Source organism: Ovis aries, chromosome 3 (assembly GCF_016772045.2).
Source record: "Ovis aries strain OAR_USU_Benz2616 breed Rambouillet chromosome 3, ARS-UI_Ramb_v3.0, whole genome shotgun sequence".
Lineage (NCBI taxonomy): Eukaryota > Metazoa > Chordata > Mammalia > Artiodactyla > Bovidae > Ovis > Ovis aries.
This window is the reverse complement of record NC_056056.1, coordinates 40,313,802-40,457,980: the sequence shown is the minus strand read 5'-3', so window position 1 is coordinate 40,457,980 and position 144,179 is coordinate 40,313,802. Positions and strand designations below refer to the sequence as shown.

Below are 144,179 nucleotides of genomic sequence, written 5' to 3'. Positions count from 1 at the left end.
TGTCTCTGCTTTTGAATATGCTATCTAGGTTGGTCATAACTTTTCTTTCAAGGAGTAAGCGTCTTTTAATTTCATGGCTGCAGTCACCATCTGCAGTGATTTTGGAGGCCAAAATATAAAGTCTGACACTGTTTCCATGTTTCCCCATCTGTTTCCCATGGAGCGATGGGACCAGATGCCATGATCTTCGTTTTCTGAATTTAGGGCATATATGTCGATCTCAGTCTCTCAGTCCATTCCACTCCCCTTCCCCCTTTGGTATCCATATGTTTGTTTCCTATGTGTGTGTCTCATTTTCTGCTTTGTACATGAGTTCATCTATACCATTTCTCTAGATTCCACATTTGTGTTAATATATGATATTGGTTTTTCTCTTTCTGACTTCACACTATATGATAGTCTCTTCAGTTCAGTTCAGTCACTCAGTTGTGTCTGACTCTTTGCGACCCCATGAATTGCAGCATGCCAGGCCTCCCTGTCCATCACCATCTCCCAGAGTTCACTCCAGGTACATCCATATCTCTGCAAATGGCACAATTTCATACCTTTTATGGCTGAGCAATATTCCATTATATATGTACCACATCTATGCCAAAACAAAGGAGAAAAGGAAAGATATAAGCATCTGAATGCAAAGTTCCAAAAAATAGCAAGAAGAGATAAGAAAGCCTTCCTCAGCGATCAATGCAAAGAAATAGAGGAAAACAACAGAATGGGAAAGACTAGAGATCTCTTCAAGAAAATTAGAGCTACCAAGGGAACATTTCATGCAAAGATGGGCTCGATAAAGGACAGAAATGGTATGGACCTAGCAGAAGCAGAAGATATTAAGAGGTGGCAGGAATACACAGAAGAAATATACAAAAAAGATCTTCACGACCCAGATAATCATGATAGTGTGATCACTCACCTAGAGCCAGACATCCTGGAATGTGAAGTCAGGTGGGCCTTAGAAAGTATCACTACGAACAAAGCTAGTGGAGGTGATGGAATTCCAGTTGAGCTATTTCAAATCGTGAAAGATGATGCTGTGAAAGTGCTGCACTCAATATGCCAGCAAATTTGGAAAACTCAGCAGTGGCCACAGGACTGGAAAAGGTCAGTTTTCATTCCAATCCCAAAGAAAAGCAATGCCAAAGAATGCTCAAACTACCACACAATTGCACTCATCTCACATGCTAGTAAAGTGATGCTCAAAATTCTCCAAGCCAGACTTCAGCAATACGTGACTCATGAAATTCCAGACGTTCAAGCTGGTTTTAGAAAAGGCAGAGGAACCAGAGATCAAATTGCCAACATCTGCTGGATCATGGAAAAAGCAAGAGAGTTCCAGAAAAACATCTATTTCTGCTTTATTGACTATGCCAAAGCCTTTGATTTTGTGGCTCACAAGAAACTGTGGATAATTCTGAAAGAGATGGGAATACCAGACCTCCTGAACTGCCTCTTGAGAAATCTGTATGCAGACCAGGAAGCAACAGTTAGAACTGGACATGGAACAACAGACTGGTTCCAAATAGGAAAAGGAGTACGTCAAGGCTATCTATTGTCACCCTGCTTATTTAACTTCTATGCAGAGTACATCATGAGAAACGCTGGACTGGAAGAAGCACATGCTGGAATCAAGATTGCTGAGAGAAATATTAATTACCTCAGATATGCAGGTGACACCACCCATATGGCAGAAAGTGAAGAGGAGCTAAAAAGCTTCTTGATGAAAGTGAAAGAGGAGAGTAAAAAGTTGGCTTAAAGCTCAACATTCAGAAAACGAAGATCATGGCATCTGGTCCCATCACTTCATGGGAAATAGATGGGGAAACAGTGTCAGACTTTATTTTGGGGGGCTCCAAAATCACTGCAGATGGTGACTGCAGCCATGAAATTAAAAGACGCTTACTCCTTGGAAGGAAAGTTATGACCAACCTAGATAGTATATTTAAAAGCAGAGACATTACTTTGTCAACAAAGGTCCATCTAGTCAAGGCTATAATTTTTCCAGTAGCCATGTATGGATGTGAGAGTTGGACTGTGAAGAAGGCTGAGCTCCGAAGAATGGATGCTTTTGAACTGTGGTGTTGGAGAAGACACTTGAGAGTCCTTTGGACTGCAAGGAGATCCAACCAGTCCATTCTAAAGGAGATCAGTCCTGGGTGTTCATTGGAAAGACATGCTAAAGCTGAAACTCCAATACTTTGGCCACCTCATGCAAAGAGTTGACTCATTGGAAAAGACCCTGATGCTGGGAGGGATTGGGGGCAGGAGGAGAAGGGGACGACAGAGGATGAGATGGGTGGATGTCATCACTGACTCGATGGACATGAGTTTGAGTGAGCTCCAGCAGTGGGTGATGGACAGGGAGGCCTGGCGTGCTGCGATTCATGGGGTCGCAAAGAGTTAGACACAACTGAGCAACTGAACCTAACTGAACTGAATGGTAGTTCTATTTTTAGTTTTCTAAGGATCTTCCATACTGCTCTCTGTAATGACTGTATCTATTTATCTTCCCATCGCATTTATTGCTTGCAGATTTTTTTGATGATGGCCCTTCTGATTGGTGTGGGGTGATTCCTCACTGATGTTTTTGATTTGCCTTTCTCTAGTAATGAGTGATGTTTGAGCATCTTTTCACTTGTTCATTGGCCATCTGTAAGTCTTCTTTGGAGAAATGTCAGTTTAGGGCTTCTGCTCATTTTTTGATTGTGTTGTTTGTTTGTTTGTTTTGTATTGAGCTGCATGAGTTGTTTATATATTTTGGAGATTAATCCTTTGTCAGTTACTTCATTAGCAGTTATTTTCCCTCATTCTGAGCTTTGCCTTTTCATCTTGTTTATGGTTTCTTTTGCTGTGCAAAAACTTTTAAATTTAACTAGGTCCCATTTGTTTATTTTTGTCTTTATTTTCATTACTCCAGGAGGTGGACCAAAAAAAGATCTTACTGTGATTTGTATCAAGAAATGTTCTGCCTGTTTTCCTCCAAGAATTATATTGTGTCTGGCTTTATCAAATTCATTGATTAGCTCTAGTAGTTTTCTGGTGACGTCTTTAGAATTTTCTATGTATAGTATCATATCCGGAGAAGGCGATGGCACCCCACTCCAGTACTCTTGCCTGGAAAATCCCATGGATGTAGGAGCCTGATGGGCTGCAGTCCATGGGGTCGCAAAGAGTCAGACACGACTGAGCGACTTCCCTTTCACTTTTTACTTTCATGCATTGGAGAAGGAAATGGCAACCCACTCCAGTGTTCTTGCCTGGAGAATCCCAGGGACGGGGGAGCCTGGTCGGCTGCTGTCTATGGGGTCGCACAGAGTCGGACACAACTGAAGCGACTTAGCAGCAGCAGTATCATATCTTCTGCAAAAAAGTGACAGTTTTACTTTTTCTTTTACAATTTGAATTCCTTTCATTTCTTTTTCTTTTCTGCTTGCCATGGCTAGGACTTCCAAAAACTGTCTTGAATAACAGCAGTGAGAGTGGACAACCTTGTTTTGTTTCTGATCTTAGAGGAAACGCTTTCAGGTTTTCCCCACTGAAAATGATGTTTGCTGTGGATTTGTCAGATATGGCCTTCATTACATTGAAATAGGAAGGCGACGGCACCCCACTCCAGTACTCTTGCCTGGAAAATCCCATGGATGGAGGAGCCTGGTGGGCTGCAGTCCATGGGGTCGCGAAGAGTCGGACACGACTGAGTGACTTCACTTTCACTTTTCACTTTCATGTGTTGGAGAAGGAAATGGCAACCCACTCCAGTGTCCTTGCCTGGAGAATCCCAGGGATGGTGGAGCCTGGTGGGCTGCCATCTATGGGGTTGCACAGAGTTGGACACGAATGAAGCAACTTAGCTGCAGCAGTTTCCCTCTATGCCCACTTTCTGAAGAGTTTTTATCATAAATCAGTGTTAAATCTTGTCAAAAGCTTTTTCTGCATCTATTGAGATGATCGTATGGTTTTTATTTTTCAATTTGTTAGTATGGTATTTCTCATGGATTTATTTGCATGTGTTGAAGAATCCATACATCCTTGGTATACATCACACTTAATCATGGTGTATGATCTTTTTAATATGTTGTTGGATTCTGTTTGCTAGAATTTTGTTGAGGATTTTTCTATGATAAATATCAATGATATTGGCCTGTAATGTTCTTTCTTTTTCTTTTTTTTTTGGTGATATCTTTGTCTGATTTTGGTGTCAGGGTGATGATGTCCTCATAGAATGAGCTTGGGAGTATTTCTCCTGTGAACTTTTGAAAGAGTTTGAGAAGGATAGGTGTCAGTTCTTCTCTTAATGTTTGATAGAATCAGCCTGTGGAGACTTCTGGTCCTAGACTTTTGTCTGCTAGAAGATTTTAATCACAGTTTCAATTCCATTCTTTGTTAATGGTCTGTTCATATTCTCTTTCTTCCTGGTTTAGTCATGGAAGGTTGTACTTTCCTAAGAATTTGTTCATTTCTTCTGGGTTTTCCTCGAATATATTATTGGCATATAGTTGCTTGGAATAGTCTCTTATGATCCTTCATATTTCTGTGTCAGTTTTAACTTCTCCTTCTTCATATCTAATTTTATTGATTTGAGGCCTCTCCCTTTTTTTTTTTCTCAATGAGTCTGGCTAAAGGTTTACCTATTTTGTTTATCTTCTCAAAGAACCAGCTTTTAGTTTCATTGATGTTTGCTATTGCTTTTTTTGTTTCTATTTCATTTATTTCTGTTCTGATCTGTATGATTTCTTTCCTTTTGGTGTAAGTTTCAATCATTCATTTGAGATTTTCCTGTTACTTGAGGTAGGACCGTATTACTATGAACTTCTCTCTTAGAATTTCTTTTGCTGCATGCCATAGGTTTTGGGTCATCATGGTTCATTGTTATTTGTTTCTAGGTATTTTTTTTTATTTCCTCTTTGATTTCTTCAGTGATCTCTTGATTATGTAGTAGCATATTGTTTAGCCTCCATGTGTCTGTGATTTTATAGTTTTTTTTTCCCTTACAATTGATCTCTAATCTCACAGTATTGTAGTCAGAAAACATGCTTGATACAAGTTCAATTTCCTTAAATTTACTGATGCTTGATTTATGACCCAAGATGTGAACTATCCTGGAGAATGTTCCATGTGCCCTTGAGAAGAAAGTGTATTCTGCTACTTTCAGATAGAATACTCCATAAATATCAATTAAGTCTATCTAGTCTGATGTATCATTTAAGCCTTGTGTTTCCTTATTAGTTTTCTGTCTGGATGATCTATCCATTGGTGTAAGTGGGATGTTAAAGTCCTTCACTATTATTGTATTACTATCCCCTTTAATGGCTATTAGCATTTGCCTTATGCATTCAGGTGCTCCTATGTTGGGTGCATAAATGTTTACAACTGTTCAATCCTCTTCTTAGATTGATTCCTTGATCATTATGTAGCTCCCTTGCTTGTCTCTTGCAACAGTTTTTATTTTAAAGTCTAAAGCAGAGACATTACTTTGCTAACAAAGGTCTGTCTAGTCAAGGCTATGGTTTTTCCTGTGGTAATGTATGGATGTGAGAGTTGGACTGTGAAGAAGGCTGAGCGCCAAAGAATTGATGCTTTTGAACTGTGGTGTTGGAGAAGACTCTTGAGAGTCCATTGGACTGCAAGGAGATCCAACCAGTCCATTCATTCTGAAGGAGATCAGCCCTGGGGTTTTCCAAAGCTGAAACTCCAGTACTTTGGCCAGTTCATGCAAAGAGTTGACTCATTGGAAAAGACTCTGATGCTGGGAGGGATTGGGGGCAGGAGGAGAAGGGGACGGCAGCGAATGGGATGGCTGGATGGCATCACTGACTCGATGGACATGAGTCTGAATGAACTCCAGGAGTTGGTGATGGACAGGGAGGCCTGGTGTGCTGCGATTCATGGGGTTGCAAAGAGTCGGACACGACTGAGCGACTGAACTGAGCTGAACTGAACTTGTCTAATATGGGTACTGCTACTCCAACTTTCTTTTGATTTCCATTTTCATGGAATATCTTTTTCCATCCCCTCACTTTCAGTCTGCATGTGTCCCTAGGTCTGAAGTGGGTCTCTTGTAGACAACATTTATAGGGGTCTCGTTTTTTGGTCCATTCAGCCAGTCTGTGCCTTTTGGTTGAAGCATTTCATTCATTTACACATAAGGTAATTGTCATTATATATGTTCCTATTATTAATACTATTTTCTTAAATGTCTTGGGTTTTTTATAGTTTTTTTTATTCTCTTGTGTTTCCCACCTTAAGAAGTTTCTTTACCATTTCTTATTAATTTTTATTGGAATATAGTTGCTTTACAAGCATTTGTTATAAACCTGGCTTCAGTTGAGTTCAGTTCAGTTCAGTCGCTCAGTCGTGTCCAATTCTTTGAGACCCCATGAATCGCAGCACACCAGGCCTCCCTGTCCATCACTAACTCCCGGAGTTCAGTCAGACTCACGTCCATCGAGTCAGTGATGCCATCCAGCCATCTCATCCTCTGTCATCCCCTTCTCCTCCTGCCCCCAATCCCTCCCAGCATCAGAGTCTTTTCCAATGAGTCAACTCTTCACATGAGGTGGCCAAAGTACTGGAGTTTCAGCTTTAGCATCATTCCTTCCAAAGAAATCCCCGGGCTGATCTCCTTCAGAATGGACTGGTTGGATCTCCTTGCAGTCCAAAGGACTCTCAGGAGTCTTCTCCAACACTACAGTTCAAAAGCATCAATTCTTCAGCGCTCAGCTTTCTTCACAGTCCAATTCTCACATCCATACATGACCACTGGAAAAACCATAGCCTTGACTAGACAGACCTTTGTTGACAAAGTAATGTCTCTGCTTTTAAATATGCTATCTAGGTTGGTCATAACCTTTCTTCCAAGAAGTAAGCGTCTTTTAATTTCATGGCTTCAGTCACCATCTGCAGTGATTCTAGAGCCCAAGAAAATAAAGTCTGACACTGTTTCCACTGTTTCCCCATCCATTTCCCATGAAGTGATGGGACCAGATGCCATGATCTTCGTTTTCTGAATGTTGAGCTTTAAGCCAACTTTTTCACTCTCCACTTTCACTTTCATCAAGAGGCTTTTAGCTCCTCTTCACTTTCTGCCATAAGGGTGGTGTCATCTGCATATCTGAGGTTATTGATATTTCTCCCAGCAATCTTGATTCCAGCTTGTGCTTCTTCCAGCCCAGCATTTCTCATGAGGTACTCTGCATATAAGTTAAATAAGGAAGGTGACAATATACAGCCTTGACATACTCCTTTTCCTATTTGGAACCAGTCTGTTGTTCCATGTCCACTTCTAACTGTTGCTTTCTGACCTGCATATAGGTTTATCAAGAGGCAGGTCAATTGTGCTTAATTCTCTTGACTTTTTCTAGTCTCTGAAGCTTTTGATTCCTCCATAAAATCTGAGTAAGATCATTGCTGGGTAGAGTAATCTTGGTTATAGGTTTTTCCCTTTAATCACTTTTTTTAAATAAATTGATTTAATTGGAGGCTAATTACTTTATAATATTGTATTGGTTTTGCCATACATCAACATGAATCCGCCACAGGTACACACATGTTCCCCATCCTGAACCCCCCTCCTACCTCCCTCCCCATACCATCCTTCTGGTTCACTTTAAACATATCATATCACTCCTTTCTGGCCTAAAGAGATTCTGCTGAAAAATCAACTGAAAACCTTATGGGATTCCCTTGTATGTTATTTGCTGCTTTTCCTTTCCTGCTTTTAATGTATTTTTCTTTGTATTTAATTTTTGTTAGTATTGTGTCGTGATATATTTCTCCTGGGGACTCCCACCCTGGAGGCTCAAATCCAATCATCCAGTCCCTTGAAGGTGAAACAACATCCTGCAAGCTGTGTGGCACAGCAAATAAAAATTTAAAAGAAGAAACAAAAAGAAAGAAGGAGAGGAATAAAACAGAAAAACCAAACTCAAGACAAATAGCAAAGACAAAAACAAACAGCAACAACAATTTTTAAAAGAGGAGAATCAAACAGACAAAACCCAAGACAAATGGTAAAAGCAAAAACAAACAAAAACACAAAGAAAAGAAACAAAACAAAACAAAAACAAAAGAAACAAGAGAACAACCACACAAAAGAACCCAAAAATGAAAATAAATAAAACTAACCAAAAAAGCAAAACCAAAGCAGAAAGCAAACTAAAAAAGAGAGAGAGAGAGAGCAAAAGAAACATAATAAAACAAACATATAAAAACTATCAAAAAGAAAAAAGTTTAAAACAAAGAAAAAAATAATGAAAATCCAAATAATGGAAAAGGAAAGCAAAAACAGACCAAAAAATATATTACAAATCTAAAAAAGAAAAGTAAAATAAATGAAAAAGAAATAATAATAATAAAACAACAGAACAAAATGAAACAGAAAAATGATAGTAATAATAATATTTTCCTGCGGCCTCAGGTTTCTGTGTCATTGCCCCCACAGTGAACCCCTGCCTCCCCAGGAGGCCCTCCAGTACCTCTAGGTAGTTCTCTGTGGGCACTGTAAGGGAGGCTTAGACTCTGACCTGGCCCAACTCACTTGTGTGCTTGTCCCCAAAGTCCACAGCTGCCAAAGATAAACTGGGCTCAGTTGCGGGAGCACTCATTTTCCATTCAAATATTCCACAGATGCAGGGTTTACCAGGCTGACTGTGGGGATTTAATCCACAGCTTGTGCAGCTGTACAGAGATTTCTGTTCCTCTTCCTTAGTGGCACCACACCTGGGGCTCAGCTTCGGTTTTTGACCCCATCTCTGTGTGTGGGCCATTCTCAGGCATCTGTTCCCCACCCAGGCAAGAGGGAGCAAAAGCAGCAGCTGATTGAGGCACACTGAACTTGGCTCAGGCCAGGGAAGGATAAGGCAGCCACAACTGGGATGTGCATGAAGTGCCTACAGCAGCAGAGATACAAAATGCCTGTGGCAACAGAGACCAGTAGGTGGTTGCGAGAGACAGGTTCATCAAGCACTCCCCCAGGGAAGTTGGCCTCAGCCGTGGAATCCTTGGCAGTGGGAGGTTATGCAGGCTCCCTGTGAAGTGTGGGCCATGTCTGGCATTTGCTCACAGGAAACAGCAGCAGCAGCAGTATTCCATGCCAGCCTCTGGGATCTGAAATAATAGCTGTCACCCACCCCTGGAGCTCACGTAGGTAGTGTCCTGTCACCTAGGAGTGCACAGAGAAAGAAGCTCACATTGTAGGCCCACCCCTGTGGGCCTCATGCACCCCTGACAATGGTCTCTTGCCTCTCTGGCAGGCCCAGGCTTCTTCCCATACTCCCTCAGCTGGGGTGCACTACAATCTAGCTCCTTCAGGCTGTCTTCACACAGCCAACACCACTCCTCTCCCTGGGGTCTGACCTCCACAGCCTGAGCCACAGCACTCAGCCCCCACCCATCCCAGCAGGCAAGTGGACAACTGTCTCAGGCTGCAGAAGGCTGGTTGGCACCAACCCTCTGTGCAGGTCCCTCTCAGCTTTGCCTTCTGGATACCTGCCACTGGTGTGGTCTTTCCTTCAAGACTCCAAAGTTCACCCCCACCATATCCCTGCCAGTGAGAGTACTTCCCAGTGTATGGAAACCTTTCCTTCGCAGCTCCCTCCCAGAGGCACAGGTCTCATTCCAATTCCTTTCTCTCTACTTTTTTTTTTCTTTTGCCCTAACCAGTTACGTGGAGATTTTCTTGCCCTTTTGGAAGTCTGAGATCTTCTGCCAGCATTAACAGATATTCTGTGAGAGTTGTTTCACATGTAGATGTATTTTTGATGTATCCTTGAGAAGAAGGTGAGTTCCACATCCTATTCCTCTTCCATTTTGATCCCCCTCTAGACGATTAAAATAAACGTTTTATTTACTTATTAACTGGTTTGAAAATAATAATAAACCTCCATATATAAGCCTCCATATAATAATAAACCTCTATATATAAACATAAATAGCATTTTCATAAAATAACTCTATTTACCAAAACAAAATAAATTAATGAGAAGTATAGTGTTGGTCTTTTTAGTCTTTTTGCCTAGCTGTACAGAAGATAGCTGAATTCCCCCCATCTCCTTCCATATTCAGTCTGATGAGATTTATTGTTTTGCTTGAAGTGTATGAAGAAAATCTGGTCTCACATAGAAAAGCCTGAGGAGAGAGAAAGAAGTATGTATTATAATATCTTTTCAGAATTATAGATACAATACATCAAATTTTGACAATACATCAAAATTCTAGTGCTAATTTAATATTACACTAAAACTCAACAAGTATTAATGAGGAATCGGAATCCACATTAACAAACTTCTCAGATTCTGTTGTATTAAAGTCCATTAGTGTATCTTGTACTTTGAATGGAACTTTTCCCCTCACATAATTTTATAATGGGCTTCCCTGCTGGCTCAGCAGTAAAGAATCTCCCTGCAAAGCAAGAGCCACAGGAAATATGTGTACAATCTCTGGGTTGGGAAGATCCCCTAGAGGAGAGTATGGCAATCCACTCCAGTAATCTTGCCTGAAGAATTCTGTGGACAGAGGAGCCTAGTGGGCTACAGTCCATAGACTTATAAAGAGTTGGACACAACTGAAGCAACTTAGCACACACATATACAATTTTATAACATCGTGCCTTGGTCATTGGAAAACATTGGTTTATTGAGTTGTGCAGATCCTCCAAATGTACAATGGAAGAGTCCACTACATACTCATGAGAAACTACGACTGGAAGAGGGAGAATAATATCTCAGTATTACTATGAAAGGAATAGTGTTAATCTTGGGGACCCCCAAAGACCCCTGTCCCACACTCTGAGAACTGCCGAGTTAACCCACCCCAAAAAGTAGTAGGTGAAGATGTGTAATTTCGAGAACTGTCATCTATCCCAGGTGAATGAGTCAACCCATTTAGGCAATGCCTACTATTTTTCCTTCCAAACCTGTCAAAACAAGAATGGATAGTGAGTGCAGGTCAGAAGAGAGGCCTGAAGGCAATCAAGCTCTGTATGAACCACTTTTCCCTGCTGCTGCTGCTGCTGCTGCTAAGTTGCTTCAGTCGTGTCTGACTCTGTGCAACCCCATAGACGGCAGCCCACCAGGCTCCGCCGTTCCTGGGATTCTCCAGGCAAGAACACTGGAGAGGGTTGCCATTTCCTTCTCCAATGCATGCAAGTGAAAAGTAAAAGTGAAGTCACTGAGTCGTGTCCAACTCTCAGCAACCCCATGGACTGCAGCCTACCAGGCTCCTCCGTCCATGGGATTTTCCAGGCAAGAGTGCTGGAGTGGGGTGCCATTGCCTTCTCCTGGCCCTACCCATATCTTGGAAATTTTCAATACCAGTAACGATGTGTTGGTAAATGTTTAACAGCCAGTTCTCCAGCAAAGAAATAAAATGCCCTGTTTTTTAGCATTTGCCAATACATGTGGTAGACTTTTGCCCACCAAGCCCCTCTGTCCATGGCATTCTCCTGGCAAGAATACTGGAGTGGGTAGCTGTTCCCTTCTCCAGGGGATCTTTCCAACCCAGGGATTAAACTTGGGTCTCCTGTATTGCAGGCAGATTCTTTACCATCTGAGCCACCAAGGAAGCCTTTCCACTCTGGCTGATTTCAAGTGACCAATAGGACATCCCTGAACAAGCTGCTGGGACAACAGGCAAAAAATTGGTTCTTACAAGCTGGTCTGAGCCAGCTCTAACATACCCCTGAAAAGGAGATAGAGACCCCCCTCTCAATGGGAACAAGGCCAAAAAATTTCCAGTCATTTGGGTTTAGCCTCCACATTTCACCCTCTGGCCATAGATGATTTATATTCCCCTGATATGCAAGAGCCAGTCTTCTCCCATTACAGACTTGGGGTGAGACCCAGTCAACTAAACCAGGCTGAGGTGTGGATAAAGCTTCTCAAGTCTCACTGTTAGGTCCAGTTCTTGTTGCTTGGAATACCTATAAGCTAAGGACACAATTTTCTGCCTTTAACATGCCCAACATACTATACACCCTGCATACAATAGTGAAACCTGACTAGGATGACCAAATAGATACTCCTGTTTAAAAATCATGGGAATGCAAGGTACATAGCCATCACTGGTCCACAGCAGTTCTGAAATCAAGCATAGCACAAGTTACCAGTTCCTTAATTAGGACTGATAATTTAGTCTGAAAAGATATGTATTAATATCTTGCTTGATCATTTTTCTAATCTCTTTTAACCTAAGAAATAATAAATATTCATAAATTTTAAACTGTCCAAAAATAAGTCTTCTCATTACAATTTCTCAGACCAACCCCCAAGGCAGTACTATTAGCACTCTTTTAGTGCATACTACCTAAAATAGTCTGTGCACAAACACATAGATAAATGATAGATACGTAGATAGATTTTTTTTTTTTTACACAAATGAGGGTATACTCTGCATTCTGGTCTGCCCCATTGCTTCTTATCATTAATTATCTATCTCAGAGATTATTCCATAAGAATACATGTAAATCTACCTATCATTGCTTTTCCCCCTAATTTATTTTGTATTCATTCCCCTCCCCTTTTTTGAATCGTCACTGGCTTCTTTCTGTAACACATTTCCATATCATCTGATCATCTGCTTTTAGAGCTCATCACATTCAACCAATGGTTCTAGATTGCTGATGCTTAATACATGCCAGACACCATTCGAATATTTTTTACGTATTAAACTCATTGAATTCTTGCAAGACCCTGTGAGGCCAGTACTTGTAGGGTATGAAACTTTCCAGTGTCCATACAGTGAGAAGTAACAGAGCTGGATTCAAACCCAGACACTTTGGCACAACACTCCGTACATTTATCACTTTGCTCCTTTCCTTCCCCCAACACCTCAAGTACTTACCTTGATGTAATAAGGCTCAAGGTCTGTCTTTCTCATTAGAATTGAGGGTAAGCATCTTGTCGATGTTGCTCACTGTCCAATCCCCTGGTAGTTGCTCAATAAATATTTGTGAATTGAATGTCAGTAATGATAACATGTTCTGGAAATTCTTTTCTAAGAATTTCACGTGCTAAGCATTTCACATTCATTATCTCACAATACAGCAACTCTAGAAAAGTTATGCCATGACAATCCCAACTTTACAGTAGAAGAAATTCGAGAGGAAGGTGTGAACCCAAGTCTGTCTGACTCTAAAGCATATACTTAGCCTCCGGGTCAGCCACTCTGTCCAACCCACCAACCTCCTTGCCTCCCAGGAGCCCACCCCAGAAAGCCCTGAGCCCCTCGAATCAGCTATAGAACAAAAGGCTCCTGCAGCAGACTCACTATGGTTCCTACTGCTCCAGAAAAGATTTAGAAGGTGCCTGGGTTATTATGATTATTAAAGAAGTGTCTCTCCACACTCAGGGCTGTTCTAGCACCCAGTGTAGTCCAATCTCAATGGGTTGTAAGGCACTAAATATCCTCTCAATCATTATCATGGGGATTTACACGAGACACTCACACCCCTGAACAGAAGAGAATACAGGTTTGCCACTCAAGCAGGCATAATGCTAGATGTCTTGAATTGGGGAAGAAGGGAAAATCTTAGAAAGACTTTCTTTGGGGTGAAGCTAACCAGCACACATTTACTGTAAATCCAATAGACCAGTTTCCCTATCTAACATAATTTATCTTGAAACACTACAGGTGGCCTCTATTAGGAGCTATGCTGGCTGGACTACTTGGCTTCCAGCGCTGTGGTCTCACACTGCCCTCTGCAGCTGACTCCAGTCATCACATGGCTCCCCACAACCAGCCCCAGGTGTCACAACTTGGAACCTTCTGTACACACCCCTAGTCCTTCAGGTAGAATCACCATAGACCTTTGGTCTGGAGGAAAAAAGTAAAATATTATGGAACTTGCTGCCTGAGCTGTGGAATTTACAACCATGATGCATCTCTCCAGATCTTCTGGAACTGGTGGGTTTGGAAAACAGACCTTGTGGGAGAGGGGAGGTCCATGCATAACATTTTTTTCCCAAAACGGGGATAAATTAGGAATACGACATTTGACCCAGATTAGTGTGATCTGTTCACTCCAACCTCTCCCCAGCCCAGCAGATCTCCACTTCACAACACAGCATGCAACTGAAGAGAAGGCAGATGCTATCTAGGTCAAAAATATACTGGGTGAAGAGGAAAACAATCCAAGGGAGAGAAAGGGAGTTCTGCAGACTTGACCTATTACTCAAGAAGAAAAAGCCTTAATAGACATATATACCCTGAAAGAAGATGAAGAATCTATCCTAAAATCCCAAATGAATATATTTGTGAAGCTCAGAAAAGATCTTTTTTTTTTTCTTGGATATAGTCTGAATGTGTATATGTATATGTTCTTCTAGAAAACTCTTCCTAAATTGGTTGGAAAAGGGCTGTCATTCTGTTTCAGTATCCTGGGCTCCAAGAGAGACAACATAAATTTCCTTGGCAAACTTACTACCAGCCTGCCAGATATTCTTAGAAATCTGCTTCTACCACCACCTCCCCCGCCATCACACACACACAGACAAACAACCTGCACACGCTTGCATTCCACAGAACTCTCTCTGTGAGGGAGTCTTTCTGGGAAACCAGCTTGAGACCACAGGCAAACACCACTTCCACCCCGTGCTATGCCAAGCTCCAGGGCCCTTCTTTAACTGGGCTTTTACTCCAAAGCGCCAAGCTTTCTATATTTGGGCCACACATTTAGGGGTCTGATGGGGACAGAGGGAGATTGCCATCTGAAGAAAGAAGAGAGAAGATAACGTGCAAGTTTAAAACCTCTAGAGGGACTTCCCTGGAGGTCCAGTGGTTAAGACTCCGCGCTTCCAAATGCAGGAGTGAAGATTCAGTTCCTGGCCAGAGAACTGAGATCCCATATGCTGTATAGTATGGCCAGAAATAAATTAATAAATAAAACCTCTAGGGATAGGGTCCAAAAGGGCCTAAGGAATTCTGTGAATTAGTCAAAAGTTGGCATCAATGCCTGTAGGTTCAAGTTTCTCAGTGTATTCGAGGCTCTTCAATCTCTGTCCAAAGGCAACCCCTCATGTCTTCAGCCTCCCACAGTCTAGTCCAGGTCTCTTCGGTACAGTTACACTGTATCTCCTCACTCCCCTTCCCGCCTCTGTGGCACCCACTTGCCTATTCCTCCAGCCCTGCTTGTCTTTCTAAACACAGTCAATTCCTTTCTAGTGATGGTCTGGACGTGCCCACTCCTGCCAGACATGTTCTGCCTGTGGCCGCTCCTCTTTCGCCTTCTACCGCTGGCATGGTGGTCATACTGCTTAGGGAGCAAAGGCACAGCTCTCGTCTCACTGAGTAGACTGCACGTTGCTTGAGGCTGGGCACTGTGTACGTGTCCGCTGAGCCACTGGTTCCCTGGCTCCTGCTGGCTGGGCGAGCTGCCTTACGACCACATCGGAGCAAAGGGTCCCTGGAGCAGAAGCAGATCTGCTCTAAGTAGCCGTCATCATGGCCAGCACAGTTCCAGGCATTTTCTGGGCACTCGGCACACTTTAATTAAATGAATGAACTGGCAGGAAAAAAAAAAAATGGAGAGTGACTGCCCGAGGTCACATATGCTAGGAAATATGTCAACCCGCTGATAAACTCCATCCAGTCAGCAAACAAGAAAATACTGAGAGGCCAATTTAAAATGATTTGATAGCTCTGCCCATTGCTCCTTATTGTACAATCATAGTCATAAAAGGCTAGTCAATTGTTTATAATTTAAACACACACACGAAATCACTCCATTGGCGGGGAAAGATCTGTCTGGAGTTTCCGAAATGTCAGTGCCTCTCCAGGTTACCAGAATTTTCAAAGCTCTAAAGGAAGAGGCATTTCAGATCAGGAGAAAGGATGTTTTTCAGGGTCAATTAGATCCTTTAGTACGACAGCACCAGCCAACAGGTTGAGAGAAGCGCGATTTACAATTTATCCCAATTAGTGTGGCTGTGTCCTTTGTTTCCCAGTATGAAAGGCTTCCTCGGATTATAAGGAGGATATCTCCCTCTAATCCCCCAATGTGCCCCTTTTCATTCCATGATTTATAGATAGATAGAAGGGCAGGTAGGTAGGTAGGTAGATGGGCTCATGACAGACAGATACAAGCAAGAAGGGAAAAATATAAGATCGTAATAGCCCGGGATACCCAGACAGGTTTTCTAAACATCTTCTGGAGAGTGTCAATTTTAGACACAAGGTTCTAATTTGATTCTTCAACATTCATCCTCTGTGTTTAGAGGGGAAAATCTCAAGAAATGGGTAGGAAAAAAGAGGTCTTTGAAGTTTTCTTGGTTCTTTGTTTTAGTTATATTAAAGCAAACAAAATAGCCTTTTTTCCCCTAAATATTTTGCTCTCTGACTCCAGAATTTACCGTATTGTTTTCCGCTAGGGTTGCAGAAGGGACTCTTAGATCCATTCTGCCCTTTGTGTCAATCTGTGTGTATGGTCACCCAAAGCCTTGAATTCAGTGCATCGTGTAAGATCATCCAAACTGTACAGCATTTTCAGCAACTGTGATAAGCTAGTTTTTACAGTGTCAGTAATTTCAAGGGGAAAACATGTTCCTCTCAAAGATTCCATAGGTTCAGAATCACAAATGGAATTATGTCATGTTTCAACCCTACAGTCACACGTAGGCAGGGAAGTAAGCTAAAACTTTTGTCAGTGTCCAGATTCATTTTTTTTATTATGAAGATACATGGATCTGCATATCATCAAGGGATGTCAGTTTCCAAATCTATTTGCTGTAGAGTGTATCAGTAACCAAATTAGCATATACAAAAATAAAAATTTAAAAAAAGGAGAGAAAGGACAAGGAGAAACTGAAAGGTGGAGGGAGATTTATTATCAGAATTCTTATTTGGGGTATCTTTCCAAATGCAAAGCCAAGAATATGTAGACAGAAAAGGCTGGAACTAAGAACTGTAAAAACATCAGGAACCCAAGAAATAAATTTTGTCTTTCTCCCAGCTCTTTATTTCTGTGGGTCTGCTTCCCTCTCTCTCTCCTCTCCATCCCCCACCAATACTCACTTCTCTGTCCCATGGTAGCACATGGTTTCGTCTGTCCCAAGCATCCACACAACGGATCCATATCATTCATCTGGTCCCATCAGACAAAAGTCAATAGGATGGGGGCAGCTGTCACATGATCCAGCATGGCAATAACTCATAAACTGAGGGGATCTGACTGTTGGACTTGGCAGACTTTCTAAAAGATACCTACCCCATTAACACCTTCAAGTTATTGAAGGGTGAAGAAATGTACATAAATTACAAATTAGTCTAAAACTAGGTATATCTTACACATGTCTAGACCACAGCAATCAGGAATTTAAATGTTACAGGTTGAAACATTCTGCTCTGCAATGATAAAAATAAGTTCATTTGATATAGTCATCTAAAGAGGCCGTGAGGGGCAACATCCCAGAATCAGCCTTATAAGAAGATGGAACATTTATGTGGGGGGATTTAGGGGAGCTTCTGATGGTGGACGGATTGTCCAGGGAAAATAACAGGGACAAGAGGGGTGCAAAAGTAAAGAGAATACACTGTTAAAAAAGAGGTAGCTGGAAATTCCCTGGCAAGTGGTTAGGACTCCATGCTCTCACTGCTGAGGACAAGGGTTCAATCCCTGGTCAGGGAAATAAGATTCCACAAGCCACAGAGCACACCCCTCCAAAACAAGAACCAAAATGATCTAAAATTGCAAAAGAAGGTAGCCGTTACAGCCTGAAAAATAAATTGCCTTTTTTGAAAATTCTTCTGGGAAACAATATGATATTATATATTAAAAAGCCTCAAGTATTCATAGGCTGAGGACTTATCTCCATTAAATATTGCCCCCCAAAGAAAGAATTTATGGCATTGTAGTATTATTTGTAATAGTGAAAAATCATGCGCATTCTAAATTTCCAAGAATAAGGAAAGAAATATGTAAATTGTGATGTATCTACTTGGAAGACTGTAGATGTACAGAAAGCGGTGAATATAAAGATGAGGTGATAACTTGGAAAAGTGCATATGAAAGGATGCCAACCCCCCAAAAGCAAATAATCAACTTATATGAATATTAGGATTAACTCATATTAAAATATGTTTCCATAGAACACAGCAAATAAGGAATCCTTATAACTGAAAATACTTATAAGAGAAAGTCTATTTTAGAGAATTTATATGATGGCACTATAGTATTTACAAAATATATTTTTTTAATTTCTTATATTAAAGTTGGTGCTAATGGTAAAGAATCCACCTGCCAATGCAGAAGACACAAGAGATGCAGGTTCCATCCCTGGGTCGAGAAGATCCCCTGGAGAAGAGCATGGTAACCCACTCCAGTATTCTTGCCCAGAGAATTCCATGGACCAAGGAGCCTAGCGGGCTACAGTCCATAGGCCTGCAAAGAGTTGGACTCAGCTGAAGTAACTTCACACACCTAGTTGATTTACAATATTGTGTTAAGTTTCTGCTGTACAGCAAAGTGATTACATATATACAGTACAGTTATACAGATATATAATTTTTTCTATTCTTTTTCATTATGATTTCTCACAGAATATTGAATACAGTTCCCTGTGCTATACAGTAGGACCTTGTTGTTTATCCAATCTAGGTATAATAGTTTGCATCTGCTAACCCCAAACTTCCAATCCATCCCTCCCCCAGCTCCCCTTCCCTCTGGCAACCACAAGCCTATTCTCTGTGTCTGTGGGTCTGCTTCTGTTTCTAGGTAAGTTCATTTGTGCTATATATATAATATACTTTTTTAAGTTACATTCAGCGAGCCCTATTTATTTCCCATCTTCAGCCTCTAGTCCTCACCTAGAATGCGGTCTTTTGCTCAGAAATGTAATTTCTAGTAATGAGCTGAAATTTCTGCTCCCCTAGGAAATCCACCAACACCCCAACTCTCGGTGAGCATGACCCCCTCTATGGTAGGAGCCTGCCTTTTCTTCTGTTGTGCCTGAAGACGACTTGACAAGTCAGAAACCAAAACGGATTTCTGGAAGCTCCAAACCAACCAAGAAAAAAGCCAGACACCCCCAGCGGCAGATGGTTTAGTTTTACAGTTTTTATTTATTTTCTCTGCACACCAGGAGAGGTTAGCAGATCTACTGGATGTCTCTGCTTTAGAAAATGTCTGGCAGTGTGGCATTCACACGGGGCGAAATGTCACATCTTTTGTCCCAGCTTTCCAGGGGATGCTCTATCAGGAGAATTTTATCAGTGCAATTAACACAAAGGCCCCCTTCTATCTTAAAAACACAGGCCTCAGAAAACTGTAAGATGAACTAGCCATTGTTTCTGCACTGCACAAAAACTCCCCCTCCCCCCAGTCCTCAACCCATTTATAGGGTTTTATTAAGGCTCATGGGTGCCCCTGACTTATTTATTTAGGAAACACTGTTATTGTCTTAATGTAAACAGAACTCAAGATCAGTTGACAGTCGGAATGGAGCAGCAGAAAGGTTTTTCAAAGGCGCCTCCTTGGAAAGGGGTCCCTGCATTCAGGCCCGGTTCCTGTATCATACTGCCAGCACTGTTCACAAAATAAACAAATGTTTGTTTTACAACATGGCAAAGGGGGCTCCCATTCAACGCTGGCCAGATATGAAAACAAACTTTCACATATAAGGGCTTTTGATACACATGACTTACTTGGATGACAAGGGGCTCGGCTGGGGAGTGCTTAAAGCTTATTAATATTGCACAAAAGACTTTTGTTTATCATTTCGCCGGACTGCCTGGGAATCACAAGACTCAAGCCGCCACCCGGCTGGTGTCCTAGCATTTCAGCAGCCGTAACGTGTGGAGATTGCGAAAGCACTACTGATTTGGAGCCAAAAACAAACTCTCCGCAGACCCAGGTGAAAGAACTCCGAGCTGCTGGCGTCTGAGAACCAGAGTTGGAATTTCAGCGAGTGAAGTGACAAGAGCTCCCCCTACAGGTGAAAAAGTGAACACCTTGCACCTTCCTGTTTGGAGGGGGTAAAAACTTCCTTCCAGGAAAAGTGAAATCTAGAGCCTGCCTAATTTAGGAATATTTCCCCTTCTGTTCAAAAGGCCTGGTTCTCCAGCAGCCCTGAGGGTCTTCTTTTAAGCTGACCATTTGCATTCCTGGAATGTCTTAAGAGATGTTAGCTCTCTGAGCAGAAATGTAAGTGTATGAGGGTGAAAACTCAGGATCAAAACACCAATTCTTTTTTTTTTAATTGGAGGATAATCGCTTTATAATATTGGGTTGGTTTCTGCCATACATCAACATGAATCAGCCTTAGGTATACATATGTCCCCTCCCTCTTGAACCTCCCTCTTAAACCTCCCTCCCACCTCCCACTCCATCCCACCCCTCTAGGTTGTCACAGAGCACCAGGTTTGAGATCCCTGTGTCAAACAGCAAATTCCCACTGACCATCTATTTTACATATGGTAAAAAAAGAAAAAATCAGTTCTTTAGGCACAGGTCTGTTTAGCTGGGAAGGGAACTGTGTAAATCTGACACAACCACCCTGCTTTAGGCCCATTCTGCTAAAACAGAGGCCACCAGTCACATGTGGCTACTGTTCACTTAAATATGGCCAGCTTAAACTGAGATAGGCTGCAAAACAATGTCACATATCTTGGCAATTTCCTACACTCATCACCTGCTGAAATGATAATATGTGGATTATACTGGGTTAAACAAGATCTATTAATTTCACCTATTTCTTTTCATATTTTATAATGTGGCTACTAAAAAATTTTAAATTAAATACACATCTTATGCATTACACTGTATTTCTATTGTGGCATATTATAGAATTACTTCAGGCTTATAAAATAATAATAAATTTTGACTCTATGAAATTAGCAGTCTGTGCTGGGTGAGCTGATTTTTTTTTCTTGAGTACATTTATTCAACCCAGAGACCCTGAATCTCCTACTACTTGCTACCCTGCAATTTTAAGTTTGTTATATTTAAAGTCTCAACAAAAGGAAAGTAAAGTCTTCAGTTTGGGTTAAATTCATATATAGTGAGAAAAGTTTTCAAAAGTAAGGATATATTGTCTCTATACAAACTCCTTCCTTCTTCTGGCCATAATTTATGTGTATTTAACTATAAATTATTCCAAGAGGAAGAAATTTCTTCTACCATAACAGTCTTGCAAAACTGTTTTCAAATCATTAGACAGCAAATATTTGTTTAATACCCCCCCCATAACTGGCAACCTCACCCACCTAATCAATCCTACATGTAAGCAATATTTGGGATATGTGAAGTATATGTGATTATGTGAGTAATATGTGATCCTAAATAAGGTTGGACCAAACTCACCATCACGTTTATATGAAACTACTCAAAAGTCACTTACAGTGGGCAATGCTGTTGCCCTAATTTATGAGTTCGATTTCAATGATACCAGCAGCTGCCTTTGATAAATGCACTCAGATTTGGCCCACGGTTACCAAACCACACATAAAAGGAAAACCAGAAGAGAATATTTGGCCTTACCAGGTCTACTGCCTTAGATTTGTTCTAGGTTATTTTAGTCTCAGGAATGTGCCAAGATCCCACTGGAAGTTTAACTACCTCAGTGATGAGACAGCAATTTAGGAATTATAGAAATCTTTCTGAAATCGTTCCCTGAAATTTTTCCTTGAAACAAAGTCAAAGTGGAAAGAGCACTACAGAGCCCCTAGTAAACAGTCAAGAGGACACTGCTATAGCGAGTGGACCGAGGCCGTATCCCCTAGTCTTCCGAACCTTGCCAGCGCAGTGTCACTGAGCCAAACGTGGGTGAGATTAGCTAAGTGAATTGCAGCTACCATCTTTGAGATTACAGATGAAGTTGCCAAGGAAAAGAAATTCAGACAAACAAGGATTTCAGTTACAAGTCAGAACAAATATAGGCTTCTGTGGAATAGCTAGCTACACAGAGAAAAATTTGGAGTGGTACCCAAGACCCTCATCATTCTCCCACAGACAGAAATGATGACTCTGGGGAAGAGAGGCTGCAGTCCTACCACCTGAACTGGGCGTCTGGGCTATGGTATTTGGAGGGCACTAGAAGGGGACAGGATATTCACTGAAAATATTTACTGGCATGATTTTCCATCTGACCTTCCTATTCTGGCGCGGCTGCCAGCACTTTATAATCCCAGCATTGTGTTCACAAGCAACTCCTCTGCTCATTAGCAGAAGCTGGGTCCAACTTTGCTCTTGTAGGGGCTTGTGAATCAGCATGGACTGACAGACAGTGTTTCCAGGAGCTAGCAGCAAAGAAACAAGGGCACTACTCACTGGGGGGAACGCACATGTATCAGTTAGGAATGACACTGGCTGCTAGTAGCAGAGTCTGGAAGCAGTAGTGATTAAATAAATTCACTTCCTACTCATGTGAAAGAAGTCAAGAACAAAACCGTCTGGGATTGCATGGCAGGGCTGTGGTGTAAGGCTCCCTCTGGGTTTAGGCTCCATCATCTTAAGATGCAGTTCCCATCTTCAAGGTTGCCCTATGATCAAAGATGGCTTTGGAGAGGCTCCAGTGGTCACATTCATATCCAAACATGGAGTGGGAAAAATGAAGGGGGAGGAAAGAAAAAAACGAAGATGAGATATGTATCAGCTGTTTTTCCCTTCTCAAGGAGCTTCCCTGAAAGTCTCAGGGAATAACATTTTTTAGGATTTTCATTTTTGGTATGGACCATTTTTAAAGTCTTTATTGAATTTGTTGCAATACTGCTTCTGTTTTCTGTTTTGGATTTTTGGCTGTGAGGTATGTGGGATCTTAACTCCCTGAGCTGGTGTCAAACCTGCACTCCCTGCATTGGAAGGCGAAGTCCCAACCACTGGACCTCCCGGGAAGTCTCCAACAACTTCTTAATCTAATTGCTAACTTCTAGCTGCAAGGGAGGCTGAGTGCTCACATAAAATCTATTTTCTTTAACCAAAGTACAGGAGAAAATAAACTGAATGTCAGATAGGTAACTACCTGATCTCCAAGTTGTTTCAGAAGCAAGCAAAGATAACTCTAAAGGAGAATTAGATGCTGCCTGAAATGTTTATTTCAGCCTTGGTGACCAAACCAACAATAGGCATCATAATCTCTGGGCCACAGTGTACTTTCATGATTTCTGCCTTCTGTCGGATCCTGGAATTAATTTTCTTAAAATTGTTTGCAACTTGTGCCAGTTCTCCATAAAATTCTTTGATATGAAGGACATCATTTCTGGGCCCACATCGCTGTCAATACCTACAACAGTCAACATTTCATCTGTGGACTTGATAGAGAAAAAAGTTTAGCCCTATCATTAGGTTAAGATTCTTCTGAATTACTATGAGGAAAATAACACAGATAAAGAGGGGAAAAACTATTGCACAAATTGCCGTGTATCAATACAAATACCCAAAGTCACATGAAAAATGGTTCATCTAACCAGGTGATGTAAACTCTGATTAGTCACCAGTACCTGAACATATTGAATGAAAGAGGCTGTTTGTTTGTAGGGTCCTGGAGAGCAGGAAAATGCTAAATGCAAAGAGGTGTCTAATGATAACTCTGGGATGATAATAATGAAGATATTAATGATGATGATGATAAACAGAATAATTAATTACTTTAACTCTTCATTTGCAGGCACAGTCCCACAGAGTAAAATCTCTTCCATTTCTACTGATGTGTTCAACTTCTACTACACTTCAGAGTTTATAAGCAAATCTATGATCTCATTTGTGCCTCAAAATTCAGAAGTAGGAGGGACAGGTATTGTCATCAGTGTTTTCAAATTGATAGGAGAGAAGCTCAAAAATACCAAGTGTTGGCACAGTGAAGAGGCAGAAGTTCAGTTCAGTCATTCAGTTGTATCCAACTCTTTGTGACCCCATGGACTGCAGTACACCAGGCTTCCCTGTCTATCACCAACTCCTGGAGTTTGCTCAAACTCATGTCCATCACATCGGTGATGCCATCCAACCATCTCATCCTCTGTCATCCCCTTCTTCTCCTGCCTTCCATCTTTCCCAGCATCAGGGTCTTTTCCAATGAGTCGGTTCTTTGCATCAGGTGGCCAAAGTACTGGAGCTTCAGTTTCAGCATCAGTCCTTCCAGTGAACAGTCAGGACTGATCTCCTTTAAGATTGACTGGTTGGATCTCCTTGCAGTCCAAGGGATTCTCAAGTGTCTTATCCAACACCACAGTTCAAAAGCATCAGTTCTTTGGTACTCAGCTTTCTTTATAGTCCAACTCTCACATCCATACATGACTACTGGAAAAACCATAGCTTTGACTAGATGGACCTTTGTTGGTAAAGTAATGTCTGAAACAGAAGAGGCACAAAATCAGCATCAAAACCCCACCCTGGCCCCTGCATTGGAACTCTCAATTATACTTCTCTAGCAGAATATTTATAAACTTTAGACAGCTTTACTGAAGGCTGAGGTTATTGCTTGAAGATTTTAAGGTCTTTAAAGGCAAGATCTGTGTCTTATTTATCATGAACTTTGTACACACTAGGCTAGACACTCAATTAATGTTTATTAAAGATAATGATGTACTAGCCAGCTTGCAATGAGTTCAGCAACATGTACTGCTAGCATAAGAGAGGACTGAAAAATGGGGCAATCTTGACCTTTTCTACCAAGAATACAAGGACAATGGCTTTATCTTTGGCTTGATGGAGGGAAAGGGGAGGATGATGTGTGATCAAAATTTGACCTCACTTTTTTGGAGTTGCTTTGTCTGTAAAGAAGGTGATGCAAACTCTGTGATATCTCTTGCGCCACAACTTCATAATTCTAACTATCACTTGAACATTTCTGAGAAAAGATCCAAGTGAATGTTAGAGACGTGAGGTTTACAGGTCAATCTCTTCTCTCTTGGATCTTTTTTAAAGAACTGCAAGTCTCATTTAGATCATCCACTCTTCCTCCTCTCAATAAGTTACACCCCAGCCAGTCCCTATTCTCCCAGTGTCAACACAATCATTAAAAATGAAGACAGCTATACCCCAGTAAGAAGTACTACAAATATACATACGCTTCAGAGGTTGCTCTCTCAGGCCCTGCTTCCGCCTATACCCTTTATTCCTGAGCCTCTGCCATCATTAAAACTACAACAAAAATTTCCAAAGTTAGAATCTTTTAAATCCAGCCCCCTGTAAATCCTTCTCCCAAATCTGAGCAAACTAGTTCTACAAAACCTCAGATTCCTAATCCCAATGCTCAGTCCAGCCCATTGAATCATGCAACATTTATAATATGATAAAATCTTGACTTCAGTTTTCCCTGCTTCAGTAATAGTCAACCCAACCCAATGAAGGCTTCACAAAGCATTCCATACTCTGAGTCATGTTTTGGCTGGTGGCCTATGGGAATCTCCTTTCAGAGAAAAAAAAAAAAAAAAGAGTGGAGCAGTCAACCTAATGAGTTCCACCATTCTTCATACTAATGCCAAAATAAATCACCAGTTTTCAGAAGTCCCATTTACACCCCAATTAAGATAGCTCTGTATGATAGTTGGAGATTATGGTGGCGATGGTGATATTGATGATAATGGTGATTACAGCATATTTTGAACACGGTCTGCACTGTCCTGAATGCTGCAAGTGCCTTTTCTCGTTTAATCTTAACAACCATCTCCAGTGGTCTTATTAACCACAACAGTTTCCTCATTTGACCAGTGAGGAAACTGATATTTAAGTTGTCCATTGCTCCACAGTTGAAAATTAGTTCAAACCCAGGTCTCTAAGATTCTAGAGCCTCTGCACATTGATTACCCTGCTTTTTGGTGATTAGAAGCAACAGTGTCTCCAGGAGTCATGTCCAGAGTCAGGGGTTATGTAGAAGACCCTCAGCCATGAGACCGGCAAAGAAAGGACAGATCAGAAGTTACCTCCCCTTCTCCCCCAAAAAAGACATAAACAGGGTGATGCCATTGAGACCAGATTTTATTCTTAGGCCAGATTAAACCCTGGAAAATCTGTTTAAATTGAAGACATTGCTCTCTAAATTTTTTACAACCAAATTTAAGAATGCCATCATTTAGAGAATTTCCACAGTTTGGGAATACTAAAATAGTAACAATCAATTTCCTTTCTTTTACCACCTGTGGACCTCATGGGGTAAGGGGCAGATGGTAAATTTGGGGGGAAGCGGATCTATTTTGAATGCTTATTTACAAGGCTACATTCATGCCATCTACCAAACACCATCTGCTGGGCTATTTCTTCCATGAAAACTAGAGCATTTTGTTCCATAGCAAATAAAAGTGAGACCAGAATTCTATCAGCATGCTGTGTTTGGGAGAGCACCAACACTTTTCAAAACTAGCTTTAATCCTTCTCCAAGCCCAGTGCAAAGAAGGCTCCCCCAAGAACAGTAACCCAGTCAACACATTCATTCATTCATTCGCAAACTCATTTTGAAAGAAAGCTGGCCCCGTGCGGGCCAGCCAAATGTGGAAAGTTAATTTTACAACATGAACTGTTTTCACCCTGGGCCAAGAGACAAGTATAGGCACCACATGACCTGGGTGTGATTTAGGAGCATCTCGGGACTCCGAAACATGAGGGTATTTCAGCAAGGAGCCCCTACCTTTTCTCCTGGCCCCTCCTCCCCATCCACTAAAGCTCCCAAAGAATGTCTTTCATGTTTGCTGTATTCACTTCAGGATGACATGCTCCTGCGGGCCGGTCCTTGAATTCTCGGCTCATTGCACCAGAATCAAGGGAAGTCAAGTTGAATCTTTCAAACTGGGAGCCAGCAGTGAGGAAGAACATCAGCAACGAGGCAGGAAAATCCACTCCATCTACGTGTTTGAAACTCCAAGTCCTGTTTGTTATTCTTAAGAGATGGAAGGTCCTGTATTTTCCAGCGAAGTGCATTGGGTCAGGAATCAGATCTCAATTTTACTTCCAGCGCCGTCACTGACAGGCTGTGCGGATCTGGACAAGCCATGTAATCTCTTAGGACCCCTGATTTGCTCATCTGTTAAATAAGGAGAGGGTGCCATAAGAAATACTTCACAGTAGTACTAGAGCCTGTATAGTTAGCTGTAAGTGAAGAAGCAAAATCTCCATAGAGTGAGTGAGGATGAAGAGGGGTAGCCCAGGAACCAGGATACCTCAAAGAAGTTCTACAGCAAATTTCATGTGGAACCTACAGGGAAGCCCCAGGAAACCACAATGGGATGTAGATCAGCATGAGTCAAGTTGCCTACTTCCTTGTTTTGTGGCTACTCTGACAGTGTGGGAAACAAGTCTATGGAAATCACGCAGTGCAATCAATGACCAAGGGCACGGACATGTGGAGACAGAGGGGGACGGGAGGGTGGAAGGAATTAAGGAGGTAAGGATTGACATTTATATACTACCATGTGTAAAGTAGCTAGCTAGTGGGAACTTGCTTTAAAGCACAGGAAGCTCAGCAAGGTGATGAGCTCATCTGTGATGACTTAGAGGGGTGGGGATTGGGAGGTCCAAGAGGGAGGGGATATATGTATACATATAGTTGATTCACTTCATTGTATAGCAGAAATTAATACGACATTGTAAAGCAATTAAACTCCAATTTAAAAAAAAAGAACACAGTGTTTGGAAAGCTTCTGGACCTGGATTGTGTCCTTTGCTGTTTCGAGCCTCATCCTCTGCATCTGTAAACTGGGATGATAACTAAGTCTACTGGTACACTTGCAGCAACTCGCAAAAGCCAATTTTTAAATTTTCTGGAATTTCACCAGCTGGCTAAGGTCACACTGGAAGTTTGAAGTAGGCTATAGGAATATTTACAATAGAAATTAGTTACTGCTATAAATCTGGGCAGCCCCCCAAAGCTGGTTGGGGAACACTCATCCACATACTACTATCCACCTGTTGGTGTAGCTGAAAGGACTAAGGGCAGATGATGCCTACAAAGTATCTAGCACCATCTTTTGGTGCGCGGCCAGAATTGAGACTCAGCGTAGTCCTTAGCAACTCGGGGCACCGTCTCTCTTGTCTTCTCTCTCTCTCTTCGCTTGCCCCCAGATCTCATGCTTATCTCTGGAAACCCAGAGAGGGAGGCCCTTCAATAAAAGCTTTTCTCCTTCATTCTTTGCAATTGTTTTTGGTCTCTTGTTCAACAGACCTGAACTGAGTTCCTACATTGGGCCCAGCTTGGTACCTGGCACTGCGGATACCAACATGATTGAGCACAATCTGACCTTGGCCTTGTGATGTTCACAGGCCCTTTGGTGGACAGGATGCATCTGAGTCTAGGAGAGGTACCTTTTATGAACAAGATAGAAATCAGAGGAAGGCACAGTCATTCCCAACACTGTCAACTCTCCTGGTACCTGAGATCCCCAGACCTTTGAAACCTTTAGGGTAACTTCAGCTACAAAATGCAACCACCTTCTCTAAGATGACACAATTATTAGGACTACAGGACACTCAGCTCGCTTTCCTGCTTTCCCTGCCCTAATGGCAATCACCCTCCGATTGGCAACATCCTTCCCCACTGGCTACGATGGTTGCTTGCATGCGGCCTGGAAACCAGAAATGTGGAACATCGAGCCTGGCCCCTTGCCAAATTTCTACAGGGCATTAGTAACAAACTGGTGAAGCTCATTAAAAAAAGAGAGAGAAACCTATAACCATTAAAAGTCCATTAAGCAGCCTGTCATTTTGTAGAGCTAAATAGCCCACAGTAATCAAAAGCATATGAACCCCAGCTGGGATACCTAGTGAATTGTTTCGATTTAGGGGAGAATTCATCAAGAAAGATTGTTCTTGGGATTGGGTTGATTTTTCTCCTTCAGATGCTGGCCCCACGTTCCATTATAATTAAAGTGATTGATGCACCTCCCAGACAGAGGTGAGCAGTGACCACCAGAGCCAAAACATCTGCTCCTTGCAAGCAAACAGCTAATATGGAACTTCAGTCAAAAGGCACGTAACCTGAGGTTACCCTTCCACTGTCAATTAGGTATGGCACAGTCAACTCTTTGCTGTCCGGCTGGGTTACCTCTCAGTTATCTGTGAAATGTTTCTTTCCAATCATAGAAGGACTTTTACCCACACCCAGATTATGGTCAAGAAAGAACCCACTGTGAGGCCAGTCCGCTCACAATCCCCAAAGTAGAAGATGTATAATCCACCCATTAGTTAGTGAAATATCTTGCTGTCAATGGATGGACACTTTTTAATTTGGGGATGGATGTGGGTTTGTTCCTTCACATCGACCACAATGCTCCCCTCTTCCGTTGCCACTTCCTCTTGCCTGTGTGGTATGGCCCTGCCATGCCACGGACATTAGCACCTCCATAGGTCCACATGCCACGGGCAGAGCGAAAACTCAGAACGACAGTTTATGGTGACAGGGGATGGGTTCTTGCGTCCGTCCGCCATCACTGACTCTATGTAAAGTCTTCTAAGAGCAATCACATGTTTCTGGCTCTGACATCATCATGGTGAGACAGGAGAGAAAATGAATGATTCAACATGGGTTGAGGAGGCCATTGTAGGAGTTACTTCTTCACGTTGATCTCCTGCACCATGACACTAGGTGAAAGCAAAGTGTTCATAGAAAATGAAAGAATGAAGATGTTCGGATTCAATATAAAGTCTACTAGGAGCCACAACTCTTGAGCTCATGTGCTGAACCGCTGAGTCCCTGTGCCCTAGAGCCTGTGCACCACAACAAGAGAAGCCACCTCGATGAGAAGTTCGCCTACCGCAACTGGAGAATAGCCCCTGCTCACTGCAGCTAGAGACAGCCTTCACGCAGCAACAAAGATCCAGGACAGCTAAAAAGATAAAAACAGAAATATGATGGTTTTAAAAAGAACAAAAACTTTTCCCCCAAGTCAAGAGTTTGATTTTTAAATGTGTATATATATACATATATATATATAGATGTGTATATATATATATATATGCACACACACACACATATATATGTGGGATTAATAGATACACATTACTGTACAGAAAATAGATAAGTAACAAGGACCTACTGTATAGCACAGGGAACTATATGCAACATCTTCCAATACCTATAATGAAAAGGAATTTGAAAAAGAACATTATATAGACATATTTATATATCTGAATCACTTTGTTGTACACCTGAAATTAACACAACATTGTAAATCAACTATACTTCAGTAAAAATAAATATATATATATATATATATTTCTAAAAGTCATAGTATATTCAACACTCTTCCCTCATCCCTTCACCGTCAAATACTTGTCCTCTAGTAATTTTGGAACACTACTTATTTGTATTGACTTTTTGAGACCCTTGTACTGTTAAATGTGTTCTTGTGTCCATCCCCCAACATCGACTCTACAGGTCTCAAGGGCAGGGATGTCTTCTTTTCCTCTGTACCTCCCATTGCATCTTCTTACAAGAACCCTTGCAAGTCACAGTCCCTCACTAAATATTGATGGAGTGATCTTTCAGGGTTGCCAGGCTCAGCATTCCAATCTCTCAGAAACTGCCTTCCAATTCACCAAGCACTTAATGAGCCCCCGTGCTACCCACACAAGTTCATTTGCCTTGGGAATAAAAACAGATCAATGCCCCCGTTATGCACTGAATCTGCTTAAATACACATCACAGATTTACGTACATATGATGTGCATGAAGGCGACTGCCTCCAGCCTCCTCTCACCCTCCTCATGCCATTCTGTGAAACATTCAGGACCTGGCTGCCCTCCCGTTTCCACTAAGACACCATCACAGAACACCCGGTGCAGCCCAGCAATCTCTCCCTCTGAATCTTTTCAGTTTTAGTAACTAATTGTTAACACTCATAGCTCTCGAAACTGCCTTGAATTGACTTAGTTAAAGCTGTTATTTAACTCCTTGGGTTATGAAAATGTTCCCCCAGTAAACTCTTTGAGGGCAACGATTGTAGTTTGTCCTTATCTATTCTCACAAACCAAGTAGAGGACCAGACACTCAGTGAGTGGCATAAAAAAGTGAGCAAGAAAATCAGGGAATGACAGTGCGCATGGGTACCCAGATGGGGCCAAGTGGAATGGGGTAAGAAGAAGAGTAGGAGGACTGAGTCTTGATGAAATGTGAGGCACTCTGTTAGTACAGGTCAGTGAAACACGGCCTTCTCCCATCACTCTGTTTCAGGGAACCTGGGGAGACGTGGCCTATGGCTGGACAGAGGGAGTCTCTGACCCTTATGTTCTTTCCTCCTTGGATGTCTAATAGTGAAGGAAAAATAAACACATAAAAGGCCATAAATCCTCCTGCAAAAATAAAGGCTCTTTCTTAATGCCTGATAGCTAATGACTTAAGTTAAATTCCAGACGTTCACAAAGAACGGTAAGACCTCTTCCACCTCTTGGCTCTCTTGACCTCCACCCTTTCCAGAGTCAGGAAACTCACTAAGCTTCTCTTTGTTGATGGACATCTGTAAGCAATGCCTATAGCCATATTAAGGGGCTTTAAAACAATCACATACTTTAAAATCAACTTGAGAACTGTCCTGGGAACCAGGACCCAGGTCCTCCTCCTCAGAGTATTTTCTCCCAAATCCACAGCTGGGACTGAAAGATGCTTTTCTCTGGAGCAACTTGTTACTTGTTGAGAACAGGCACATTGAGTGTGTCCGTGGCACTTAGGATCACCTGATCTAAGAGAGACAAAGCATCTACCTCTCTCTTGATCTGTTGCTGGCCCAGGACTTCCTAGGAGGGAGGACATTCATTAGCATCCCCTCTACTATCCAAAGTCCTCACTCTCCTGTGTCTTTCTCCCTGCAGGCGACCTGGCAGCTTAGGACAGCGACGAAAACCCAAGAGCCATGAGGTAGCTGCTCCTGATTTTCGCTCTGCTCCTGGCTAGCTGAGTGACTCCAGCTCTCTGAACCATTTTATAATCTGGGAGATGAAGACATCCCACTAGATCATCTCGACATCCTGCCCAGCCTGACTTCTGCCTTCCTCCATATTCAGCTTGCTACTCTTCCCCTGAAGTTGACTCACTACCCCCCTCCATTCCCACCTCTGTGTCCAGCAACACATGAGGCTGCCTCCTTTGCAACACCCACGACTTCTATCATCTTCTCCAAGGTAATTTCAACCTCTGCCTCTCACTCGAGTATTTTCAGTCATCCCTCTCATTAATTTCTTCGCTTCTGACTATCCATAGGCTCCAATTCTTTCTAATCTAAAAACCAAACAAGCATTCTTCTGTGGTCGAATGAACCTGTAATTCTCTTGAACTTTTCACCATCAAATTTCTCCACTGAATGTTCTGTACTAAGATCTCCGTCTAGGTCCTTATCCAGGCCCTCCTCAGTCCTTTCCAATGTGGCATCCTCTTCTCATCACTCTACCCTCCTGGGACTAACTAGTGGTTGCTCCATCCTCAGGAATGTTCTCCCAAGACCACACAATTATAGATCCCATCCATAGGAGAAGGTCGTGCAGTGAGGATGAACAGGCAAATGATAAATGAAGATGCTGCTCCAGAGGAGAACAGATAAAGGAGTGGAGGAAGCAGGGCAAAGTGAAAAAAGAAGCCAAACAAAGTCTCAGAGGGAAGTTCTACAGTATAAATTATACCTCAGGGTTGTCCTGACTTATGACAAGGTAGCTGGGCTTTCACACTCTCCAGCTGGCAGTCATGAGCTAAGGGCTCGGATAGGAGATGTTATTGTTTGTGGTGGTGGTGGTGGTGTTCAGTCCCTAAGTCAAACCCAACTCTTTGCAACCCTGTGAACTGTAGCACACCAGGGCCCTCTGTCCTGCACTCCCAGTGTTTGCTCAAATTCATGTTCATTGAGTTGGTGATGCTATCTAACCATCTCATTCTCTGCCACCAGCTTCTCCTCTTGCCTTCAAACTTTCCCAGAATCAGAGTCTTTTCCAATAAGTCAGTTCTTCTCATCAGGTGACCAAAGTACTAGAGCTTCATCCTTTGCAACAATCTTTCCAATGAACATTCAGGGTTGATTTCCATTAGGACTGACTAGTTTGATCTCCTTGCAGTCCAAAGGACTCTCAAGAGCCTTCAACAGCAACACAGTTTGAAAGCATCAACTCTCTGGCAATCAGCCTTCTTTATGAACTAACTCTCCCATCGATACACGACTACTGGAAAAACCATAGATTTGACTATGTGGACCTTTGTTGGCAAAGTGCTGTTTCTGCCTTTTAATATGCTGTCTAGGTTTGCTTTCCTTAAAAGGAACAAGTGACTTTTAATTTCATAGCTACAGTCGCCATCCACAGTGATTTTGGAGCCCAAGAAAATAAGATCCGTCACTGCTACCACTTTTTCTCCTATTTGCTATGAAGTAATGGGATGGGATGCCATGATATTATGTTAAATTTCAAGCCAGCTCTTTCACTCTCCTCTTTCACCCTCATCAAGAGGTTTTTAAGTTCTTCACTTTCTGCCATTAAAGTGGTATCATCTACATATCTGAGGTTCTTGATATTTCTCCCAGTAATCTTGATTCCAGTTTGTGATTCATCTGGCCCAGCATTTCACATGATGTACTCTGTATAGAAGTTAAATAAGCAGGGTGACAAGAGGCAGCCTTCATGGACTCCTTTCCAATTTGGAACCAGTCAGGTTCTAACAGTTTCCTCTTGACCTGCATACAGGTTACTCAAGAGACAGGTAAGGTGGTTTGGTACAACCATCTCTTTAAGAATATTCCACAGTTTGTTGTGATCAAAACAGTCAAAAGTTTTAGCATAGTCAATGAAGCAAAAGTAGATGTTTTTCTGGAACTCCCTTTCTTTCTCCATGATCCTACAAATGCTGGCAATTTTATCTCTGGTTCTTCTGCCCCTTTGAAACCCACCTTATACATCTGGAAGTTCTTGGTTCATATAGTACTGAAGTCATGCGAGTCTGCCTTGATCCAAGAACCTAACATTCCAGGTTCCTATGTAACATTATTCTTTACAGCATTGGACTCTATTTTCACTACCAGACACATTCACAGCTAAGCATCATTTCCGTTTTGGCCTAGCCACTTCATCTTTCTGGAGCTATTAATAATTGCCCTTCATTCCTCCCCAGTAGCTCACTGGACACCTTCCAACCTAGGGGGCTCGTCTTCCAACATCATATTGTTTTTGCCTTTTCATACTGTTCATGGGGTCCTCACGGCAAGGGTACAAGAGTGGTTTGCCATCCCCTTCTTCAGCGGACCACGCTTTGTCAGAACTCTTCACTATGACCTAAACATCTTAGGTGGCCCTGCCCGACCTGGCTCATAGTTTCCTTGAGTTCCACAAGTCCCTTCACCACAGCAAGGTTGTGATCCATCAAGGGGCAGGTGGGAGGTAAGAGACGGTCATTCCAGGCATTTGCTTCTTTCTGAGCTTGCCAGCAAAGTCACACCAGTATCCTGAAAGTGATCCTCACAAGAAGAGTCACAGGGGCCAGCGGTTGGAGCCAAAAGCGCGTCAGGACTGAGGAGGGACACCTAGAGACACTGAAGGAGACCCAAAGGACACCCAGGGACCCACTACTACACGCCTTTCACCCTTCTCGTCCTCTCCCAGTGTAGAACATGCTCCTTTTTGGAAGTTCTCTCCTTGGTCTTCTGCATGGAGTGCATCTGTGTCCTGCTCTCCTGTTCATTCCTTTTCTTCCTGCCTCAACCCCATTCCCCTCCCAGCTGTCCCATCTCTTTCTTTTTGTCACTTAGTGACCTCATTTACCTTTATAGCATCGATGACCACATCTAAAGTCTCTCAATCCTGATTTCCAACTCCGTCAAGAGTGCCTACTCAAATGCCCACCCAATCACTCCAAAATCTAGAATCAGAACACATGACTTTGTAGTTCAAATTCCACAAAGCCACTGATATAAAGTTGATATTCATATGGTTATTGCTATACCAACCAATATCAAGACTTCATAAAATGTATGTTCACTTTTAACGTTAACAATTTTGCTTTTCAATATTTTTTGAACAATATGTAAATGACCTTTAAAAGAAATGTATTACCCTGTTGAACCCACTCACAATTTTAAACAGTGCACTTCTATTTCCCATCCTGCGATAAACTGAAAACAACCATCAACAAGCAGGTAAACTGCATTTTGTAGCTTATTAATACAATTAGATGTCATAGCATCTGAGAGGAAAACTTCAGTGTGCCTTAACATGCCATTTTACAAATTGCTCTCATCATTCCTACAAGCTTCATTATTAAGCCTTAAAATTCTAACATTTATAAAGTACACAGAACCTTATAAAGGCCCCATTTTATAAACCACTTCCGTGTGTGAGAGGACCCAGCACACACACCTCTCCTTGAAAGTGGAAGTGTTAGTCACTTAGGCATGTCCAACTCTTTGCAACCCCCTAGACTGTAGCCCACCATGCTGCACTATCCATGGAATTCTGTAGGCAAGAACACTGGAGTGGGTTACCATTCCCTTCTCCAAGGGATCTTCCCAACCCAGGGATCAAACCCAAGTCTCCCACATTGCAAGCAGATTCTTTACCATCTGAGCCACCAGGGAAGCCCACCTCCTTCCCAAACACCAGCTCTGCTCTCAGGCTTTGATTTTTCAGGGCAAGGGCTCTGGCCACTCTGATCTGAAGAACACCCAGGATGGAAAATGACTTTGATAACTAAGCTACTTCATTTGTGTTGATCAAGTATAATAGAAGATTGTGCTAAAAACACTGGGAGCTGAGACAAGTGTCCCTTGTTCAGAAATTCATCCAGTCATTTATTGCCCACCTTCTCCCCAGAAGACATCCCAAGGAAAGGAGCATGGCAGGGAGGGGCTGGTACACAGCTTTCTTCCACCAGAGGTAAGGTTCAAGCGCAGGAGAACAGTACAGTCCCAGGTGAGGCCCATGAACTGATGCTGGCTACACACTATCTGTTCCTATCTTAGTAGAGAAAGCAAGAGAAAGCATTTAGACATGTGTATAGCAACTTGACATTGTCAGGACACCCAAGCACATGATCTTATCTTCTACAAATTATCAGTCTGCAACTGACAGAAAAAAGAATTTAATAGCCCTTTGCCACAAATCGTTTGAGAAGCACTGCCTGAGAGAGAACAGTATATAATTCAGTGCGACTTTCATACACACAAGATGGTCAAGATGGTGCCCACGAGGCAAAACTTGGACTTCCTGTGTTTTGACTCCCTTTCTGTCTACAGGAAGCTGATGCAGTGAATCGGAGCTAACAAGACCAAAGGTCCAAGTCCTCTCTCCAACCCCATTCCTTCACTGGTATGTTGAGAGAAGTGTGTCCCTTTGCACTGGTTCATAATCTGGCAAAGACAAGGAAACCAAAGCAAGGAAGAATGAGAAGGAGATTCCTCAGAAGACCCAGCCTCATTATGGACATATATTGGACTAAGGGTGAGTAAGTTACCCTTAGTAACTTCAAATCGAAAAGTCTGCTCATTGCTAGCACAGAGACAATAATCTCTGTCACAACCCCCCTCAGGGGACATAATGCTGCCTCAAGCTGTAATATTTTAACCTATTGACCTTCCTTCATCAGAGCAGATTTTATGTTTCAGGAGTGACTTTTTCTTTCGGACTTGTCACCTAGTTTATTCTGGGACCAAATTCTGACAGGATACCTTCATCCTTCAGGGGTAAAAGTGAACTTTAAAATATCCATTTATCCATGGACTACAGAAGAGGTAGTCCTAGGGAAGAGGCGCCAGGAGCTGAGAGGTACCGAACAGATTAATAAGAGCTGAAGATCACAGGAACAATGAAAACCAGCCAGGAATTTGCATACGCCCCCAACACAAACAGGAGGAAGAGATGAGAATGGGTCGTTTAAGCCAGAAAGCAGAAGTTAGCACCTGTTAATGACCAGTTTGTTGGCTCACAAGCTGTTAACACTCAGACAAACTGGTCGTTAAATGTGGTCATTACTTATTTCAATGCAAAATTTATTAGAGCCCCCATTGGAAGATTTAATGGAAGGGCAGCTCTCGCCCTCCACACCTGCTATACCCCGAAGAGGCTGGGGACCAGCTCCTAGCTGCTATGTCTGGATTAAAAAAAATAAGTAAGTAATAATAATAATAGTGGTCATTCTGTCACATCAATTACCGATTTCCTTCAGCAATCAGAATGTTAGATGTGTCCTAATTCACAGCTGGATACCTGATAAGGACCACTTGAGTCTTCATTACTTTGTAGAACCATTACGGTTAAGTGCACATGAGCTACGTTCTTTACAAGCCCGCTGCATGACTGACTGTCATTAGGTAGAGTTTCGATTAAGTTCAGAACATTTTTTTTCATCTTTTCAGCCTTTTTTCAGATTACAAAAAATAAAGTAAGGAGAGAGGGCTGAGGATTCACAGTGACACAAAGTTACGGAACAGAAGCAGGTTGCAGGAGAGATGTCATTAGCATTTTTTTCTGCCTCAGGCTGTCCCCAGGGTGATGACAGAAAGGGGGCCACCTGGAACCTTGAGGACCAGAAATTCTCAAAGAAGATCTTTTTCCACCGCAGCACCTAAATCTACAGTCAGTTGTGGATTATGTAAAATAATGTCTGTTGGGGGAGAAATTAAATTTTGGGAGCCTCAGACAACTCCAGTTAACAACTCATATTTTTTATTGAGGGCAAAGTTGGCTAGAAGGGCACTCTGAGCATCTCAGAGAGCAGTCAACAGTGCACTAAAAAGCTGGCCTCTTTTCCTCACATCCCTCTCACACTGTTGCTGGCACTGGCACTGGGGTTGCCAGATCTAGTCAATAAAAATCCAGGGTGCCCAGTTAAATTTGTATTTCTGATAAACATTGAATGATTTTTTTAGCATCAGTGTGTTCTGTGTAATATTTGAGTCATATTTATGCTGAAATAGCATTCATTGTTTCATTGAAGTGCTCATTTCACCAGGCATTCTGTATTTTATCTGGCCACCCTTATAGAGGACACTTGGCTTTTAGAGAAAAGGAAATGTTTCAGAATTAGAAGTTCTTCAAACCGGTGGATCACATAAATCACTTGGAAAATTAGGTGAAGATTGTGCTCTGGGAATGTTTTACTGAAGGCTTTGAAGATGATGATTTTGATGATTATGATGACGATGGACTAGTTAGGGAAAGCAGTGTTCTACAATATATCTACATGACTCCTAAAATTAAGGAGAGACTGGAGAGTTAATTGGTGAAGTAAGCACTGACAAAGCTTGGCCTCCTAAGGCCTGACAAAGCCCTACTCATTAATCAAAGTTCCTGAGTTCCCACCAGGAGCAGGGAATATGCCCTGGGGGAACTAAAATCCAGTAGAGAGAAGAGACCAGGATTTGGAAGACAGACATTAACAGAGAGTCATCTACATGCCAGGTACCACAGTGGTTCTTCTACAGCCAGGATCTCATTTAATCCTCACAGTAGCCCATTTTTATGTAGGTACCACTATCTGTAGGCATTTGTTGGTAGTGGCTCAGACGGTAAAGCGTCTGTCTATGATGCGGGAGACACGGGTTCAATCCCTGGGTTGGGAAGATCCCTTGGAGAAGGAAATGTCAATCCACTCCAGTACTATTGCCTGGAAAATCCCATGGACAGAGGAGCCTGGTAGGCTATAGTCCATGGGGTTGCAAAGAATCAGACACGACTGAGCAACTTCACGTTCATGTTCACCACTATCCTACTTCTGCAGGTGAGGATATTGAGGCTCTAACAGTTTAACTTACCCATGATGAGAACATTAGCAAGTGCCTTGTACTACAAGTGAATGCTATCCAATAAGGACCAAGTGAGTGGAATGAATTAAGTACAAGAGACAAGCATCTTGATACTGAGTTCTCTGGCACTTCCTGTTGCTGTGGCTAAGTTGCTTCAGTCGTGTTCAACTCTGTGCGACCCCATAGACAGCCTCCCACCAGGCTCCCCCGTCCCTGGGATTCTCCAGGCAAGAACACCGGAGCAGGTTGCCATTTCCTTCTCCAATGCATGAAAGTGAAAAGTGAAAGTGGAGTCGCTCAGTCGTTTCTGACTCTTCGTGACGCCATGGACTGCAGCCCACCAGGCTCCTCCACCCATGGGATTTTCCAGGCAAGAACACTGGAGTGGGGTGCCATTGCCTTCTCCGCTGGTACTTCCTACCTACCCTTAGAACTTGGGGCAAATGACAACTTCTCTGTGTTTGCAAAGTTGCTGCTGCTTTGCAATTGCCATCATTGACGCTCAGAGGTAATAAATGAAGAGAATCTTTAAGCTTAAATATAAAAATACATTCACATCCTTAAAATATAAGAGGTGAAAACAATAACCTAATATTATTATAAGTGCTCTGCTACCAAACCATGAACTCCTTAAAGGGCAGAAAGCTATACTGTTCTTCACTTGGCCAACATTTGCACAGTATCCTACAAAAAGTAAACTCCAGGTGGCTGAGTGGTTGAGTGTATGAAAGGAAGGAAGACAACATGAGTGGATTAATGAATGGATAGATAGATAGATAAAGGGATCAATGGGTTCAAGACTAGATCTTCTGGCAATGATGACTGAGAAAATCTTCATGAAAAAGATGAGAATCAAGCTAAACTATTAAAGGTAAACCATATGACAATTTCATGGCTTTGTGCTTGCATAGTGCTCTCATTCTCTCTTATTTTTATAGATTAATTACATGATACCAGCCTTTTCAAAAAATATTCAAAACATATAGCTGATTAACACAATGCTATGCACCTTGTAGTTGCATACAAGTTTATCTCAAAAGATAAACTAATTTATTTAAAAATATTAGCAATTTCCTTTTTCTCATTGGGGAAAACAATGTGACTTACAGTATGCTTATATCCATAATATTCTTAAAGATAAAAACATATCAAAGCAAGTGGCCAGGAAGGAAAAGAAGAGTTGGTGCTTTTATTCTGTCCTTGAATTGCCTGGGTTTCAGAGATCAACTTGCTTATTGCCCTGGCTTCATTTAAAATAGAATCACTGGGCTAGTAAAATTTGAGAGGTGTATTTTAATTTGCTCCAGTCTGTGCAAATTCAAAGAAGAGAGTGTGAGAGATGATATGATAGGGATAGAAAAGAAGGACATGGGAAGGAGAAAGGCCAGATTGTAAATCAAGGGCCAGCAGGCAAAAGACATGAAAAAGAACCTGGCAAAATCAAAATAATCAAGAACTAAGAGGAAAAACCAAAGGTTCAGAAAAAGTGAAGAGAATTCAATTAATAATCATTTCAGAAGGCAGCAGAGGGTAGACAACCCTTGCAAGAGAATGAATAGGAGGGAGTAAAAATAAAGTGAACAGCTGCAGTTTTCTCTCAATACACAGCAGTCTCCACAGTCCCAAGCTCTTGACCTTTCTATGTGAAGGGCTCCTGAAAACATTGGCACAAGGCTGACTAGCCTTCCGAGGAGGCAGCTGAGCCCAAGGAGCTCTGAAGACACACTGGCCCACCCGGGTCGGAGACATCACCAACATGCTGGGCCCACTTTGTGAGCAGACAAAGTAGGTGGCAGCCTACCCTAGTGAATTTGAGGGTCCGGGCCCTGCACCCTAAAGAAAGAATTCCCTAACCTACTGTCTAACAACTGCAGTTCCACTATTACAGGTTTCTATTTCACCCAATTTCTTTTTCTCAATTACAGTGAAGATGCTCCTAACAAATAGAAATGAAAGGTACCAGCCATCCATGTGATCATGCATGCTGAGTCACTTCAGTCATGTCTGACTCTTTGCAACCATATGGACTATAGCCCACCAGGCTCCTCTGTCCATGGGATTCTCCAGGCAAGAATACTGGAATGGGTTGCCATGCCCTCCTCCAGGGGATCTTCCCAACCCGAGGATCAAACCTGTGTCTCCTAGGTCTCCTGCATTGGCAGGAGGGTTCTTTACCACTAGTGCCACCTGGGAAGCCCATCAGCCATCCGTACACATTGTGAATGAGTCCAAGAAAACGTTTTCTGAAGAAGCCTTGTTAATAAAACAGTTAAAGAGATGCTGAGCTCCAAGGTGCCTGGACAAGGGTCTAGCAGATCAAGGAGAGGGTTTGAGGCACTCAAACCTGCCAGGATCCTTTATCATTCTGCCTGGCTATCATCTGGTGCAAATGCCTCATCCTTAATGGGACCAAACCTGGTGGGTCTTGCTACTTGCTCCCATGATTTTGTCACTTGTGCTCCCTAAAAGAGAATTGTCCCCAAATGTCTCTCTGTTGGATATTTGGTGGCTATTTTGATTTAAAAATGCAAATGGGATTGAGAGGTAGACACAAGCTCTTGTTCAGTACAAAAACTAATTAAAATTCTCCTGAACTCATCTTACTAAAATGAGTATGTATCAAGAATGACAAACTATTGATCATTGTTAGTCCTGGGTAATGAGTCATGGGCACCTAGGGTATCATAATATTCTCTCCATTTTTGTATGTTTTTAAATCTCCATAATAAAAAAAGGAATAATAGTCATTTTTAAAACCATATTTCCACTGAATTAATTCTGCTGAATTAAAATAATGATTGAAGAGTAAACATTTGCATCTCTTAGATGTTTTACCCATTCCCATGCCAACACAAAGGCTTCCGTCATAGCTCAGTTGGTAAAGAATCTGCCTGCAACGCAAAAGACCTAGGTTCGATTCCTCAGTCAGGAAGACCCCCTGGAGAGGGAAATGGCAACCCATTCCAGTATTCTTGCCTGGAGAATCCTATGGTCAGAGAAGCCTGGCAGGCTACAATCCACAGGGCTGCAAGAATTGGGCATGACTTAGGGATTACACCACCACCGCCCCAACACAAAATGCCTCAATGATTGGAAATACTCAGTTGCTTCTACTTGTGGGGGAAATTTTGCTTTTCATTCTGATATCTTGATGGCTGGTGGAGGCTGCCTGAACTTTCATCCCTATTCTATCGGGGCCCTCGTCTTTTCTCCAACTTGTTCATGAACTTTGCCATCACCATCCTCAGATCTTCACTTTTAGCCTCTTATTACTAACTCAGTCCTGCACAACTTCCTCATCTCAACCTCTAGCCTTTGCTTCAGCTACTCTCATAAGATGTCAAGAATCTCTGTCTCAGATTCCCTGTTTCTTAGCTCTTTGATCTCCTGCTAAATATGCTTGTTCTCTTTTTTCTCCCCTCAATGGCTGGCTTACTCATCCTGCATGATTTATTAATGTTCTCATCTGGCTCAGTCTTATCACATGATAGCTGGCATTAATTAACCCTGTGGAGTCTTTGCCTTGTTAGACGCAAAAGGAAAAGGACTGCAGCATTGAAGCCTCATGTCAGAAAGAGAGTTTATTCTAATTTCTAAAAGACAGAACTCACAAGGAAACCACATCAACAGGATTCCTAAATTAGCACTCATGACTCCTTGGGGCATAAAGGGAAAACAGATTCACAAAATTCACACTCAGCAACAACAAAACCTTTGATAAGGATATTGTTATTTCTGTATTTCATTTGGAGTCTTCCACAAAGGGTGACTGCTTTGGGCTTAATGTGAAGGTCAAACTACAAAATAAAGATCAACTATAAAACCTCCACCTGGGATCCAGACCAGTTATCAGTGAGCAGGTGCCTGTCATAAAGGCCTCAAAGAACCAGGATCAGGTCTGATCCATTTATTAATAAAATTTCTGTGACATCAACACTTATCTTCACTCTAGTGGTTGGAGAGTAAGAGGACCTGCAAATTAAATAAAATAAGTCAATTCAGTAGTCTATTAGGGCAAAAAAAAAAAAAACAAGCAAGCAAAAACAACCCATCTCCATGCAGCAGCTGGAAGGATAAACTTGATATAAATACTCAAGAGAGGAAGAATGGAATCCCAAATGCCTCTTCCAGGGAGAAGATGAAATTAATCTGCTTCAACTTTCAGTATCTCTATGAATTCTTTTTTAAAAACTTTCACTCAGCATTTTGTTTGTGAGATTAGTCTATCGTGTTGCAGGTATGGTAGTTCATTTTCTAATTGCTATGTACTATTATAATTATGTGCAATTAAATATGTTATATTTATTATCTGTTGGGCTGTCCATGTCCATGTGGCTATTAGGAATAACAGTGCCCTGAAGAATCCTGTACATGTACGGGTACATGCCTATACATACCTATTCCTGTGGAGCAGACACCAAGGCCAAGGAGATCCGAAGTCACCTGATTAGGCACACATGCTCAGCTGTGGTAGACACTGCCTTTAATCATCTAACAACTGAGTAGACTCTGTTAACAATTATCCAGCATAATCCTGCATAATCCTGTTCTCCAAGCTTCAACACCTTCACTTTCCCTTATGCATACCTCTTCCTCCCAAGATTCTCACCTTAATTGCCCCCTTTCCTCTATACCCTGCATCTTTTAGTGACCTCTAACTGACCTTCTATTTCTTTAACCACATGGTGACTTCACATCAGAGCATCAGTCATGTTCTTGCATCTTCTGGCTCAGCATTCACCCCTGGATGTTCTTCCACTGATTAAAACATGTCTAATCAAACTCTTCCTCCTCCCTCTCTCTCACTCTTATCATTTATCTTTCAGACCTTCCTGGTTTGATTGTCCTTCTCCTGGCCATCTTGGCAGCCCAACTTCTAGGAAGAATTTGAATCATACCCATGACCCTGCTACAACAGACCTCAAAGGTGAAGTTCTCCTACAAAACAGTTCTGTTAGTTTATTTAAAACGGCTACCAAACTGAGAAACAGCAGAAAATGATTTTAATGTTTCCTATCTCTCAAATCACAAAGACACACCACTTATTGACTGGGGACCTAACCAACTGTCCTCACATTTCACTTTGTAAAGGAGCATTTATCTTTAAGAAGTGATGTCCAGAAAGAGAAAAGGCAGTTTATATAACATTTAAGAGCATGGTTTTGGATCAAATAGATCTAGGGTTCAAGTCTGGCTTTTGCTATCTTCTACCTGTGTGACCTTGGGTAACTTATTTCTCTCTCTGAGCCTTGGATTTCTCATCTACAAGACAGTATAACTATTGCTATCTTGACCATTTGCTGTGAAAATTAAATGAGGTCAAGAGACCTGGTACAGCACCCAACACTTCTATACTCATTAAGCTGTGGTTGGTGCCACTGTGTTGCCAATTCTCTACATGGGAACGCTGGATAAATTGCAACTCATTTTGTGTCCCAGAGAGGTTGCCCCTGGACAAGCAGCAATTTCAAAGTTCTAATTTCTTTTACTTTGCTCTCGGAATAGCTCAGAAGGGATGGATAGGAGGTGAAAAATGTTCTCGGGCTGGTCAATTTGAGGTATTTCATTTCACGAATCTGTCTGGAAACTGCCAGCTCATTTCATTGATCAATGGCCATCCCAGTGTTAGAGTTTAAGTTATTACCATCTTAAACTAAAGCTGAATGAGATCCTTAGGAGTCAGAAACTCCAAAAGTCTCTGGCGGAGGGACAGCTATGGTCCACAATCAGACTTCCATTCAACAGAGGTGCGATTTGCATGAGCGCTCGTCTCTCTTCTCTCCTGATGGAACTCTCTCCTCTGGCTCAGGGATGGTCTTTTACAGCTGCCTCAGATGGTACTTCTGCAGAGCTATCAGTGCCTACATCCGTAGCTAACCGTCTTGTCTTACCCTCTGAACACCCTGTCTTTTATTTATTTTTTAATTAATTTATTTATTTCGCTGAACCGGGTCTTAGTTGCAGCATGTGGGATCTAGCTCCCTATTCAGAGATCAAACCCAGGACCCTGTGCTGGAAGCTCAGAATCTTAGCCACTGATCCACCAGAGAAGTCCGCCCCCCCTCCCCCCCGTCTTTTAAAGTATAAGCCAATCCAAGCAGATACTGTCCATCAATCGATCAAACAAACACCAAGTATCTGCTAAGTACAGCACCTGGAATCTCACTACAGGAAAGCACAAAGTTTCTCTGATCGCAGAGCTCAGGTAACTAACAGCACAAGTGAGCGTGTGACAGTGGGGCAGACTCAAGTAGTTAGATAAGATATTAATAAGAAAGATATTAATAAGAAAGAGAAGTCATTTCCAGGTTCCTGGAATTCCAGAAACAATGGTCAGTTCAGTTCAGTTCAGTCACTCAGTTGTGTCTTTGCAGCCCCATGAATCACAGCACGCCAGGCCTCCCTGTCCATCACCAACTCCCGGAGTTCACTCAGACTCACGTCCATCGAGTCCGTGATGCCATCCAGCCATCTCATCCTCTGTTGTCCCCTTCTCCTCCTGCCCCCAATCACTCCCAGCATCAGAGTCTTTTCCAATGAGTCAACTCTTCGCATGAGGTGGCCAAAGTACTGGAGTTTCAGCTTCAGCATCATTCCTTCCAAAAGAAATCCCAGGGCTGATCTCCTTCAGAAGGGACTGGTTGGATCTCCTTGCAGTCCAAGGGACTCCCAAGAGTCTTCTCCAACACCACAGTTCAAAAGCATCCATTCTTCGGCGCTCAGCCTTCTTCACAGAAACAATGATAACCAATCCCTATTCCACCCCCCATCCCTCTGACACTATCAAAAGGAGAACTGTACACAAAGTGGGTGGCTTATAAATACCAACAAATAAATGCTAAGACATGTATTCTTAACATGGTTTTTTTCTTGGTTATTTAGTTAGTTAGTTAGTTTTAATTGAAGGATAATTGATTTACAATATTGTTGTAAATTTGTGTTGGTTTCTGCCGAACATGAAATGAATCAACCGTAGGTATACCTATGCCTGCTCCCTCTTGAACCTCCCCGCTACCTACCTCCCCATCCCATTTCTCTAGGTTATTACAGAGCCCCAATTTGAGTTCCCTGAGCCACACGGTGAATTCCCATTAGCTATCTATTATATATATCTTAACAAGTTTTTGAGTTGTTATTCTTCCTTTCAGAAAAATCTATGCTCCTTGTTAGCAGAAGTTTAGGTGCTAAGTCCTCATAAACTAAGGTGATTTCTCATACAACACAGTAGAAATATAAGTTTATAGCCAGTAGGCAAGTGATAACGGAAAGTCAAACCCCATCTTAAATGGAGGGGAGGACTCATAGGATGGGATTTGACTCAGTTAATTATCTACCTACTAGCCACAAATCCTGAGCCAGTTACTTAACGTTCTGTGTCTCAGTTACCTTTATCTGAAAAAAACAAGATAACATCTCTTTTGCAAGATGGTTGTTGGGTTTAGAGATAGTGTGGGTAAAGCATGCAATGGTACAGAAAAATGCTAAAAAATTATATACCTTAACATTACTCCATTGAACAAAATTAGTCCAACTCCCTCCCCTCCAGCTTCTTTCCATCATGGATGAAGCACTCAGCTAAGCTGTATAGGACTCTGAGCTCAGAAGACGCCACAGTAATTAACAAAGCTCAAAATTCTCTTGGCTCTATTTCATCCGGCCTTCCTGAAAGGAAAAAGATGAAACACAATGACAAGCATTCAGAAACTGGCAGAAACTGAACACACTAAAATTCTCCCAGATACTGCTTGAATCTCTGCTTTCTTAGAAGCTTCCCTGATCAAGTTTGTACTCAACCTGGAGTTACACTCACCCACCTCTGGGCTAGGGCTACCCACAAGGCCTCTTTGTAAGTGACTCTATATGCAACAGGAATTATCTTTAAGAGCTTGTATTTTTCCATTAATAACTGTTCACAAATCAGTTACCCCAAATCAATGGAACCCATCGAAGGATGAGAAGAATCATATCTCTTTCTTTCATTTACATCATTATCATCCTCACAGCAAGATTTTTCATCTCTCTCTAATTTTTCCAGTTCCAACAGATCTTGAAAGGGTTGAAGTGAAACGATAGGAAAAGTACACATGTTCCAACACCAGTCGAACAGACATTAACAGAAGGGGTGGAAATGTGGAGGCACAGGCACACACATAAAATACAATTTTTTTTTTCCATTTGTGCATTTAACTAGCTCTCTGAGTTGCTGTTTCAGAGCCAGGCACATTCTAAGTCCAGCGAGAAACAAAGAGTCCCACTTTCTGGAAATGAACTTGGACAAAGTTTCGCAAAGCAAGGCCAACACAGTGTGGCCAAAGGTCTGGTGAGCCATAAAGCAGAGGAAATAGCAGTTTCTTCTTTGGATTCATGCAAAAACCATTTCCTCTCGGTCCTTCTAACCATTCATGGTCTGAAAACGTGATGCAACTGACCCCATGAGCCACCCCACTCCCATGGCCTCACCCCCAGTCCAGGGCCAAACTGACACAGAAATCAGATCCAAAGTGAACTCAAGGAGGTGGTCTCTACTCTAACCAAAGGGGAAGGGAGGCATTGCAAGTGCTCTCTCTGTGTCAGCACTATAAAAATGTCGGACTGACCCATGAAAGATGGAGATGGAGGCTCAGGCTGCCATGAGGAGCCATGCCTGGCTCGGAGCAATAACTCATTCGCACGGTATTATGAAAATGGTTTTATTGCAGTGGGTTACTTTTCCCCCTCTGCAAAAATTACTGCTTATCAGCGTCACAGAAATCAAGCTAAAAACTCCCCCCCTTTTCTCTCTTCTAATACAATCCCTCCCTCTGGCCAGGGACTTAATAAAATGGAACATTTCATTATTCCGGTTTGCATACCTCTTTTGAAGCTGAAGCTGTCATCTCGAGTGAGTGCTCGGAAGTGGCCGGTGTTGGGCTAATTTGATTGGCCCTTGCATTTGCTCAGACACCATCTGAAAGCTTGAGGGGACTGTGAGGCCTCCAGGCCTCTTGCTGGACTGGATTTGGGAGTTGCCAAGGGAAGGAAGTAATTCAAAAGCAGTACTCTCTGATTCCTTCAAAGTACAGTTTGGATACGGCTCTTTCACGAGCTATTAACTGCCTGTCAGATGCCTTAAGAGGAGAAAACAGAACCAGGTGTATTGAGAATTCATATATTCACAAATAGCTCAGCCCAGAGAGGCCTCTTTTCTCTTAAGGCTCAGTTGTCTGGGCAAGAGGAAGAACCAGACTGAAATGATCACCTCCAACCAGTGGTTTCCAGGAAGACCTCACACTGTATTCAGACGACTGAGCCTCACTGGATTAACAGACCCAGCTGGAATCCTCAGTCAATACGTCTATGCAGAGTGTGAAATCTCGGGAGGCATGCAGAATCTAGGGCTTTCCTGTTGGCTCAGATGGTAAAGAATCTGCCTGCAGTGCAGGAGACCTGGGTTCGATCCTTAAGTTGGGAAGATCCCCTGGAGAAGGAAATGGCAACCTACTCCTGTATTCTTGCCTGGAAAATTCCATGGATGGAGGAACCTGGCAGCCTACAGCCCATGGGGTCACAAAGATTTGAACATGACTGAGCAACTAACACTTTCACTTTTCACATGCAGAATCTTAGGCTCCACCTCAGATTTACAGAAGTGGAATCTGCATTTTACCAGATCTCTAGGTCATTGGTAAGCATAACAAAGTTTGAGAAGCAATGGCTTATACCACAGAAGCAATGTAGATGGACCCACTCTGACTGCCCACATTATTCACCTAGTTGCTGTTGTTGTTCAGTTGTGTCCAACTCTTGAGAGCCAATGGAGTGTCACCCACCAGGCTCCTCGGTCCATGGGATGTCCCAGGCAAGAATACTGGAGTGGGTTGCCATTTCCTTTTCCAATTCAGCTAGTATCCAGTTATTAACAGTACTCTGTGGGCAAGTCACCATATTACACACTACTGCAGTCACAACAACTGGGAAGCCATGGTCCCAGCCTTTGGTGAGTTCCGTGTCTGGGTGGACCACCTACAAGGATAGTGAGTGTCTACAAGGCATTAGGCAGCCTAAGAAAGAGACGTGACACACCCACAGACTCTAAGTGCTGGGCATCAGACCCACCAGCACATCTGCTGCCCTGTGTAGTATGTGGTCCCCATGAAGGCAACCTGATGTTCTGCCTGCAGCCTCTCCAAGTCTCCACAATCCTGTCTGCTCAAACCCAGCAGTTCAAATAGGCATAGAGCTGACTCCAATTCGTCTACCTTTGAGAGGGCTTTGACATTGCCCCTCCCAGCAGTTCAGCCCTCTGCAAGTTTCTCTAAAGCACTCCTACCACGCAAATTCAGGTAGTTAACAAAATGAGACCCTCGTAACATGGCAGCTTATTTGTCCCAGTTATGTTTTGAGGCAAAGACATTTAGACCTTATTATGAGTTCCCCCCACATCTCCCAGCATGGATGCAGTCAGGAGGGACACTGTGGCTCATTATGGTTAATGAGTTGCAAGCAGATATGATGCATGTCACTGCTAGAGTGAAGCATTGAAGAGCTGGCATGCCAGGCCCTTCCCATGCTTTCATAACCAAAATGGAAGATGTGTTCCAGATATCAACAGAGGCAAGCAACCTAGTTCTCTAGGGAAAGAGCTTCCTGAAGAGCTAAGAACTGAAGCACAAGTAGAATTTTCATAAGGAAGAAATGAGTATATACTAAGCCACTGAGAGCTGGGAATTGTTTGTTACCACAGCATTACCTAACCTATCCTGACTTATACATCTTTGAGTTATCTTTTTTGTTTTGCATATGAGCTTCACATGAAGTATTTAACTTGATTGCTGCCTAAAGTATGGCAAGATGTGACTGAATATAGCAAGGGCTTTTCTTCAGGTTTTCTCAAGTAAATGCCAGATTTTTCTTAAAATAATGATTAAAAAATAGAATGAGATTTGCCATCTTTAAATGATGTTTTGTTTCATTGGCAGTTTTCCTTTGAATTACTTCCCTGTCCCATCTTCAAATTTGAGAAGGCTGTTGGCTTTTATGGTAAACAAATGTGGTCTCTACTAGATTCAATAATTTGATCAGAAATAGCGAATGAAAGCAGACATTTGAACAGATCAATAACCACATATTGGGGGACAGTGGTTTTCTAAACCATGTTACAGGCTGCCTGCCCCAGTGGAGAAATGCCCTAAATATTCTTTTTCCCATCAACTGCATAGACATTACACTACAGCAGTAAGCTTCTTTTCCTGGAGATAACAACTCACCCTAGGCTTTCTCTTCTTCCAAATACATTGATCAACTCTTGATAAGAATTGCAAGTTGAAAAGCTATTTAATGTTGTAGGAATATGCACAAGCTTATATTGTGACTTTAAATAAATGTAAACAATATTTAAACCATCTGCTCCAGAATCAAGCTATCCACCAGCCAAAAGTCTTTTTTGAAGGAATGAGCTTTTCATTTTCCCCTTTTAACTAGCATTTAAAATGAAAAAAGTCCACGCCCATATGAGATACTCTAATAAAAATCACCAGGTATTAGCATTCTGGCTTCAAGTGCCAAGAATCCAGGGTAATTCTGATTTAGTACTGAAATTCTGTCCTGCATTAGCCTGTTGTAAATGGTGATGGGAAAAGCTCATATTGCTTGGTAGGTCAGAATGCCCACTGTTAGGAAGATCTTTCAAATAATGGATCATTTGAGTTATAATATCTGAGCAGGGTTATATAATCTGGAGAGAGGGAAGTTCTGCATAACCCATTGGTGACTCCATTCAGGAGTCAGGCTTCAAAGAGGTGTTTTGTTGTTTCCTGCTTGAAAATCTATAACCAGATGATTTTAAAAATCTTAAAGCCAAAAAAAAAAAAAAAGAAAAAAACCTGTTGAAGTAACAGAACTTAAGGGAAAAGGGAAAATATTTAATCATAGAAAATGTGAGTGAAGACATCTTAAGGAAACAGAAATGGGGAAAAAAAAAAAAAAGAGAGAGAGATACAGAAGAAGGAGAAAAACAAGACTAGGAAAAAAGAGGGAAATGTTCAAAGAAAGAAATCTATAGAGAGAGAGAGATTGAGAATAATGTTAAATATACCCCCAAGATACTCTGCCCTGGGAACAGGGATTGGGTTTTCTGCTTTGTGCATTTCTCACTCCTCTAAAACACAGAGCAGCACTGAGGACTTGCTGCCCTGGACTGACAGACAACATAAATTGAACTAATGATCTTTGTTCCATGCTTGGTTCATGGGATCATAAACCAGTCTAGTTGAGGCGAGGAAATTTTGGATTGAATCATGAGTTTCACAACCAACACCGAACAAAATCCCACAGAAGAATCATGGAGCTAAATGAAATCCATCGGCCATTTACAAGGGCTTAGCACTTCCCTGGAGTCCTTTACAGCTATAAAGATCTGTACGATATAAAAAGAAGTTCTTCCATGGTATTCCAGACAGTTAGCTATGCGACTACTGATGGAAGCATACAAACTAAGTATAAGCAGAAAATAGGATCATTGCAGAGCTCTAACTAATAACAGTCAGGGATGGCTTCTGAGCTATTACTCCAGTACAACCCAGAATATCTGGTGACATATTGGCCTGTAACATCCGCTTACAGTGGGCAAGGGCCAACATCACACATCCCGAGAAAGTCCATATGGGTGCTCAGAGGCTAACTGTCTCAAGGTCACCCATCCTCAATTAAGTTTCTTTTCAGTATACATCAACTCAGGTGCGGGACTTGTCTCCTTTCCCTGGATGGACAGGAAGCACATACAGAACACACACAGCCACCCTCACCAGGGAGGTCCACACAAAGCAAGTTTTACTGAAGAGTTCTTGAAGATGGATGGCATTAGAAAAAGCGAGAGCAAGCAACGTAATTATAAATCCAGAATACGTCATCAATTCAGTGTTTAAAATTCTGTCAGCCTTTCTATTGCAGTTCCCCTGCTCCTGTCCTTACTTCCCTCTTGCCCCCAAGAAACAAATTTTCCATCTTCCTAAGCACTCCCATTTTTTTCTGTTCTCTCCTTCCAGAAACTTCCCTGAGATCTCTCTTTTCAACGTCCAATGACATACCATATCATCATATGAAAAAAGTCAGTTCTTTTCTGAAGAACTGAATTTTTTAGTGCCAATTGTTAATAATTTTCTTGTAATGATGTATATCATTTAAAAGCACTGGATATACAATTGAATTTATATTTACAAAATATAGATAGACTGAGAAATAGAAAACAAAGGGTTTTATGGTTACCAAAGGGGGAAGGGGAAGTAGGAAGGTTAAATTAGGAGTTTGGAATCAACAGATACAACTACTACATGTAAAATAGATAAAAAATAAGGATCTAATATATAGCACAGGGTCCTATAGTCAATATCTTATAATAACCTATGATGGAAAAGAATCTGAAAAAGAATAGATATATTCAGTTATAGATATATAATTACTTTGCTATACTTTGGAAACAATATATTATAAATCAACTACACCTCAGTATAAAAAAAAAGAAAGTAACTAGGGCAGCAATCCTATTACTATATTAAAAGAAAAAAATATGAGCATTTAAGCTGACTTTCTTGTAAGAATTACATTGATTATGGACTGCATACGAAATTACTCTATTAAGTCTTTCTTTTTGTGTTTTATTTTCATTACTTATAAATTTTATTAGATGTAAGTGTGCATGATCACAGCTAATAAAATGTAGAGGTAAAGCAATCTAATGTTTTAAATTAGAAAAACACTTCAGTAAAAAATATAGGTGAAACAAATGCCGCAAAAACTTGATAATTGTTGAATCTGGGAAATATGTGATTCATTGTTCTAGTCTCTCTACTTCTGTCTTCATTTGAATGATATCCAAATAAAAATTTTATGAAAGAAAAAAAAAAACACTGGAGAGATCACTTAGAAAATATCTCCCTCATTCATGGCCTTAGATTCATTCAGCATTGTGTTTTCTAACAAGCTGTTGTTGGCAGTCACATGTTCATTAAGCCTTCTCTAAGTGAGGATGTTTATAGCTCTGTCTACATCAATATCTGAATCTGTATCTATATCTCTAATTATGCCTATATCATAAACTTGCCTGCCAACAAATTCCAAACAAGCAGCAAAGCATCGTGTGCCTGGAGGTTCAGGAAAGAGGAAATGAAGAGGGAAGAGGCATAGGGGAGAATGAGGAGGTGGGGAGGGAGAGAAGAGGAAAAGCCATCACCATCAAAGACAGGGGGAAGGACATCAGTGAAAATCCGCCTCTTTCACAAACTCCCACAGGCCAGTCCTGAACACAGTCCCCAGGGAATCTGCCAGAAATCCCTTTGCCCAGCAGACTCATCCTTGGCAACAGTTCCAGCCCCTCCCTCCTGACAGACCAGGTGGATTCGGCAGCCCTGGGGACAGGAAGCCCCACATCCCCAGCCCGGCCTGCCCCTCCCCCACAGCCTTCCCTTTGCTTGTCTGGGGACTCGGGCAGACAACCGACTGTTCCAGGAGAGGGAAACAATTAGGGAGAGGGGCCCCCTCCCTCCTGGCCTCTAGCTGCCCAGCCAGCATGATTAGCATAATTACAATATGTTCCTCCAGCACTGGGATGAAAACTTGTGTGAGAGCAGGACGTGTTAACACACACAAACCCGCCAAACAACAGTTAGGCTTTGTAATTAGCTAAACAGTTCCTCTTTGAGAGCTTTCCTGGGATATTCCTAGGAAGCCCCAGGCTCCAGGCAGCTCCTTTAGGACAAAAGGCAGTAATAGGAACTCGGTAGTCCCTGCTTGAAAATAGGGGGTTGAGTACCCCCCACCCCACTGCCAGCCCCCTCCAAAGAGGTAGCATTTGCCATTTTGAAATGAAGGTGACATCTCCAGATCTTTCCAGTAGGCATTAAGGAAACACCTCTTCACTCTTCAACTATCCTTTCTGAGCTGGTCTTAGGGAGTCCAAACTTTTCAGAGGCTCAATTTCTTCATCATCAAAGAAGGAAAAATAATCCATGCCTGTTGTAATAATTAGGTAACCGCTGTGTGTGTATGTTTAGTTGTTAAGTTGTGCCTAACTCTTTTGTGATCCCATGGACTGTAACCCACCAGGCTCCTCCGTCCATGGGATTTACCGGGCATGAGTACTGGAGTGGGTTGCCATTTCCTCCTCCAGGGAATATTCCAGACCAGGGATCAAACTCACATCTCCCATGTCTCCTGCACTGGCAGGCGGATTCATTACCACTGAGCCACTTTAGAAGGCCCTAGATAACCACTGGGAAATCTCTAAATAGCAAAAATGCTAAATAAAGATCAGGTGGCAATAATAGTCTAAAAGTATTTATCTGGATTTGAATTACAGAAGTCATCCAATATCTGAAGACATATTTCTGCCCTCTTGTCCCAGAATTAGACTTTCAGGATTTCCCTCTGGGAACACTGACCCGTAACCCTTTGCCATAGTTAGCACATTAACACAGTAATAATAGAATTATTCAGGTTCCCTGTAGCGTGTTTTCCTACCTTTTTCCTGCCATGGCATACATAGAAAATGGTATTTGTAATAGTCCAAAAATGGTGCTCATGCCAACCCAGGTCCCATCCTGCCACCTCCAAGGCCTGATGGGTTCAATATTTCCACATCCACCCAACACATCCATGAGGCCCAAATGTTTCCCTCTGTATTGCTGGGAAGCTCTCCTCCATGTCATTGGTGTTATTCTGATCATTGAATTGTCGGCTGGTTGTTTTGTTTTTTAACAGCCTGTGGTGGTCCAAAGCAATTGCCCTCAGCTTTGACTATCATAAGAATCACTAGGAAAATTTTTGTGAACACCAATGCCTGGGCATCACCCCCAAGAAATTCTGGTTTAATTGGTCAGGGTGGGACCTGGGCATTAGGTGAGCCTGACAAGCAGCCAAGGTTGAGAACCAGTGCTCTAAGCTGTGCCTCAAGTTTCAAAGTACAGTCAAAGCATGCAGGGAACTTATTAAAATGCAGATTCTGATTCAGCAAGTCTGACAGAGAGGTGGGCCTGAGATACTGCATTTTCAGGAAACTGTTAGGTTATTGATGTTGTGATCCACACGGCATACTTTGGGTAGCCTCGTCTTAAAAAATAAATCTCAGATTTCAGCATGCCTCCCAATCACCAGGAAGGCCTTGCTGAAACAAACTGCCAAGCCCACCCGAGAATTTTTGATCCAGCGGGTCTAGTGCGGGGCCTGATCATTGCATTTTCATCCCAAAATCATGAGTACAGGTTACCTTTAGAGGTGGACCAACCTGAGAGCCTGAAAAGGCCTAGGTGCACCCCTCCTGGGGGAGGGGGCTTCCTTTCTCCCTGTGTTGGGAAGGCCCAGAGGAACTCTTCAAGCACTCAGTTTCTAGCCACGCTGACCTCTCTAGTGACAGTCCACTGGCTCTCAACAAAGCCAACATTCTTTTCTGGAGAGATGAAAAGGGCTCAGCCCATCTTTAGGGTACAGAGAATCTCATTCCATCCCACCACCCAGGAGCCCTATCCTGGGAATCAGAAATCCATGGGTTCCACCTCCTTTCGTATTCCCATGAGTTTCAACATAAAAAAATAAAAAGAATGGAGCCAAAGTAGGTAAGAGGAGAGACTCAGGAAAAACAATACACCCAAAGTGGCTTGGAAATGGCTCTTGGTGCCTCCCAGATTTACCAGACCTCCTCTAATGGGCTGCTGGTAATTGACCATAATGACTACCCCCTAGCCAGTTTACATCATTGGATCTGGACAGCTCCCAGATAACAAACTCCAAATGGGAAGCTCAATCGCTATCAACCCAGTGAAAGAGGCCTGCAGCACATGTGTAATCCATGTGAGCGATTTCCCACTCCCAGATGCCCCGGCTGTTAACACTGCAGCCGGAAAGCCAGGTCAGGATGGGGAACACTGGGGCTTCATCACATGATAATCATTCGATAGGACATCCTGCCCAGCCCTGGGGCAAGCTCATCAGGATCAGTGCTGCCCTGTGTTTGCTGGCAGCCTCCATGGGGCTTCCTTTGTAGGTCAGTTGATAAAGAATCTGCCTACAAGGCAGGAGGAAAGTGAAAGTGAATTTGCTCAGTCGTGTCTGACTCTTTGCGATCCCATGAACTGTAGCCTACCATGCTCCTATTTCCATGGGATTTTTCCAGGCAAGAGTACTGGAGTGGGCTGCCATTTCCTTCTCCAGGGGATCTTCCTGACCCAGGGATTGAACCCGGGTCTCCTGCATTGGAGGCAAATGCTTTACCATCTGGGCCACCAGGGAAGCCACAATGCAGGAGACCCAGGTTCTATTCCTGGATCAGGAAGATCCCTGGAAAAAGAAATGGCAACCCACTCCAGTATTCTTGCCTGGAGAATCCCATGGACAGAGGAGCCTGGCAGTCTACAGTCCTTGAGGTCACAAGAGTCGGACAAGACTTAGCAACCAAACCACCACCACCACCATGTGCATCACAGGACCCACTGACAGCAGGAATTTGGTTGTGTGTTAATCACAGAGTAATTAAGCAGGGTAAAGGCAGGATCTAGTTTCAGTGAAACCTTCCAGGGGACCCACATCACATTTCAGTTCCCAAGAGTTGGGGTCCTTTGCCTTTTTCCTCTTGGTCTTGGAATCAGAAAACCCCTGAGTAGAGAGCCGTGGGTCCCAGGCTATATGATCCAGCCCTCACACTTCCCTTCAGTGGACCCTTGACTCTGCAATCACAAAGCAAAAATTCCCCCCAACAACCAACAAGAGGAGGGATGAAACCTGGCAAACCTAGAATAGACCTAGGATTTCAGCCAGATGGATTCTTATTCCCATACTGGCTCCAGGACTTCACTAGTTTTAATCTGTGAACAAATACCTTAACTATTCTCAGTTTTCTAAACTGTGAAATGATAGGAAGAACACCTACGGTAATGTTGTAGAATTTAAAGACAAATATGCATAAATCACTGGAAACACATAATTATAGCTTTCGGCTACTTTTATTAGTAGTGTTAACTATTCTCATTTCCAACCTCTCTCCCTCACTTCCTCCAAGGCTCTATGATGTTCTTGAAGAGTCACCAATGAGATTATTCTCTTGAAGGAGATCATAGACACAAATGGTAAGTTCCAAATATATCAGATTTCAATCAAGAATTTAGCAACTCAAAGAGCAACTCAATCAAGCATTTAGCAACTCAATTCAGTTTCATTACCAGCTTTAATGTGTCCCTCTCTGCCTAAGCTAGTTTTGGAATTTAAAGGAACATCAGTTAACCCACTGTCTCAATCAAGAGTTTAAATACAAAGATCTCTGCTTTCTCAGCCCCCAAACTGGGAACAACAGCAAGAGAGGGGCTCACAGAAGTGGGAGCAGGATTCTCCAGCACAAGAACCTTGGGCTTAAAACAATTTTCCCACTCAAGAAATGTGGCCAATTCTGATAGGATTCACTAGAACCAATCAACCAGCAAGTGTTTCTTGAGTGGGAGCAGTGAAGGGATATGAAAGATCAGCTCACATGAACTCAAGATGCGACTAAGCTAGAGAAAATCACACAGCTGAGAATCCCAGGCCACATACAGATGGGATTCAAGTTCTATGGATGGGTGGGCTTGACTGGCAGCACCCACCATAGGACATAAGGAAGCGGTTTGTGGGGAGACATTTTTCAGGTGATCGTGCTCAGGGTGGAGTGGTGTGGTGTGAAGGGAATGTTGAGAGAGAGGGCAACCAAGCAGAGAGCCCGCTAGGAGCTTCCTGCAAAGGAGAAACACCCCTTAGAGTTAGTCACTGCGCATGTAAACATTTGGAGCCAATGTTGTTGATAGTTGGAATTCCCTTGATGGCCATGGAATGGAGTGGACGAGGTGGAAGTGAGGGCTCAGTACACAAAGAAAGGATAGTGATTGCAATCTAATAGATGTCTAGGAAATCTTGCCCTGAATACTTCTTTCCAAAGAGGCTTCATAGCTCCCCTGGTAGCTCAGGAGTAAAAAAAATCTGCCTGCCAATGCAGGAGACATGAGTTCAATCCCTGATCTGGGAAGATCCCACATGCCTCAGAGCAATGAAGCCTGTGTGCCACAACTATTGAACCCATGCTCTAGAGCCCGGGAACACTCATGCCACAACTACTGAAATTCACACACTCTGGAGCCCATGCTCCCCAGCAAGCAATGAGAAGCCTGTGCACCAAGACTAAGGAAAAGCCCATGCAGCTACAAAGACTGAACAAAACCAAAAATAATTAATTAATTAAAAAACAGAGACTTCAGCCAATGGGAGAACCCAGTAAAGTCCTGCTCAGCTTTGCTCATGTTTTTCCCATACCATCAGGACATCTCTATTTTAGAAAGACTCACTATTTAGCATTGCCAGAGTTACCAAATAAAAGTAGGAATAATTTGTATTCATTTTTTTATCTGAAATTCAAATGTAACGAGATGTTCTGTATTTTATCTGGCAACCTGAGAAATGCTTCTCTAGAATTTGAGAGTTAATTCTGTTCTATGAAAGAGCTTTTTCCTCCAAATCATGGGTAAACCTCATTCTTATTCTATAGTCTTAAAGTACCAAGGAGTACCACTTCATGGACCACAGCCTTGTCATGAAGAAGGGGTTTGCAAAACTCAATGAAGCTCTGAGCCATGCCATGCAAGCCCATCCATGACAGACAGGTCATAGTGAAGAGTTCTGATAAAATATGGTCCACTGGAGAAGGAAATGGCAACCCACTCCAGTATTCTTGCTTGGAGAATCCCATGGACAGTATGAAAAGACAAAAAGATATGATACCAGAAGATGAGTCCTCCAGGTCAGAAGTTGCCCAAAATATGCCACTGGAGAATAGCAGAGGCCAATTACTAATAGCTCCAGAAAGAATGAAGTGGCTTGGCCAAATGGGAAATGACACTCAGTTGTGGATGTGTCTGGTGGTGAAAGTAAAGTCCAGTGCTGTAAAGAACAATATTACATAGGAACCTGAAATGTTAGGTCCATGAATCAAGGTAAATTAGATGTGGTCAAGCAGGCGATGGCAAGACTGAACATCAACATCTTAGCAATCAGTGAAATAAAATGGACAGGAATGGGCAAATTTAATTCAGATAACCATTATATCGACTATCATGGGCAGGAATCCCTTAAAAGAGATAGAGTAGCCCTCATAGTCAACAAAAGAGTCCTAAATGCAGTACTTGGGTGCAACCTCAAAAACAACAGAAGGATCTAAATTTGTTTCCAAGGCAAACTATTTAACATCGCAGTAATCCAAGTCTATGCACAACCACTGATGCTGAAGAAGCTGTAGTTGACTAGTTCTATGAAGACCTACAACACCTTTTGGAATTAATACCAAAAAAATATGTCCTTTTCATCATAGAGTATTGGAATGCAAAAGTAGGAAGTCAAGATATTCAGAATAACAGGCAAGTTTGGCCTTCAAGGACAAAATGAAGCAGGGAAAAGGCTAACAAAGACAAGACAACATGCTGGTCATAGCAAACACCTTTTCCCCACAACCCAAGAGACAATTCTACACATGGACATTGCCAGATTGTCAATACCACAAGCAGATTGCTTATACTGTTTGCAGCCAAAGATAGAGAAGCTCTATACAATCAGCAAAAACAAGATCTGAAGGTAACTGTGGCTGAGATCATGAGCTCCTTATTGCAAAATTCAGGCTTAAATTGAAGAAAGTAGAGAAAAACATTAGGTCCTTCAGATATGATTATTCAGTGGAGGTGATGAACAGATTCAAGGGATTAGATCTGCTAGACAGTGTGTGAAGAACTGTGGATGGAGGTTTGTGACATTTACAGGAGGCAGTGACCAAAACTATCCCAAAGGGGAAAAAAATGCAAAAAGGCAAAGTGGTTGTCTGAGGAAGCTTTATAAATAGCTGAGGAAAGAAGAGAAGCAGGAATGCAAGGGAGAAAGAAAGATATGTCCAACTGAATGAAGAGTTCTAGAGAATAGCAAGAAGGGATAAGAAGTCCTTCTTAAATGAACAATGCAAAGAAATAGAGAGAAAAAATAGAGTGGAAAATACTAGAGATCTCGTCAAGAAAATTGGAGATATCAAGGGAACATTTCATGTAAGAATGGGCATGGTAAAGGACAGAAAGAGTAAGGACCTAACAGAAGCAGACAAGATTAGGAAGAGGTGGCAAGAATATACAGAAGAACTATACAAGAAAAGTCTTAATGACCCAGATAACCACAATGGTGTGATCACTTACCTAGAGCTGGACATCCTGGAGTATAAAGTCAAGTGGGCCTTAGAAAGCGTTACTATGAGCAAAGCATGTGGAGGTGACACAATTCCAGCTGAGCTATTTAAAATCCTAAAAGATGATGCTGTTAAAGTGCTACACAACATGTCAACAAATTGAAAAACTCAGCTGTGGCCTCAAGACTGGAAAAAATCAGTTTTCATTGCAATTTGGAAGAAGGGCAATGCCAAAGAATGTTCATACAACTGCATTCATTTCACGTCTGGCAGGGTTATGCTCCAAATCCTTCAAGTTAGAAGGATGAACCAAGAACTTTGCACATGAACCAAGAACTTCCTGTTCAAGCTGGGTTTAGAAAAGGCAAAGGAAACAGAGATCATATGCCAACATTCATTGGATCATGGAGAAAGCAAGGAAATTCCAGAAAAACATCTACTTCTGCTTCATTGATTGTGTGGATCAGAACAAACTATGGAAAATTCTTAAAGAGATGGAAATACCAGACCACCCTACCTATCTCCTAATAAAATTGTATTAGGGTCAAGAAGCAACAGTTAGAACCCAACATGAAACAAGAGACTGGTTCCAAGTTGGTAAAGGAATATAACAAGGCTGTATATTATCAACCTACTTATTTAACTTATATGCAGAGTACATTATACGAGATGCTAGGCTGGATAAATCACAAACTGGAATCATGATTGCTGTGAGAAAGAGCAACAACCCCAGATATGTAGATGATACCACTCTAATGGCAGAAAGTAAAGAAGAACTAAAGAGCCTCTTGATAAGGGTGAAAAAGGAGAATGAAAAAGCTGGCTTGAAATGATATTAAAAAATGAAGTCATGACATCCAGTCCCATCACTTCTTGGCAAATAGAAGGGAAAAAAGTGGAAGCAGTGACAGATTTTATTTTTATTTTACAAAATAAGTGTGGATAGTGATGATAGCCATGAAATGAAAAGATGCTTGCTCCTTGGAAGGAAAGCAATGACAAATTTAGACAGTGAATTAAAAAGCATGGACATCACTTTGCCGAGGAAGGTCCGTATAGTCAAAGCTTAAGTTTTTCCAATAGTCACGTACAGATGTGAGAGGCGGACCATAAAGAAGGCTGAGCACTGAAGAATTCATGCTTTCTAACTGTGATGCTGGAGAAGACTCTTGAGAGTTCCTTGGACTGCAAGAGGATCAAACCAGTCAATTCTAAAGGAAATCAACCCTGGATATTCATTGGAAGGACTGATGCTAAAGCTGAAGCTCCAAACTTTGGCCACCTGATGAGAAGAACTGACTTATTTGGAAAAGACTCTGATGCTCAGAAAGATGGAATAGGAGAAGGAGGTGGCATAGGATGAGATGGTTAAACGGCATCACTGACTCAATGGTCATGAGTTTGAGCAAACTTTGGGTGATAATGGAGGACAGAGGAACCTTGCATGTTACAGTTCATGGGATCACAACAAGTTGGACACAACTTAGCAACTGAACAACAACAAACACAAAGAATTAACCATCAGCCTCCGTGTCAATGCTCCTTCTTTATCCAGAGCTGGCCTTACCTCAGGCCTTACAACTGGAAAAGTCTGCTTTCTTGGCAATCTATTGGCTAGCCCTCAGGGCATAGTTGTTGGAAGGGTTTTTTTCCTAAGTGCAATGATATTTATAGATCCTTACCCTTCGCTAATATCACAGCCAATGAAAGTCGCCATATTGCCAAAGCATGAAACTGGACAAACAGAAAGCATCAGGGAGAGAGCAATGCCATAAGCCAATCAAGCAGCTCTTCTTCCTGTACCCTGCTGTGCCAAGGGAACCTTGATGGTTGGTGGCAAGTCTGCTAAACATGAGCAGGAAAAGTGAGGCCAGACAGGGATTTACGGCCATTTGGAGAACTCCGGTGCCATTTGAACAAATTTTCACTTGAAACAAGATTTTTTTAACTGTCCTGCTATGTATCTACTGCTCTCACATTCCAGGGAAAGCAAATCCATGCTCCAGTTGACCCCACCATGTATTATCAAGGGAAGCTAATTTTTGCACTTGCTCTGCATGCCAGTTTAGGGTTGGAAACATGCTGGCTGTAAACGAAGCCAGCAATATCAGCTGCCATGTGAGCCCACAGATTCTGAGACTAGTACCTGTGTTCCTTGTCCAACTACACACACAAACACACACCCCACATAGGCATCCAAGTTTTGGATTTTTCTATCACATGTGGAGGGCTCTCTGATGAATGCAATGAATAGCACATAAAAGATAAGGAAGAGAGGCATGTGTTTCTTTCCAGCATGATCCCTAACACTCTTATCTTTGTTAATGCTGTTGCTCAGTCACTCAGTCATGTCCGACATGTTGAGACCCCAAGGACCACAGCACTCCAGGCTTCCCTGTCCTTCACCATCTCCCAGAGCTTGCTCAAACTCATGTCCATTGAGTCAGTGATGCCATCCAACCATCTCATCCTCTGTCATCCCCTTCTCCTCTTGCCCTCTATGTTTCCCAGCATCAGAGTCTTTGCCAATGAGTCAGCTCTTCACATCAGGTGGCAAAAGTACTGGAGCTTCAGCTTCAACATCAGTCCTTCCAATGATTATTCAGGGTTGATTTCCTTTGGGATTGACTGGTTTGATCCTCTTGCAGTCCAAGGGACTCTCAAGAGTCTTCTCTAACACCACAGTTCAAAACCATCAATTCTTTAGCGCTCACCTTTCTTTATAGTCCAATTCTCACATCCGTACGTGACTGATGGAAAAACCTTAGTTTTGACTATACGGAACTTTGTCAACAAAGTAATATCTCTGCTTTTTAGTACGCTGTCCAGGTTTGTTATAGCTTTTCTTCCAATAACCAAGTGTCTTTTAATTTCACGCCTGCAGGTACCAGCTGCAATGATTTTAGAGGCCAAGAAAATGAAGTCTCTCACTGTTTCCACTGTTTCCCCATTTATTTGCCATGAAATGATGGGACCAGATGCCATGATCTTAGTGTTTTGAATGTTGAGTTTTAAGCCAGCTTTTTCACTCTCTTCTTTCACTTTCATCAAGAGGTTCTTTAGTTCCTCTTCACTTTCTGCCATAAGGGTGGTGTCATCTGCATATCTGAGGTTATTGATATTTACCCTAGCAATCTTGATTCTAGTTTGGGCTTCATCCAGCCTGGCATTTTGCATGATGTACTCTGTATAGAAGTTAAATAATCTCAGTGACAATATACAGCTTTGACATACCCCCTTTCTCAATTTGAAACCAGTCCATTTTTCCGTGGTCAGTTCTAACTGTTGCTTCTTGTTCTGCATACATTTCTCAGGAGGCAGGTAAGCTGGTCTGGTATTCTCATCTCATTAAGAATTTTCCATAGTTTGTTGTGATCCACGCAATCAAAGGCTTTAGTATAGTCAATGAGGCAGAAGTAGATGTTTTTCTGTAGTTCCCTTGCTTTTTCTATGAATCAGTGGGTGTTGGCAATTTGATCTCTGGTTCCTCTGCCTTTTCTAAGTCCAGCTTGTACATCTGGAAGTTATTGGTTCAAGTACTGTTGAAGCCTAACTTGGAGGATTTGGGGCATGACCTTTCACATGCTAGCATGTGAAATGAGTGCAATTGTGTGGTAGTTTGAACATTCTTTGGCATTTTTCTCATTTCCACTCTTATCTTTGCTGCTAAGTCGTTTCAGTGGTGTCGGATTCTGTGCAACCCCATAGACGGCAGCCCACCAGGCTCCCCCATCCCTGAGATTCTCCAGGCAAGAACACTGGAGTGGGTTGCCATTTCCTTCTCCAATGCATGAAAGTGAAAATGAAGTCCCTCAGTCATGTCCAACTCTTCACAACCCCATGGACTGCAGCCCACCAGGCTCCTCCATCCATGGGATTTTCCAGGCAAGAGTACTGGAGTGGGGGTGCCATCACCTTCTCCAATTCTAATCTTTACCACATCCCTTTTTCAGCCAGATCCTAGCAGCAGCCCTATTCCCTCTAACCTGATCTTGATAAGGTTTGATAGTGTCAAAATCCTGTTCTTTGAAATTCATCATCCCCTAATTTCCACTTCAGCCTCCTTATTCTTTCCTCCACATCTCTCCTTTTCTTCATCACATGTGTGCATGCTAAGTCACTTCAGCTGTGCCTGACTCTTTGCAACCCTACAGACTATAGCCCACCTGGTTCCTCTGTCTGTGAGACTCTCCAGGCAAAAATACTGGAGTGGGTTTCTATACCCTCTTCCAGGGGATCCTCTTGACCCAGGGATCAAACCCATATCTCTTTCATCTCCTGCACTGGCAGGCAGCTTCTTTACCACTAGCGCCACTTGGGAGGCATGGCCCTCATCATTGTTCTTCCAGAATACATAGAAATAAATGGCTTCCCTAATGCAAATAAGATGCAAAATACAATCTTCTATATGAATAAAACTTGAGAATACCATTGAATAACCCTAAAACACCTAAATATGTAAAATAAACCTTCTAAAGAAGACCTGTAATTAGAATGATGAGAGTTCTTACTTATCTACTAACTCAATTAAACTCCATTTACAAAAAAACTCCAGTAGGGATTTTTCTAAAATTTGATAACATAGTATTAAAGTTCATCTGAAAAAATAAATGTGTGAAAATTCAAAATAGAAAGGGTATCTGAGGATGACTTAGTCTTACCAGATATTAAAATGTATTCAAAAGCTAGTTATTAAAGCAGTATAAAATCAATGCTTAAATAGGCAGATGATTGGAACAGAGTAAAGATTCCAGAAATAAATCTGAACATATGTGGCAATTTATGATAAAGAAGGCGTTCCAAATTATAAGAAGTTTTAAGAAAAAAACACAAAAATTAATAGAAGTTTGAACAGAAAGTTCACAGTTTTAGTTTCAGTTCAGTCACTCCGTTGTGTCCGACTCTTTGTGACCCCATGAACCGCAGCACGCCAGGCCTCCCTGTCCATCACCAACTCCCGGAGTCCACCCAAACCCATGTCCATTCAGTCGGTGATCCCTTCCAACCATCGCATCCTCTGTCATCCCCTTCTCCTCCTGCCCTCAATCTTTCCCAGCATCAGTCTTTTCAAATGAGTCAGTTCTTCACATCAGGTGGCCAAAGTATTGGAGTTTCAGCTTCAGCATCATTCCTTCCAATGAACACCCAGGACTGATCTCCTTTACGATGGACTGGATGGATCTCCTTGCAGTCCAAGGGACTCTCAAGAGTCTCCTCCAACACCACAGTTCAAAAGCATCAATTCTTCAGCACTCAGCTTTCTTTATAGTCCAACTCTCACATCCATACATGACTATTGGAAAAAGCATAGCCTTGACAAGACAGACCTTTGTGGACAAAGTAATGTCTCTGCTTTTTAACACGCTTTCTAGGTTGGTCATAACTTTCCTTCCAAGGAGTAAGTGTCTTTTCATTTCATGGCTGCAGTCACCATCTGCAGTGATTTTGGAGCCCCCCAAAATAAAGTCAGCCACTGTTTCCACTGTTTCCCCATCTATTTCCCATGAAGTGATGGGACCGCATGCCATGATCTTCGTTTTCTGAATGTGGAGCTTTAAGCCAACTTTTTCACTCTCCTCTTTCACTTTCATCAAGAGGCTCTTTAGTTCTTCTTCACTTTCTGCCATAAGGCTGGTGTCATCTGCATATCTGAGGTTATTGATATGTCTCCTGGCAATCTTGATTCCAGCTTGTGCTTCTTCCAGCGTTTCTCATGATGTACTCTGCATAGAAGTTAAATAAGCAGGGTGACACTGTACAACCTTGATGTACCCCTTTTCCTGTTTGGAACCAGTCTGTTGTTTCATGTCCAGTTCTAACTGTTGCTTTCTGACCTGCATATAGGTTTCTCAAGAGACAGGTCAGGTGGTCTGGTATTCTCATCTCTTTCAGAATTTTCCATAGTTTATTGTGATCCACACAGTCAAAGGCTTTGGCATAGTCAATAAAGCAGAAATAGATGTTTTTCTGGAACTCTCTTGCTTTTTCCATGATCCAGCAGATGTTGACAATTTGATCTCTGGTTCCTCTGCCTTTTCTAAAACCAGCTTGAACATCAGGAAGTTCACGGTTCACGTATTGCTGAAGCCTGGCTTGGAGAATTTTAAGTATCACTTTACTAGCGTTGAGATGAGTGCAATTGTGTGGTAGTTAGAGCATTTTTTGGCATTGCCTTTCTTTGGGATTGGAATGAAAGGTCACAGATAAACAATAAAATATGAAAATATAACCAACTCTTTTCTTATGAAACAAATACAGATTAAAACAATTAGATGCCATTTTCCATCTCCAAAAATAATTTAAAACTTGAAAAATACTCAGCATTTATAAAGTGACAAGGAATTTGTAGTGAAGCATATAACTCAGTACAACAATTTTAGGAGGCAATTTGTTAATGCCTATCAAAATTTTCAATGTTAACCACAGAACTAGTAATTCCATGTTTAAGGATGGGTCCTATGAAAAATAGAGCTTCCACAATTATATACATGTATATACAAGAAGGTTCACTGAAACATATTGTAACACAATGAATTACTAACACAACCTAAAATGGGTATCATAGGTTAAGGAAATTATGAGGTCATACCATACAACTGGCAATACAAAGGGGGTCATTCCTTCACTCTTGTTGGGTGGGGGGAATCAAGCCATGTGGCATTTGAACCTGTGACCTGTACAGTGGGATCGCAGAGTCCCAACCACTGTGTGGGATATGAACCTGTGCCCTGTGCAGTAGGATCATGGAGTCCTAACCACTGGACCACTGGGAAATTCCCAGAATGGGGTCATTCTAAATACACAGACATGGTATGATAATCACTCAGTGTGAGCATACCACGTGAATTCCAGAAATAGAAAGACAAATAACATATGATATCACTTATATGTGGAATCTAAACTACGACACAAATGAATCTATCTACAAAACAGAAACAGACTCACGGGACAGAGAACAGACTTGTGGTTGCCAAGAAGAGCAGTGGGGGAGGGATGAACTGGGAGTTTGGTGTTCGGTTCAGTTCAGTTTAGTTGCTCAGTCATGTCCGACTCTGTGCGACCCCATAGACGGCAGCCCACCAGGCTGCCCCGTCCCTGGGATTCTCCAGGCAAGAACACTGGAGTGAGTTGCCATTTCCTTCTCCAATGCATGAAAGGGAAAAGTCAAAGTGAAGTCACTCAATTGTGTCCGACTGTCAGCGACCCCATGGACTGCAGCCTACCAGGCTCCTCCGTTTATGGGATTTTCCAGGCAAGAGTACTGCAGTGGGTTGCCATTGCCTTCTCCGATCACCATGTTAGTGCATATAAACTACTACATATATAATGGATGGACAACAAGGTCCTGAAATAAACTATAATAGAAAAGAATATATGTATGTGTGTGTATGTCTGTGTATTACTGAGTCACTTTGCTGTACAGCAGAAATCAACACATTGTAAATCATTATATTTCAATTCTTAAAAACTGATAAAAATACACAGATGTGGAAAGATGCCCAAAATATATTGTAATGTGAAAACCACGTTACAGAGCAATTTACATAAGATGGCCCTATTTGTGTACAATATTAAGTGTGCATACATATATGCATGTGTGTTTAGTCGCTCAGTGATGTCCGACTGACTCTTTGCGACCCCATGGACTATAGCCCGGCAGGCTCTGTGCATGGGATTTTCCAGGCAAGAATAATGGAGTGGGTTGCCATGCCCTCCTCCAGAGGATCTTCCCAACCCAGAGACCAAACCCAGGTCTCCCACACTGCAGGCTGATTCTTTACCATCTGAGCCACCAGGGAAGCATACATATATGCTTATACACAAAAAGATACCATGTACACAAGATATCCAAGAGGCTGTGGAAAATGGAATGGTTTCATATCCCACACAGTGGTTGGGACTCTGCGATCCCACTGTACAGGTCACAGGTTCAAATGCCACATGGCTTGATTCCCCCCACCCAACAAGAGTGAAGGAATGACCCCCTTCGTATTGCCAGTTGTATGGTATGACCTCATAATTTCCTTAACCTATGATACCCATTTTAGGTTGTGTTAGTAATTCATTGTGTTACAATATGTTTCAGTGAACCTTCTTGTATATACATGTATATAATTGTGGAAGTTCTATTTTTTCATAGGACCCATCCTTATACTAGTTCTGTGGTTAACATTGAAAATTTTGATAGGCATCTTTAACTGGAAGATAAACTTTTGCTTTATATTCTTCTCTATGGTGTTTATTTTTGCTTTTTTACTACAAGTTCGTAGTACTCTCTGGAACAAGAGAAAAGAAACAGTGTCATTCTAATTAAATAGATAGTCCCTAAGGTTCTGACCATAGACATCTCAAGTACAAGGTAACCCAACATCAGTAAAATCAAATTGATGACAGAAAAGTAGGATTTTGCAATTCTTCAACTGAAAGAAATTTAGGGGGAACATCAAGTTCTACCCTTCACTTTCAATATAAGAAAATTGAGGTCCCACAACAAATTCAGGGTAGACCTGGGACAAGACTAGTTTTCTAAATTCTCTGTCCTTATATGAGGTCAGGGCCTTATATGGCATTCAGGGCCCCAAATCTCCCAGAGTAGAACATGAATAGTATGCTCTGGGGTTCTACACTGACGAGACGAGGCTCTCTATGGTGGCCAGTAGCCAGCCCAGTCTCTCCTCCCAATTTTTCCCACATCACAACCATCATTGTGAAGCACTACTATGTTTCTTTCTGCAAGACATTCCAGGCTCCATAATACCTCCTTTCCTGAGCTCTTGTGGTTTCTTCCATTTCAAGCCTTATCCACTTTGCAAGTCAGAAACACCTGGGAAGATATAAAAGCCCCTTGCAAGCAGGTTACACTCAGAAATTCTATTAAATCAGAATCTCTGAGGGTGGGCAACAGGCTCAGGAGTTTTTAAGCTACCACAGTGATTTCATTGTGCAGCCAGCGTTTGAGCACTGTCCAACTTCCTTTGCCAGGCAATGCCCATTAGGTCCTTAAAGACCCTTTCCGGATAGCCTCCCTCATCTGATCTTGACCCCATTCATCCTGTACATATATGCATTGTGTACATAAAGCATATATTGGCTTTTCCACGTGGAACTGAGAATAATTTAAGCTCCTGGGGGACAATCGTAACATCTTTCTCTTCTTTGAGCTGCTGGTGTTGATCGTGGTGATGTACGGCAGATGCACAATCAACATGTGTGAAACTGAATTCCCTCTCACGGCTCCCTTGAGTTCATCTTCATATGGTCTCCATATCCGTCCCCACCTTTTTAAATCCAGTACCATGTCATCATCTCTACCTGGCCTACTACCATAACCTTTGAACAAGGCTTGCTTTCTCTACTGTTTCTCCTCTCCACTCAGTTTTTCCCATAATCTTGCCATATGCTAGTACAGATCATGTCAATTTTGCTAAAACTTACAAAGAATCAAATTCAGGTTCACTAGGTCCTCCAAATCCATCCAGAACATTTTTCTTTTAGCTAAATAATCTGAACCTTGGAAATTAGGGGAAAAGATGATTGACTTTTCAAAGCCGTTTTGGAGCATAGTGATAAAAGTCTGCTTTGGGGTCATCCAATGTTCTAAAAAAATGTAAAGTTTTTTTCGTCTTACATTTTACCATTGATTCTGGCCCAGATTCTATAGGAAAAAAGCAAAAGTTAAAACTGTAGAGAAGAATATAAAGCAAAAGTTTCTCTTCTAGAATCCTATATTCAATAGAATATCCTGTATTCTATATAATTGGGTGAATGTGTATAAAATTGGCAACCTACAAATGATTTTTTTTGATCCAGTATAATAGCATGAATACTGTCTGATAGAAAAAATAGTTCCACCAGTTATGGCTTTATTGCTCTGCAAAATATTAACCAGATTCATATCCAACTGTACAGTCTCCTTTCAGCTTTCCTTCTTTTATCGATTATACATGCTTTGATCTCTCCAATTCTTCTTTGAACCAATTTCCCGCTCCACTGGTCCCCTAATTAATGAGTCTTTGACATGGGCTCACCATATATTTGTATGAGAATTTTCTTTAAATTTTTTAAAAAGTTTTATCTTTGATATTTCAGATCAGAAGCTCAGTCTCACTACACGCTTGCCAGTGCAGATGTGTACCTAGAAGCCTTTGCTCTTGTCAATGACACTAACCAAAAATCCCTACTTGACCCAATGTCTTTCCAAATCTTATCCTCTAAGGCTCTTCCTGCAGTCCCCCTGTGTGATGGCGCTCTTGGTCTCTCCATCTAATTGATTCTGTCTTCTGTGTTCTCCCTGCGGCTGGCTCATCTCCATTCCTGCTGCGGCAGCTCCCGTCCTGCATTCTACCAACTCCCTTGCATCTTTCTCCTACCACAGCATCCCACTCGATGCCTCACCAATAAATGTTCACTGACTATTTGTTTAATTGGGAATAATCAGTCTTAAGCAACCCAAGATTTCAACACTTGGCCTTGGCCAACATCTAAGCAAGCCAATAGAGGATGGTTGGGGTGTTTCCAAACTTCTTTTCAAAACCACAAAAGATGATTGAAATTGAACAGGCATTTATGGAGCACCTTCTAGGTGCCAAAAGCAAAGATGAATAAGACATGGAACTAGGTTATCCTCTCAGGAGTCACTGAGCTTGCTTTCCAAGCCTTCTGTGTTCTGTTTAAAAAGAAGCATTAAATCCTAAATGAGTTACTGAGAGCTGCCCAGTCTAAGTTTACCAAGTGTTTTCCTTGGCATGCGGTGTCTTCCTGAGATGGAGGCACTGGCAGCCACAACAGTTCTCGGCCAACTGTGGCCCCCAACTTCCCTGGGGTAGTTTGGCTCATGGTGGAAGGTAGCAGCTGTCCAGGCCGGGGGATGAAGGCCAGTCAGGAGCCTGGGGACAGGATCTGGGCTAAGCCCAGTCTCAGCCTGGGGGTTCCTTCTGTGGAATTCTTTAGTACCCTTGTATTCCCAGAGTTTTCTGTACACCCCAAGCCCAACTCCAAGTTTTCCTCAACTGTGCCGAAAGGTAAAACTCAAGAGTCAACACCCTATCCAGCTGCATCAAAGGGATGAGCTGGAGACTTCCTCAGTCTCCCACCAACGTTGCAAAACAGCTCTCTACTTGCTGCTCCAGGCTTCAAAGGGATATTATGTTTTAATGAGCTGCTGTATAATTCATCAGCCCTCACCCTTCCCAGTCAAAATTACTGACGGAAATAAGCAAACACCCCAAATTTGCTATTTCCCTTTCCCAATGCCAACAGTGAGGAAATGTTCCCATGTAAATCAAAGCTGGGTGTGGAAGGGTTCTGGGCTCCATCAAGTCTGCTCTCCAACCTCATAATTCAGACTCACTGCAGAGACCTCAGCTCCTCCAGGGGGATGTCAGAGGTCACGAACCCTGCCCTCATCCATTCACATCTACTGTGCAGAGGCACGGCTGTTGGTGCTGTCTGCCTGGACAGGCTGAGGCCATTTTATTCATCTAAATTCCTGGGACCCAGCCACACAAACAAGCGAGGAACACAGGATGCCAGCAGCTTTTAATCTCAGTTCTGCCCTGGGCTGTGCTACATTGGGCAAGTTATTTGTCTCTCTGGGACTCAGCTTTTCCATCTGTAATAATAATAACAACAATGATAAACTCTTTCTTGAGTGGCAAGATAACTAAGAGTGAGTGCTCTGGAATCAAACAGCTTCACCTGAATCATGAGACCAGGATTCCAAGGGTGCTTGGATTCCAGACTGCATCCTACCATGATGTCGCAATGTAATAGCACTCACTAGACAAACTCATTTCAGATTACAGTCTATGAGGCTTGAAGAGGTACCCAAATCCATTCAATCCTTACCAGCCATCTTGAACTAAAATTGGCCTCCAAATCTCTAGTTAACAAAAGTAGCTGGTTGCTGCTTCCAGAGATATGCATGTTCCTCTCACCTTTCTTTTGATCAGGGCTTCCCTGGTGGCTCAGACTGGAAAGAATCTGCCTGCAATGCAGGAGACCCAGGTTCAATCCCTGGGTCAGGAAGATCTCCCAGAGAAGTGAATGGCAACTCACTCCAGTGTTCTTGCCTAGAGAATTCCATGGATGACTGAATGACTAACGCTTTCATTTCTTCATCTTTCCCTATTCTGCTTTCCAGTCTTACCTACGTAGCTGCTACCTCCTTGACTCAGAAGAAATCGGGTGAGGAGTTGCCCAGGACCAATTTCAAGAACAAAAACCAAGCCTCAGAAGGACACTTTGCGCTTTCCCAATGGTGTCCCTGCTTTGAACCCAGCCAACTAGGATGTGCTATTTTCCAATAAGGCAAACACTTTGGACTGACATTAAATGCAGGGGCATATCATGGGGCATAGCCACATACTGACAAAAGAGACAGCCAAAACAAGTGTGAGGCAAGAACTGGAAAACAATTATGGTTTTAATCTGATTAAACTGTTGCCCAAAAGGAAACCAGAGGGGTTTTTTAGAGCCCTATTTCTGTAATTCCAATTTCTTCCATTTTTATAGCATATAAATAATTAAAATTATGCCCACAATACATTTGGCTTCATTCAACAGACACATTGAAGAATATTACATTTAGTAATTTACATACACCAGAAACATAATACATTAGATTATCTAAAAAGCTAAGAGCAGCAGGCCAATGTGGACTAATCTCTTATGTAACGTCTGCAGTAGCCGATTGCAGGCACATAAAGAGAGCCTGGATTTTCCTCGGAACCATTTTCTTGCAAATGAAACATTTAATTATGGAGCTGGGTCCATAAATAGACCGTTAACACTGGGAAGGTGGGGGGAGGGATGCAGCTATATTGCTGGATTAGCAGGGGAATATCTTACAAGAAATTCATCAATGCCATAGATAATTAATTACAGCTCACCTTCTCCCCACATAGCCATGCCTTTATCAGCCAGTGTTGGAGAAACAGCAGATGGCCAACCAAATACAGAATGCAATTTTCTGTCAACTCATTACTTACAGAATCACAGATTAGGTACAAAACTCCTGGAAGGTCACCTAGACCATTCCCCTGCGTCCAGAACAATCTGCACCAAAATCGTCTTGGTCACACGACTACCAATCTCCCTTACTCAGAAAACGTCCCCAGAGAGAGGCCTGTCACTGTCTGCAGAAGCTTTGTGCTCCGCAGGCTTTGAGGCTTCCACTGGGAAATGTTCCCTGAAGACTAAACTTCTCAGCATCGTTTCTTCATTCATCTTTGGACCAGTGTCCTCAAGTGATGTTGACAGTCCCAAATCTGCTTGACCCCCAGGGTTCTGCTGGGATGCTCTGCTTGGGGTTCCCTATTCTCTTCTTGCTGAATGCCAGCTGGATGATACAACAAAGACTCTTATTCCCAGGCTATTTTCAGAAAAGTCTCAAAAGACAACTGAAAATTTTGAAAGACTTCATGACTATTTTACATTTGTTTATTCAAGATTAAAGTTAAGTTTATTTATTTGAAAGTTCACAGCTTTATTTTTATCCATATGTATAAAGGTTGCTTTGTTGTATCACAGTTGTTTGTTCAGAGAAATGAAATTTTTTTTTTTTCCCCAAAAAAGGACTGCTCCTAGCTAGGCAGAGGGGAAATTTTACCATGAGAAATAAGAGTACAGCTGATCCTTGAACTACACAAGTTAGAACTGTGATTTTTTTCACTAAATACATTGGAATTTTTTTCTGGAAATTTGCTACAATTTGAAAAAAACTTGCTGATGAACTGCATAGCTTAGAAATATCAAAAAAAGAAAAGGCATGAATGCATGAATATATGTAGATATGCATATAACACCAAGACATATATGTTAATCAACGATGTATGTTATGTTAAGGCTTCGGTCAAAAGTAGGCGATTAGTAGTCAAGTTTGTGTGCTGTGTGCTCAGTTGCTCAGTTGTGTCTGACTCTGCAACCTCATGAACTGTAGCCACGAGGCTCCTCCGTCCATGGGATTTCCCCAGCAAGAATACCTGGAGTCAGCTGCCACTTCCTCCTCCAGGGGATCTTCCCCACCCAGGGATGGAACACACATCCCTTATGTCTCCTGCATTGGCAGGTGTATTGTTTACCACAAGCCACCTGTGAAGCCCCCATACGACACTTGATCTTAGCCAAAAGGCCAGGAAATTAAGTTTGGAGAGAGTCAAAAGTTAGACTTAGAATTTTTGACTGCGTGGTGAGGGGTCACAGTTCCTAACCTCTGCGTTGTCCACAAGTCAGCTGTATTTCAGTTCTATCCCTTAGAAAATGTCCCCGTAGGCACTCAAACTTTTCAAAATCAAACTCCCTAAGTCAGGTTCATTCAGATATTCCCTTTCGGGTGTCATTGTATCTAGACTAATTTTGGCCTCCGGCTTTTCATCTCCCCTTGTCTTCCCTAGAGGTCATCTTGACGTACAAAGGGATGCTTTCACCTTCTTGCCAGCAGGGGAGAAGGTTCTCTGGAGTATCCCTGGTCCAGGTTGTATAACACCCAGGGCAGATTTGAACTGTAGAGCAGTGACAGCAGGCGTGGTGATGAAAACGATGTGCTTCTTTCTTGGGGCCTGGGTCGGGGGAACACTGTTACTTGAGGCAAACATGGTGTCCCTCACCACTCGAGTGTGTAGTCCCTGCCCACAAGCCTCTCAGCCTCCTCCATGCCCTCACCAGGTAGGCGGATCCTTCTGGGCTCCTTGCAAGCCCCAGTCCCCCTATGGTAGCCCGGATCATGGCCTCTGACCTTTCAATCTATCCTTCTTCCATTGTCTAACTTCCTCCTTGCCAGACCTCCCAAGTCATGCTGGAGGTCTCCTAGAGCCTGGGACCTCTTTCTTTCTCCCTCTCTCCCTCTCCCCTTTCATACACACACACACACACACACACACACACACATACACCCACACACCAGCAGCCCACCAGCATTCTCCTTCTCCATCATGCTTCTCTGAGCACAGAGGATGGGGACCAAGGAGGTGAGAGAAACAGACTCTTAAGTCTGCTTCCCCCCATGGCTTTTCTAGGCTATGCAGTTTATTAACCCACTACTCAGCCACATTCCTTTCCCACCTTAGCTCAGTGCAGAGGGCAAGTTTTCCCTTTTACTCCAACCTGTCTTCTCCTAGTCTATGGCTACAACCTCATGGTCCAGCCATCATGGCAGGAGAGCACCCTCCTTTGACCTCATCCTGTGGACCCCTTCAGTTTCACGTGACACATAGGTGCACCTCAGTGATCTGATCCTACCAAAGCAACGACTCTCCAACTACAAGTTCACTTAGAACAAGGAATCACTGAGGATAAAATGAGTTGACTCACCATCTCAGAATGGACTCTCATGACATTAAGTTTTCCTCTGTAAATTCTGTGGCTCCTAGTCAACCCCCTTCATACTCACACAAAAGCACCCAGTTGTGCACACATAACAGACATACACACATCACACACTCCTTGTTACCTTGGATGAGAGAAAAAGGCAACACCAAGATTCCGACCATCAGATTGTCTTTGTTTACTAACAGACCAAGGAGCAGGTGCATGTTAGTTGCTCAGCCATGTCTGACTCCTTGCGACCCCATGCACTGTAGCCCCACCAGGCTCCTCCATCCGTGGGATTTTCCAGGCAAGAATACTGGAATGAGTTGCCATTTCCTTCTCCAATGGATCTTCCCAATCCAGGGATCAAACCTAGGTCTCCCACATTGCAGGCAGACTCTACCATCTGAGCCACAGGTATGAACCCTTAAATCCTTTTCCAGAAAATCCATCATCATGCTGCTAAGTCACTTCAGTTGTGTCCAACTCTGTGCGACCCCATAGACGAAGCCCACCAGGCTTCCCCGTCCCTGGGATTCTCCAGGCAAGAACACTGGAGTATGTTGCTATTTCCTTCTCCAATGCGTGAAAGTGAAAAGTGAAAGTGAAGTTACTCAGTCGTGTCCGACTCTTAGCGACCCCATGGACTGCAGCCTACAATCATGACAGAGGCATAAAAAATCATGGAAATGGTTGGTTTATTCCATTATTATTTATTTTGAACCTTGGGAGCTTATAATATTTTCCTATATGTGAAAAAGTGTATCAGATGCCTCCAAGCAACGTTATCATTAAATCCCAAAATGCATACACACATGGATAGGATTTTTCATAGCTGGATCTCAAATTGACATGTCTTCAAATTCCATTATTTTATCAATTATGTCTTTAAACTCCCAGTTAAACCTATATACATCCCCAGCACACAGTAGACTTTTTAAAAAAATGTATGATGGATGAAATCAAACCTTTCATGCAATGCCATAGTGAATGGAGGAACTGACATCACTGACAAATCTTAACTTCTCCTACAGTTTCTAGCAAAATGAGATCAAGCCACTTAATCATCGGGTATTTTGTGAGGAGTTTTTTCCTCAACTGTTTATTTACTAGCTCACTTCTCATCATTATGGTGTGGAATATACAGCATTATAAAGAGATTTATGGGACAGATTTTAATCTCAGCTTCAGGACATGCATCAGTGCTTATCTCTAAATTGAGGTGTGTTTTATGTGGTCATTGTTTCATGCGATCATAGGGCTCGACCAGCCAAATGACTGCATACCTTAGGCCCAGGAGAAAGAGCAACCTTGGGGGAGCAGAAGGGGCTGGAACAGGGGGCAAGGTGTCTGAGTGAATGGTGTTTGTTATGAACTCTTAAACCATGCACATAAATTCAATCCATCTCAAGCACAGTGGGTGGAGATGGGGAAGGGGCCTGAGATGTGAAAATCTCCTTGGTGTATCAGATGCTCTAAACCATGGAGTTCCCTAGGTGTGAGCTCTCAGCAGAAGCATAGAAAACTCAGAAGGCAGATTCTTTCCTGGAAACCTGATTCCCTTCACTCCCGTCCTCTGCATTCCAGGCTGAGAGGAGTGTCACTGATGAAACTAAAGGGACCCACAAGATGTGGTTTAAAGTTGCCACAGAGGGAGCCTCAGTAACCTCCTCCTGCCCTCTGAGGCCCAGCCAGGCTGGCTTTCTCATCAGGGCTCTGGGGAGGGGCCGTGCTTGGCTCCTATTACAGGGCCAAGGAAAGCCCTTCTTACTGTCCCCAGGGCCTTTGACACTTGATCCTCTGTCACTGTCTTCCACTAACCTAATGGGCCGGAATATGTCTTTTAGATTGAAAAGATATTTTTTGAACTTGAGAGTTCATCTGTTTTTTGTCTTTTTTCTGGACAAGGCCCATTTTAAGTAGCCCTTAACCCTGTTCATTCATTCATTCATTTCACTCATTCATTCACTCATTCATTCAGTGTCTATTAATGGCCTATTCTACCAGGTAGGGTGTATGATACTAATCAAAGAACAGAACTCTCTGAAGATTTGTGCTATTTTGCCAAAATTTATCTTCAAAGAAAATAGAAGCTGATATAAGGAGACAACTGCACAAATACAAACATAAAAGCATCCTAGGCCAAGGTCACTCCACCCCTCACCCAGCTGGGTTTGGAGGCTAGGAGCATGACTAAGTGGAAAGGCAATCCAGCCATCACAGACCACTTCCCCTCCTGACCTGCCATTATAAATCAGGAAGCAGATCACAGCCTGAAGGAGGCTCTGGGAAGCCAGGGGGAAGTGTTAGGGCCAGGTGGCCAGCTCTGGTCCTGCCTGCCCCTCCCTTCTGTACTGTGTGTATATGTGTGCAGTGAGTTGAATCCTATCTCCCAGAAATTCTTGTCCACCCAGAATCTCAGAATGTGACCTTATTTGGAAATAGAGTCTTTGCAGAAGTAATTAGTTATGGATCTCAAGATGAAATCACCTTGAATCTAGGGAGGGTGGGTCCACCTTAAGTGCAATGACTGGTATCCTTATAAGAAGAGAAGAAGACACAGAGGGATGCTCAGGGAAGGCCATGTGAAGCTGGAGACAGAGACTGCGATATATCTACAAATCAAGAAATGATAAGGATTGCTAGCAATCATTAGAAGCTAGGAGAAATGCGGGGTGGTTCCTCTCTTAAGAGACCCCAGAAAGAACCAACTGATGGGGTTCAGGGCAGGCTGCCCAGAATGTGCTACTTGGGCATGTGAATTATTTTGAGCTGAAGACAATTATGGCCCAACAGACTGAGGAAGGGCTTTTTACCTCTCCTTTAACTGCCTGAAAGAATTTAGATAGGGGGCCTGTACAAGGAAGAGAGTTATTACCATAGATAAATTTTTACACCAGAAAGACTTATCTGTATGGCATGGCACCTGTTGTTTCCCATATATTGCTCTTCCCATCTTCTGGTGAAGTCTCCTCCTCCCCTTTGAACTCTCAGACCCCTTCCCCCTTCTCCTTAGCTCAGATTGGCATATAAACCTCAATTGCCTGGCTGTCTGAAGCTCCCATATATTTGGGATTCCCATACCCACAAAATCAATTTTTTTTCCTCCTGTTAATCCGTCTTCAGTTCAGTTCAGTTTGGTCGCTCAGTCGTGTCCAACTCTTTGTGATCCCCAAATCTGTCTTATGCCAATTTAATTATGAGGCCAGCCCAAGAACCTAGAAAAAAGGGAAAGGTTTTCCTCCTCTACACAACCCTGTCAACACGTTTTTGTCAGACAGCGGAACTCCAGAGCTGTGAAAGAATACGTTTCTGTTGGTCTAAGCCACCCAGCTTGGTGCAGACCTAGGAGCCTATACAATACGGGAGTCATCGGCATTCCTCAGCGCTAGACCGGCTTCCCTCTTGCCACTGTCTTCTTCTACACTTCCTGCCTTAAGCTCCTAACATCATATTTTGGGACTAGAGGTGAGTAAAGGACAGGAAACAGGAAAGCATCCTAATTTCTTTATCCAGTGATATGGAGGCATTGACTTACAAGAGCCAGTTACATATTTCCTCCCAAATCTATGTTCACTGACAGCATCTTCAGTTCAGTTCAGTTCATTTCAGTGGCTCAGTCATGTCCGACTCTTTGCGACCCCATGGACTGCAGCACCCCAGGCCTCCCTGTCCATCACCAACTCCCGGAGTCCACCCAAACCCATGTCCGTTGAGTTGGGGATGCCATCCAGCCATCTCATCCTCTGTGGTCCCCTTCTCCTCTGGCCTTCAATCTTGCCCAGCATCAGGGTCCTTTCAAATGAGTCAGCTCTTCGCAACAGGTGGCCAAAGTATTGGAGTCTCAGCTTCAACATTAGTCCTTCCAATGAACACTCAGTACTGATCTCCTTTAGAACAGACTGGTTGGATCTCCTTGCAGTCCGAGGGACTCTCAAGTGTCTTCTCCAGCACCACAGTTCAAAAGCATCAATTCTTTGGTGCTCAGCTTTCTTTATAGTCCAACTCTCACATCCAAACATGACTACTGGAAAAACCATAGCCTTGACTAGACAACATTTGTTAGCAAAGTAATGTCTCTGCTTTTTAATCTGCTTTCTAGGTTGGTCATAACTTTCCTTCCAAGAAGTGTCTTTTCATTTCATGGCTACGGTCACCATCTGCAGTGATTTTGGAGCCCCTCAAAATAAAGTCAGCCACTGTTTCCACTGTTTCCCCATCTATTTCCCATGAAGTGATGGGACCAGATGCCACAATCTTAGTTTTCTGAATGTGGAGCTTTAAGCCAACTTTTTCACTCTCCTCTTTTACTTTCATCAAGAGGCTCGTTATTTCTTCTTCACTTTCTGCCATAAGGGTGGTGTCATCCGCTTATCTGAGGTTATTGATATTTCTCCTGACAATCTTGACTCCAGTTTGTGCTTCATCCAGCCCAGCATTTCTCATGATGTACTCTGCATAGAAGTTAAATAAGCAGGGTGACAATAAACAGCCTTGACATACTTCTTTTCCTATTTGGAACCAGTCTGTTGTTCCATGTCCAGTTCTAACTGTTGCTTCCTGACCTGCATACAGATTTCTCAAGAGGCAGGTCAGGTGGTCTGGTATTCCCATCACTTTCAGAATTTTTCCACAGTTTACTGTGATCTACACAGTCAAAGGCTTTGGCATAATCAATAAAGCAGAAATAGATGTTTTTCTGGAACTCTCTTGCTTTTTCCATGATCCAGCGGATGTTGGCAATTTGATCTCTGGTTCCTCTGCCTTTTCTAAAACCAGCTTGAACATCTGGAAGTTCAGGAGTCACGTATTTTTGAAGCCTAGCTTGGAAAATTTTGAGCATTACTTTGCTAGCAAGGCTTCAACAATACATGACTCATGATGAGTATGAGTACAATTGGGCGGTAGTTTGAGCATTCTTTGGCATTGCCTTTCTTTGGGATTGGAATGAAAACTGAGCTTTTCCAGTCCTATGGCCACTGCTGAGTTTTCAAAAATTGCTGGCATATTGAGTGCAGCACTTTCACGGCATCATCTTTTAGGATTTGAAACAGCTCAATTGGAATTCCATCACCTCCACTAGCTTTGCTGGTAGTGATGCTTCCTGAGGCCCACTTGACTTCACACTCCAGGATGTCTGGCTCTAGGTAAGTGATTACACCATCATTATTATCTGGGTCAGGAAGATCTTTTTTGTACAGTTCTTCTGTGTATTCTTGCCACCTCTTTCTTAATATCTTCTGCTTCTGTTAGGTCCATACCATTTCTGTCCTTAATTGTGCCCATCTTTGCATGAAATGTTCCCTTGATTTCTCTAATTTTCTTGAAGACATCTCTAGTTTTTCCCATTCTATTGTTTTCCATCATCTTGGTACCTTGAAATTTAGACATAGTGAGGGTATTTACACCATTGAAATTGGCACATACTGCAAATCTGGGCTTTTTTCACCAGAGAGCCAAATGCTAAACACTCCTTGATACTTCACTGTCCCTACCATTTCAGCTACTTTCCCTCTCTCTTCCATTCTGTCCTACTCCTGCCAAAGGATGAGGGGGTCAGGAAAATGACACTCATGTTATCGTAAGCAACACTGCACCCATCTCCTTACCAAGAAGGCCATCGTTGAGCTCCATTTCCCTCTGAGCTCTGATCATTACTCTGTGTATTATTGTATATGAGGTCAACCCCCCACGGGCATTTGATTATTTATAACTTCAGAAAGTTTCTTTTGCACAGTTATTTGCCAGGCTTTCATCTACAGCAGGCAGCATTTGATAGAAATATTGAACATGGCCTGAACCTTAAATGACAAACAGATGAGGAGGTCTGATGAAAATCACACATGTTTGAAGGCCATGTGTTTTCATGTGAAATATATATGGGATTTTTAATTGATGTTGACTTTAGCTCATGGTAACATTTTTAGTTATCTTAATTAGTGGGTTACAAGAAACAGTAAAGGAAGGAATGTGATCAAGGTGACCCTAGAGAAAATCTGGCTTTGAGTGACCTCTCTTTACCCCCATGTCCACCCCCAACCCAGTCTCCATTATCTCATTGAAAAGGAAGTGTTCTCTTGTCCAACCTGTCCTCCTGACTACAATGCAATACTAGCAGCCCTGTCTGCCTGACTTTGCTCTCCTTCCCAGTCACAAAGGATTCTAAAAGACACTATGGCATTTGAATTTTAGGTGGTCATTAAAATACTGTTTTCCAAATATTCCAAATATTCTCCAAATATTCCCAGTTGTCTGCACTTTGGGTAGATGGTAAGATTGTACCTTTTATTCCCACCACTAGTCCCATGGTTCAACAGGCCCAAGGGACTAGTTCTGATTAATGAGTTGGGAGAGACTATAGCCTATGTCATTTTCTGGGCCACAGCATTTAATTTCTAGTGTAATACCTTCCAGAATTTTCTTTTCCACAGACAGAGTGACCCACAATGTTAGAGATGGTAATTACTTCATCAATCTTGACTCTGGAGGACCACTGTGTCCCCAGACACCTGAAGTGGACACAGATGTACATGAGATATAGCGAATGCTGGGTTGTTGAGGGCACCAAGACTTGAAGGCTCTTTGTTACCACAGGAAGACTCAGCCTACACTGACCACTCATTCATCCCTCCTTGCCAGAACAGCTGGACTCAAATAGTGCTAGGCCGAGCTCCAATCAGAGCTCAGGATCACAGACACAGACCACTTTAAAAAACATAAGTGAGACCTGAGACGGACTTACAAATTATCCCGTCCACCCTTTCATTTACCCTTGAGGAATCTGGGCCAAGAAGGGGGCATTTCTTGCCTTATATTATGCAGCTAGATAGTGATTTTTGTACAGTTCATCTCTTCCACTAAGAAGCAAAGCTCCCTTGTACCAATCACAATTTGTCTGCATAAGTATCCTCAGAGCATCATCCCACCAAGAGGCTTCCAGTTGGCAAGGATTTGGAGTCAGACTGGCTGATTCAGCTCTGCGACTTACCAGCTGTGAGCCTCACCCAAGTCCCTTTAAGCTCTGTTGGCCTCCTGTCCAACAGCTGCTGAGTGGGGGTGGTAATAGGCTAATTATGACAACATCTAAATGAGATCTATTTTAAATGCTTAATACAGTGCCTAGAACACACACCAGCCCAATAAATATCAGCTATTGTTATTACATTCATGGAGTTCCTCTGTGCCCCATTCCCAGGGCAGTGAACAGGGACATTTGAATATCCCCTAAAAGAAAGAGTGGGACTGAGTAGTTTTGGTGCATTGTTCTATTTCAGTAACTCCAACTTTTGCTGTCCATTGAGGATAGTTGGTTGTTTTGCCCAAATTATTCAGACAATTACCTCAACTGTCCCTTTGCTTCATCTGTAAAGCCCAGAGCAGTGGCTACTGATTTATTAGAGTTCATCATCCCAGGAGACTATAAGTTCTACTTTAGTATCAAAAAGAGGAAGACATCTCTCAGAAAGCTGGAAAAGGCCCAGGAAAGAATGAAATTATTCCTCTGAATCCTGTTTGATCCTAAAATGCCAACTCAAGGATGGTTACTCAGGTAATGGTGCGTGGCTCTGAGTGCTGTTCGAATATCAGCAGAGAAAGAGTCCAGATTACAAAACACATTGTACTTTTGCAAGGAAATTTTCTTATTTACTTTCTCTCCAGTCCCAAGTGAGCTCATGACCATTTTTAGAATGTTTCTGGCAAAAGAAAAGTGCCACCACAGGGCTTCAACCACAGCAATCTGGCCACAGGTTAGCATTTCAATGAAAAAACCCATCCTCCCCAAAAGGCGTTCCAACTTCTAGAGGAATATTTTTTTCTAAACAGTGAAAAGACTCATGTCCCAATTAAAAACAAGATTGAATTGTAAGACAAACTGAGAAATGTAACATTTAAATGTTTCATGAGTTTCAGTAGATTCTTTCTTAAAATGAGACTGGTGGAAAATGAGAGTTGTATGTACTTTGAATGTAGGGATGGAAGGAGGGGAAAATGGATAGAAAAGAGGTAAGAGAGAAGGACAGAATACGGGCCATGGAAAGCAATAGCCTGGGGCTAGTGTGGTAGATGATTTTTTACCCACTTCACAATTTCCTCTGCCTCCAGCTTACAGACAAACCCAAGAGTTTCCCTAGGCTAAGACTTGAATTCAAGATCTAATTTCACTTGACATTCTCACCAACCAAGGACAGAAATACCAAGGAGCCATAGGCCAGATGAAATCATCATCAAATAGCCAGAGGATAAAACTGTCCAGCAAGCCCTGTCTGGCATCTGCTTTTCCTAACTTCTGTCCATGGCCTCTTCTTCTCCTTTGGATGGGACCAGAGCATCACACCTACAGAGGGGCATGAGGGAGTGTTCTTAGACCTCAAGCAGTAGAGGGATGGTGCTGGATGGTGCAGAAGGAGAAGGCAGGGGGTGTGTTCATCCACACTAACAAATTAGAGCTTTGGTGTCATAGCATTTTGCTTTCCTCAGAAAGGGCATTTCTTGGTCTATGAGTCACCTGAATCAGACTTGGCTGATCTTGGCTGAGCACATTCACGCACCGGTGTTCCTCTAGCAGGACTACTGTGATCTGGCTGGGCTAGGATGGCCTGGATTTGGTGGTCTTGACTCTGCCACATGTGCCTCTCACATTTCTCTAGCAGGCTAATAGCAGGAATCCCAGGGAAAAAGACATGAAGACAGAGAGGGCATTAATTGGGACAATTAATGAAATCAATCTACTACAGCATCTATCCTTCAAGTTGAAAAGCTCACTCAAAGAACTCATGATCCTTGGCTATTTAAGTGAGAGGCACTTGAAAGCCTATGGGAAGTGCTATGTAGGAGGACAGAGCTTGCTGACAGCTGATGGTCACTGGAGTATAATCAGGGGACATGGTTTGGCCCCTAGTCTGAGAAGATACTATATGCCACGGAGCAACTAAGCCTGTATGCCACAACTGCTGAAGCCTGCGTGCCCTAGAATCCATACCCTGCAACAAGAGAGCTCACCACAATGAGAAGACCTTGAACCACAACTAAAGAGTAGACCCTGCTCACCATAACTAGGGAAAGGCCCACAGCAAACACCCAACACAGCCAAAATAAGTATACAAATAAAAATAAATTGTTAAAAAATATATAGTGTCATGATTTCGGAGAAGGCAATGGCAACCCACTCCAGTACTCTTGCCTGGGAAATCCCATGGACGGAGGAGCCTGGTAGGCTACTGTCCATGGGGTTGCGAAGAGTTGGACAGGACTGAGCGACTTCACTTTCACTTTTCACTTTCATGCATTGGAGAAGGAAATGGCAACCCATTCCAGTATACTTGCCTGGAGAATCCCAGGGACGGGAGCCTGGTGGGCCGCCATCTATGGGGTTGCACAGAGTCGATCACGACTGACGCGACTTAGCAGCAGCAGCAGTGTCATGATTTGCTACAGGTATACTACAAAATGATTACCATAATAAGGTTAGTTAACACATCTATCACATCACATAATTTCCTATATGTGTGTGCACATGTGTATGTGCGTTGAGAATATTTGAGATGTATTCTACCAGCAACCTTCAAGCATATATACAATACAGTGTTGTTACCTATAGTTGCCATGCTGTGCATTACATCCTCAGAACTTATTCTTCTTGTAAATGGAAGTTTGCACCCTTTAACCAATACCTCTCCATTTCCCCTACTTCCATTAGACTTTCTGTTTCTATGAGTTCAACTTTTTTATATTCCATGGATAAGAGATCATACAGTATTCATCCTTCTTTCTCTGACAGATTTCACTTAGAAGAACGCCCTCAAGATCCATTCATATTGTCACAAATGGCAGCATTTCATTCTTTTTCAAGTCTGAGTAATATGTCAGACATGACATAAATATATACATATATATATTTACACACGTGTGTGTGTACACCACATTCTCTTTGTCCGTTCATCTATTGATGGACACTTGGGTTTCCATATCTTGGCTATTGTAAATAATAGTGCAATGAACATGGAGGTATAGATGTCTCTTTGAGACAGTGATTTCATTTCCTCTGGACTAATACCCAGAAGTAGAATTGCTGGATTGTATGGTAGTTCTATTTAAAATTAAATACCATTTTCCATAGTGGATAAACCAATTCACGTTCCCACCACCAGGATACAACCCTTGTTGTCTCTTTTTTATAATAACCATCCTAACAGATGTGAGGCGATAGCTCATTGCGGTTTGGTCTGCATTTCTCTGATGATTAGTGATCCTAAAGGAAATCAACCCTGAATATTCATTGGAAGGACTGTTGCTGAAGCTCCAGTACTTTGGCCACCTGAGGCAAAGAGCTGACTAGAAAAGCCCCTGATGCTGGGAAAGATTGAAGGCAAGAGGAGAAGGGGTGGGAGAGGGTGAGTTGATTATATAGCATCACTGACTCAATGGACATTAATTTAAACAAACTCTGAGAGACAGGGGAGGACAGAGGAGCTTGGGGTACTATAGTCCATGAGGTCACAAAGAGTGAGACATGACTTGATGAACAACAACAACAAAGCATCTTTCTATGTACCACTTGACCTTCTTTGGAAAATGTCTATTCAAGTCCTCTGTCCATTTTTTAATCAGATTATTTGGGCTTTTGTTTGTTTTTGAGTGGTATTTGTTTTGAGTGGTATAGTGTTTTGCTATTGAGTGGTTCCTTACATATTTTGGAATTAACCCCTTATCAGATAAATGGTTTGCAAATATTTTCTCCCATTCCATAGGTTATCTCTTCATTCTGTTGATTGTCCCCTTTGCTAGGCCACCTCTAGCTTTGATAATTCTGATAGCAAGTCAGAGGGAAGGCCTGGGGTGGCACAGTTTAGTGTATAGACATTCCCAGAACCCTTTAGTCATCAGCCCAAGCTTCACCTCTCCCCTCTGCTGCATCCAGAATCCCAGAGTCCAAAATCCTTTGGATTCCTTTTTGTCAGAGATTAAACCTCTGGACTTCTGCAGAGAGGGAGTGGAAGAGAGGGTGGTGTGAGAACCATGGCAAGGAGGAGCTGCCTGACTGTGATGGATGGGTGAGGTGGCCTTGGGGAGGCCCCTGGTCCAACTGCTATGTGTTCAGACTTTGAACCTTCCCAGTGGCGCATGACGGTGCTAGTGCCTCCAGCACCGTGCCCACTGGAGCTCCATGGGGAAATCGGGGCATTTCTCTGTGGGATCCTCTTTCCATAAATACTGAAGCTCCAGTTTGAAAGCGATTACCTCTGGGGAACCTGAACAGGACTTGGGGAGGGAGGTACAGATGACTCATGTTTTCTACTTTTATACTGCTTGCTTTTAAGAGACATGCATATATTTCTATGATAAATCTAAATTTACTTTTTTTTTTTTTTTTTGGCTGTGCCACATGGCTTGCAGGATATCAGTTTCCCAACCAGAGATTGAACCGGAACCACAGCAGTGAAGGCCTAACCACTAGGTCACCAAGGAACTCCGTCTAAATTTATTATTTATGTATTTATTTATTTTTAACTGGATCTTCATTGCTGCATACAGGCTTCCTCTACTTGCAGCACACAGGCTTCTCATTGTGGTGGTTTCTCTTGTCATGGAGCACAGGCTCTAGGGTACGCAGGCTTTAGTAGTTGCGGTGCACGAGTTTAGTCGCTCCGCTGCACGTGGAATCATCCAGTACAAGGGATCAAACACGTGCCCCCTGCATTGGCAGGCAGACTCTTAACCACTGGGCCACCAGGGAAGTCTTCAATTCAATTATAAGAGAAATGTATTAATAGATAGGAGGTATTAATAGATATTAATAGGTATTAATTAATTAATAGATATTAAAAGGTATGATAGATTGTATTAATATATATTAGTTAATAGAAGAAAAGTTGTGAATTTTTCCCTGGAAGCACCGTTCCAGTTTGAATCTCTAGCTTAGGCCAGTTCACTTGGAGGCTGTGGTTGAAGAAACAATGATCCCAGTCTCCTCTCTTTGTCTATTTGCTCTTTTGGAGAAAAGGTAACATTTCCAGCCTTATTCATTTCTCCCTTATTCACTTCATGGCACACATAGAAATGGTAATATTTGTAGAGTACATTAATTACTCATGGCCAGAAGCAACTTGACTGACTGGTCCCAAACTGGCCCAGCCTTCTCCCAACTGCCGCAATAGTTAAGGGCACAACATCTAGGCACACCTGTAATTCAAGAATGGCATGCCAGTAAGGAAGCTCTGCCTTGATCTAACTAGATATTAAACCCACTTTTTTTCTCCTTTTTTTTCTAAACAATTATAGACCAAGACAAGTTTCTACTTCAAGTGACTGGCACATAGCTCATGTCATATGCCACTCACCACCCACAAGTTCAATAGCACCCAGACTGGTCCATACCCTATTCAAGGAAACAACCCACTGATCATACAGTTGTATGTCACAACAATGTCAAGTGGATTTAAACGTTTCTAAAACTATCCCATTTCTGTATTGCTTTGACATGGACCAGGCATAAAGATTTCAAAGGCATGCACCAACGGGTAAACTGGACTTAATTTTCTAACCATTTCCTGTCCAAGGAAAGCTGAGAACCAAAGAGTTATTTAAGTCTAGAACTATTAATACTATTTGTCTTTTTTTTCAAATCTATTTTATTCCAGTCAGATTCACATGCCCATAGCCATGACTACGGTCTTTGGAAGACGTACTTTTGCCCTCAAGAATTAACTCAGTTAATAACTTGAGAATTAACTTGTTTTTCAGATGATGATGCTGAAAGCCAGAGATTTAAGTGACTTTCCCAAAGTTCCTACCCATCAGTGTAGCAAATCTCTGAGACAAGCTTGTCTTTTATTCACAACTCCAATATGACCTGAAATAGAAATGTGTATTCTTGTTAGTAGGTCACTTTCATCAACATCTAGCATGACTTTTGGTAATGCTAATGTCCTAACTACCAACTACCACCTAAAATGAGAATAGGGCTGTCAGTTTGGTGTGGTTTGGTCTATTTGGGCTCCTGTAACAAAAATACCACAGACTGGGTGACTTATAAACAACAGAATTTTCTCTCACAGTTCTTGAGGCTGGGAAGTCCAAGCTCAAAGCACTAGCAGATCTGATGTCTGATAACAGCTTGCTTCAGGCTCACAAATGGACATCTTCTCCCTATGACTTCACAAGGTGGAAAAGGCATGGGAGTTCTCTGCATGCATGCTCAGCTGCTCAGTCACGTCCAGCTCTTTGCCACACTATGGGCTGCAGCCACCAGGCTCCTCTGTTCATGGGATTTTACAGGCAAGAATACTAGCCTGGGTTACCATTTCCTCCTCCAGGGAATCTGCTCCACCCAGGGATCAAACTCAGGTCTCCTGCACTGGCAGGTGGATTCTTCACCACTGAGCCACCTGGAAAACCCAAGGGAGTTTTCTGGGGTCTCTTATAAGGGCACTAATCCCATTCATGAGGGCTCCACCTTCATGACCTAATCACCTCCCAAAGGATCACCTTCAAATATCATCACACTGGGGATTACATTTCAACATTTAGCCTCTCAGGGGACACAAATCTTCATCCTATAGTAAGGAGTATTCAGTTTTCCAGTGGCTCCTAAGTTCCACTCTGAAAGCTAGCAGCACTGTTTCAGGAAAGAATCTGTGCCAAAGTCTAGCTCAGGCCAGAACTTCCCTGGCACCAGAGACACAGACTCGTGACAACAGGCACAAAGCCATGTCAGTTGGAATCATTATTCAGGCCTTCAGATCCCACCTGATTACAAAGGCTCTCAACAAGCCAGAGCACATTCACCAGCAGATCTGAAACCACACCACTTGAGGAAAAGTTGAAAGAGCAGGAGATGTTCAGGCTGGAGAAGAGCAATTTCAAGGCAACACAGAACTATCCATAGACATTTGGAGGCTTGTCACATGACAGATGAATTAGGCATATTCCAAGGGGCTCCAGAAATTCACATGAGGAACAGGTGTATGAGACTGTCATCTTAATGTTCAGAAGAGCTTTCTAGTAATTGTCTAATGATAGCTTTGAAAGATAGTGAGTTCCTCAGCACTACAGGTATGCAAGCATGGATACTTTTTAGTAAAGTATCAAGTATTGCCTGGTAAAATCCAGACTGCCCCATTTGAATCTAAATTTAAACAAAATTACAAATATGTTTTCAGTAAGCCTGTCCCAAAGATTACATAGGACATACCTGCCCTGGAAAAGTATCTGAAATTTGAATTTATCTAGCTGTCCCCTATTCTTATTTGCTAACTCTGGCCACCCTAAGTATTGGCGGAACAACCTGGGCTATGACTGTACCACTCTTTGTACAATTATAGGAAGGTGTGCTGAGACAGCTGGTGTTGGTCTAAATGAAAAACATAATTTTTCTAAAGAAAAACTGTCCTCCCGAGTCTCTTAGAGTTAATACAAACTACCCAGCTGTTCCAGCCGAGGCTGTCATTACAGAGCTCAATAAAATGGATCCTTTTCAGCTCCGGGGGATTGAAAGTTGCAGGGCTACCTCACGGAACAATGAGAACTTGTCGGTTTTGTTTAGTAAACATAATGTCTGACACCAAGCACTGCCCTCTGCTTGTTTACATCCGGCTGCACTGCCAGCCAGGGGCAAGGCCTGTGGCTCCCTGGTCAGGGATCTTGTCAGAAAGAAAGCAAAAACCATAGGTGTCCCCGGGAGAAAAGACCTAAGAGCCAATCAGAAAAGGATTCATGCAAAACCTCACTGCTTCCACCCAAGACCCACATCCCTGCCCCTGCCACCTCATGAGAAAGAGGTTTCAGCATCTGGGCCCTCCCCCAGTCCCCACCCCTGAGTACTGTGCCCTCAGCTCAAAAATCAAGCCTGTTTCTTAGCCTAGCAGCACTCTGTCAGCTGACCTTAAAGAACCCTAAACTGAAGCCAAAAGGATCAAGATGTGATTCTGAATTTCTGGCCTTTCATCAGTTTCAGTCAGATGCTGGTTCCTCACCAGTTCAGCCCACCAAAGGGAGGCAGACCACTGCACTCAGCCAGATCATTAATGCTGTAAAAAATTCCAAAGGCTCATGGTCTTAAAAGGCAAAACAGAAAACAAAGCAAGCCTGAAAATGCCTAACCCATCACCGTCACTCTCCCCACACCTAGAGCCCTGTTTACAACTGGCCTGCTGCACAGAGCATCATTCCTCAGAGGACCCGTAGTGGGCGTGGGGGGTGACATTCAGTGTTAGGAGGTGATGACACCACCCAGCTCCTGCCTGTGTTGGTCCAGCTCTGACCTGCTCCGTGACAGAGGGCAACAGAAGAAGATGAGCCCAGCTTGGGGAGGGGGCTCAAGACAGAGTGGAGAGGGAGAGCACCCAGTTCCAACTGCAAATAACCAAATCCATTCATTAACCAGCAGAATGGAAAGTGGGTGAGGGTGGCTTGTTCTATACTTGTATCCAGAACTACCCTCGCCTGCTCCAAAGCAGGTTGATGCTGAGAAGCCAGAGTCTAAACCCATCGACCTCATGGCTTAGACCAAGCTGAAGAGCAGAGCTGAAAATAGACCTCGATTATCGTTCTGTTCAAGCAGCCAGCTCAGTGATCTGGCTCTGAGTAGCCATCCCACAGCAAATACCTTTTGGTCTGTGACTCCAGAGAGGTTGCTGCTGCTGCTAAGTCACTTCAGTCGTGTCCGACTCTGTGCGACCCCATAGACGGCAGCCCACCAGGCTCCCCTGTCCCTGGGATTCTCCAGGCAAGAACACTGGAGTGGGTTGTCATTTCCTTCTCCAATGCATGAAAGTGAAAAATGAAAGTGAAGTCACTCAGTCATGTCTGACTCTTAGCGACCCCATGGACTGCAGCCTACCAGGCTCCTCCATCCATGGGATTTTCCAGGCAAGAGTACTGGAGTGGGGTGCCATTGCCTTCTCCGCCAGAGAGGTTAGGGAGCCAGAATTCCTACCTTGCTCCATCAAGCACCCGGAAGTGAAAAATAATCAGAAAGATTTTTGAAGCCTGGGCTTCTGTGCTTTTCACAGACCTGCCCTGAGCAGGTGACTTGAAAACTCAACAGCAATCCATGTGGCTGAGTTTCCCAGAGGATGCCTCAGAGAAATACTTATGTCAAGGCCATGGTAGTGCCTGTGAACTATGTTGGGTCTAGCTTCAGCAAGACCTTTCCAGCTCACTCACCAGAGAATTCTTATATCCAATGGAGAAAGACCCAGAAGGCTGGGACTCCTACTCCCAGGCTATTTCTCTAGTGATGCTAGGAAGTTCCTCTCCTCTGTTCTGATTCCACATCCTCCTTCCCTCCCCTCTACCCCCACCCTCTCTAACAACAATGAAAAAAAAAAAAGACTGTCTGCTTTCCCCTCCAGTCATCTCAGCCACAGTGAAAACATGATCCTGTTACCACAAACTGGCAACCAGTGTCCCCCAGCCTCCGTTTACCACCATTTGTGCCAAAATGAAAATTAATGGCTTTGAAAAGAGAATCAAGACAGAAAGGAGTAGGGACTTCCCTGGTGGCCCAGTGGTTAAGGCTTCATGGTCCCAGTGCAAGGGAGCATGGTTCAATTCTTGGTTAGGGAACTAAGATTCCACATGCTGAATAGCTAATAATAACAACAACAAAAAGACAGAAAGGAAGGAAGGAAGAAGTGACCAAGTGAGATAAGGGCAAGAAGAGAATGGAAGGAGAATGAAAAGGAAGGAAAGGAGGCGAAAAGTACAGGAGAAAGGATGGGGAGAGAGGATGGAAAAGGAAGCAGAGGAAAAAGAGGTGATTATAATACTGTTCTTGTTCTTCTTATCTTTCATGAGAATCAAGTTTCAAAAAGGCAGAGACACCTCCAGCTCAGGAACTGTCCAGGGCTTACCTGACTCCAGGATAGGAACGAAGGGGACAGGAATTGAGGAGATATCTTCTGTTGTAGCCCCAAGGGAAAGGGGCCATGGAGGTGGGTGCAAGGGCACCAGGGAAGCCTGAGTCCACCTCAGAGGCGACATTCACCCACGCACCCATGTGGCCCAGGATTCTGAGTAGGAAGAGCATGTCATCTCCCAAGCTCCCTCCTTCTGGGGTCACACACCATTTGTGGGGAGGGTCCTTTCCTTGTTCTCTTCCCTGGCTTCCTGCCGTTAGTATCGCCTGGTGGCTTCTGCCTCACTGGGACACTGCAGGAGACTCAGTTTCTTCTTGAGAGTTGTAGACAACTGAAGGAAGTAATAAAGACAAATATCAGAGAAGGCCAGCATGGATGTGATGCAGGGGTCCCAGAAGCCTCAACCCAAGCCCACTGCAAACTGCTGTGCTTAGTCAATTGCCACCCTGCCTGAAACTCCACCCTTTAGCCAATCATCAGTTATTAATGGCTTAATGTGATGGCTTATCTGACTGCACAAAAGAAGGGGAAAAGGTATATGAGATTCTCCCCACCCAGGAAGGGCTAGGGTCTTGGGCTTTATTTGTGTGTATAAATGATCCTATACATACACATTCATAAATATCATTTATCCACACAACCTTCCCAACTATGGAAATTACCCCCCAACTTAGCACTGATTGCAATAACCGTTTATCACACTCATGAATTCCATGGGTCAGGAATTCACAGTAGACAGGGGACAAACCTCCTGCTCCTTGATGGCTGGGTTCTCAGCTGGAAGATTTAGACACTGGGGGCTGGGATCATCTGGAGCCTACTTCTGTCACACTCCTGGCAGCTGATGCTGGCTGCAGCTGAGCTTGTAGCTGGGTAATGTCAGCCACAACACCTGTGCGTGGTTTCTCCATGTGGTCTGGGTTTCCACATGGTAGCTACACTTCCAGGGTGACCACTCCCTGATAGAAAGTCAGTCAGAAGCCATATCACCTTATGACCTAGCTCAGAAATCACACAGCCCCTCTCCTGCCTGACATAGAGGCTCAGCCCATTGCAAAAGTGGCTGATGATTCCCAAACCTGTATCTCTCTCCTAGATTCTGGATCTGATCATCTGACAACCTAATAAATATGTCAACCTGGTTGGTTATCAAACTTCATCCAGGCCATGCAGGCTTCACACAACCCACACTGAACTCAGTCTCTGCCCTGCTTCTCTTCCTGGAAGAAAGTGATTCTTCCAGTCTCAGAGCTGGTTAGTTGTACTTTTTCTGGACACGCATCTGTCTCTTTTTCTCCCCAAGATACATGCTTTCCCAAATATTTCGTGCAGACGGTTCATTTCTTATGTTCATATTACACATAGAAAGCTTAATTTCATCAGATAAGGATGGTGATCATATTCCAATACTATGAATGTTTTTGTAAGGAAAAACAAAATTTATTTACAAAATTCTAAAAGCCTGAGATGCCATAGGAAACTTGACAGGATAGAAAAATGACACCGTGGAAAAGTGGAATCAGAAATGTTATGGAAGAGAAGATAAGGAATAGGAGGAGGAGCGGGAGAGAGGAAGAGAATAACCTCCCTTGATAACCTCACTCTCACATGGAAACAGCTTCTGGGGAACCAGCCACACCCGTAAAACAACATCTCACTCAGCATCACACATTTTTCTCAAACAACCACTCTCTCCTGAATGCTACTGACCACTCCCTTCTTGAGGGGTGGTATCTGTCTCCAATCACCCCTCCCCAGAATCCTTACTGGTGAAGCATTCAACTTGGACACCCAGGCCATCAACCAGGCATTGGCAAACCACAGTTCAGGCCAGATCTAGCCCACTGCCTTTGTTAGTACAGCACCAGGCCAAGAATGATTTTTACATTTTTAAACAGTTTGTTTGAAAGTGTCTAAACAAGGACAATATATCATGACACATGAAAATTACATGAAACTGAGATTTTCATGTCCGCAGAGATTTTTTGGAACACCACCACGCCAATTCACTTACATATGGTCCCTGCACTGCAGTAAAATGTTGAATAGTTACACATTGTCCACAAATCCCAAAATATTTACTATTCAGAACTTTAGAAAAGGTGTGTTGACTTCTGCCTTGAATCTGTCCAAGTTACAGCTCTTCCCTCCCCCAACTTCCTTGGAAAGAACCATATGGACTCCTATACTGTCTACTAGTGTCTTTTCCTATCTAGCCCCAGAATCCTTCACGGAAATATGAGTTATGTCCAGACAGTTTAATTGTATGTCTCCTCTCCCGTTGCTCACAAAGCCCTTTGGCGCTGCTCCTGTCTGCACTGAGCTTCTCCTTTCTCTGAGTCCTCCTGTGGTACTGCCAGCTAGGGTAACAATTTACTGTGCTATAGTCTTCACATTTTGTTGTTACTGCTATAAATTCCCTGAAGCAGCTTCTATGTGTTACTCCAAATTATACACATGGTTTGAGCTCTTAGTACGTGCAAAGCACTGGAGAGAATTTGAAGAAGCCTAAGACACAATCTCTGCCTTCGTGGATTTATAATGGGGGAGGAAAAATTGTATTTTATGATGCACAGACACACATTTTATACATATATATATATATATATATATATATATATATATATATGCAATGTTAGAGTTCAAAAGATGGGGAAATGTCATCTAATTAGGACAAAAAGCATGGGAACCAAACCAAGAACCAGCATGAGACTTTAGGGGCCAACAGCGCAGCAAAGTCAATAGGAATTGTGAACCCCAAGAGACAAAAATTACTCCTGAGTCAGCTATTTCTCCCTACCTAACAAGTTTCCCTCTCTTCAACAGGAGAGATGTTTTCTTGCCTTGCCATATGTATGAACGGGACCAAGGACTAAAGCCAGGGCCGTGACTGACAGGTCTTAGGAGTGGGACAGTGGCTGCAATATGTAATGTGCAATACAATATTCAGAATCACTCAAAGATGGAACAGACTGCCTTAAGAGAATATGAGTACCTCCTACTAAGGCAGGTTTAAACATATATTAAATGCTCAGCATAAGAGGATACAGGCGATGATTGGACTAGATCCTGTACCCATCTACAAGGCTTGGATGTTAGACACTATGCAGCTTCTCAGCCCTAATCCAGAATTACTGGATTAGAATCTCCTAGACTCTAGGCAATGGCAACACACTCCGGTACTTTTGCCTGGAGAATCCCATGGACGGAGGAGCCTGGTGGGCTGCAGTGCATGGGGTCGCACAGAGTCAGACACAACTGAAGCAATTTAGCAGCAGCAGCAGCAGAAGCAGACTCTAGTTGATTAGAATTAACTAGTCATCTAAGTGATTTGTACACACATTAAACTTTGAGAACCAGAAACTAGATAGTCCTCAAATTTCCTTCCAAACCTGAGAACCTCACTTTCAAAATCAGGCACAGGGATCCCTTGAGAAACTAGATATTAGTAAAGTTATTCTGGGTAATATCTTTGCTGCTTCTTTAAAAGAGATTCCTTAAAAATCACCCAAGATGGGGAACACGTGTATACCTGTGGCGATTCATGTTGATGGATGGCGAAACCAATACAATATTGTAAAGTAATTAACCTCCAATTAAAATAAATAAAATTTTTTTTTAAAATCACCCATGAGCTTTCAGATATTCAGTATCATTAGGCTTATACTGTTGTCAGGAGCACCAAGTTTAAGTGTCAAGGAGATTATACCACAAATAAGAGTGTCCAAATGATATGATGTTATAAACATTTGAATTCTCGTGTGTGCTCAATTCCAAAACACTATGCAGGCCAAAAACACCAACCAGTGCTTCCTTGGTTCACATCAAACTCATGTTACAAGCACAGTCACAGCCAAGAAGGGTGGCATGGCCTATGTTGATCCAACTACAGGAGAAAGCTGACTTCCTGGGACCCTCTGCAATCCTAACAATAGACACTGTGGGATTCGTATCTGACATGCAACGAATGTGTAGTAGTTCCCCACATCCGTGTGTAGTTCCCCACTCAACACCAAAAGGAAAAAGAAAGGCAGAGGACTCGTGCGATCCCTCTCAGTCTCCCCACCCCCGCCCACATTATATTCTGCACACATGCTGAAGTATTAGCATCGGCTGATTTGGAAGGAATATTGGAAATGAAGTGATAGCAGAGTAAATGTCAATGCATTCAGTGTGACACCGTGAGCACCAGATCTTAAACAGCTTCATCATTGTGGCATTTACTGTATCCTGAAATAATATTAATCCCACTGTTGTCTTTCTTGATGGAATCATCCATGAATATGGTTTATGGGCCTGGCCAAAGTGATAATAGGTTAAAAGAACAGCCCATCCAGTGTTCCACTAAATTAAGGTCGCTTCATGGAATTTAATGAAACAAGTGCTGCATGGGGTTTTCAAAGGACGTTCTTGTAATTCATGTCTATTTAGGACTCTTGATAACCAGAAACCTAATTTCTTAGAGTAAAATAGCTTTTTGTAAAGCCTGGTCATAGAGAAGAATAAAAAAGAAAAAACTTTAAAGGGCAATAATCAGACCTCAACTGTAATATTTTGTTATTTCAGATCCAAAGTTTAAGCAAAAGAAAGTTGAGAGGGAGGCAATGAAATACTTTGAATAACGCCAAATAGGAAAATTCATCAGATTCATATGTCATTTGGCAATTGAGAGCTGAAATAAGGATCTTGCCCTACTCGTTCCCTTTAGCCACATACCCTGGAGGTAAAAAGATCTTGGGCTAGAAAAGAAAAGATAATTGAAAGAACTCTTCAGACTTTAAGAATGGTAGGGGAAAGACAATGACACATATCCATGGCTGCCTATTTCCATTTCACTGGCCAAGGCCAAACAGGGCTCAAGTGTTTAAACCTTCTCTAAGAAAGCCATAGTCCCAGACTCATGCCCTTGGAAGTACAGGAACATTCCATTTGTCCTTTTTGAAGACTGAGCCCCAAACATCAGACAATCTCAAACATTTATTTTGCGTCCGGTATTGATAGTAGGACATCTATGTTTTAGGATAGAGGTAAGTCTCAAAGGGATGCTCCAAGTTCTTTCTAGACTGTGCCTTTTTCTTTTTCCTTTTTATTAAGAACTTCATATTTTTGGTTGAGGTGAGGTCACAAACTCAAATAGCAACAGACGTCAGACAGGTCATTTACGTAGGTGAAATGGGCTAGGTGAAATAGACAATAGGGCCTGGTTGGTACTGTGTTCCACACGGGAATGTTTGTCCCCTTGAAGCAGAGAAGCTGACATTTGAGCTCAGGATAATTATTTCCATGCCAGAACACCACACTTAGTGTTGCTAATTTTTGATTTTTCAAAGCATTCCAGAAGCTTCATCTTTATAGTCTCCAATGGAAATAGTTTAGCTTTAAAGTGGTATCATTTTAAATTTTGTTTTTAAATGTTATAGGCCATCATGCATGTGGGCTGTGGCTCTAACTCAGCTTACAAATTGAGAATTTGTGATTGTGTGTCAGAACAACAGCTAAGGCATGTCATTTAGACTCTGAGGTACTAGATTGGAAAAAAAAGTGAAGTATTAAATATAAACTTGGAAAGCACACACAATAATATGCAAAAAGCAATCATTTGATTTTTATCACATTAAATAAAAAGAAGTCACTTCTTTTCTATCTCACCCATTTTCTCTCTGCACTGGGCCAATTCAGTCAATTTTCAGTTAATTTTGCTTTTTAGGCAAATCTTGGCAAGGTGTCTGAGATCAAAGTTATTTTCTTTGATTTCAGGCAGGGATGTGGGGGGTGAAGGAGTAGGTCCTATAGCCACCTACCACCTTCTGAGGGACTCTCACTATAAGTTTCCATGAATAAGTCTCTCTTTTCACTTCTGTATGGTGAATCACCAAAGTCTATTCTGAGCTGCCCCTTTTCATTAAAAATGTGTCAGGATGTCTCTCCCCATAAATTTCAGTTATACCTCTCAAGACAAAACTGGGTTAATTACCCAGAAAGTTGGCTATCTTTTAAGGGCCCAATTTACTCTGACCCAGAAGACACATATGTAATATATTCAGCACAAGCTGCCAGGCCAGTCTCCCAGATCCCCAGCTCAGTTATGGCAGGATGACCCAGTTTTTCAGCTTCTAAAAATGCTGAAGATGTAATCTGCCCACAGCAAGTGCCCAGCTGTCCTCTGAGAAGGTGTCCCTTAGCTGGAAACCAAGTAGAGGACTTGATCAAGAGCACACACTAACCCTTGCAGTGGGCAGGATGGAAGACGGAAATTGCAGAGGCCACTCAAGCCCTCTGGGTTGGAGGCAGTGATAGCTCCAGCTGTCTGGATTTTCCAGGGGAGAGCACAGTGTGAAAAGTGCAAACCAAGAGCCACCCTCATTGCACAAGGCCAGCCTCAAGAATGTCTTTACCCTGAGACATCATTTCCCCACAGCATCCTTCCATCTCCTCCTGTGAGGTCATAGCAAGTACAGCCTGTGCCGAGTGACAACTTATCTTGCTCTATTATTTAACTCTTTCTGTGCCTATGCCTTAACTGAATTGTGAGCATTTTAAAGTTAGGGTACGTTTGTGATATCTCTTTATATTTGACACAGAGCTAACACTGAGCTTTAAGTGTTGGTGGGTGCACTTAATAATTATGGAAGGGAAATGGAGTCAGAGGTAGGGGTTAGCAGATATAAGCTATTTTATATAGAATGGATAGACAAGAAGATCCTGCTATACAATGCAGGGAACTCTACTCCGTATCCTGTGATAAGCCATGTTGGAAAAGAATATTAAAACAGAATGCATATATACATACACACACATATATATGTAGAACTGAATCACTTTGCTGTACATTAGAAATTAACACAACATTGTAAATCAACTATACTCAATTCAAAAAAAAAAAAATGTCCACAAGAAAAATTTTTCTGGAAGGGAGGAAAGGAATTGTCCACCAACAGATAAAACTTAAACTCAGCCACCAAGAAGAATTCCACTTCACAAATGACAGGAATATCAGCACAATACCCATCAGTTAACAAAGAGATTATAAAATGTGAGTTTCAAGCTAACATCTCAAGCTCCTGGTCACAAGAAACTGAAAGGAAATGGGAATGTAATTTCTACTCAATTTATGACATTGTCTTAGTAAATTCTTACCATATTTATTTGAGTCCAATCATTCCAGCAGGCTTCCAGCTGGCAACTAGTTGTAAAGAATCTGCCTGCCAATGCAGGAGATGCAAGAGATGAGGGTTCGATCTCTGTGTCATAAAGATCCCCTGGAGTAGGAAATGGCAACCCACTCCAGTATTCTTGCCTTGAAGATTCCATGGACAGAGAAGGAAGTCTTCTTCTTTCTCCATGGAAGGCTACAGCCCATGGGACCACAAAGAGTCGGACACCACAGAGTGACTAAGCACAAGAGAGCACAATCAAGCTGGCAACAGAAACCTATTCAGAGAAGACCATCCCCTGAAATATGCGTGAACAACTTCGGCTTCATGAAAATATATTTATTTTATCCAATAATTATTCATTGGTTTCTAGTGAATCTAGAAGGAAGCCAGTAATGATGTGACATTTTTAGCTTCCGCAAATCAAAAGGATGGACTCTGATTTGGCAAATATGAGACTATGTTTTTGGCACAACACATGTCAGTAGGAACCAGCATGATCTCCAAAGGTCAGTGCTGGTTAGTTCAGGCCTGCCCTCCTCTCTGTTGGCTCAGGCTCTCTGTCCCTTGCTCCAGGTCACTGTACTAACCTTCCCAGGGGGCTCTCTCCATCATGGAGTTTTATACACCCATCCTGAACTAAGAAGCAGGTAAAGATCTGAGGCAAGACAATTCACAAATGACAAGAAAAAAACAAAATGTTTGGTTAATAAATGTTTGCCGCACAGATAAATCTTTCCAGCATAAAAACTTGTCTCTGATAATGTTCTCTTCTTGGTACAGGATCAGATATAAATTCTTTTAGGCAGTTAAGCAGATCAAACATCGGTCTAGTGACCTACTGCATAGCAAAGCCAATTTGTGTTGTGGTGAAGGAAAGTATAGCATTTACTTTAGGGCCCAGCAAGGAGTACGAGCAGCTCATGCTTGAAAGACCCAACCCCCAGTGACTTTCAGGGAAGGGCTTAGTTTTAAAGGCAACAGTTGGGATAAGGGTTACAGGGGAATGACTTTATCCTGATTGGTTGATAGTGAGGTAATAGGGTGATATTTGCGGAATCTTATTCCAACCAACCTGGGGTCTATGTGCTTGTGGTCAGCTTGGGGTCACCCACCCTCCTCCTGGATGGAGTATCTTAGCTCCTGCAGAACAACTCAAAGATACGTGGCAGACTGTTATACATATCCCTTGAGGATGAACTAAGATGCTGAACTATTATTTTCTTGACTGTTTTACTTTATTTCTGCATTCTCTCACTTCTGCATATTCAGCCCCTGCTCCATGACCTATGTAAGCCAACCAAAACCTAAGCCTACAAATGTCTCAAGGTAATGAAACCAAAATCTAAGGACCACCCATCACAAGCTATAACCAATCAAAAGGCTCCTTTCTTTGCTTCTGTACCTTCTCTATATAAGGTGAAATGGAATATTTCCTGCTATATCAGTAAATAAAGGATGTCACAGTCATCCGCCATTGCAGCCTTCCAATGTGAGCCAGTGAGCCCTGAGAAAACTCGGGACTGAAAAGAATACCTGCCTAGCAGATACAAGACTGCAGCCACTCCCTGCAACCACTCCCTAAGGTAAGCCCTGAGGAAACTCAGGAGGTGAAAACACAGGATTCTGGCCCCAAATAGCTGATGTGCATATCAAAGGAATGATTTCAGTAATCCCAGACTCTTGCATCTTCCCATACATAGAAAAGTGCTAAATTCCTTAACCCGACATATCTGATTTATTAAATTAATATTTTGACATTCCTGACTACCTGCCCTTTGTTGCAAAACTCCTTTATATCCTAGCTCCTTGCCTTGCCTACCCTGAGCAGTTTCTCAGTGCTATCTGAGGTGCTGTCTCCAAGGCTGCAGTCTTCATTTTGCCCCAATAAAACAACTCACAACTCTAACCTTGTGCTTTTTTTTTTTTTTTTTTAATCAACAAAGGCTTTCCCTGGCTCCTGCTGTTGGAGTGCTCCTACCCATTTCCAGTTTGGTACTGCCCAAGCCAAATTGATTTTTACTCAAATAAACTAAAATTTTTCATATGCCTCAGTTTACCTCTTAACTGCAAAGACCGGACTATGCTGCACAGAGTAAGTTCACACTGTGCTACACAGAGTAAGTTCACAATCAGTCAAAAACAAGTCACATAGTATTTCTTCTATACCAGGCATTGTTATCTTCTTGGGGAAAACAAAGGTGAAGAGTATTTTTGTCTTTGTATCACTTTGAGTGACCTGGGAAGACAATAGCCATACAAGCGAGGATAATGCTGGCTGTGGTCAGTGGAAGAAGTAACTCTCAGTGCACAGAGCCCTCTTCCCTCCTTCTGAATTTGAGAACAAGGTGGAGGGGGACCCTCCCCGGAATAAAAGCCAAGAGGGACAGGGCCTGCCATCTGCAGAAGAAATCCACTTAGCTCTGTCTCATTGGGCTGTTACGTTTGCCTTTGAACCATAACCCTTCCAGCTACTCCTCACCACACACACACACACACACACACACACACACACACACACACACACACATCTTTTTTTCTGCCTCCTTCCACTTCTTTCCACCTGTTTTCTCATTTCTTCTCCTTCCTGAGCCTCTCTCCATCCTTTCCTTTCCACTGAGCTTTTCTATAGAAAGAGGCCTCTAATGTGACACCCTGGTGTCCCGCAGAAAGTGTGCATTGAGGTGTGGGCAGGGGGTGGGAGGCATCAAGATTGGGTTCTTTAAATAACACTTAATGAACAATAAACACAATCCAGCCCAGCCAAACTGGTACTTAGCTCCTAAGTACCTAGTCAATGGCCCATCTGTCATATTGTTAAGACCTTTAGAAGCTGTTTAACAAAATGTTAAATGAGATGACATTCAGCAGGCAGCAAAATGCTTGACTGCCTAATGCAACCCCAAAGAGCCAGCCTGATGGCAGTGTCTGATATAATGCTCTGTATTCCCCTCCCAAGAACTCAGGAGCAGAAGGTCTCCCTGCCTGTCACTTCCTATCTTGGTAAAGTGAGCCTGGGGTGGGAAGGACATGATTACCATTGCCAAGGAGGCCCCAGCCAGCTGATGAGATGCTTTTCTGAAGAAGCATGACTGAGAGGGGGCACCTGGAAATAAAGCCAGTAGAGAGAAAGAAAACAATAATTCATCCGCAGTTTCATTCTCTCCCCTTCTTTGTCGCCAGTGGACCCTACCTCTCTCTCTGTTGGCCTTGGGGGAGAAGGCAGGGGTGATAATGAGACACGACTTTTTCTAAGAGCTGAAATATGAAGCCAATTACTAAGGGGAAGATTTCCAGCAAATTGGCTCCTGATAGCTCACATTTATCTGCTTTAGATTTGCATAGTCGGGAGGAAAGACTAGGCTTTGGTCCAGGTAACAAAGATGGAATCTGTTCCGCAGGAGATGAATGACTGATTCAACTTAAAACCTTCAACCCTTGTATCCAGAGTTCAACCATTAAAGGCAATAACGAACAAATCACAGATCTCACAAAGAATTGTTTGAAGGAAAAGGGAGGAAAAGTTTTTTCTAAAAAAGTTTTTTCCTCTTTGGCTAATGTTATGAATCCTAAAAGAAGCTTCTTTCTCTGCAAAGAGAAGAAAGCTCCAAAACCTTTGTAATGACAAAGTTCTTCACTGCAGACTAAACTTCCCAAATCTTTTTTTTTTTTCCTTTCTCCGTTTCAACTTAGAATTCCCTGGCTTTTATCCTATTTTTAAGCATTTACCTCAAGGAAGGGAGTAAATATACAGCAAATTTAACCAGCTCTCAGAATCCTACAGAAAATAGAAGTGGTACCCACTCCTTGATGGATAAAAAACTGAAATCTAGTCTTACTGAAATGAATCTCCCACCTATAAAGTCATCTTGCATAACTCAACAATAAAAGAAATAACCAAATAATCCAGTTGAAAATAGGCAAAAGAGTTGAACAGACATTTCTCCAAGGAATATACTTAAATGGCCCCTAAGCACATGAAATGATGAAAGGATGCTTGATATCATGAGTCATTAGGGAAATGCAAATTAAAACCACAATGAAATACCACTTCACATGCACTGGGATAGCTATAATCAAAAAGACAGATAATAACAAGCATTGGTGAAGATGTGGAGAAATTGGAGCCCCGTCATTGCTAATGGGACTGCAAAATGATACAACCACTTTGGGCAATAGTTCCTCAGAATATTAAGCATCATGACTCAGCAATTCCACCCAGACATGTACTCAAAAGCAATTAAAACATACATTCAATTGAAGAGTTGCACACTAATATTCACAGCAGCATTATTTATAATAGCCAAAAGGTAGAAATTGTCCAAATTTCCAACAACTGATGAAAAATAACCAAAATGTGTTCACATTCTTCCAATCATTAATTCTTTTTTTAATTAATTAATTTAATTGGAGGATAATTACAATATTGTGATGGTTTCAGCTTTTCTACAAACAAGAAGCAGGCAGAGGATACTGGAGGGTGGGGGGTGTCTGTCCCAGAAAGACCTCAGAGGACTCTGCTCAGTTACTTCACTTCCACTCAATGGCCAAAGTAAGTGGCATGGCCATGCCTAACCTCAAAAGCCTGGGGAAGTGCCATTCACCAGGGGCCTGGAGGGAAAGAACCAGAAGTACTGAGGAACAGCCCTGACTGATGTCTGCCACAGACAGGATCTGAGGGCTCAGAATGGCTCTTCTGCCAAAAAAGTGGATTTATCATGAACCAGTGTAAATCTCTGCTCAGACACACACATATTTTTTCTTTTTTTCGCATTTATTTTTTATCATGATTTTCTGGCCTTATTTAAAGGAAAAGGACCTGGACTAGTAGCCAGGCAACTCATCTCCTACCTCTGGTTATTACCAGAAAGTTACTTCTCATGTATTCACTCAGAAAACACTCATGAAGGGTCTTTTAAGGCCAGGCATCATGATGTTACCTTGGGGACAAAAGGGTGAATGAACCATCTAGGTTTCCATATCTGAATCAAATAGGGGATGAGTAGCCGAATGAATAATTACAGGAAAAAGTTGGTTTACCAAATTAAAAACAAACAAACAAACAAAAAGCAGGGGAAAGGTTAGGGCTTCAGTGGGAAAGTATGAATGGTTCTCTTGGGTTTTTTTTTTTTTTTTAATGCTAATTGGAATGGGCAGTTGGTCTGTCTCCTACCTAGACTTCAAAGGGAACATCCTTAGCAGGGAGTTAATGGCAGCTCTATTTTCTGGAAGCTCTAGTTTAGTTATCAAGTAAGATCTCAAATGTTTTCACTTTAAAATAATCTTTATGCCCAAACTGATTCTTTTACTACCAAGCCTTCGCATGATGCTTCTGGTCCATGGACCACAGTTATAAAAGCCCATGGACCATCTCAGTGTCACCTTCAAGTTTCAAACACTGGGATTCTACACTGCTCTGAAAATATGTATATATACTATCACATGTCCTGGACAGTGTAAGAAATAACAGACAGAGATTAAGTTAGTCAGATAGAACACAGTTCTCACCCCAGTTACTCAACACCCAAAGATTCTGGGCTGCCTACACCTAACAGGCAGTAGCAAACCCTAACTGCCATAGGAACAGAGGACAGTATATCTCATTAACCACATCCTGCTGGGGAGCTATTATGTCCCTGAATTCAGGACTCCTCAGCCTATGATATCCACCTGACCTCATCCCTTCAGCCCTGCCCCACGTCAACGTGGGCTCCACAGCCTGGGCTTGTGGTCTCCCACTGCTGTCAACAGCGTGATGTCCTGTGGTTGATCACAATAAGAAAAGTCCATTTGAAATAGAGTCCCTGGGTAAAGGTACCAAACAGACTCTTGATTAAATACTTTCTGATACCTGAATGTCTGCTCTTATACCTACCACTCCCCTTGCCAGTTAGGCGGTTGCCTGAAACACAGCCAGATGGGAGACATACAATAAACTTGCTCATTCTTCCCCCCATAATCCTGAGATTTATGGTGTTAATTTAAAGCCCTCAGACATCTGTGACACCATACCACCTTGGCCAATGTTTCCTCAAGGAGCTGTATGAGTTTTCTAAAGAATTCACTGGTAGATCAATATTAGCTTTAAAGGAAAAGTTGCACCCTGAAGTCAAAGCAACCACATTGCTAAACCAGACTCCAATAATTCTGCATGATGGGAAAAATGCTTACAGGTAAGTGCCAATCCTAGAAAAGTTACGAAAATCACTCAAGTTGCTCCTACTTTCAAAGATGGGTGAGAATAGGAGACTTTGACTTTATTCTTAAATTATTGTTAAAATATGCATTTCCCCCTCTACACAAGAATTATACATACAGATCGAGTACATAAGATAGAGGGGGAATCTTAGTGTAATAATGGAAAGAACTTGGACCTAGAGTCTCTAGAATGGCACTGTCTATAGACCTTTCTGCAGCCATGGTAATGTTCTTTCTGTGCTGTCCAATATAGTGGCCATTGAGCATTTGAAATGTGGCTAGTGAGCTGAAGTTTTCATTTTATCTGACCAATTTCCATTTAAATGGCCATGTGTGGCTAATGACTACCCTCTTGGGTAGTGCAGCTCTATACCCTGTTTCAGGGGCTTCCCAGGTGGTGCCAGCGGTAAAGAACTCACTTGCCAGTGCAGGAGACATAAGAGACATGGGTTTAATCCCTGGGTTAGGAAGATCCCCTGGAGGAGGGCACAGTACTCAGTGTTCTTGCCTGGAGAATCCCATGGACAGAGGAGCCTGGTGGGCTACAATCCATAGGGTCAAAAAGAGTCAGACATGACTGAAGCAACTTAGCATGCATACCCTGTTCCAAGGGTATGACCTTGGGCAAGTCATTAAACTTCCCTGAATCTTTAGTCCATTTTGGAGAAACTGAGAGTAAGGATAAGAGATGTCTGTGGTTCCTTGGCGATGTCTGTGTTTCCTTGGAGTTGTCTCACTCTATAATACATGAGTAAATACAACAGTTGCTCTTCTAGTTGTGTTCACATCTTTGGTTAAAATTAGGAACATTCTCATTCTTTCTCTCTCCCCCTTCTCCTTCCTCTCAGCGTGTTAGTGACCCACACAGAGAGAAGCATTTTATGGCATACAATCTAAATATCAATACATAACCCAACACCAGCTGCCTGGTCACTAGCATCGCTCCTACTTTCCTCTAAACATAAGACAAAATTAAACTTCTCTTGTTCCATTTTGACAATAATAACCCCTGGCTGACCTGCACCATGAGCTCTGTGTTACAATCAAGGCTATTTTACCTGCACACGGACCAGAATTCTCCATTATGGGGTCACAGGGCAGAGTGCAGTGGAGAGTCAGACGGCTCCACAATGCCCACGTGACCCGGCCCCCAACTGGCATGGCCCCACTCTGCAAACCTTAGTTAATTTCAGAGCTGCCTCCTACCATGTTTGAGGGGAGCTGGGGAGAACAATTACAGAAATGATTAGCATGCAAATGGGACCAGCAGGCTATGCTCAAGAACTCTCTCAATAAGGACTGCAGAGGCCATTCTAAGCAACTATAAACTGAAGAAAAGTCACTGGCCTTTTTGTCAATGGAAAATGAATTTATCTCACTATTTTAAATGCATTATTCAGAAATATTTTAATCAAGCAATAAGAACTGGAGACTCAAAATATAACAAGATGAAAGTTTGAATACTACTTTGTCTAAAAGACACAGTGGAACTTCTGTTTAATTTATTCATTTCATCTCAATCATTTTCTTCCTTGCACTTATTGGTGTCCTTGCATGACTCAAACATGAGGCCATGGACAGGTGCTAGCTCGTACCAACATTTTTCCCAGTTCAGGGCACATTTTAAAAAATAAGGACATTGTAATCAATTCTTTATAAGGCTAAATTTATTCAAGTTAAAGGAGAGTCCTGTTATGTTTGTCCTACTTTTGATATTAAGAAGTTCTTTCTTTTGTGAAATGACTGTGATTCTAAATTAAATTTCGTTTTTCCAGTTTGCTTTTGTTTTTTTGTAAATATCCTTACCAGAAAAATTAACTATTAACTGCCAAATTTGTGTGATGCCTGTTTTGCTGGGTAATAAAATCCCAATGTCTGAGATCCTCTGGCTTAGGTATCAGCAGAGACATTCCAGCTCTTACCAGGGCCAGGGAGGCCGTGGTCCATATAAAAGGATCAGCATGGAGGTGCTCTGATCCTCCACTTCTCTGTGCTCCCTTAGTGGGAAAAATGGTTCACCTAATCCCAAGTAAGGGCTTCCCAGGTGGCTCAGTGGTAAAGAATCTCCCTGCCAACGCAAGAAACACAGAAGACACAGGTTCAAACCCTGGGTTGGAAAGACCCCCTGGAGGAGGAAATAGCAACCCACTCTAGTATTCTTTCCTGGAAAATCCCGTAGACAGAGGTGTGTGGCAGGCTACAGTTTGTGGAGTCACAAAGCGTAGGACACAACTGAGCGACTGAGCACGCACGCGCAATCCCAGCTATGGAAGAAAGAGATTTTTCTGATAGCATCACCACTTTCATGATATCTGCTTGGCACTGAACTGCCTCAAATTAAAAAAAAAAATTTTTTTAATCTCTCTACCGAACTCTTGAGTTAGGAAAAAAAGATACATATCACTATGAGTTATGCTGACTCTAAAAGTGAAAGTGTTAGTGAGTGGCTCAGTAGTGCCTGACTCTGCAACTTCATGGACTGTAACCCACAAGGTGCCTCTGTGCATGGAATTCTCCAGGCAAGAATACTGGAGAGGGTAGCCATTCTCTTCTAAAAGGGATCTTCCTCCCCTCCCCCAGGTATCAAACCCAGGTGTCCTGCATTGCAGGCAGATTCTTTACCATCTGAGCCACCCGAGAAGCTAACTCTAGATATTATATGAAGCTGACTCTAGACATTATATATTCCATCCATCCATGCATTCTTGACATAGATCATGCCTCTCTGGGCCACAGTATCCACAAATGAGAGTTGCCTTCACATCACCTCCGTGCTTCCTAAAAGGAGAGAAGGAATGAAGCCAAGCCCTTCCCGATTGTTCAAACTTCAGTTGTTGGGAAGAGCACAGTCTTATCAGGGAGAAGGACTGGTAACCAGTACCTGGGAGAAAAATGCTTTCAGGATCATCAGGATAGTTTTTCTACCTTCAAGAAGCAATAGGAGGGTTTGTGAGGAGCAAGAGGAAGATGTGAATGTGCGCGAGTGTGCAGACGGCGGATAGTGGAAGAAGCTATGGCAGAGGCTTAGGACAATGACAAGGAAGGCGACTCAAGGCTCCAGAGGGGAACCAATCCGGAGCAGCCACCTAAGCAAAATGCAAATTAAGCTTCCACACAACAAAGGGTAAAGACAGAGGCTCTGTGGTCCGCAAATCAGGAATTTGAGCATCTCTGTATCAAGCACTAGGCTGCACTCTGCACTGCTGCTGCTGCTGCTAAGTCGCTTCAGTCGTGTCCGACTCCGTGCGACCCCATAGACGGCAGCCCACCAGGCTCCCCCGTCCCTGGGATTCTCCAGGCAAGAACACTGGAGTGGGTTACCATTTCCTTCTCCAATGCATGAAAGTGAAAAGTGAAAGTGAAGTCGCTCACTCTTTGCACAGATTGACTCATTTAATCTTCCTAGCAACCCTGGGAGGCCAATGCCAGAGCTGTCCACTTCCTCCTACAGAGGAGGATACTGAGGCTCTGATAGGTTAAGAGGCCAGCCGTGAGTCACAAAGCCAGTAAGATGGAATTTGAACCCAAGTATGACTCGATGGACATGAGTCTGAGTGAACTCCAGGAGTTGGTAATGGACAAGGAGGCCTGGCGTGCTGCAATTCATGGGGTCACAAAGAGTCGGACACGATTGAGCGACTGAACTGAAATGAACTGATGGCATGATACCAGAGCCCTTGATAACAGAGACAACTTTGCTACAAGAAATACCAGGGCAAGAGACCATTTCAAATGGAAGCTCAAGACAGACCAATTAGACAAGAGGACCTTGAAACTGCTATTTTCAAGAGAAGTTTTAAACATGTATGTTATCACATTAAGGCCAATTTCTTACCTTCTTTCTGGAAATGAAGTAAAGTAGTTTTTGGTATTTCTTCTTTTCAGAGTTGCAAAATGGTAGAGCTGCAGGGGAACTCAGAGACCATCTGGACCAAATCCCTTTATCAGATTCTATGATAGTCTCATGAAGATGCAATAACTGTGGTGAGCATCCATGCTGACAAGCCAGTGACTTCTGCAGAGCTCAAGAAGACAGTCCAGGGAAAATGAGTTTATCTATCATTCGGCATAAAGTGGAATTTTGAAGGGGTTTGGAACTTGCCCACCATCCCCAAAATATGCCACTTAGCCATCTTGATTATTCTGAGGCACTTGAGAAACAGCAGGGGCAGGAAAGGCTCTGGTACGCCCTGAACCCAGAAGAAAACATCCTTATCACCAAAGACTGAGAGTCCATGCTGAAATGGATCTACCAAAAAAATCTCCTGTAACAACCTATATCTTCCATTAGTTCCTCCTCGTATATTTCCTGATCATCGTTCCACCCTTACTCCTTCTGGTCCAAACCTCTTTATCTTGTCAGGTCCCCATAATTTATCACTCACTGGTAAGCTTTGGAGCCTGACAGCTTCTTCGGGTCCTTACTTTCCCTCTGAAGAACCCCACGTACGTGTGAAAAGATTAAATAAATCTGTATACCTTTCTCCTGTTTCCCTCTCATATGTCAATTTCATTTCTAGGCCAGTCACAGAACCCAGGAGGGTAGAAGGAATTTTTGTTTCTCCTACGTTTTTTCCAATAGTGTTTAAAAAAATTATTACATTAATATTTCAATGCCCAAAAGAAACCTGGCTTCAGAAGTATGCATGCAGACAATGGGCTCAGGGAATCCTAATGACTCAGAAAAACAACAAAAATAAAACTTTTCAGAGCAGCATAAGAGATGTGAATTTAAAGTTGTGGGGTGCTGGTTAACAGAGAGTCTCATTATGGTATGGTCATCAGTTTTATTTCTCAGTACATATAACCAAGTCAATAATAAATTTGGTTTAAGAATATGAACCAGTCACAATGCATGCTTAGGCAGATTTTATGCCTATGATCAAACAGACTTTTCTTGCTCAAAAAGGGGAATTGGACATCCAGCTCCACCATATTTATCAAGAATTATATATGACTCAGAACTGGCTTGAATCAAAATTAGTAACCAGATATTGTTACCTAAGACTTAGATAATTCCTTAACCTCTTCTTCCTCCTTGAGAATTCGTGTCCTAAAATTCATCATGAAAGTTAACAAAGAAGATGAGCCACTGGATATTTCTGCAAACCTTTGACTTCACATGGATCTCTATAGTTTCAGCTAATTTCTCACAAAATCAATGGTCTTTAACATGACTAATAGGACTTAACACTTACATAGATTGCTGCCTCATTCTGGCAATTTACATTCAGCCTCTGAAAAGGCATATTCCAGCCGCAAGCCTACAGTATTGCTTTAGATTGAAACAATAAATTCCAAGATGACAAGTAGTATCCAAAGGAAAAGAGTAAGACCCCCTAAAGTCTAATATTGTGCTAACTCATGGAAATAAATGTGTTCTTTTTGTAGAATGGTAGAGTTACAGCAGTCAATGTATCTTGAATCAAACAATGAATTCACAAGATGAGGTTGTCATTTAAAAATCAGAATTTGATCCTCAAAAGTCATGTAGCTAAGTTTTCAAATAATCTTCATATCCAGCTCTCACCAAATTACACTGTCCTTTTTATACAATAAAAGGTAATCTTGGCCAACATGGTATTCTGCTACCACACAAAGGAATGGATGGCAGGGTGAGAGCTGAACAGACTAGAGACACGGTCCCAAGCCCCTGTCACCATAGGTTAGCAGGAGAGGAGGGAAATCAGATGTGAGCCTCAGTTTATAATCCAGGAGACCATTTTAAGGCTGAGAAGCAGGTGGGTTGGTTATGAAGTTTGCCAGTAAAGAGCCCACAAGAATATTTCTGGAGAGAAAACCAAAAGCTGGTAATGAAATTGAATCAGAAACCAGAAAAACAAAGAGTCAGGAACACAATCTGCTGGCGTTTCTAGATGTTTAATGAACACAGGGTTCTGTGATCAAAAGCATTTGGGTATGTGCTAGGTGAAACATGTTTTTGTTTTGTGATTTGGCCACAACATTTTCACTCTTCATTAAACTGGTGTCTGTCATGACTTTCCAAGAGTCATATGTAGTATATAGAGTTTCCACACTCATTTGCCTGGGAATTCTGTGTTCATTAAAGCAGCCACTGGGCCATGTGGTCTACAGAAACAGGTTTAGGAAATTCCCAAAATGTCTGATTTTAAAGATAAGAGAATGAGTCCCAAGAAGTTGAAAGATCTGTCCAGCGTGGCGTGGCTGCGTAGGTGCAGAGCTAGAGCTAGGACCATATGAAGTGCTCAATTTGTGGCTCATCACAGAGAACCACACGGCCCATGCTTTTCCTCTCTTCTAGTTGAAGGCTGCCTTCTTCAGACACCCATGAGCTTGGGAAAATAACTTACATTCTTCTAACAGTAGCCAGACAACCCCCAAGGTACCTGCGCCAAACCTTCCCAACAAGAGACCCACGACTGTCTACCTCTGGCCCTTCTCTGCACCCACGTTCAGGAAACAACTACAGTTTCTATTAGAACATGGGTACTCTTCCAGAAAAGCTACAGAGAAACTCTATGGTGATTAATAGCTGATTAACTTCTCCTGCCAAACATCTGCAAGCTCCATTAATCAGACAAGATGCTAAATGGTAATCAGATAAGCAGTGAAAATACTGAGCCTATGAGAGTATTTTCCCTGAGTAGGACTCAGTACCTGTTACTCAGGGCCCATGGTCTGACTGGGGCTCCTAGAACTCTGAATCCTGAGGTCTACATTCTGGATCCTTCTCTTCCTGGGTCCTTCCAAATGTAGGCAGAAAGGAACCTGTTTCAGCACTATGTTTTTAAGAAACAAAGGTGGCAGGGAGGGAATTGATCCTCTATCCATGAGTGCTAAGTTGCTTCAGTTGTGTCCGACCTGGGAAGCCCTGACGGTGTATTATCTAGACTCAAACAATCTTGGCTCCAAAGACATCAGTGTCTCCTTATCACTCACTGAGCATGGTTTAAAATCCCTGGCCTGGTGTTCAGGGCCTCCTATCTTCTGTCCCTACTTCTCCCTGATTCTCCCCCACAGAACCCTCGTTCTCACCCACACAGGAACCTTCATTTCTGGTCTAGGTTAGGCCCCCTTGCCCCATTGCTCACAGATTCCCTGTATCTTTGTCATGGTACTTGTGACACTTCCAGTTTACTTCACTTGAACTTCCTTCAGAGTTCCTTAGAGACGAGGATAACATCTCATTCACTGTGGGTGTCTCCAGGAGATCACATGACCTGACTGTAGTAACCAGCTTATAGTATCAATAGATGTGGTCACCCACCTCCAAGACGGCCCGCAAATAGTCATGCGCTCCAGCAGCTCATGCTTTTGTGCATACACTCTCATGGAGTATGGGTTGGACTATGTGAACTCCTTGCCTGGAGAATCCCATGGATGGAGGAGCTTGGTGGGCTACAGTCCATGGGTCGCAAAGAGTCGGACATGACTGAGCGACTTCACTTTCACTTTCCTGATGCCTAGAATAAGGAAAAATGACACTGTGTGACCGAGACTAGGTAAAAGGCAGTAAGGTAACCTCTCTCCTGTGCTCTTAGATCACTTGTTCTGAGAAAGTTAACCACCATGTTGTGAGCAGCCTTATGGCCCACATAGCAGGGATTGGTCCTCTGGCCTGGGTGGACCCTCAGGTGACTGCAGCCCTTCTGACACCTTGATTACAGCCTTGTGAGAAACCATGAACCAGAAGCATCCACGTAGGCTGCTCCCAGATTCCTGACCCACAGGAACTGCGAGGTAATAAAAGTTTATTATTCTAACCTGCTAAGTTTGAAGATTTGTTACTCAGCCTTAATAACTAATACATATTTTGGTGCCTGGAAGTGAAGTTCAGCTGCAACAAAAATCTCAAATAGGGGAGTGACAAGAAGGATCCAGAGAGTGATCAGAATCTACAAAGCTATAAAATTCAGAATAGATTGTTAGTGAGAGCTTAAGTACCTTGAACACTGTTTGAAGAACTTTGGAATGTGAGGAGCCTACCAGTAGAAAAAATAAAATGCATCTTATAGTGGTAGAAAATTTAGCAACACTGTCACCTGCAGTAATTGGGAAAGCAGAACATGTAACTAATAAAATCGATAATCTAGCTGAGAAGATTTTCAGCCATGTTGTTAAGGGGCCACTAGGCTTCTTTTTGCTGCTTATAGTAAAATGCAAAAGAAAACAGACCAAAAGAACTATTCAAACAAAGGGTACCAAGGCTTGCTGTTTTTGCACATTCCCAGCCTCTCCAGATGGTAAACAACACAAAAATTAAGAAATGGTTCTTACTCAAAGGGGCTTCTCTTGTGGCTCAGCTGGTAAAGAATCTACCTGCAGTGCGGGAGATCTGGGTTTGATCCCTGGGTTGGGAAGATCCCCTGGAGAAGGGAAAGGCTACCCACTCCAGTATTCTGGCCTGGAGAATTTCATGGACAGTCCATAAAGTCTGAAGTCTCTGAAGTCTGGAGAATTTCATGGACAGTCCATGAAGTCTGAAGTCTCTGAAGCCTGGAGAATTTCATGGACAGTCCATGAAGTCTGAAGTCCATGAAGTCTCTTTGAGTCAGACACAACTGAGCGACTTTCACTTTCACTTTCTTAATCAAAGATCAAATGAGGACATCATCATTGACTCAATGGCATCATCAGCTCGATGGACATGAGTTTGAGCAAATTCTGGGAGATGGTGAAGGACAGGGAAGCCTGGTGTGCTTTAGTCCATGGGGTAGTAAAGAGTCGGGCACAACTGCACAACAAATGGGGGCATTCAGAAAAGCATGTTCTAAAGGCGAAACAAATAACTTAACTCTTTTGTTAAGACTTCAGATTTTAACACCTGAATCCTTTAAGAGAACCTAAAAGATGAAGTCCTTTTGGCTTAGAGCACTGATGGGAGAATCATGCCCTGCCTTCTTCAGTAACATTAATGCTATAGCTCATATTGATAAAGCACCATGTTTTTATACATTTTTACCTGCATTTCCCAAATTTGACAATCAAAATAACACTGAGAATTAGGGCAGATACGAGTAAACAATGGACCTGGAGAAATGGGCAATTTGCCCAATAGCTCATAACTACGTCATACAAGAATCTAACTCTCAGTCAAGTGTTCTTTGTCGGTCATCAAGCCACTTTGTAAATAGACACTTGAAAGTGTGTCTAAAATTTGTGGCGAGTAGAAAAGTTAAAAAGAGACTTGTATACAGATATTTTAACATCTTGTTTTTAGATCACATTGTTCTTTTCAGCCAAAATCTGTAGTATCTATGCAACTTAGGCCTCTCAGCTAATTCTTCATCAGCCAGGTCCCAGGTCCACATGTGTTGTGACTTTTCGCTTGGCTTAAACCCTGGTCAGAATGGTGTGTCCTTGGTTTCCTCTAGGATGAATCTACTCACATACACATTAGTCACCAAGGCACATGCTTGTGCAAGAGGCAGAACATACTACAGCAAGCTGTGTTAAAATCCCTAGTAAATACTTCTTCCCAGTGAAATAACGCCATTTGCAGCAACATGCATGGACCTAGAGATTACCATACTAAGTGAAGTATGTCAGAAAAAGAAAGACAAATACCATATGATATCACTTATATGTGGAATCTAAAATATGACACAAATGAATTTATCTACAAAACGGAAACAGACTCACAGACATAAAGAACAGATTTGCGGTTACCAAGGGGGAGGGATGGATTGGGAGTTTGGGGTTAGCAAATGCAAACTATTGTATATAGAATGATTAAATAACAAGGTCCTACTATATAGTACAGAGATCTATATTCAATATCCTGTGATAAACCAAAATGAAAAAGAATATATGTATAAATCTGCCTCACTTTGCTGTACAGCAGAAATTAACACAACGCTGTAAATCAACTATGTTTCAATAAAATAAATTTTTTAAAAATACTTCTTTCCTTCCAAGTTCCCCTTGGATTTGCTTCAAAATAAAAAGAGAGGGGTGAGGGTTTCCCTGGTGGATCAGTGGTGAATCTGCCTGCCAATGTGGGAAACACGGATTTGATCCCTGGTCCAGGAAGATTCCACAAACCCGGGGGCACCTAAGCCCGTGTGCCACAACTATTGAGCCTGCACTGTAGAGCCTGGGAGCTGCAACTGCTGAGCCCACACTTCACAACTACTGAAGCCCATGCTCCCTAGAACCTGAGGTCCACAACAAGAGAAGCCACTGCAAGGAGAAGACCACGTACTGCAGCTGGGGAGCAGCCCCCACCCGTCACAGCTAGAGAACAGCCCACGCAGCCATGACAACGACTCAGCATTAAAAAAAAAAAAAAAAAAAAAAAAGGTACATTTGAAAAAAGAGAGAGGAAGAAGTACATTGAAGATACAGATGAAAAGGAAACTGTCCATGCATAGTGATGGGTACCTGGGAATTCATTATATTATTTTGTCTACTTTTAAATATGTTTCCAAATTTTGAAATTAAAATATTAAACAAATAAACTCAGTCCTCCCACCCACCTTAGCTGTGAAGCCTGTGGCATTTCATTTTGTGGTCTCTTCTCTCCTTTTCTCAGATTCTCTCCCCTCCACACCCTGCAACTCGAACTGCCTCTTCTCTCAGGCCTCCAGTTCTTCCCTCCTCCTCTTCCATGCTGGGTTACTGAACTCCACCGAATTCAGCAAAACAAAGGACTCTCCAAGTAACAGGACACACTCTCCTTCCAAGGCAGTGGAGTGACTGTCTTTTGTTACTTGAGCATCTTTTGGGGGCTTAATCCCCAGCCGAAGTGGCTTATCAAAGTAGTTCTCCCAAACGCCTGCAGTGTTTTCTTCAAGAATACTGGTGAATAAAATTTTCTCCATCTTGTTACACTTATTATTCTGAATTCCTTTGCACTTTGTTCAAAAGAAACCAGTCATTGAAACTTGATTTTGAGAACCAAAGCTTGTATTCAGCAACTTCTGAAAAGAGTAGTTAATTCTATTTGAGTTTCTCTCCATAGCCCCATTCAAAACAGGTTGTGTGTATCTAAGAATAAGTGGAGTCACCACACAAGAGGTTTATTATCAGGGCGAAGCTTCGGAAAGCAACTCCCACTACTTAATGCTGAAAGGAAGGGAGAAAAGAAAGAGGAATCCAGGCTGCCATGAATGGAAGGAGGCAGTTAAAGAGGAAAGAGGGGATGGAGAAACAGAAGGAACGGGAGGTGACAAGATGGGAAATATTTGAGGAACCACTATCACAGCATATAGCTGTCTGTTGTTCTGGTTCAAAAGAAGGAAAAAAAAAACTATCTATACAAACCAGAAAGTCAACTCTGATTTGCTTTCCCAAAGCCTTTGCTCTTCTTTGAATATCTTTATTGAGACTGTATTTGGTTTTCTTCTAGTTTTGGCGGCGGGGGGCGGAGGGGGGGGCGCGGGGGGAGGGGGAGGGTGCGGGTGGGGAGGGGTTGTAATATTTTCACTGCCTCTTTTGGTTAAAAAGATAAACTTAGTCCCAAGGACCCTGAAGGCCTGTACAGTGACCTATGGCCCCTTATTCTGCCTGCACAGGATAGGCATTTGATGTTTAAATCACTCTGAGCCTTTTTTGTTGTTGTTCTTGTCCGTTTTTGTGAAACTCCCCGGTTTTCTTGCTGCTGCACCTGCCAAGCAAAAAAAAGAAGAAGCCTGAGAAGCAGAGAAACTGGTCCCTCTGAAGGGGACCAGAGGCCAGATTATGTCAACAATCCCCCTCACCCTGAAAGGAGCTGGCCTGACGGCTCTCATGTTGTCGAATGACAATTGTGACTCCCTGCATTTCAAGAGTCACACACAAATGGTTCCATCTGAAGCCCTCTGGGTAATAGTAGCCTTTTGAGGTTATGATATCTCTGGATGGAATTCAATAAGAGAAATTCACTTTCAATTGAGCCCCTGGAACAGAGCCAGGCAAGCCAAACAATACAATATGCTTCCCAAGAAAATTGGACCCATCCTCTTTCTTTCTCTCCTTCCTTTCACTTTCTGCTTCTAACCTTGTTCACAAGTTACCTCTTCCCGCTTCTACTCCCTCCTTCTACCAGGGGATAGCAGAGCTTTTAAAAATAAAACCCAGCACATAAATAGGAGCAGTTTGTATAGAATGACACAGCTGCCACGTGACAGCCTTGAGAATTTACTCTCTCCTCAGCTGACCTCCGCGACTTCTGCCAGGAAAATGGCACAGAGCCACTGTAAAGGGGACATCAGGATTAGCACAATCACTAGTTTTCCATTGCTGGTTCATATAAACAGTTTGACTCTTTTCTGTTTTTCACTTTTAAACTGAGAGAAGGTGAAACATACAAAGCCTGCCCAAACAGAGACCCAACTGTTGGCTTTTTTTCTCTCAATATCTGTCTCTCCCATCTTTGCGTGTGTGCACATGTGTGTGTGTGTGTGTGTGTGCCTGTGTGTGTCTTCTTTCTCTCTCTCTCCCCTTCTCTTTTTGCTTGGTTTATTCATTTTGCCAAGATTTTCCTCTGAATAATTATTATTTCTTGGACTGGAAAAGGTTGTAATTCTCTTTGTCTTTTGCATTTGATCACCCAAGTGGATTAATGTGGGTGTTAAATGGGTGGAAGAAGTCATTTTCTTTGTCAAATTCTCTTAATCATCCTTTGGATTTCACACTCTCCTTCTCTCCACCCACACACATCCCTCCCGCTCCAACAGGAATGGTGTGGGTGTGTTTCCTCTTGCAAGTTGTTTCCTTTTTGGAGAGCAGTCCATCTGAAAGCCAGGAATGAGTAGATGCACAAAAGAGAACCACACACCAATGTATGGCTTTGTGCCAACCAGGCAGGCATGTGTGCAAGGGATGGGGGCGCTGGGGGGCGGGGTGCCCTTTGCTTCAGATCTGTCTGTAACAGATCAAATTTGCTCCTCTGAAGAATCTCTCTGCTTCTAATGTCACAGTGTTCAGGGGCTGACTTAGGATTTTGTTTGTTTTTCTCTCAGAGAAAGCATAGAGGAGGCAGCCATTGAAATTGAAAGTGAAAGTGAAGTCACTCAGTCGTCTCCAACTCTTTGCGACCCCATGGACTGTAGCCTACCAGGCCCCTCGGTCCATGGGATTTCCCAGGTATGAATACTGAAGTGGGTTGCCATTTCCTTCTCCAGGGGATCTTCCCAACCCAGGTCTACCGCATTGTAGGCAGACGCTTTACCATGTGAGCTACCAGGGAAGCCCAGGCAGCCATTACATAATATTTAAATAAACACCAGGGGAAAGACAACTATCCCAAGCCCAAAGCTCTCATCCTCTTATGAGTTCAAAATCATGCCTTCTTCTAACCTCAGGAACAGCACCTTTGACTCGTTCCAACAGATTCCAGCAGTCCACCACCCATAGGTCCCCCTCCTCTACCCTCTCTCCCCTGCATGGAATCTTATGGAATTATGCATCTGTACACTGGGTATGATGCTTTAGAAGCTATCATGGGTGGGTGAATGGGAAATTACTCCATAGACTCAAGGATCAGCTACTTTAAAGGGCTTGGTCCACCCCTTCAGTAGGTAGTATCCTGGAGGGAAGAGTGCATGGAAAACAAGCAGCCCAGCAAAGAAATTCACAGACATTTGACGAACCAGTAATAAAATAGTTACTAGAACTAAGAATATGGTTGGTTTCTGAAAGTTGCAGTCATTGAAATCAAGTGCATTTGAGAACATACCCGTGATGTATCCCCTTGTAGCCCAAACAATTCCATAATGTTCCTACAATCATCAGGACTTTATCCTCATCCCCCCAAGGTTCCTACTCTGCTAATGATGAACTTTTAGATAAACATACTAGTTTCCATAGGGTTACTGAAGCCCTTCTACACCAACCCTGTCCATGAAGCTCCACGCACCAGTGGGGGGAATCACTGTATATCAACAGAGAAAACTCATGCATGTTGTTGCCTGCATGTGAGCATATGGACACCCAGCCATCAAGATGACTGATCTCAGCAATTTCACTCCTGGCTATATACCGGGAAAAAGCACTAATTCAAAAAGATACATGCACCCCAATGTTCATAGCTTTACAGTAACCAGGATATGGAATTGACCTAAGATATGTAGGAAATGACATACATGTGTGTGTATATATACACACACACGCACACACATATTTGGGCTTGTAGGGCATTGTGCTAGTGAGATAAGTCAGATAGAGAGAGGCAAATACTTTATGATATCACTACATGTGGAATCTAAAAAAACACAAAGAATTGGTGAATATAACAAAAAAAGAAGCTGACTCACAGATATAGACAGCAAACTAGTGGTTACCAGTGGGTAGGGTTGGGAGGCAACGTAAGGGTAAGGGAATGGGAGGTACAAAGTATTGGGGTATGATACGTTACAGGGGTGTATTCTACAACATGGGGAATATAGCCTATATTTTGTAATAACTATAAATGGAAAGTAGCCTTTAAAATTGTATAAAAATAAAAAAGATAACTGGTCATCTTAATAGATCTGTTATCTACCTAGTCAGAGACAAAAAGAAAAAAAATAGATTTTTACTCCAAGTTCCAATGTTGATTAATTCTTAACAGTTATCTTCAAAGTTATACTGAAAAAGATCCTTCAGCCACATTCAAATCTAGCAAATGAGAATACTGAGATTAACAGATAAAAAACAAGGACCTACTATATAGCACAGGGAACCGTATTTAATTATTCAATATCTTATAATAACCTAAAATGGAAAAGAATCTGAGAAAGAATGCATATATGTATACATATATTAATATGAATATATGTACATGTACATATATGTCACTAAATCACTTTGCTATATATCTGAAACTAACACATTATAAATCAATTACACTTCAATTAAAAAAATAATACAGGTATATGCATATATATGTATAACTGAATCACTTTGCTGTACACCTGAAACTAACAAAACATTGTAAATCACCTAATTCTTCAATTAAAAAAAAAAATGAATACTGAGATCGATGAGCTATATCTGCCATGGGTGAGAGTGGTAACATAGGTGTTGCCTATTAGCTATTCCTAACAAGCGGATTCCAAAGGCTAGAACAGAAGACTTCACATCAATGTTTCAAATTCTGTCAAGTGGAAAGGCCCTATATTTTTCCAGAATAGTGTTTTAACCATATAAAGCGTTGTTTCTCTCTAATAGCTGCCACTTACTGAATAGCTACAGTGTCTCAGGCACTGTGCTGTGATCATCACCTATTTATTTTATTCAATCTTTATTATTATACCTCAAGGCAGGTGTTATCCCCATTTTGCCACTGACAAAATACCAGAAAGGTTAAATAATTTGTCCAAGGTCTCATTGGCAATAAGTGGTGAAGCCAAGACCTGAAAGAGGTCTTCAGTGAAGTCTATAGCCAAGGATTCTGCCATAAATCCTGCTGTCTCCTTGGGATTAGAAGACAAGAAGGCAGAATCAGGGAGCGGGAATCCTTGGCAGTTTGCTGCCAAGCCTTACAGCAAAATCTTCAAGCTGCCCATCATTCTTTTTGGCTCCTGACAGCTCCAGCTAATTGTCTGCCATTAGGCAGTTGAGATTTTTAATTACAGTTATATTCAGCTGAGCTGAAATTTCAGCTAATTATAATTGAAATTGAGGGCTAAAAGCAAGTTTCAAAGGTCATCCAGCAGTTTTCCTTGTGTGTATATATGTCGTTTTTTAATGCAGTGTAAGTAATATGTGTATATGGCTTAAAAAAATCAAATACTATATGAAATGACTTACATTGAAAATTGGTGACCCTCTCCTGTGCCCCACCCATTCCTTCTTCCCAGAAGCAAGCACTTTTAATCATTTCTATTTTTATTTCTTCTAGTACTTTCATGCATTGGAGAAGGAAATGGCAACCCACTCCAGTATTCTTGCCTGGAGAATCCCAGGGACAGAGGAGCCTCGTGGGCTGCCGTCTATGGGGTCACACAGAGTCGGACACGACTGAAGTGACTTAGCAGCAGCAGCAGCAGCAGTGGTTACTTCCAATCTCTCTATAATAGATATATAGCTCTATTTCTTGATTTATTATACTTAGACATTATCTACTGACTTCCACCATGATGGATAAAAATTTAACTCGCCTCCATCACCTCTACCTTGCTTCCTCTCCACCCACCCCAATTTAGTTACACTCCCATTTTCAATTCTTCCTCTCAACATCAGGCATTTCAAGTGGCAGATTAAAGCCCACTCCTTGTCCCATCAACTATTCACAGCTATTTCCTTCTTTCTCTCTTCCACTCCCCAGCCTCTGTCACCTATACCTGTAATGCTTATATTATCAAGATACATAATATTTATATTCTGTTTGAAACCAGTTAAGTCCTTCTAGATTTATATGAGTAAATATTAAAAGTTGAAAAACATGAAAATAACATAATATTTCTGGCACCTATTCAAAACAATTCTTCTCTTCACATTCCATCAGTTGGTCAAAATCATGCCTCGGGTGTGCTGGCTTTATATTTGGACCTAGACTTCCTTGTACACTTGTGTTATAATTGTTTCCCTGAAGTCTCTGATTCATTTTTCCTTCTTCTTATTTTCTGCAGTATTATAACAACCTCACGATTTTCAAAGTTCTCAGTATACAATTCATCCTATAAGACCCCCTGTCCGCCACACGGCCATGATCTCTTTCACAGCATCCCGTCTTTGCTCTCCCATCAGGACTAGTTTCTCCTGAGATTTGAGACCCAACTTCAGGATGGGATTTTTGTTTGTTGCTGTTCTAGCTTGGGGCCTTTGTTTCCCATAGCTTCCTCTTTCTTGGTTCATACCTTTTGATTTTGTTTTTTCTTGTTAACTTTTGGAGTATAACAGATTAACACTGTTGTGATAGTTCCAGGTGGACAGCAAAGGGACTCAGCCATACGTATACATGAATCCATTCTTTCCCAAACTCCCCTCTCCACTTTTTTTTCTAAAACATATTCTCTAATAGTTCCTAATACAGCGGGCATGATCATAATCTTTCTGAGCCCTTGAAAAAAATGATTTTTATTCTGACCTCAAACTTGATTTATAGATTAGCTAGGTATAGAATTTTAGAGCAAAAGCCATGTTTACTCAGAACTTTCAAAGAATTGCTTAAAATCTTCTAGCACTCAGTGCTGTTATTAAGAATTTAATGTTAGATCAATTGCTGTGGTCTAAATGTTTGTGTCTCCCTCAAATTCATATATTGACATTAGAATGCCCAATGTGATATCATTTGGAGGTGGAGACTTTGGAGTTGCTTCAGTCATGAGGGTTGGAACCCTAATGAATAGAATTAGTGCATTTAGCCCCCTACCACCACTTTGGAAATACAATGAGTAGGGGCCAACTATGAGCCAGGAAGAGGGTCTCACCAAATGTGTCTATACCAGCCCCTTGATCTTGGGCTTCCAGCCTCTAAAACTGTGAGTAATACATGTTTGTTTTTATAAGCCACACTAGTTTCTTGCATTTTGTTATAGTAGCATGAACAATGGGCTTCCCAAGAGGCACTAGTGGTAAAGAACCTCCCTGCCAACTCAGGTAGATGTAAGAGACATGAGTTCAATCCCTGGGTTGAGAAGATTCCCTGGAGGAGGGCACAGCAACCCACTCTAGTGTTCTTGCCTGGAAAATCCCATGGACAGAGGAACCTGGTGGGCTACAGTCCACAGGGTTGTGAAGAGTCAGACACAGCTGAAGTGACTTAGCAAGAACAAACTAAGACCCTGATTTGTTCCTTTCTGAATTGCCTGCTTTTCCTCTCAGGAAACTTTTAAGACCCTATCTTTATTTCCAATAAAACAAAATTTTATGATTATTTGTCTTGATGAGGATCTTTTTCTATTTATTGCACTCAATGCTTAGAAGGTCATTTTAATCTGAAGATGTATCTTTCTCCTGTTCTGGGTAATTTTCTTTTCTTATTTATTTAATAATTTCTTCTTATCTGGTTTCCTCTGTAAATTCAGAAACCCCTATTAAAGCCAGTGTATTATTCAGAGGATACTACTCCTATATGAATCCTCCTAAGTTTTCATTCTCTTTCTAATTATTTCTTTCTCTCCTCCCTTTCTTTCTTTCTCTTTTTCATTTTCATACTCTAAGTTCTTAGAGATTTCCTTCATTCCCCCTTCCAATTTTACATCTACATATATCTTTATATATATAGTTAATTTTGTTGGCAATCATCATTTATGTTTCACGAGCTCTTTCTTGTTTTACCTCTTTTTTCCTTTTTATAACATTCTCTTTTGTTTTATGAGTACCAAAGTTTCTCAAATGCCTGTGAAGAAGCTAATTTTTTAAGTTCTTCTCTGTCCCTTGAAGTATTTCTATTTCTTGTTGCTTCTCTTAGCCATTCCCTTTCAAGTTGCTGGCTTTGCTCAAGACTTTGGTAATCATCCAGTATCTTTTCATGTTTAAGAAGGAAATAATAGAACAGCTGACCAGGTCTGTGAATAAGGTTTGGCTTATCAACCAGCAGGTTTTGCTTTACTTGAACCAGTGGGGAACATGCCATTACATCTGGAGACTCCTCAATTCCATAATGAAGAGAGCTTTGACCTAGGGCAGTAGTCCTCACATTAGTCCTCTTCCAAAGACTGTTCAGTTTCTTTAGAGAATGTTCATCTTGAGAAAAGGGGCTATTCTGAGTTGCACAGGGAAGATGGCAGGAGTGAGATCAACAGTTGCATGGAGCTCTAACTTGTCTTCCATTTTTAATCCTACTGACATGAATGCTACCTTCAAGGACAGAGCCACCCTATAATTTTGGGGGGCAGTGGATGTTTTCCTTTTACTAAAATCCAAATACACGTTAGCATGCTAAACTTTATTCACTCTGTTTTACTAGTCAAGTCTCAAAATGTTTTCTGCCTTTTAGAGATTTGTTGAGATTTATGAACCATCACTACTCACTTATACACTTATTCTGTTAGTTTTTATACATTTTAGTTTTTTAATTCTTTACATAATTGTAATGCTGTCTGAGAAAGGGAGAACACTTGTGCCATTTTGAATTGAAGTCCATGAAATGGTTTTCCGGCAGTGTTCCACAAGGTCAAGCTTATGAAGAGAAAGAGCAAGGGATGCGAGACCAAAATAAGAGCTGATCAAGTGACACTTCCCAACTAGAGCTTGCTGCTTTCATTGGCTGTGCTTCGATATATTTCACTTGATTAGATTTTCCTACAAGAAAGAATCAAAGAATAATTCAAGACAAATTATAATCAAGTACTGACATAAGTGAGCTCTCAGGTGTGGGCTAGAATAGTCAGAGGAGGGTAATTGGGAAGAGGTAGAACTTCTGGAGAAGTCTGGCTCTGAAAATGTATGTTGGGGCCAGATTCTACAGGGCTTTTAAGCTATGTTGACAAGTCTGGGCTTTATCCTAAATATGAAGGAGCAATTAAACAGTTTAAAAGAAGGAAGTAAAAGGATCTGAAGTATGTTTTTGAAAGGTCACGCTGACTTTAGATGCATAGAGGTGATCATCAGCAAGCAGGCAAGGACCGCTCATGCTTCCCTTCTCTCAATCTTTACCACACCCTCCACAGGTAGGACAGGCAAGTATTGTTATTCCTAAGTCACAAGCGGGGAAATAGGCTCAGAGAGATTTTCTGATTTGTTTGAATGTACATGAGTCATAAATGATCAGAGCCATGACAGAACTCTTGTTTAACTCCTTCTGGACAGGGGTAAATGAACCATAGTGAATCACTGAAGTTTGGTCAAAACCAACTAGTCAATGTCACTGCCCATCCTGGACACCTGCCCTCCTGGCCCCATTCCCTACATGCCAGTGATCTTATACCACCAACTCCCTAACTCTTTAGAGCCTAGCTTTACAGCCACCTCAGGAAATCTAGAGTTCAGAGAGATAAAAATCAGAAGAAAAACAATAATGTGAATTCATCATCTACTATGACCCTTCTTTCTTTCTCAAAATCCCTTTATGAATACTGAAATAGGTTAAAGAATGTCCCCTTCAATTGATATCTATGTGCGACCTCAGAAAGCAACCTTATTTGGAAATAGAGTCTTTGCAGAAATAACTAGTTCTGTTAAAATGAGTTCAGACTGGATTGGGGTGAGTCCTAAATCCAATGACTGGAATTCTTGTATTAATAAGATAGCCATGTGACCACAGAGATACACAGGGGAAAAGGCCATGTGATAAGAAAGCAAATATTTGGGTGATGTACCTACAAACCAAGGAATCTCATGGATTGTCAAGAACCTCCAGAAGCTGTATTTAAGCAAGGAAGAGACATGGCCCTTTAAGCTTCCAGAACTGTGAGAAAATAAATTTCTGTCATTTTAAACCACTCACTATTCGGTACTTTGTAACAGAGCCAACCAGTCCATCCTAAAGGAAATCAGTCCTGGGTGTTCATTGGAAGGACTGATGTTGAAGCTGAAACTCCAATATTTTGGCCACCTGATGTGAAGAGCTGACTCATGTGAAAAGACCCTGATGTTGGGAAAGATTGAGGGCAGGAGGAGAAGCGGTCAACAAAGGATGAGATGGTTAGATGGCATCACCAACTTAATGGACATGAGTTTGGGTAAACTCTGGGAGTTGGTGATGGACAGGGAGGCCTGGCATGCTGCAGTTCATGGGGTTGCAAAGAGCTGAACATGACTGAGTGACTGAACTGAACTGAACAGATAAACTGGGAAACTAAAAGAAATGTTAAATTCAAAACCAATTTAAAAAGAAAAAGAAGTAGTGATTCCATTTAAAATAATCACCAAAGGAAAATTTTCAAAACACAGAAAAGGTTTAACAGAAAAATTAAAAATTGGCTCTAGGTTTTGGAGCAATTCCAGCTGTTTTTTGGGGTGCTAAGTTTGTAAAAGAACGATGGTATCAGCTGAAAACCTGGGCTTTGAGAGAGAAGGGAATCTTCAGAGCTGAAGTCCTGGGAAACTGACCCTCTCCAACCCAAATATTCTTGAACACCAAGGTTCTCAGCCTCCAGAAGCACCCTCCACACAGAAACTACCACTTCTGAACCGAGTGTCTCCACTTTGCTAGGCATTTGGCTAGTTTGGCCTCACTCTCTCCTCGCCACATGCCTGTCTGGCAAATACTAAGCTCTCAATCGCTATTTACTGACCAACGGACTAGCCCTGAGAAGCACATCCCAGCCTGCGTGAGGAAGCCACATGCTGTCATGGAAAGCTTTACACCAGGTGACCTCTAAGGTCTCTTCATTCTCTGTCTGTATCTCTCCTCTAAAGTAGTACACAGCCAACACCCAAAAAAGGGCTTTCCTAGTCAATGAAACACTCCCCATTTCCTGATCTCCAGCTAGACCCAGAAATAAAAACACTTTAGGGCAAAGTAAAATTCTTTGCGCTGGCTTTTTGCCCATGTCAAGTTGACTTAACAAAATTCCAAAGGTGATTCACAGTTGGCCTCAGTACAGAGACATCAAGCAGAGGTGCACGTACGCAGATCCTCTCTCACACACACATACCTCCAAACACAGACATATGCCTGTTCCCAAAGCCTTACTGGCTCAGACCTGCTGGTAGCCTAATGGATAAGAGAGGGTAGAAGAAAAGCAAGAGTAAACCTATTCACAAAGCTGGTAGAAAAGCAAAGTTTAGAAACCCTTTGTAATCTAAAGAGAGGAAGAAAAATCTTAATAAACTAAGAACCAAGAGATTGGGACTGAAATCCACCCTACTGCCAACTGCTAGCCATGTGACCTTGGACAGTTCATAGCTCCAGCTCTCAAAGGATTAATTTATCCACACGGCTCCTCAATTATCCCTCATCCAATGGGCAAATCAATCCCTGCACTCTCTTTCCCCATTTCCTTGGACTCTGCACTGCTCTCAGACTGCTGTCCACACATACACTGATGTTTGCTCACTTCTGCTTTTGCACAGACTGTACCCTTCCTCTGGAAAATTCTTCCCAGCCCAACCTCTGCGTGTTCAAATACAATCCTCCCTTCAAGTTAAATCCAAAGGATTCAACAAAGCCTTCCTGGATCCTTAAGTTGGAAATAAGCTCCTTCTTAAGCTCCTCTAGCACTCTACCTGTGATGAAATTTGACTCTTTCTATCTCAGGCTTTAGTTATTTGGGGTATATTTGTTGACACGCTCCTCCATTAGTCTGTGAGCTTCTGGAAGGCATGGCCTCTATCTGGCTCATCTTTCAATCACCTGTCACTCTAGTACATGCTCAGAAAGCCTCCTTAAGCTGAGCAAGGACACAGAGCTCATAAGTTATAGTTCTTGTCACTGTGGTTCTCATTTGGGGCCAGAGTCCCAGGAAACGAATAAAGTTGGTTCATGCAAATAACTCCATGCCATGTGACAAAATTTTACATGCCTAATACAAACTTGAGAATGTATGAATAACTGTATGTTTTACAAAAGTCAGTTGCAAGGAACCCCCACCTTCACTTGTTTGGGTGAGCCCCATTCCAGGGAACAGATATGGCGTGGATGACTGCTGTCATCACAGGAACCTAAAATACTTCAGCTTGAGCAGGTGTACCAGGACAGGGCCTGGGGTCTGGATTCCGTGTATACTCTCCAGCAAGACATTTGTGGGTTGCTTTGGAAGCTGATTGTCAAGGGGAGAAGGAAATATTTGCTCAGCAGTAGTTGTTGTTTTTTAAAAAGTCCCCTCCCCCAGTGCACCCCTTATCCACACAGCCTGACCTCAGGCTGGAGGATTAGAGCATTTCTTGAAGAATAATGGATCTGTTTGCCTTCAGAGTCATGACCTGTTTCTTCTAATTAAGACAAACATTCTATTTTGGTATAACACAAAGAAGTGAGGAAAGTGAGAAGGTTTTGAAAAATGAAGCACTTTTGTAAATTACCTAATCCTATTTGTTTTCTTTCCCAGGTGTCACCAGCCGCTTCTACTTGAAGACTGACATAGCAAACACCATCCATTTGTCCTCTAATGACAAACTGAAATTATTTTTAAGGCCGTCTCTATGATGAAAAGCACAAGAAACAGCCATAAATTACCAGGCAGAGCCATCTATTTACAAATATCATAAATAATCATAAACATTATATATAACCGTAAATAAATATCACAGTGTTCAGCCTTTTCCAGCAATCAGATAAAGCCAGATAAAAGGTCAAATGGCCCCATTTTGCTGACCCTCACCTGCCTGGAGAATGAGAAATTCTATCTCTGCTGCCAGAGCCTAGCAACTCTCTCCAGGCTCCTGAGAAAAATCAGCTTGGTACACAATCCTGTGCTAATACTTGCCCATTAAATGTTGGCAATCAAACCCCATTCATCACCCCCACAAGGCCTAATATTGATTTGCATCTAGGGTTTCTCATATTTAAGAGTTCTGCTCTGACATCGGACAATGGAATCAGATGTCCTCCCAGCTTCACTACTCTCCAGCCAAGCTACTTAAAGAAAGTTGATAACATTCCCTCAGCCTCAGTTTCTCTGAGTAGAAACAATAATAGTGCCTTCCCCACAGGATTTAGTGAAAAAGTAAGTAAAATCATGCATATAAACCACTTACAACAGTGCTTGACCGATAAGGACCAATCCAAAGAATGTTCACTGCTGCTATTCCTCAAATGTCTGTCTTGTTCAAAATAAAACTTGACCTCCTTTGCCTTGTTTTTTGTAGCTTAGAAAACAAGTGAGAACACAGAAGGACACACTCACACTGTGGAGACTGCATGCTAACAATATAGTTCTAAGTAACATCTGACTAGGTAGATAACACACGCCTTATCATGTTACAGAATATAGGCTCATTTCCCCAAGAGCAGAGCCTGAGACAAACACTCGCATGCAAGTTATTTAGCCAGAGGTGTGACCTCAAGAGGCAGAAGTTGGAAGCAAGCAGAAGGGAAGAAAGAACAGGAAAGAGCCAACATAAGGATGCATTATTGAGTTGGCCCCTGTTATATAAGACTGGGTGTGGGATCATGTGTGATGCCCATGTTGTCCACCAAGGGGGAAGAGATAAAGCATTGCTCCTCCAGCTCCTATTGCCCATTGGTCTAGAGCTGTCCCATCCACATGCTTGAGAGCCAAGCAATTCCTGAAGGACCTCCACACTGCAGCAGAGGAAAAGGAACAATGAGGAGCATAGATAGCACTGGCCTGAGAGTTGTACCCATGACGCTGCTGGAAACCTTTACTGACCTGGTCACCACAGGAGTGACTGGAATAAGAGATAAAGCCCAGATGACCTTAGGTTATGAACAGCATTCACCAAGAGATAACCTGAAGAGGCTGAAATGTTCTCAAAGTAGACTTCCAAGAATGAACTCTTTTTCTGCAGACATACCTTCTCCACTCTGTTTAAGTTCATGCCATTAGATGACGGGGACTTGGGTACTTCTTGGCTTCTGCTTAAAAATAAACACCTGAAGGTATTTTTCCAAGGTTTACATCCCAGTGTCACCAACTTGAGTCTTCTTCACCCTGTTTCCAAATCGGATGATATTATGGTTGACAGTTCCAACTCTCTCCATCAGAAACATGGCTCCTTTCTGCAATGGCCGTGACAAGAAGCACCTGGTTCATGCCAGGACTCTCCCAGTGAAGGAAATTCCCATTCCTCGGGAGGCAGCTGTTTCCTCTTCCCACAGCTCTATTAGAAAAACGATCTGACTTTCAGCTAAACAGGGTAGATTGAACACACATTAATCAATACGCTTTCCACCAAACAGCCCAGGTCTCTTTTGACTATACTAAGTCAGAGACTGGAGGAGTTAACATAGTTCCAGGGTGAGACTGCAGATGCACACTGTTGTCCACTGAAAGTGAATATCAACTGGTTTTGATCCTCTTCTTTTCAAGAGGAATGGAAAAGAATGAATTTGCCAGGTAAATGACTTCATACCATGTATCCAAGCTTGTGTCAATTGGCTTAGACAAAAAATACCACAGTAGCAATTGTAGCTGCTATTTGGGTGAGTTTCCAATAGTCTACTATCATCCATCAGGATTTTCCAGGAGTCAGTCCGATGAATACAACAGGAATATGATGGGGATCATCCTGCATCTTTAGGTCTTGAATCTGCTGCTGCTGTTGCTAAGTCGCTTCAGTCGTGTCCGATTCTGTGTGACCCCATAGACGGCAGCCCACCAGGCTCCCCAGTCCCTGGGATTCTCCAGGCAAGAACACTGGAGTGGGTTGCCATTGCCTTCTCCAATGCATAAAAGTGAAAATTTAAAGTGAAGTCACTCAGTCGTGTCTGACTCTTAGCTACCCTGTGGACTGCAGCCCACCAGGCTCCTCCGTCCGTGGGATTTTGCAGGCAAGAGGACTGGAGTGGGGTGCCATTGCCTTCTCCGTAGGTCTTGAAGAGTGGCACTGATTTCTGCCAGTGCCTATTTTCTGTATCACTTGGAATGGCCAATTTCTCCCAGTCTGCCTGGGCTTTCCTGGTTTGAAAACTGAATATCCCCGCATATTGGGAACCTCCTAAGTCCCAAGTAAACTAGGATAGTTGGTCATCCTAATGCTGCCTACCTTCACTTACTCCTGAAAGAGGGTAAAATCTTTCTGTAGGATACCAAGAAGGCCCTCTAGATTTCCTACTTAGCTTTTACTTGCTGATTAATCACTTGCTTCTTCTTATATTTTCCCAGAGCATCAGTTAACAATAGCCACACAATTCTATCTTCTTATAGTTATTAATACCCCAGTAATTTGCACCACCTGATTGATCAGATCACATCTGGTAACTACATTCTTCTTTTTTATTTTTTTCTTTTTTCAGTCATGCCTTGTGGCACATGAGATCTTATTTCCCTGACCAGGGATTGAACTCACTTCCCCTGCTATGGAAGTGATGATTCTTAACCACTGGACTGACAGGGAAGTCCATAACTGCATTCTTTTCCACCAGGATATAATTCTAATTCACTGTCAAAGTTTTAACTATGGAACTGCTATGTCGTTATTTGCGCCAGGGATTATTCGTTCTCTACCTTCTACTGGTGATGGGCTTTTTGTTAGGATCTGGGTGGAGAGGGCACCCTCCTGCCATTTGGGCTTTCCAGGTGGCTCAGTAGTAAAGAATCCACCTGCCAAACAGGAGACATGGGTTTGATCCCTGGGCTGGGAAGATCCCCTGAAGAATGATATGGCAACCCACTCTAGCATTCTTCCTTGAGAAATCCCATGGATAGAGGAGCCTGGCGGGCTATAGTCCATGGAGTCACAAAGAGTTGGACACAGCTTAGCAACTAAACAGCAACAGGGCAGCCAGAGATCTAGCTCTAAAATCTCACTTCAGCATCTGCTTTCTTGACCACTTGTGATGGCAACTGTTGCAAGTTGGGTTCCCTTTGAAGTGGATCCTAAGGTGGAGAATAGCATGCTAATGAATTATTAAGAACTGATCCTCAACTTAACTATGGAAGGAAAGAGAGGAAAACGGGATTGGGTAGAGGGACAAGTTGTGCTGCACTGCAGTCTCAAAGGAGGATTCAACTCGCCCAACTCATGAGATCTGAAACTAGTATGAACCTTCAAAACTGTCCCAAATTGAGGAAGGGGGTCTTTATGTCTTGTGTGGTAGAAAAAAAAAAATTAACCTGGTTCAAAGAGAAATCTTGCCTTTGTCCTCGGTTCCTGGAAGGTCATAAATAAGCCCTTGGAATGTCATGCCTGATAAAAGTTTTTGTTTACCTGAGAGCCTTAGGCCACAGCAGATGGTCTCACAATGTGATTTATGGTAGGTTTTTTGGGTCAAAAGGTATCAGTTTGATCTCAAAAGGAGCTGGAGACTGATGCCAGCCATGTAGGCAGTCAACCACATCTATGTTATGGAGTCCCAAATAAAAATTCTGAACACAAAGGCTCAGGTACGCTTACCTGTCTGGCAGTACTCCACGTGCTTTGTCGAATATGGTTGCTAGGGAACTTAGTGCTGTCTGCAATTCCATTGAGAGGGTGATTGGGAACTTCATACATGGCACTTTCCTGGACTCTGTCCATGATTCTCTATCCTGAATGATTTTAATCTGTATCCTTTCACTCTAATAAACTGTAACCGTGATCATAATAGCTTTCAAGGAGTTCTGTGAGCCCTTCTAGTGAATTGTTAAACTTGAGAGTGTTCTTAGAGATGCCCAAACTTTGCAGTTAGTCTCAAGAATGAAGGTGGTTTTGGAGAATTTTCTATATACTGACTTTGATGGATAGCATGGATATGATATTGGATATGATCTGTGTAGCCCCTGGAAGGATGGTAACTTTGGGTGTAGTTTGGATATAGTGGGCTTCCCCAGTGGCTCAGAGGTTAAAGCGTCTGCCTGGAATGCGGGAGACCCGGGTTCAATCCCCGGGTTGGGAAGATCCCCTGGAGAAGGAAATGGCAACCCACTCCAGTACTCTTGCCTGGAGAATCCCATGGAGGGAGGAGCCTGGTAGGCTACAGTTCATGGGGTCGCAAAGAGTCGGACACGACTGGGCGACTTCACTTTGGGTGTAGCAGTAGCCACCAAGACAAACCCAGGAGGGGGCTGTCAACTGGGGGTTTTCTGCTATTAATGGTCTCACAGACTAGAAAATGAAGCTTTTCATTCCTGAAGAAGACAAGTACATCACAGCATCCACCACAATGGGACAGGCTTTTGTCGTTAGATTTATATTTAAAATGGATAACCAACAAGGACCTATTGTATAGCACATGGAACTCTGCTCAATGTTAAGTGGCAGCCAGGATGGGAGAGGATTTTGGGGAGAGAATGGATACATGTATATACATGGATGAGTCCCTTCACCTTTCGCCTGAAAATATCACAGCATTGTTAATTGGCTATATCCCAATAAAAAAATTAAAAGTTTAAAAAAAGAAAAAGGTAAGCTTGTTTCATGGACAGAATCTGTGTCATTGCATGTCTATCCATGACTTTCTGTGACTGTTATTGATAGTATACCTAGTGGATTTAGTCATTCAATGCTGATTTCTAATGACCAAAAGTATTATTATAATCAACATCCATGGTTCCTTGCTGGAACCACTCTCAGCAAGTAACCACATATTGACTTCAACAGTTCTCCTAAAATGTAAAATCTAAATGTAAAAGTCAGAAGCTAAAGCATTGCTATGTGGCATTTATTCTGAGGCAGACAACCTCTTTTGTGATTTGCATCATAGTGAACAGGGCCAAAGAAATAATCTGGAGCCATGGTTAAGTGTCAAGATTGCATTAATCGATAGAACACAGTTCTAATAGTAAGCACCAATTAGCTGTAACAAGTAATGACCATACAATACCCACACAATTTCAAGTTAATCTTGTTAAGATCTTCTGCTATGGGTCTGTGGCCCCTGATTAAAGTTCTATTGGCGATTTCAAAAGGTCTTCAAGTTTTCACTTGTCTTCCTTATCGTCTATCTCTGCCTCACTCCAAAGTTGAAATGACTTTCTCTTGTCTAGAAATTTTGGTATTTTATTAAACATCTCTAGACTGTTTCCACAGCTTTCCTTGGTTATCACTTCCCCTGTTCTTTAATACTAAAGTTTGAGTGAAAAAAAAATTAAAACATTTCCTTTTGTCAGACTGTCAGTGAAAATAGATACAAGTTATTCTGCTCTGGTTTGAGTTTTAAATCTTTAATAAATATGAAAATTCTTTTTCTCTTCCTCTTACCTTTTCAGACTCTTACCAAGCCATCACATTAGTATTCTACTAATGCTAGCAAAGTAAATAGCAGCTACTTTCACTGATGGCTCTCCTAAATCAAATGATTTATTATGGCTACACAAAAAAAGCTGAGTTTCAGCTCAGGAACCACAGAAGGATGGATTCATGCCAAAGCCAAATTCTCTTCCAGAAAGGGCTCTGGCAAAGAAGAATCCTCTTCCAAAACAAATCCATTTGTAAATCCTAAATAGAGTCAGGATTAAGTCCACAATTGAAGGATAGCCTTCTTTTTCAAAGCTTAGTGCAAGATAGAGAATTTTTTTCTCTAATTAAACAGTTAGCTGACTTCTCTTCCATCTTTATCATGACAGATGGATGCTTAAATATAAGATTTGGGATTTGATGTTCATTTTAAACTGTATTACTTTATAGCTTTAAAAGGTATTCCAGTCATTACTATAATTGCTATACATGCAAAATAGATTATAATAATGCAAACTGAACTTGAATTTTAGAAGATAAAAGTGGAAGAAACAATAACTTTTAGGCACCTTTTGACATTCAAAAACAGACTATAAGATGATCTGTCTCTCAATTCTACAAACACAAATGCTCACAGTAAACAGATAGGAAGGAAGGCCAGTAACGCAATCAGGAGGGCTGAGGACTCTACACTTGAGAGCAAAGGCCCACATGAAGAAGGTAGATGCTACGAAGAAACATAAGACTGTATGTAGTCTTATAGGAGGCCAACACAGTGTCTCCAGATTTTCTGATTTCCCCAGAGAAGCTGGAAATTCAGGTTTCATGTAAAATTTAATCTTTGTTAAAACTTACATTCCCACCAATAGTGTAGGAGTTTTCCTTTTCTTCACACCCTCTCTACCATTTGTTATATGTAAACTTTTTGATGATGGCCTTTCTAACTGGTATGAGGTGGTACCTCATTATAGTTGTGGTTTTTGTCTGTTTGTTTTTTGCATTTTACCAATAGTTAGTGATATTGAACATTTTTTCATGTGCCTGTTGGCCATCTTATCATCAATTCTTTCCATATTGTGGAGGAAGATAATATGGACTTTATAAAACTGGATTCCCTTTGCAGATTTTTAGAATATATTGCAGGGTCAGTGACTAATTTGACAGGCATTTTATTTGCTGATAACACACCCTGAGTGCTTAAGAAGGGTAACCAGCAAACAAAATCATAACCCAACCAGAGTACAAGAAATTCTCATTCCAGTCTCATGATGGTGCTGGATTATTTTGAGCAAATAAACACCCTTTGAAAATAGCTGCCTGCTCTGGAGTCTTGGAAAAATTCACCAGTCTATAGGTTTTAGAGAAAGGCAACAAGAAATTCTGGGTAGTTGAGTAAGGAGGGAAATGATCCTACAGTGCTTATCAGCCTTAAGTTGAAGGAGCCTCTTAGTATCTGCATGTGTTATAAATAATATAATCGCCTCTGTGCAATTGGATAGTGCTAATGGAGCCAGTGAATCCCACAGTATATAATATTTATTTGAAAGAGAAAATGATTTCATTTTCATTTTATTTCTAGTACAGCCAAGCATTCGAGTAGCACACGATGAGCCTTTCAATTACATGTTTAATTCATTCAGATGATTTGTGCACAGCAAGAAGATCTTAATCCCAGGAATTCTTAGTGAGAACATCGTTAGGTTAATGTCATTCTCAAAGGTTTCTTGGGTTGGATTCTACTTAACACCATCTCACAGACTGAACCATAGAGGCACAAAAAAATCCAGCAAGCAATAGCAAAACTTTTTTCCACTATGTCAGTTCTCCAGAGATGGCTGCTCAAACCTCCCAGGTCAGACAAGCTCTCAAGCTGAGCATACACTAGAGCCTTGTATCTCTCACATATCTTTTTTAAAAAATACTAGTACAGTTTTATTTGACCAATAAACAAATCCAGAATTATAGTGAGAACGTTCAATACAGCTTTATCGGTAATTGATTAATTTTGTATACAAAAAAATCAATAAGCAATATGGAAGATTTTAATAACATGCCTAGCAGACCTGATAAAATTGTCATAATACTATAAGCCAAAACTATAGTAAAGAGTGCATAGAACATTTGAAAAACAAGATTATGTTCTTATCTGTAAGATAAATCACAAATTCCAAAAAATGTCATGTGGAATATTTTTTCTGATTACAGTAAAATGCAACCATAAGTCAGTTGAAAGATGTTTTTAAAATGCACATATCATAAACAGCTTTTTGTACGGTAAAATAAACTTTACTATTTAATTTTTATTACTGCTATAAAATCTTTTTAATCATGTAACAAAATCATTTGCACCTTTTTTTTAGATTCCACATTTAAGTGGTATATGATCACATTTGTAACTAAAGAGTCTTTTGTATCATCATTTGTAATTGTGCAGTGTTTACACACTAGAATGTAAAACCCAGTGTTGTCAGAGAATGCATCTGGCTTATCATCAGTGCCCAACACAATGCCTGACTCCTGATCAGTGCTTGATACAATTTGGTGAATAGTCTGCAATATAGCACTGCTTATTCTGGAAAAATAAATTAGAATTATCATTTCTGATATAGATACGTTTTTACTGACATAAAAAGGAATCCATGGATTTGTTTTCCAAAACAGGTATAAAACAAGATATATACCTATGGTAGTACTAGAATGTAGGGCTTAAAAGTGTTAAATAAGGGACTCCCCTGGTGGTATAGAGGTTAAGACTTCAGATTTCCACTGCAAGGGTTACAGGTTTGATCCCTGGTCAAGCAACTAAGATTCTGAATGCTTCCCAAATGCTGTGTGACATAGCCAAAAAAAGAAATTTTTTTAAGTGGGGATCTTAGATGAACGTGGGCAAGTTACTGACCTCAATGAGCATTAAAAGAGGAGCTATGAATAATCTCAAGTGTGAAGGGCTGTTAAAAGGAAGAGTGAGAAAATTGACTAAATAAAATAATTAAAAATAATTTTAAAAATCTCAGCAAACTGCCTGAGATATATACCAACTGCATGATAAATATTAGCTGTACTAAAGACTACAACCTCATTTTATGGAGAAAAATAAATCTGTGTATATATAAACAACTCAAAACTATTCAGATCAAATTATTAACATGAATATGTTTGGTATTAGGATTTTAGAGTTTTTTAATTTTCTTTTTATGCTTTTGTTTGTATTTCTGAACAATAAGGCCATTTTAATTTGTGGGTGGGGATAATTGAGTTTTCTACTGTAGCTTTAGCTGTCTGACCCTTTATTACAAAGCAGAATATTCTGGAGATGGTTTTCCCAGAAAATGATCTCAGACACATTTAAGTGAGTGAGGAAGATCAAATGAAGGTTTCAAATGGCTGACTGAAGTAAAGTGTTTGCCTGGTCACATTCTCCAAATTCCATTGATGTGACTGAGAAGTGCACAAGCAAAATACATTTTAGCAGAGCTGAAAAACCAAGAGAGTGGCCACTAACATGTCAGAACCTTGAGAATGTTCTAGAAAGAGCAAGTGGAAACAGATCTGAAGAAGTCAGAATTCCAGAAAGGAAGTGAGAAGTCCCCCAAGGAATAACTGTAAACAACTGTATGATCAGAGGCAGTAGGGAGAGAAGGACTAGGGCTAGGTCTGGGCCCTGTCTGAGAGTGTGGAGAACTGTGTTCCTGCCCAGGTAAAGTGCCAGATGCTGGCTTTGACCTCAAGTACAGCTCCATAACATGGGCATTTTGACACAGGAGATTCACAGAGTAGATACTGGGGCTGGAACAAAGCAATTTCCTAAATATTGTGGGCTACCTCAAGGGAAAATAGTAACCTTCATCTGAAGACAAACTACTGGTTGACCTAAAAGGGAAGTCTAGTCCACTGGGACCCATAACTGTTCTTCATTCCAAAAGAAGCACCAACACCTCCAACCAGAACTGTAGCGATCCCAAGAGAAACAGGGATTTCATTTGCACTAGGAAAATATACCCAAGCTATTAAGTGTGTCTGTTTATGTGCACTTATCCAAAAATACGTAGTGCCGTGAAGTACTGTCAAACATTCTATGGAAATTGATGGCTGACAGAGTGAAGGGAAGGTGAATGAGAAAGAGGGAAGGAGAGAGAAAGGAAAGAGGGAAAAAAGATGGCTTTCAATTGGAAATTAATTTGCTTAGAAATTAATATTGACCTGTCTTTTTTTGGTCATAGATGAGGGGTATAACTGTTTCCATCCTTTGTTTGCAATGTTTCTGTGGTCATTTTGTGTGACTTTTATATACATCAAATAACTGGGATTTATTCTCTAACTCAATCTAAGTGTCACTACACTTAATAGACTATTTTGATATAACCACCTTTATTTTGATTACTGCTATTTGATAACATCCTCACTCCTGTTACCTTTTTTTCTATGAGCTATCATTGTGCTGTTTTTCTTTTTTCTTCTTCTTTTACTTTTGTTGATTAAAGAAGTTTTTTGTTTCCTTTTTTGCTCTACTGGTTTGGAAATAACACGTTATAGTTCCACTTTTCTCAAGATTAAATGTATGCTGAACAAAGTATTTAAAATGTTTTAATTAAATATTTTTTAAGATTGAAAAACAATTTATACATTGAAGCTCCTCTTGAAACAAGGCAAGATGCTTATCATGCTTTTGCCTCCTCCTATGTTTGTTGAGGGAGAAGGCAATGGCACCCGACTCCAGTACTCTTGCCTGGAAAATCCCATGGATGGAGAAGCCTGGTGGGCTGCAGTCCATGGGTCGCTAAGAGTCGGACACGACTGAGCGACTTCACTTTCACTTTTCAGTTTCATGCATTGGAGAAGGATATGGCAACCCACTCCAGTATTCTGGCCTGGAGAATCCCAAGGACGGGGAGCCTGGTGGGCTGCCATCTGTGGGGTCACACAGAGTTGGACATGACTGAAGCGACTTAGCAGCAGCGGCAGCATGTTTGTTGAAAACATTTGAATTCCTGTTTATTACTATTATCATTTTAAAGTTAGGCCTCTGTTTACTAAGAAACCATTTAAAATTGCCAAGTAGGGCTTGGCATCTAATTTAATGGCATTAAAATGTAGGGCTTATTCAGGAACTACAATGAGGGTTCAAATTTAGGACATTTACTATGGCAACTTACTATATTACTGAGTAAATAAAATTTCCTTAACTTGATAAAAGGTGTTACAGAAAACATCATACTTCAGTGTGAAATAGTAGAGGCATTTGATTACAATTTAAACCAGAGAAAGATGCTGTTGCTGCTGCTAAGTCGCTTCAGTCGTGTCCAACTCTGTGCGACCCCATAGACGGCAGCCCACCAGGCTCCCCCATCCCTGGGATTCTCCAGGCAAGAACACTGGAGTGGGTTGCCATGTCCTTCTCCAGTGCATGAAAGTGAAGTCGCTCAGTGGTGTCTGACTCTTAGCGACCCCATGGTCTGCAGCCTACCAGGCTCCTCCATCCATGGGATTTTCGTGGCAAGAGTACTGGAGTGGGGGAGAAAGATGCTACACAACATTATTCTGGAAGTTCAAATCAATGGAATTAGATAAGAAAGGTGAATAAAATTAATAAGTATTGGAAAAAAAGAGATAAAATAGTCGTTATTGTCAGATGACCTAGCTATTTTTTTTTAAAGAAAAGAAATTAAATCAAAAAACATAGAGAACAATAAGGAAGTTCAGTAAGGCAGCGAATTACAAGATTAACATTAAAAAAAAATTAGCTTTGTAGACCAAAAAAGAACTAATATAAATTACAATGAAATCTCAAAGTCTCCAGAGGAACAGAAACTATGAAATAGCTAGAAATAACCAAATAAAGAGATGCACAAACCTTGAGAAGAAAACTAGTCTACTGAAGTACTAAAAGAAACTTTTCCAGATGAATGGGAAAACTAACTTTCATAAAATATCAATTATCTCATACTTAGTTTATAAACTCAGAGAAATGCCATTTAGAACATCAATAGTGTTTTTAATGGAACTTGAAAAGCTGTATCTAAAGTTCACATAGAGGAACAAGTGTACAAAAAATATCAAGGTGAGAAATATCAGTATTTTATAGAGTGTTATTAACATGATACTAAATGATGAAAAGGATATCTTTGGGGGGTGTTAGCTCTAGAAGGTCTTGTAGGTCTTCATAGAACTGTTCAACTTCAGCTTCTTCAGCATCACTGGTCAGGGCATAGACTTGGATTACCCTGATATTGAATGATTTTCCTTGGAAACAAACAGAAATCATTCTGTCATTTTTGAGACTGCATTTTGAGATTGCATCCAAGTACTGCATTTTGGACTCTTTCGTTGACCGTAATGGCTACTCCATTTCTTCTAAGGGACTCCTGCCCACAGTAGTAGATATAATGGTCATCTGAGTTAAAGTCACCCATTCCAGTACATTTTAGTTTGTTGATTCCTAAAATGTCAAAGTTCACTCTTGCTATCTCCTGTTTGATCACTTCCAATTTGCCTTGATTCATGGACCTAAATTCCAGGTTCCTATGCAATATTGCTCTTTACAGCATCAGCTCTTTACTTCCATCACCAGTCATGTCCACAAATGAGTGCTGTTTTTGCTTTGGCTCCATCTCTTCATTCTTCCTGGAGTTATTTCTCCGCTGATTCATTCAGTGTCCTATCTTTTGCCTTTTCATACTGTTCATGGGGTTCTCAAGGCAAGAATACTGAAATGGCTTGCCATTCCCTTCTCCAGTGGACCGCATTTTGTGAGAACGCTGACAAAACAAGACCAAGAGCTGACTGTGGTTCAGATCACGAACTCTTTATTGCCAAGTTCAGACTGAAATTGAAGAAAGCAGGGAAAACCACTAGACCATTCAGGTATGATCTAAATCAAATCCCTTATGATTATACAGTGGAAGTGACAAATAGATTCAAGGGATTAGATTTGATAGACAAAGTGCCTGAAGAACTACAGACAGAGGTTCATGACATTGTACAAGAGGCAGGGATCAAGACCATCTCCAAGAAAACAAAATACAAAAAGCCAAAATGGCTGTCTGAGGAGGCCTTACAAATAACTGGGATAAGAAGAGAAGCTAAAGGCAAAAAAGAGAAAAGGAAAGATATACACATTTGAATGCAGAGTTCCAAAGAATAGCAAGGACAGATAAGAAAGCCTTCCTCAGCGATCAATGCAAAGAAATAGAGGAAAACAATAGAAGGGGAAAGACTAGAGATCTCTTCAAGAAAATTAAAGATACCAAGGGAACATTTCTTGCAAAGATGGGCTCAAAAAGGACAGAAATGGTAGGACCTAACAGAAGCAGAAGATATTAAGAAGAGGTGGCAAGAATACACAGAAGAACTATACAGAAAAGATCTTCACGGCCCAGATAACACAATGGTGTGATCACTCACCTAGAGCCACACATCCTGGAATGTGAAGTCAAGTGGACCTTAGAAAGCATCACTATGAACAAAGCCAGTGGAGGTGATGGAATTCCAGTTGAGCTATTTCAAATCCTAGAAGATGATGCTGTGAAAGTGCTGCACTCAATATGCCAGCAAATTTGGAAAACTCCACAGTGGCCGCAGGACTGGAAAAGTTCAGTTTTCATTCCAATTCCAAAGAAAGGCAATGCCAAAGAATGCTCAAACTACCTCACAATTGCACTCATCTCACACACTAACAAAATAATGCTCAAAATTCTCCAAGCTAGGCTTCAACAGTACGTGAACCATGAACTTCCAGGTGTTCAAGCTGGATTTAGAAAAGGCAGAGGAACCAGAGATCAAATTGCCAACATCTGTTGGATCATTGGAAAAGCACAAGAATTCCAGAAAAACATCTACTTCTACTTTATTGACTACACCAAAGCCTTTGACTGTGTGGATCACAACAAACTGTGGAAAGCGATTAAAGAGATGGGAATACCAGACCACCTGACTTGCCTCCTGAGAAATCTTTATGCAGGTCAAGAAGCAACAGTTAGAACAGAACATGGAACAACAGACTGGTTCCAAATAGGAAAAGGAGTACATTAAGACTGTATATTGTCACCCTGCTTATTTAATTTCTATGCAGAGTACATCATGAGAAATGCTGGGCTGGAAGAAGCTCAGGCTGGAATCAAGATTGCCAGGAGAAATATCAATAATTTCAGATATGCAGATGACACCACACTTATGGCAGCAAGTGAAGAACAAAAGAGCCTCTTGATGAAAGTGAAAGAGGAGAGTAAAAAAGTTGGCTTAAACCTCAACATTCAGAAAACTAAGATCATGGCATCTGGTCCCATCACTTAATGGCAAATAGATAGGGAAATAATGGAATCAGTGAGACGCTTTATTGGGGGAGGGTGCTCCAAAAGCATAGCAGACAGTGACTGCAGCCCTAATATTAAAGACATTTGTTCCTTGGAAGAAAAGTTATGTCCAACCTAGACAGCATATTAAAAAGCAGAGACATTACTTTGCCAACAAAGGTCCATCTAGTCAAGGCTATGGTTTTTCTAGCAGTCATGTATGGATGTGAGAGTTGGACTATAAAGAAAGCTGAGCACCAAAGAATTGATGCTTTTGAACGATGGTGTTGGAGAAGACTCTTGAGAGTCCCTTGGACTGCAAGGAGATCCAACCAGTCCATCCTAAAAGAGATCAGTCCTGAAGATTCATTGGAAGGACTGATGCTGAAGCTGAAACCAGTATTTTGGCCACCTGATGCAAAGGACTGACTCATTCGAAAAGACCCTGATGCTGGGAAAGATAGAAGGCAGGAGGAGAAAGGGACAACAGAGGATGAAATGGTTGGACGGCATCACTGACTCAATGGACATGAGTTTGAGTAAGTTCTGGGAGGTGGTGGTGGACAGAAAAGCCTGGCCTGCTGCTGTCCATGGGGTGGCAAAGAGTCGGACACAACTGAGCAACTGAACTGAACTGAAACAATGAAATTGAATACAGATTCAAAACCAAATGCAAATTTAGTATTATGACCATAAGAGGGTGAACTACATAATAGATGATTTGGGACAAACGGTTATCCAATTGGGAAGTTATAAAGTCAGATTCTTACACTATATGCAAGATTAAATCCTGGCTAGATTAAAGATCTTACTACTAAAAACTTGTCAGAAGAAAGTTTGAAATAATAATTTTATAATTTGGGGGATGTTTTCCAAAGCAAAACAAAAAAATGTATAAATCATGAAAGGAAAGTTACTGATTTGATGATTCACAAATTTAAAGCATCTCTGAGGCAAACACCATAAGCACACTTTAAAGTAAAGCAATAAACCAAGAAGGAAGATTTGCACCATAACAAAGTCACTCTCTGTTCATAAACAGTGCCTACAAATTGGTAAGAATGATATTTCTAAAAAGGAAAACAGATATAATTAGGTAATTAGCAAAAGAAAAACACATGACAGATAAGAAAGGATATTCAACCTCACTAGGAAATACAGAAGTGAATATTAAAGTAATGTAATGATACCCTTTCTTCCCTCAGAATGGCAAAATCTTTAAAGATTGAGGGTATTTATTTATTAAAAAGAATGTGGGAAAATGGATAAACATACTGGGGTAGGAGTGTAACTCATCATAGGCTTCTTGGTGGCCACCTTGACAATATCTGGTCAAACATGCAGACAATGGGCTCTTCTACTTCTGATTCCATGAAACACACACAGATGGCCCACTCCAAGCCACGAATACTAGAATATTCACTGATTCTTGTTCATTTGGATTCAGTCTAGTGGCCATCACTATGAAGACAGTTATCACAAAGGTGCTATAATGCAGTCACAAAGACAATGGAAGCAAGGCCAGAGGGACCCCGGCAGAAAGATGTCTAAGACACACTAGGAGAAAAAACAAATCACAGAACAATATGAATAGTTGGATCCTTTTACCTTTTTTAAAACTACATACAAGTATGTCTTATATCCATATATAAATACATAGAAAAAATTCTGAATGATAAAAACCAAATGGTTTGCAATGGTTTCCCATAGGGAAGAGAATGGCATCCAGGAAAGAAATGAATGGGTGCTTTCATTTTTCATTCTATATACACCTGTACTGTTCAAACTTTTACAGGGAGCAAATAGTCACATGTTACCTCTATAATTTTTTAAGAGAAATTAAGGTCAAATAGCACCAAACTTCCCTGTTCTGTCACATACTTTGAAAGGAACTGCTTGCTGGGTCCTCTCCATAGAGCTGACATACACTGGGGTAAGGCAGCTAAAATCACCTGGTATTGTGAAAAGAGTTTAAAATGCACTCAGTGAACAAAAGCTATGCTCCAAG

General features: G+C 42.0%; 1 long non-coding RNA gene and 1 other non-coding gene across 5 annotated transcripts; one reads left to right on the top strand and one right to left on the bottom strand.

The window, feature by feature from the left end:
• Window positions 1-25,876: 25,876 nt before the first annotated feature.
• LOC132659577 (uncharacterized) lies at window positions 25,877-115,994 on the bottom strand. 4 transcript variants are annotated; one of them, XR_009600141.1, is made up of 10 exons: window positions 115,790-115,994; window positions 109,165-112,774; window positions 92,185-92,308; window positions 47,463-47,717; window positions 46,108-46,272; window positions 35,670-35,824; window positions 34,634-34,730; window positions 29,941-29,979; window positions 29,659-29,730; window positions 25,877-26,933 (listed from the first exon to the last, which is right to left on the bottom strand). It is a non-coding gene; the product is annotated as an uncharacterized LOC132659577 (long non-coding RNA). The 4 variants fall into 4 exon arrangements; XR_009600138.1 differs by lacking the exons at window positions 34,634-34,730; window positions 35,670-35,824; XR_009600140.1 differs by lacking the exons at window positions 34,634-34,730; window positions 35,670-35,824; window positions 92,185-92,308 and having other exon boundaries at window positions 109,165-109,352; window positions 112,579-112,774.
• A 16,537-nt stretch (window positions 115,995-132,531) lies between these two features.
• On the top strand, window positions 132,532-132,604 carry TRNAS-GGA (transfer RNA serine (anticodon GGA)). Its single transcript has one exon. It is a non-coding gene; the product is annotated as a tRNA-Ser (tRNA).
• The last annotated feature ends 11,575 nt before the right edge of the window (window positions 132,605-144,179 follow it).